The sequence below is a fragment of the Carcharodon carcharias genome, chromosome 6 (assembly GCF_017639515.1).
Source record: "Carcharodon carcharias isolate sCarCar2 chromosome 6, sCarCar2.pri, whole genome shotgun sequence".
NCBI classification, from domain to species: Eukaryota; Metazoa; Chordata; class Chondrichthyes; order Lamniformes; family Lamnidae; genus Carcharodon; species Carcharodon carcharias.
The window spans coordinates 133,804,307-133,948,485 of NC_054472.1; the positions used below are offsets into that span (position 1 = coordinate 133,804,307).

At 42.9% G+C, this 144,179-nt stretch overlaps 1 protein-coding gene across 4 annotated transcripts; it reads left to right on the forward strand.

The window, feature by feature from the left end:
• Positions 1–905: 905 nt before the first annotated feature.
• Positions 906–98,638, forward strand: lrrc69 (leucine rich repeat containing 69). Of its 4 annotated transcripts, XM_041189117.1 has the most exons (8): positions 906–1,101; positions 3,957–4,083; positions 14,114–14,186; positions 19,037–19,232; positions 47,737–47,808; positions 61,367–61,468; positions 95,615–95,788; positions 97,363–98,638. In XM_041189117.1, exons 1-8 carry the CDS (start codon positions 925–927, stop codon positions 97,471–97,473), a joined length of 1,032 nt encoding a protein of 343 aa, XP_041045051.1. In that variant the 5' UTR covers positions 906–924; the 3' UTR covers positions 97,474–98,638. The 4 variants fall into 4 exon arrangements, with proteins under 4 accessions (XP_041045051.1, XP_041045050.1, XP_041045048.1 ...); XM_041189116.1 differs by lacking the exon at positions 95,615–95,788; XM_041189114.1 differs by lacking the exon at positions 61,367–61,468.
• Positions 98,639–144,179: the final 45,541 nt, after the last annotated feature.

Here is a 144,179-nt window from a genome sequence, read left to right on the forward strand (position 1 = left end):
AGGTGGGTAAAAGGATCAGTTGAACTGGGAGAGGGCTCCTGCCCAAAGAAGTGAGCCTGGAGACGAAGACGGCGGAAGAAGAGTTCAGCATCATGCCGAGCCCGAAATTCATTGAGGTGAGGGCGTAAGGTATGAAACTAAGTCCTTTGCTGAGCACTGAACGTTCAGCATCGGAGAGGGGAAGGTCAGGGGGTATAGCGAATACACGGCTGGGGTTGGGATTGGAAGATGGGGCGGGGATGGAGGGACAGGCCGGGGTGGAGGGTCCTAGATGGGTGTTGGTGTCGATGAGTTGTTGGAGCTTGCGTTCCTTAGCACTTGAGAGAAAGAGAAAATGTTTCTTGTTGAGGCGTCGGATGAGCGGAAGGATAAAATGAAACTGGGGGCACGCGCAGCTTTGAAAAAGGGTACGGCAGTGCTGCTGGAGGGAGAGGTCGAGTGTGTTCATATGGCGGCGCATGGCACTGAGTGTGGATTTCAGAATGTGATGGGAACAGCAGTCCGAGAAACGTTTTATGTCCCGGAGATACCTGTAATCCTGGGTGGGTTCGAAACATGAGGGGTGGAATTTCAGTTGAAATCCACGTGGGGTAAGTCGGAGATGGAGACTGTCACTGAGAAAGGAGATATGGCTGTGAAAGCGGGTTTTAGTAAATACCTTGTCAAACACCAGGAGGGAAATGGAAAGCAAGGAAGGTGAGCAGGGCAAAAGAGAGGAATGGAAATCTTGTCGCAGAAAAGAACAGAACTTCTTCAAGGAGGTAGGCATTTCTTGAAGAGCAGTAGCAATCAATTAAACACAGAGATAAAAACAAAAAAACTGCGGATGTTAATTAAGTCAGGCGGCCGATAGAGGGCGCATATTGCTGCTGTGCGCTTGCGCGCTAGCCTCGTCTCCCTGGAGATGGGACGTGGTGCTCGGAGATGGCGGACTCGCTGGTGTTGCGGGCGCTCCGAGGAAATGCGAGGCAGCTGGACCTGAGCGGCAAAAAACTGAAGCGGGTCCCAAAGGCGGTTGGAAGGTTGTTGGAACTGAACCGGCTCCAGCTAAAAAACAACCAGCTCAGCAACCTCCCCGCGGAACTACAGGCGCTCGGCAATGTAAGGGGCGGAGAGGCAACAAGAACAGGAGCTCTATCTACCCGATATTCGCCCCGAATCTCATTCAGGCCAATTCAAGCACCATATTCACACCAATTCACGCCCCACATTCAACCTATTCCCAGCCCCATATTATTTAGCCGAATCCCCACCCGACGTTCACCTCAATCCCTGCCCTGTATTCACCCCAAACCTTGGCCCATATGTCGTCAATTCCCAGCCCCGTATTCACTCCAATCCCATATGCATCCCAATCCCCACCTTAATCCTTGTCATGTATTTGCTTTTATCTCAACCCCAATTCAGCCTGACTTGTCCCATATTAACCCCAATCCCAGCCCCATACTAAACTTATCCTATATTTACCCCAATCCCCACCCAGTATTCACCCAATTCCTGCCCTGTATTCGTCCCAATCCCTAACCCATATTATTCTTATCCAATATTCATCCTAATCCCAGACCTGTATTCACTGCAATCTCAATCCCATATTCACCCCAATTCCAGTTTCATGTTCACCTGATTCTCAACCCCAAATTCAGCCCAATTCCAATACTCTATTCATCTTATCATCTGCCCTATATTCACCTCAATCCCGTTGCATGTGGACCCTAATCCCAGCCCTGTATTTACCCCAACTCCAGCCTTATATTTACCAAAATCCCAGCTTCACTCAATTTTTCCCTTATGTGTGTATTCTTGACTCAGTTGGAAGCACTCTTGCCTCTGAGTCAAAGGTTGCACTTTGAGATGTGAGCAGAACAGTCAAGACTGATGTACTTGTACAATACTGAAAGAGTGCTGCATTGTCACTGTTTTTCAGATGAGATTTTAAATGGAGGCCCTGTATTTTCTCTCAGGTAGATGTAAAAGATCCCACAGCATTATCCGAAGAAAATCAGGGGCGTTATCCAAGAAGCCCCATCCAATATTTATCCCTTAATCAACATCACAAAAACAGGTTATCTGCTCATTATCATGTTTCTGGGAACTTGCTATGCTCAAATTGGATTCTGTATTTCCTATAGTACAACAATGACTACACTTCAAAATTACTTTATTGACTGTAAAGTGCATTGATACATCCTGTGAACGCACTAGACATGGTTTTTTTCTCTTTTAAGCCACTCCCCCTCCCTGTTCCGCCACAACCCCCAACCCCACAGGTCTCCTAGTTTCCTAAACCCTCTGCCCTGGACTCCCCTAACTCTCTGCCCTGATTCCTGTATATCACCAGCCCACCCCAGAATGCCCGCAAAACATCGCTACTAATGCCCCTTCCCAATCCCCTAAAAATCTTCCCCGATTCCCTGAACCTTCATATTCTCATCATTAACTCCACCCTCCCACTCACCATAACCCCATCCCTATTCATTGCAACTTATATACTCTTCACAATTACCCCCACCCACTCTAAACCCCTGCATACACTCATTGTAAATCTCCCTGAGCCCTACTCACTGTTAACCCAAGTCACAATCATGCACACTTCCCCTAACCACCATTACCACTGCTGCTCCCAGTCCCTGTAAAACTTGCCACTCCACCTACCCACTGTTGCCTGCAGCCAGGCTTTAGGAATGCCAAAGCTGTTACCTGGCCTGTGCCACAACCTCTTTATCTTTATCATTGGTTCCATTCTCTACCCTTGCCACTGTCTCAGGCGTAACCCGACTGATTGCTGCTTTTGCATCCTATTGAGCCCATGTTGAACTTCTGCTGAGAAATCCTTTCTATCACAAAGATCCTTTATTCTATCTCCATAACATCGCCACCTCTTTCCAATCTCAATGCATCTCCATGAAATCTTCATCCATGTCTTTGTCATTTCTGGACTCTCATATTCCAATGACCTCCTGACCAACCTTCCATCCTGTACTTTCATAAACTCCTGCTCAACCAAAACTGTACAACCTGTATCGTATTATGGATAAGTTCCACTTCCCATTACCCCCTGTACTCATTGTCTCACATTGGCTCCAGGTCTCCCATAGCCTCAAATTATACATTTTCGTCTTTAAATTCCTTCATAGCTTTACCGCTTTAACTCCTTACTTTCTGAAACCTCTTGCAGCACCACCACCTACCCCCCCAACTGGCAGAACTCTCTATTTCTCTAACTTTGATGTCTTGTGCAGCCCTGCCTTTTTTACCCCACCATTCGTGGCCATGCCTCCAGCTGCCTAGGCTACATACTGGAGTACTTACCCCAAACCTTGCCTGTACAAATCTTAAAATCCACACCTTTGACCAACCATCTGGTTATTTTTAATATCTGATTGTCCATTACAGCTCACAATGAGATAAGCTGTTTTAAATAAGTGATTTTATGCTGCTGTTATTTAATGTAGGGGTGTCCAAATTACAGATGGTGCACCAACGTGGGCCCCACAATCCTTTCCAAGGAGTTCAGGGAGCTCAGTCTTATTTGCACTTATTTTGTATTCTCTGCTTTATCTTTTCAATTTGTGGACTTTGATGTTTGAAATGACATATTGCAATTGTCCCTTTTTGGTGGGTAAATACTAAATTACATTATCTAGATCCAGTGGTACCAACAACTAGAGAGACCTACAAAATAAAGGATTACATATTTAAATTTTATAAACTGCCTGAGTTGCTATGTATTCTCAGCATTATTTGGATTGTTTCAGATTTCCAACATTTGCAGATCTTTTTTTAAAAATTGAAACTTTATATGTGAAATCTGAGCCTGCAGAGTGTGGACTAAGTAGCCTATGAATGCAAAGAAGAGAATTTGGATGTACCTAATATAGTGGCAGCGGCTATTGTATAAACATAGCTGACTATTTCTGTTTCAAAGTATATATGGAAACCTTTATAACTGTTTGTAGTTGACAGAGCTCAACTTGGGGAATAATTCCTTCGAAGAGCTTCCAGAAGTTCTGAAGCATCTAAGACAATTAAAGAAGCTCCACTTGTTTGATAACAAGCTAGAAACGTTGTCTCCAAGTGTGCTTGGTAAATATAACTATACTCTTAACTCTTGCTTGTATTTTTCAAACCAATTATTTAGTTATGAAAATTGGTTACATTTATTTTAGATTAGTGAATTGCTCCGTATAGATCAGTTGTGTAGGAAGAGATAACAAATAGACTAAAGTCAAACGTGCAAATGTATATTAAACATTGTGCTCTATAATAAGTATTATATGTACAAATATTTGTTGTAGTTTATACTTTTATATATTAAAAATAAAACTAAACTATCTAACTTATGTTATGAAACTATGCTGCAATAAATTGTTCAACGTTCAGGGCTAATGTTATTGTCAGTTTTATTGGCCCAGAACTTCTGACCTCCGGACGGCCGTACCGCGGAGGTAACCCCCAAGATACGCTGGGGGACCTCTCAGAAGTCCCGATGCATTCACTACATGGGAGTTGCCCAAGAAGCTTGTCTTTTCCATGGGCAATTTCCCTGTGTCTGCAATCCTCTGAAACTCTGGAAATTTCGGATGGTTTAGACTCATTTATCAGAATAGTTACCCAAGAAAAGTTAGGAGAATTAAAACCAGTTCTGACTTCTGGGGAACAATACTACTGATCCCCTCTGACTTCCCACTAGATCCTCCAACCACCCACCTCCCCTCCCGACTACCCCCTATGCCCCAACATACCTTAGCCCCTCACCAACCTGCCACCCTACCCCCTCATCCACCTGCCACCCTACCCCCTCAACCACCTGCCACTCTACCTGCTCACCCACTTGCCTACCACCCTACCCCCTCACCCGCCCACCTGCCTCTCTTCCCGTTTTCTGATAAAACCAATTCTTCCTCTGCAATATGTTTTTGATAATTCTGTTTTGATAATTCTGATACTCAATTAAAAACATCTTTTAAAAAATGTATATGTTCTTCATAACTGTAATAGAATTCTGACAGAAACCTTTGCATGCTAAATAAGTGATCTTTACATTGTTATGTGATCATTAGTTGATCTTTTGTAATGTTGTCAACAGTGAGTTAGGGGTCAGATATTTGGCATTGTCAATGCCTTGCTGGAAAAACTAGCACAAACATGTAGCATAAACATGGCAAATAAATAATGCCTTGCAGAGATGAAGTGTGCATAGCTGCAAGATTTTAATATATAATTAAGGTACGCCTGTTCTTAGTTTTAATTTGTATTTGGTGCCAGATTTTTTTCCTTCAAGTCTGAACATTTTGTTCCAAGATTTGTTTGTGATTGTAGATGTTTGAGATGTTTCAGTCAACTGGAGAGATTCCATTTTGTGGTAGGGACACCTTCACATAAGTCCAACCCATCAAGTGCTGACCATAAAATTAAAATTTCCTGAAAAGTAAACTAGATCTAAAGGAAAATTTCATATTAAAATGAAACTAAAATAAAAAAGAGAAGGAACTGTAAAGAAGTAGACTAAATATGTTACAAATAATCTTTTTCCATATTTAGAGCCTGGAAAACAGCCTTCATTTCAACCTTTAGAGGGCACCAAATACTCTAATACAGTAACTCATTTGGAATTTGTATTATTTATTTAATATGTCTGAGGCACATTAATCAGTAACTGGCTTATGTTTGCAGGTTAATACCTCCTCTAGTTGCAGGTGTTCCAATTTACTCTAAAATTGTATAATGATACTGCATGTAGGTATTTGCAATGTGTAGTAATGCTCTGAATTTATAAATAAATAGGTGTACTTAGAGTCTGTGCCCCCTTTTGCTTGGTTGCACATTTTTAAAAACTCCTTATTGATGCAGGTGTATTTGGGGAAAGGTGTGGTCAGACATATAGAGGTATTTAGATAGCTAGTTTCACAATGATGAGAACATTTTAACATCATGATGTGCATTGATTGCTGGGTCAAATCAAGCTGTTACATTGGAGTCAGCACTGTTTTGCCATCAGTTGCCATGAAACCTTGATGGTTTTGCTCACTGCAATTAAGGTAGTCAAGTGTAACTATTAGGACAATTGTGTCAAGTGTATCCACATACAGGAATAAATTTAGTATATCAACTCCAATAAAATAATGGTGTAGAATCTTTCAGTATAGTTAGCTTCCCCTTGCGCTTAGCTCTGACTTCTTTCTTGCTTCTCTCTCGCCTCCCTTATGCCTTCTCCAGCTCATATCAGCTCATCCATGAGACCCATTGCCTGTTCCTTTGACTCCATCTCCACTTACGTTCCTGGCACAAATGCTAGCTAACCTTGTAAATGGTTCGTTCTTCTCCTTTTTAAAACAACTGTCATCACTCCCCAACCCCAAAAAAAACCCTCAACTCCAAAAACCTTGCAAACTCTTGTCCTACCTCCAACATCCCTTCCCCTCCAGTGTCCTTGAACACATTGTTGCTTCCCACATGTGTTCCCATGTTCCCTGCAATTTCTTACTTCAATCTCTCCTATCAGATTTCCACTCCTTTCACAGCACTGAAATAGCCTTAACCAAGAATGGAATGACATTCCATATGACTAATTATGATGCATTGTATCTCATGTCACTAGCCGCCTCTGTAGTCTTTAACATGATCTGCCACATTATCCTCCTCCAACGCCTCTCTATTTAGCTCAGTGGGATTGCCTTTGCTCGGTTCCTCTTTTACCTATCCAGTCGTAACCAAGACATCTGCAGCAGTGACTTCTGGTCCTGCCCCTATACCATTGTCTCCAAAGAGCTGTCCTTGACTATCTTCCTCGTCTACATGCTGCTGCTTAGCAACATCATTCATAGACATGGGATCAGTTTGTATATGACAATGAGCCCTACCTCTCCACAATATCAGGCAATGTCTCAACTATTCCTGTGTTTCAGACTAAATGTCTGACACCTAATTTTGGATGAAAGATGGTTTCCTCAAGCTAACAATTGGGAAAACAGAAACCATCATCTCTAACCATCACCACAAACTTCGCATCCCAACCAACAATACTGTTGCTCTCCTTGAACTCTGTCTCAGGATGAACCAGACTTGTTGCAAACTTGGCATTCTGTTCACTCATGTTCCCCCCATCACAGCCACTACCTATCTTTGAAATATCACCCACTTTGCCTCGGCTTAATCTATTTGCCCTGAAACCATCATCTATTCCTTTGTAAACCTGACTATTCTAATTGTCTTTTGGCCAGACTTCTATCCTGCACACTCCATAAATGCCAACTCATTCAAAATAATGGTGCTTGCATTCTCTTTCAGACTAATTCCTACTCATTCCCTGTCCATATGTGCACTGACCTACATTGGCTCTCAGTGCTCCAGTGCCTCAAATTTGCCCCAATGCCTCAAATTGAATATTCGTATTCTTGTGTTTAAACTCCTACATGACTTCACATTTCATTGGCCTAAATTTTTGCTCTCAGGCTGGGAGTGCGGTGTCAGGACATTTCCTAGCTCTGCAAACCTGACCTGGGAAAAAAGTGCCCCGGAAGATGGGATTTAACTTCTGGGATGGCAGGGTTCTTTGGGAGTCGGGCCCACCACTGCCAGAACACGTGCAAGGGCTGCAGGGTGTGGAGGCGGGCTGGGTGGAAGGCCTGCTTCTATGCTTGGCACTATGTCCAAGATTTTTAAAAATGCAATAAAACAAAAAACAGCCCTCAAGCCACCACCCCTCACACCCCCCTGATCATCCATACACTCCCCATGTCCTACCTATGCCAACTCATGCCCTTTACCCACCCTCCCAATGGCCCCTCATATCCTCCATGCCAACCTGTGCCCCTCTGCATAACCCCATGCCCCTATAAAGGGCCCCTATGCCAACTTAGTGCACAATTATGTCAACCACCCATGCCCCCCCAAACCCATCACCTTTTGCCCTTACACCTACCATGCCTACTCACCCAGTATCCACTGTGGGCAGACCTCAGGACCCTTGTTGAGGCTAAATAAAATAAACTCATTCACTACACTGCCATTCCTTCAGCTATATCCTTATAAAGACAGTATTTAATTCAAGTGCTTAATCCCTTATAAAAACAAACATTGGAATTCATAGTCCCACCCCAAAGTGTCTATAACCACGTGGAACTGTCAACCAAACTGAAATAGAAAGTACTCTATTGTGATAATAGAAGGTTGTGAAATCAGTCATGTAGTACTAACCCAGTAATGCTGATCCTCAGGCTTATATCAGCAGAGAGAGTGAAATAGCAAGCAATGATTTTTTTTAAACCCTCCAGTCATTTTTTTCCCCCAAGATTTAAAGGGTTGTAGTTTGAAATGCCTTGACGGCATGACAGTTGCCCTATGCTGTTCATTTAGATACTTTTGACAGTTGCCTTTGATATTTCATCTTGACACTTTGACAGTTGCTTCCTATAGTTCATTTTGGCAATTGCAATGAGCTTTACAGTCATTGAGTTTCTGCACTTTTTACACATGTTCATGCTTACTTTCAACAATCCCAAGGGGCAGCTGATCTTCCCCCAAAAGTGCCCTGGGATCATATCCAAATGGGTACTCTACCTCTCCAACGGACTGTACAAAGTTCAGACCTGAACGTATCAAGTCTAACCTGGACACGTCATGTTTCACACACTGGGTCACCAAAATTAGATATGAGTGGAGGCAGCTGCTGATTTATATGGGCAGCCTTCTCTGCAAAACGTGCATTTGCAAATCCTGATCCAGGCCCATTCCTGCCCCCTATGAAAATTGTAGGTGTCATATTAGGAAGTGGAACTTGCAATTTTTGAAGGTTATAGAAATAGTGGCCTGAATTTCAAAAACCACCTCCAGCCTTAACATTAATCCCCCAATCTCAGCATTCCTTGTGCTCTGATCTCTTGTACATTCCCCGTCCCCCACCCCCCCACCCCCAACCCTTTCACCCCTTCATTGGGTACACTTTCAGCTCAATATTCTGCAGTTCCCTCCTTAAGCCTCTCTGCCTTTTCTCTTGTTAAATCCTACCTTTTTGACAAAGTTTTGATCATTCTTCCAAATGGTTCCTTGACATGCCATACATTTTTAATTACACCTTTTCTGTATTAAAGGCAAGCTTTTTTTATATGGCTACAAGTGAACAGTGGGTGACATGTATTCTAGTGGCAACCATGTTCCAAGTGTTTCAGATGGGCAAGCTTGATGGCTTGTCACAGGAAGCAGTCATAGCCAAGACCACTAATTTGCAATTCCTGTGGAAAGAAGGACATAATCATGAATGACAATCTTCAAAACATTGTATAATAAATTGTAATTTGACCTCATTAACTAATGACCCTAGTTTTAAATATTTGATGGTTACTGAAAGGTTCTATGCGATATAGTTGCAAGGAGGCTGCCTTTTTTGTCACTCGATGGTAGCATCTGGATAGGTAAGTATTGCGGTATATCTTGAGGCAGGTTTGAGGCAACAGCTAACTGTTACTGTCACTGGCTAAGCCACCCAACTTTTAGTTTCAGCATCCTTGCAGATCTGTATCTGACTCCCTGCTGACTGGGACTGTGGAAACATTTCCCACTGGGTATTGCAATATAAGCATATGTACCAAAGCCTGTAAATAGGCATGGTAGGATGCTGGTGGATGTATCCAGTTAGACCATGCCTTCTTCCATGTAATGCTGCAGAAATTATGAGACACTTTGATTGTAAAACTTCTATAGGGCCATCTAGGTGTACATTTACTCAGACAGTCATTTGTTTACCTGCCTATTGTTACTAGCCTACCTTGCAAATTGGAGCTTCCTTTCTGTTGATGCAGGTGTGACGCACTGGTGGTTTGACTTCCACTTCATCCTATTGAAAGCTGAGATTTCTGTTGGGATACTTTTTGATGACAGTAATGATACTGTTGGGGAAAAGAAAAGAGTAATTGCCACAAAGTCTTTGCAAAATAAGTGGCTATAGATAAACAAAACAAGAAAAAATAGTGCTGATGTGACTTGAAAGTACTTGGAACAATTGTACAGTGACCATTCAATAAATTTCCATTTCTTCCCTTTTCTTAGCAAACCAAGACCACTATTATATGTGAGCAGGAAATTGTGTGTAGGATATTTCCAACCTACGATTTAAATATTTTATTGAAGCTCTTGCCTTTTTAAGGCATCTGCTTCCAGTCCCCTGAACTGTTGGAAATGCGCATGGTGCACAAGTGGACTGAAAACTTTTCCACTCAAGTTCACCTGACCTACACATGTGAAAAGAGCAGAAAATTGTTTAATAATAGCCCTTTACTGCACTCCAGTGCTGATAGTATTGAACATATTAAAATATTTTAAATTGTCACTTCTCTTATTTAGATGTATCTAAAGCTGAGTTAAATTGTACCAGGCCGCACGAGAGGGAGATTCATGGTTAGAGTCTCATGTGCCTGGTGGCTGGAGGCAAGCCATTTCTTCCATTATTGCCTGTCCAGAGTAAGATATTTCACTTCAATCAGGATATCATCTTACTTCCAGCAGTTTTTCTTTTCTAAATTTGATTTTACTTGCATGACTTTTCTCTGTGTGGTTTTATAACAAAAGGTATTTTATACAGACATTTGTTCGCCTGACTTGTATCCGCTTAACTAGAGGACCAGTGAGCTATCTTTAGTCTGTCTCCCACCTTTCAACCTGTCTGGCTTGGGTGGCTTTACAAGAGCTACATTCCCATTATCCAGTGAGAAATGGCAAAAGACAGGCAATAGCATCAATAAATTGGGTAACACGGTTTCCAACCTTGAGAAATTTTCCCATCATCATTACACTGTCGCTTTGAATTATTTAAACCAAATTATCTGTATTGATTTGTAATTAACTCTGAATGCCCTTCAAGTTGTGTGCAAGTGAGGTGAATCCTGGAACTCCGTCCCTAACAGCACTGTGGATGTACCTACACCACAGGGACTGCAGCGGTTCAAGAAGGCAGCTCACCACCACCTTCTCAAGGGCAATTAGGGATGGGCAATAAATACTGGCCTAGCCAGCGATGCCCACATCCTGTAAATAAATTAAAAAACAAATGCTTGTTCACTTCTTTTTGGAGACCAAGGCCAGAATCTTCGGACCAGGGTGTGTCGGTGGGCCCCACTCAGCATGTAAATTGATGCGTGGTGACATTGGGCGTGCGTCCCGACTCCAGTGTACTCCTGCCAAACTGTCAAAGGCCTATTAAAGCCATTTAAAATACTTAACGGAGATGCCTGTCCAACCTTAAGGTTGGCGGGCAGGTGAAGACCCCAGGCGACCTTCGCATTTATCATGAAACCTCATCCACAGGTGGGATGAGGTTTCATGAAGTGCTTATACATTGAATAAAACTTTTTATTAAAATTCATTGACATGTCCCAGCTCATGTGACACTGTCACATGAGGGGACATATCTTAATTTTTTTTCTTTATTAAAATTTTTGACAGTCAAACTAATCTTGCTAAGGCAGCTCAGCCTCAGGGAAATTTCTGTGCTCTTTCGTGTGCGTGCGCGAAAGAGTGCAGCCCCGACTCAGCCTACTACCCCTGCCCACACAGGGAGTGCATAGCGCTTCCGGGTGCATGTCACGCTGGGTGGGCCTTAATTGGCCCGCCCGTGTAAAATGGTGGTGTGCAGCCAATTGTGGGTGGCAATCAGCTGCATGCCTGCTCCCGCTCAGCCCACCCGATGGGGAGAAAATTCACCCCCAAATATGACTGGTGACTTCCAGACGTTTCCCTCACTAATTTGGAAATATCTCCACACGCAGAAATCCATGTGCTGGTTTATTACACGTAGCTATGATTGACCCTTTTAGATCTGATGCTCAGTTTCATATTCTGTTGAAATACTTGTTGGTTTCTCTCAATATGACAAATATGAAAGTAGAAATAAAAAATACATGTGCTATAAATCTGAAATAATATATAAAAATGCACAACTGAGCCATCTGCCTTTGCTTTTTCTGATACTGATTATGTATTTCCAACATTTCAGTATACCTACAAAAGTAGGGCTTTACAACAATACAAAATAAATAACTTTTCATAAATAACTACCCTACTTAGCAATGGATTAATGTGATTACTTGTATAAGATATTGTATCTCTAAGCATGGTATTTGTTATTGTCCTATAAATAAGTTTGCAGATAGCAAATAAAAAAATAAGTATAGAAAAGAATGGAAAGTTAAAAGATACAATATCTACTATGAATATCTATTACAGCCCAATATTCTTAAAACTAGTATCATGAGTCACGTATAAAACAATAATCAATCTTTTATTCTAAAGAGTAGCTGAGAGTTTTATTCTATCATCTAGAATATCTGCATATTGATCGCCACCTCCATTCCTTTTTGTCCATGATATGCCAGATTGAAGCACTCTACCCATGCGTGTCTCAAACCTCCTTGCTCAGTCACCCACTGTGTAGTTCTGTCAACAGCCTCAAACTCTTCCCATTCCTTTCACCCACTTCCTGACTTTTATCTTTATTCCACTGCTCTTGCCTTCTGCTTCCATTCAACTGCTGATGAGGATTGAGAGTATTATGCAGTGAAGCTATGCTAAGTATAAGTGAAAGGAACAGATTGCTTTCAGTAAGAATGCCAAGATAATCATGCTGCAAAATAGATTTGGCAATGATACAAAGAAAACTTGATGTGTTGTGCAATTAAATTAAAATAGAAATCTGAGGCAAATAGGGAGCAGGTATGGGTTTGATGGTAACATTGAGGGGAGAGAAAGGTTTGATGCAGCAATCTGCCGAGACAAAAGGTGCTTTTCAGCTGCATAGAGATGAAACATAGAAACTAGGAGCAGGAGTAGGACATTCGAGCCTGCTCCACCATTTAATATGATAATGGCTGATCTTCTATCTTAACGCCATATTCCCGCTTTCTCTCCATACTCCTTGATGCCCCTAATATCCAAAAATCTATCAATTTCTTTCTTGAATATACTCAGTGACCCGGCCTCCACAGACTTCTGTGGTAGAGAATACCACAGGCTAACCCCCTCTGAGTGAAGAAATTTTTCCTCATCTCAGTCCTAAATGGCCTGCCCCAAATCCTGAGACTGTGGCCCCCGGCTCTAGACTCTCCAACCAGTGAACATCCTGTATCAAGTCTGTCTAGCCCTGTTAGAAATTTATACATTTCAATGGGATTCCCTCTCTTTCTTCTAAACTCTGGTGAATAGAGGCCCAGTTGAACCAATCTCTCCTCATATGACAGTCCTGCCATCCCTGGTATCAGCCTAGTGAGAAAATCTTAAATCATAGAAAAATTGGAGGATTCTTTTTAAGGTATGGTGTGTATGGCAATGCCCTATTCTTTTAAATTCTCACAGTTTTTAAAATTGAAAAATTGTGAGCAATTTGGTAGGGTAGCTTTCTCACATTTTCTCCTTTTGGTCTTTTACCAAATGAAAAGATAATGCAATCTTGTGATTAACTTCTAAATTTACACCTGTACTGTATGTGAGACACAAAGAAAATATGCATGGTATTAAGAATGGAGAGAATCACTATCAGTTGATCTTATCCAGATTAATATATCCAGTAAGCCCGTTCTTTTCCTATTGTTGTTATTGATGTTATTTTGGAGATTTTGTAGCTAATTTTCTCTCTAGAGAAGTTTCCCAGAGTTTGGCAACCTGTTTCCAGATTCTCATCAGTATTACTCTGATCTAGATACTGTAAGGCAGCAAATATAGACTGGAATTAATATTTCTTTGACTTTGCTTCCCTCTTTTTAAATCTGTCTTTGCAGCTTCCTTATACAAAGCATGGTGAAGATAGAGAGATTACCAGTGGGGAGGTTAACCTATGTGTGTTTGTAAGATAAAAGAAAATACTGAAGATGCTGAAAATCTGAAATAAAAACAGAAAAAGCTGGAAATACTCAGCAAGTCTGGCAGCATCTGTGGAGAGAGTCCTGATGAAAAGTCATCCTCCTGAACGTTAACTGTTTTGCTCTTCACTGATGTTGCCAGACCTGTTCAGTATTTGCAGCTTTTTGTGCTTTTATTTATGTTTCCAAGATGCTAATCTGTGCAATTGTTATTTAGTTCTTAAGGCTCCTTTAATTTACAAACTACACATTTTTTTCTGTCATTTCAGAGTGGTTGGAAAACCTAGTTTTCTTGAACCTGAACAACAACAAGCTACGAGCCTTGCCTGAAGAGATATACAGGTAGAGGAATTGCTATTTTATTGCATTTATACAATTATGCAGCCCATCAAATAAAAGTTGTTTATCTCCACAATTACCTCGCCTTCAATCCTAAATGTGGCTGGGCTACACTTCAGTCCCACATGTATTCTTCTTAGTTTTTTCCAGTGAGTGGGCGTTGACAATTGTTTGATATTGGCAGTACTATTACAGACAAAGCGATTCTTGTCCTCATCTGACATCACTAGTTTCCAGGTGACAGTGGATAGTAGGCAGGAGCAGGAGCCCAGAGTGGATTGATCTTTACCCTTCTCCAGTCCCAGGCTTTGAGATCAGCAATAATGCAATAATTCCTGGCCTGGCTTAGGTAACTCAGCACCTATCAGAAATTAAACCTGAGACCTTCTGGCTTATATGGTTCAGTGCCACATCATGCTGTGTATGTACACACGAAATGGTCAGGACATCTAAATAGTGTATTTTTAATCAATCTTGAATCTGCAAGTTGTCCGTTATAATTTGGAGCTCTTGATAGTAACTCATTAACTTTTAGAAAGCTTGACACTTTTTGGATTAATGCACCAACGCTGTCAGGCAATAGAAACATATGTTGTAGGAATGTAGAAATGTACAGAATGGGGAAAGACCACTTCAGCCCATCTAGCTGACCCCAAAGGTCATAAACAGATCACACAGTTCATACATAAGTGACATCCCGATGGGTGGAATTTAACTCCTCTCATGGGAGCAAGCTGGGGGGCAGGGGTGAGCCAAAGAATTGGGAGGAGACTGCTCATCACCTTCCCCGATTAACATAAGAAAATAAGAAATAGGAGCAGGAGGAGGCCATTTGGCCCTTTGAGCCCACTCTGCCGTTCAACAAGATAAAACAAAGAACAAAGAAAAGTACAGCACAGGAACAGGCCTTTCGGCCCTCCAAGCCTGCGCCAATCATATTGCCTGTCAACTAAAACATTTTGCACTTCCGGGGTCCATATCCCTCTATTCCCATCCTATTCATGTATTTGTCAAGCTGCCTCTTAAACACCACTATCGTACCTACTTCCACCACCTCTTCTGGCAGCGAATTCCAGACACTCATTAGCCTCTGCGTAAAAAACTTGCCCCGCACATCTCCTCTATAGTTTTCTCCTCTCACCTTAAATCTATGTCCCCTAGTAATTGACTCTTCCACCCTGGGAAAGATCTTCTGACTATCTACTCTGTCCATGCCACTCATAATGTTATAAACTTCTATCAAGTCGCCCCTCAATTTCCGTCGCTCTAGTGAGAACAATCCGAGTTTCTCCAACCTCTCCTCATAGCTAATAACCTCCAGACCAGGCAGCATCCTGGTAAACCTCCTCTGCACCCTCTCCAACGCCTCCATATCCTTCTGGTAATGTGGCGACCAGAATTGCACGCAATATTCCAAGTGTGGCCTAACCAAGGTTCTATACAGCTACAGCATGGCTTCCCAGCTTTTATACTCAATACCCCTGCCAATGAAGGCAAGCATGCCATATGCCTTCCTAACCACCTTATCCACCTGCGTTGCCACTTTCAGTGACCTGTGGACCTGTACACCCAGATCCCTCTGCCCGTCAATGCACTTAAGGGTTCTGCCGTTTACTGTATAATTCCTGCCTGTATTAGACCTTCCAAAATACATTACCTCACATTTGTCCAGATTAAACTCCATCTGCCATTTCTCCGCCCAAATCTCCAACCAATCTATATCCCGTTGTTTCCTCCAACCTTAGTGTTGTTTGCAAACTTACTAATTAGCCCAGTTACATTTTGCTCCAAATCATTTATGTATACTACAAACAGCAAAGGTCCCAGCACTGATCCGTGCGGAACTCCACTAGTCACAGCTCTCTATTCAGAAAAGCACCCTTCCACTGCTACCCTCTGTCTTCTATGATCAAGCCAATTCTGTATCCATCTTGCCAGCTCACCTCTGATCCCGTGCGACTTTACCTTCTGTACCAGTCTGCCATGAGGGACCTTGTCAAAGGCCTTACTGAAATCCATGTATATAACATCCATTGCCCTTCCATCGTCGATCATCTTTGTCACTTCCTTGAAAAACTCGATCAAGTTAGTGAGACACGACCTCCCCTTCACAAAACCATGCTGCCTCTCACTAATAAGCCCGTTTGCTTCCAAATGGTAGTATATCCTGTCACGGAGAATCTTCTCCGATAATTTCCCTACCACTGACGTAAGGCTCGTTGGCTTGTAATTTCTTGGATTATCCCTGCTACCCTTCTTAAACAATGGAACAACATTGGCCATTCTCCAGTCCTCTGGGACCTCACCCGTAGCCAGTGAGGATACAAAGATTTCTGTCAAGGCCCCAACAATCTCCTTCCTTGCCTCCCTCAGTACTCTGGGGTAGATCCCATCTGGCCCTGGGCACTTATCCACCTTAATATTCTTCAAGACGCCTAACACCTCTCTTTTTTTATCTCAACATGATCCAGGCTGCCTACACACTCTTCCCTAGATAAATCGACCGCTATGTCCTTCTCTGGTGAACACTGATGAGAAGTATTCATTTAGTGTCTTTCCCATTTCTTCTGGCTCCACACTCAGATTCCCACCTCTGTACCTGAGTGGGCCTACCCTTTCCCTGGAAACCCTCTTGCTTTTTACATATGTATAAAAAGCCTTGGGATTTTCCTTAATCTTGGTTGCCAGTGACTTCTCATGACCCCTTTTAGCCCTCCTGACTCCTTGCTTAAGTTTCTTCCTACTTTCTCTATATTCTCCACGGGCTTCATCTGTTCCCAGCCTTCTAGCCCTTATGAATGCTTCCCTTTTCTTTTTGACTTTGGCTGATCTTCTACTTCAAAATCATTTTCCTGCACTATCCCTGTTTTTAATACGTAGAAATCTATCAGTCCAAATCTTGAGCATACTTAACGACTAAGCCTCCACAGCCCTCTGGTGAATGTTCGTTGTACTTCCTCTTTGGCAAGTATATCTTTCCTTGGTAAGGAGAGCAAAAACTGTACACACTACTCCAAGTGTGTTCTCAACAAGGCTTTATATAATTGCAGTTGGACATCTTTACTCTTATAATCAAATCCTCTTGTAATAAAGGCCAACATATCATTTGCCTTAATTGTTTGCTGTAACTGCAGGTTAGCTTTCAGTGACCCATGAACAAGGACACCCAGCCCCTTTGAAATTCAATGCTTCCAAACTCTCACCATTTAAGAAATATTCTGTATTTCTGCTTTTCCCAACAAAGTGGATAACCTCATATCTCTCTGCATTGTATTCCATCTAACAAATTTTTGCCCACTCGCTTAGCCTCTCCAAATCCCATTGAACCATTTTTGCATCCTGCCCATAACTCACACTTTCACCTAGTTTTGTGTAATTTGCAAACTTGGAAATATTATATCTAAATCATTGATATAGATTGTTAATAACTGGAGCCCAAGCACTGATCCTTGTAGTACCCCACTAGTCACTAGCCTGACCCATTTATTCCTACTCTCTGTTTTCTGCCCATTAATAAGTTCTCAATCCATGCCAGTATATCCTCTCTCTCTCTCCCCAACCCCACCCCTACCAATCCCATGTGTTCTAATGTTGTTTACTAACTTCTTGCGTGGGACCTTATTCAGAGCTTTTTGAAAATCTGAATATAACGCATCTACTGGTTCCCCCTTATCTATTCTGCTAGCTACATCCTCAAAAAACTCCAACAGGTTTGTTAATCTTTCAAAAATTCATGTTGACTCTGCCCAATCCTACCATTATTTTCTAAGTGTCCTGCTCATACATCCTTTATTATAGATTCTAGCATTATCCCTACGACTGATGTTAGGCAAAACGGTCTGTAATTCCCTGTTTTCTCTCTTCCCTTCTTTCTTAAATGGTGGGGTTACATTTAAGTAAAGGGCAGGGAAGGTTAAGGACCACATTCCAGCCCGGAGGACAGTTGAGACCCTTGAGGCAATTAATAGTTACTTAAGGGCCTCATCCAGCCGCTGCTAGTATTTTAATGGGTGGAGTGGGGTGAGGGGCCATACGCCTTGTGGAGCCACCTAGTAAGAGCTGCTGACCTCCCTGCAGGTTCGGTGGCCCATGGAGGCCTGCCCCCTATCCTCACTAATGACTCCCCCCTCCAGGCAGGCCCTGGCGATCCCTGTGTTCAGGCGCCTCTGCCATACTGGCTGGTCTGGGCTTGCTGCAGTCCCAGTGGTGGCCACCGCTCTTGGTGGTGCTGGTACTGAACTGATGCTGGCCATTAATTTGCTGGCAGCCTTGGAGGTGGGTTCTTCACCTTTAAAGGCATGGAAGCCCTGATGGCAGGCAGTTAACTGTCTATTACTAAGCAATCCCAAAAGTTGCCCCTGGCTTTCTGACCGGTGGATAGGGCCACTGCTGTGGCCATTAAATTCAGCCCTATGTATGCAGGACACTGGCAGCGTTGGCATTGGTTACATATGTAGCATTGTGGGTTCCTTGAGATGTCAGTTAGAAGGTTGATTATTCCTTAATGTCATATAGAAGTCTTGTAATATGCCTTTTTTATTGAAATGATTACTATTAGATTAGGTGTAAGGCATATCAAACTATATAGTCCATTGCTGTGGATACCTTTTGAGTCTGTTATTGTATAAAAATGCAATGGAGCACACTTAAAAGAACAGCCTCATATGAATTACGTTATAAGAAAGGTTATTCTCCTTTGTTTACAAATGTATAACAAATAACAGAATCCTAGGGAGACCTGTTAACTTAGACTTAGTTTTAAATCATTTTTCTCTGGTAAATAAAGTCTGATCTGTAGAGGGCATCACTGTATCACAACAAATAATGAATTTCATTTTTTTTTTGTTTTGCAGGCTGGCGAAGCTCAAGTTTCTTACTGTGAGCAACAACCAACTGGAGAGCATTCCAAGCAAACTTTGTCTGCTGCAAAAACTTTGTGAATTACAGTTAGCACACAATAAACTCAAATCACTTCCACATGACATTGGATATTTGACTAATCTCAAGAAGCTTTCTGTGCCAAGAAATCAAATCCAGGAGCTCCCAGAAGTAAGTTATTATGATAGAGAATTTTCCAGTGTATCTATTTAAAATATATACATAAGCAACATTAATTCATTAATTTCCACAGGGATTCTCCCAGTATCTGCCATAACCTTACTGAGAGATCATAGAAACCCCAGACAAATGACGTGTACGTTGTTTGCCTAAGTTTCCATGGCCATATTGCTGAATTTAAGTCAGGCAATAACTGGGACAATTCTACCCCTTGGAAGAACTTGCATTTATATGTCTTATCATACCTTCCAGAAGTTACAAAGTGTTCTGCAGTCAATGGATTACTTATGAAGTTTTGATACTTGTTATGTGGGTAAACATGGAAAATGTTTCTGTGCACAAAATGTCCAAAAAGATGTAGTGAGATGACTGAAACAAAAACAAGAAATGGTGGAAAAACTCAGCAGGTCTAACAGCATCTGTGGAAAGGAAAACAGAGTTAACATTTCGAGTCCATATGACTTCTTCAGAACTAAAGAGGAGTAAAACTGTGATGAAATTTATACTGTTTAAGGTGGGTGGAGCAGATGAAGCTGGATAGAAGGCCAGCGATAGGTGGGGAAAGGAGAGGTTGACAAAGATGTCATGAACAAAATAACAAAGAGAGTGTTATTGGTAGGGCTAAAGGAGGTGCTGATAGTGGCATTAAGGTAAGAAAGCAGAATGTGATAATAACAGGACAAGGATAAGCACTCTGAAAAGAACAACATGAACAAATGACAGATGGCGCTTGTGGGGTGGGGTTGGGAGAGGGGACAGCGGTAGGGAAAAAGATTGAAAATAGGACAAAAAGTGGGAATAAAACAATGAATAAATGAATAAAAATGAAGATAAAAAAATAAAAATAAGTGGATAAAAATAAAAATGAATATTGAAAAAAGGGAGTAAAAAAGAGGTGAGGATAGAGGAGAGAGTTCATGGTTTGAAGGTGTTGAACTCAATGTTAAGTCCGGAAGGCTGTAAAGTGCCTAATTAGAAGATGAGAAGCTGTTCCACCAGTTTATATTGGGTTTCACTGGAACATTGCAGCAGGCCAAGGATGGACATGTGGGCATGAGAGCAGGATGGTGTGTTGAAATAGCAAGTGACAGGAAGGTCTGGGGCATGCTTGCTGACAGACCGAAGGTGTTCTGCAAAGCGGTCACCCAGTCTGCTTTTCTTTAGCTCTGAAGAAGAGTCATAAGGACTCGAAATATTAACTCTGTTTTCCTCTCCACAGATGCTGTTAAACCAGCTGAGTTTTTCCAGCATTTTCTGTTTTTGTTTCAGATTTCCAGCATCCACAGTAATTTGCTTTCATTTTAGTGAGATGACTGCCCAGATAATCTGGTTTGTGGTATTTTGAGAGAGTGCGGTGTGGACAAGCGCATGGGAGAACTCACAACTCTTCGTCAATATCATAGAATATCATTGCATTCATTTGAGCAGGCCCACAGGACCTTAAATTAACATCTCATTTGAAAGCTGGAATGTCTTTCTTGACAATGCAGCATCTATTAGTATTATCCATTATGGGTAATGTGCTCTAATCTGCAATGGGGCTTGAACCTTCAATCTTCTGACTCAGGAGAATCTGCAATTAACTGAGCCAAACTATATGTATATATAATTTCATGTGTGCTTTCATCCCAAACTGATAGGTATGTTAAGGATATGCACCTAACGAAATAAGTTGTCCCATTACAAAATATCTGAGTGAAAATGCCTAATGACGAAACATTTGACTCACTTGTGAAAACTGCTGTTAGCAATTTATTCTAGACTGTGATGAATTGGTAAAGAAAGCTGTTCCACAGATAGTTGGAATTTGTTGTTGTCTCAGTTAGAGGGCTAAGATGACCTTTGTGATCAGCCCTGGTGTTATAGCTTAATTGTTTGCAGGAGGGAACAACCTACTTACATAGCATCAATGCCACTAAGCTCTTAAAGCAATATTCAGGTGTTTTTATTACCGAGTATAGTGGATTTAACATTTTAGTGTCATAGTAAATAGTAAATTCTTAAGTTACTATAATTGAGGTTGATCCACATATCTGTTTGGCATCTCTATTAGGAAGGCAAGAAATGTCTATTTTATTACAAAATTTAAATAAAAGCAGGGTTGAGAAAAGGCCATTAAGCCCAAAGCTGCTTATTTCTCTAGCATTCTAATACTCCCAAAATGGCATCTAATTGTACTTTGCTAGTTAGACTATTCCTAACATTTATCAGACCTTGTTTTTTTCCTGATATCTGATCTAAATTTACTTTACTTTACATTTATCTCCTCTGGAGTTACTCTCTCAAGATATTTTGAAGCCATAATTTTTTTTCATCTGTACTCTTTAATATTTTGTATATATGAATGAGGTTTCACCACTGCATTGTGAAGCATTGGCACACTTTCAGTAAACTCCTAGCTATATTTGGTAGCATTTTTTTAAAAACAGCTTTGCCACATTGTCTTGGCAATGAGAATAATGTGTCTGCTATTACTCCCAGCTCTCTTTTTCCAAGGTTGCTTGTGCTAATTCAGTTCCATTCATTGTATACTTACCTATCACATTTTTTTCAAACTGTGTAATTGTTTTATAGTCATCAGTGTGTTAATGTTACAGTACATTTGTTTGCCTGATTGTCCAAGTACTGACTTCTGCATAACTCTATTTAATATCTCCCTTAGGCTTAACATTATAGAGTAGATGTTATAGATTTGTTCCTTGGTACAGAGCTTTAATAAGTGGAAAATCAAACAGAGAGCACTGACCTCCACACATTAACTTCCGATTCATCACATCGCATCAGACTCTGAGCTGGGAACACAAATACACAAAGTCCATGCTCATAGCTTTTCTAAATATCCTGTTTTAAGAACAGTATATACACTTTAAAAAAAACCTTCTTCTAGCCTAAATCCTTGTGGCTTTTAGTGTAATTATCAGTGTTCAGCTAGAATATTATCCTAAAATCTTTCTGGAAACCTAAATGAGTTATATCATAGAAAGTCACTGTCTATTTAATTTTTGCAACATTCTCAAAGAAATTAAGGGGATTTGTTGGCCAAAATCTTCTACTTGTAAACCATACCTGTTGTTTCTTGAAATATTGTTGTAGCCTGTTCCTCGGAACAGATTCTACTATTTTACTTGTTCACTTTTATAATCAATTGAAGTATAATCACAATTGTGCAGGAACACATGGCAGCCAACGTCTCACCGCAAAATCCCACAAATAACAATTGGATGAAAGACCAGTTATATAATAGATTTTGTTGGTAGTAGTGCCATATAATCTTTTACATCCATTTAAAGAGGCACACACTGCCCCACTTTAATGCCTCATCAAAAAGCTAGTACCTCTGACTTTGCAGTAGGAACATTGGAGCATGAGTAGGCCATTTGGCCTGTCGAGCCTCTTCCACCATTTAATTAGATCATGGCTGATCACGTATCTCAATATCACTTTCCCGCACTATCTCCATGTCCATGTTGACACTGCCAGTTTTATCTTCTTTTCTAAATGTCCAGTTATCACATCCTTTATAATAGATTCTGACATTTTCCCTACTACTGTGTCAGACTAACCGGTCTGCAGTTCTCCATTCTCCCTCTTCCTCCCTTCTTAAATAGTGGGGTTACATTTGCTACTTCCCAGTCTGCAAGAACATTTCCAGAATCTATAGAATTTTGAAGGATAACCACCAATGCATCCACTATCTCTCCCACCACTTCCTTCAACACTCAGGTTGAAGCTTATCTGGTCCAGCAGATGGATCAACATTCAATCCAGTTAACTTTCAAGTCCTGCTTTACTAATATTTATTTCTTTCAGTTCCTCAGTTTCACCAGTCCCTTGGTCACCTGGTATTTCTGGGAGATTTTATGTATCTTCTTCCTTAAAGACAGACATAAAATAACTTTGATTTCTCCATTATCTCCCTGTTTTCTATTATAAATTCTACTGTCCCCATCTGTAGTGGGCCCACATTTGTCCTAGCTAATCTTTCCCTTTTCACATACCTAAAGAAGCTTTTACTGCACACCTTAATGTTCCTCATTAATTTGCATTCATATTTTCCCTTTCTTAATCGGTTCCTTGGTCTTCCTTTGCTGGGTTCTAAATTTCTCCCAATCTTCAGGCATACCACTTTTTCTGGCACCCATATAAGCCACTTCCTTTGATTTAATGCAATCTTTAACATCTTTTGTTAACCACGGTTGATCTGCCTTTCCAGTTGAGTGTTTGTGTCTTAGTGGAACGTATATCTGTTGTAGACCATGCAGTATTTCTTTAAATACTGCCATTGCCTCTCTACCATCAAATCTTTTAGTGTATTTTCCAAATCCACTTTGCCAACCTTCCCCTCATACCTTCATAATTTCCTTTCTTCAGATTTAAGGACCTAGTTTCAGAATGAAGTATACCACATTCAAACTTAATGCAATATTCTACCATATTATAGTCACTATTTCCCAAAGGCTCCTTGACAGCAAAGTTATTAAATAACCCTTTCTCATTACGCAACACCAAATCCAAAATAGTCCAACCCCTAGTTGTCTCCTCAACGTACTACTCCAAAAACCCATCTTGTACACGCTCCAGGAAATCATCCTCCAGGGCATTAATGCTGATTTGGTTAACCCAGTTGATGTGTAAACTGAAGTTGCCCATTATTACTGTATTACTCACATTACATGCACTTCTAATTTCCTGATTTATACCATGCCCAACAGTATCACTGCAGTTTGGTGGCCTATAAGCAACCCCCACCAATGTTTGCTGCCCCTTCCTGTTTCTTAGCTCTACCCAAACTGATTATGCATTTTGATCCTTCGATCTAAGATTCTCTCTTACTAATGTACTGATCTCACCCGTTATTAAGAGTGCTACCCCACCTCCTTTTCCCTTTTTTCCCATCCCTTCTAAATGCTGGATATCATTGGATATTCAGTTCCCGATCTTGGTCACCCTGTAGCCAGGTTTCCATAATGGCAATGAAATCATAGCCATTTACGTCAATCAGTGCATTCAGATTATCAACCTTTCTGCGAATGCTATGGGCATTCAAACAAAGTGCCTTCAACTTTTCTTTTTAACTGTACTCTCTATTCTGATCCTATTTTACAAGAATGGTTTCAGGTATGAGAAACTTCAGCTATGAGGATAGAATGGGGTGGTTGGGACTGTTCTCCTTGGAGGGAAGAAGGCTAAGAGGAGATTTGGTAAAGATGTTCAAAATCACAAGGGGGCTGGACATAGTAGATCAGGAGAAGGATCATAAAAGGATTGTAAAAGGATCAAGAACAAGAGAGCACAGATTTAAAGTGATTTGCAAAAGAAGCAAATGTGACGTAAGAAAAAACTGTTCACACAAGTGTTCCCGGTCTGGAATGCACTGCCTGGAATTGTGGTGGAGGCAGATTCAATTGAGGCTTTCAAGAGAGCATTAGATGATTATTTGAATAGAAACAACGTGCAGAAGTATGAGGAAAAGGCAAGGCAATGGCACTAGGTCATAATGCTCATTTGGAGAGCTGGTGCAGACACAATGGGCTGAATGACCTCTTTCTGTGCCATTAAAATCTGAGATTCTGCGATATTACGCTTACCTATGCTTTGTCTGCCTTCCGTTTTCGCTTTCATCTTTTCTTCTTCCTTTTACCAGTTTTGCTTCCCTCAAACCTGAGCTCTCTCTCAGGTTCCCATCCCTCTACCAATCTAGGTTAAAGCTTCCCCAAATACCCCCAGCGAATGTTCCTATAAGGATGTTGGTCTTGGTCCTGCTCAGATGCAGCTCGTCCATCTTGTTCAGGCCCCAACCACCCCAGAACTGGGCTCAATGCCTCAGAAATCTGATGCCCTCCCTCCTACACCAATTCTTCAGCCACATGTTCAGTCACTCAGTTCTCACAACTCTCATGTGGGACTGGACGTAATCCTGAGATTACTGCATTAGAAATCCTGCTTTTCATTCACCTTCCTTGAAATCTGCTTTTAGGACCTGATTCCCCTTCCTACCTAAATCATTGGTACCGACATGGACCACAGCCTCTGGCCATTCACCCTCCCCCAGAAGAATGCCCTGCAGCTGCTCCCTGACATTCCTGACCCTGGCACCAGGGAGGTGACATACCATTCTGTCACATCTATGGCCACAGAAACAACTGTCTGTCCCCCTAACTAATGAATCCCCAATCCCTACAGCTCTTCTCCTCTACTTCCTCCCCACCTCTACAGCTGAGTCACCTGTGGTGCCACAACCTTGGCTCTGACTGCACTCCTCAGAGGAACTAATGCCCTCACCAGCATCCAAAATGGAAAATTGATTGATGATTGGGACCTCAGGTGACTCCTGCACTACCTGCCTGCTTTGCTTGGATTGCCTGGCAGTCACCCATTCTCTTTCGGCCTCCATGCTCCTAACCTGCAGTGTTACCACCTTTCTGAACACGCTATCCTTGTAGATCTCAGACTCGCCGGTGTACCACAGTGACTCCAGCCACCGGTCAAGTTCCAAAACCTGGAGTTCAAGTTTCTGCAGCTGGTGACACTTCCTGTACATGTGATCATCTAGGTCACTGGTAGCATATAAGACTTCCCACATACTACAGGACACACATTCAACAGACTAAGCTGCCTTGCCATATCTTAACCTCACTTATGTTAACTTCATTTGACTTTGGTTTACTTATATTAACTTTATTTTATTTTACTTGGCTTTAACTTAATAAACCTTACAACAGTGATAAACCTTACTGGTACTCATAACTCCGACTAATACTTAACACACTTTAGCTTTTTAATGATTATTTAAACCTTTACATTTTTCTAATTACCAGCAATTTTCACACCTTCCCTAAGAGCAGTTACTCACCAGCCAATCAACTTATGGCTTTCCTGTGGTATCACTGTCACCTTCTTTTCAAACTGAGCACGCTCTTGGACTCTTGGAAGTGCCTCTCCCCGCTCTGTGTATCTCCCACAGGTCCACCTCTCTTCCTGAAGGTGAGTGATGTAGGTTGCGCTTCCTGGGCTGTATTTATCCCCTCCCTGCTCTATGTATCTTCCACAGGTCCGCCTCTCCTCCTGCTGAAGGTGAGCAATCCCTCAGTACTCAGATCTGTACTCCCTCAGACCTACACTGAAATGTTAATCTAGGTTGCTTCACCCACAAACTTTTCATTCAGAAATGGGAGTGCTGTTGAATAAGCTAAGCTGAGACTTTCACACTACTGATGTTTGGGGAGTGCCTTGAACTATATCAGGTGTGTACTACCTGATGTTGCACTCCTAGATATTGACAGTGGATACAAGCAGAAAAAAATGAATAAACTGCACATTAAAGATATCAGATTGGCTGGTATATTGCAAACTACCCTGTGTAGGTCATTATACTGGAGCAAATACAGAAACTCTAAGACTTGTATAATAGCTGCTGGAAGATTTTATTTAGTGGGCAGGATATGGGAATATGCACTGGTATATTCAGAGCTCTGGGCTGCAGATATGATAGCAGATGTGACTGGAATGCTGAACCTCTGACTGGCAAAATACTTTTTCAATGGTATACAGTATGGTTAGGAATAATACTGTTCACCATGCATCTCATTAATTTTCTTCTACCTGCTATGTGCCGAGAGAGAGAATAAACTTGTGCTTGTCATTAATTAAAGACCAGTTATGCTCATATAATCTCTTATTGATTAGGAGAAGAATTCAGCCACTGGACATGATTGAGATAGTTTTTTTAAACACTTAAACGTAATTGTTAATACCAATTATAAGCATTGCATTAAAATGTTAATGTTAATGCCAATTACAAGCAATAGTCAACAGTACAACCTTATTATCTAAGCATAGGATGATGGTCAGTCTTCCTCCTATCAATGGTACAAACGTCACTAATTGTCCTGAGAGCTCTTCCTGACTGGGCTCCATAGCTGCTCATCTTTATGTAATTACTCACGCTGCTTGTCTCTCCCCTCCCAACTCCCACTTATGCTCTTCCAGTCTCTCACTTAAGTACCATGTTACTCAAAAATACAATGGTGGAATCTTATCAGCGACTTAGAGGTAGCAGCGTGTGGAATATCTGAAACTTGAGTGTTGGATCATCTACCCAAAATGCATCCTGTCTTCAAGCAATTTTGCCAGAGACAAGGCAGACTGGCACCAGCTACCCATGCAACAGCAGTGGGTAGTTGATTTGGAACAATTAACTGCTCGCTTGGGCACAAGTTATTGATGGTGCTAGGATCTTCCCGACTGCAGATGGTTAGCCCCTTTTCCCACCCCCTTCCCACTGAGGTCAATGCATGGCATCACTCTGGGTATACCTGCGACAAAGGGGCTGCAGCGGTTCAAGAATGAGGCTCACCACCAGCTTTTCAAGGGCAATTAGGGATGGGCAACACATTCTGCCCTTGCCAGCAACACCCACACACCATGAGATAATAAAAAAAATCTTTTCAATCCCTCCATCGCAGATTCATGGGGATCAAAGACCCACAGCTGCGACTGCAGGCCATTCTCAGCAGATTTCCCCTTCGCAATGATGACCCGGCAGCTGTGGACACATTTTATTTTTAAAAAGTCAAGTATCTTCAGAGGGAAACTTAATTTTGAGGAGCCCTTTCATCCCCCACCTACATCGGTCGCACCTCCCTGTCCCTCCAATTAGCCTTCCTGTCTTTGCAGCCTGTCCCATGATTGCAGATGCAGAGGAAGCCCAATACTTATAAGATCACACATGTGGTGGTCCTTGGACACCAGATTACACTTACAATTATAGGTTTTATTTACATTTCATGTCAAACATTCTTTGGTGCATACAGCCCAGGAGTTTTTTACAGGTTCCAGCCCCTCTGTACTACATTAAGATGGTCTTAGACTATGGCCTTGACCCATTGAGCCTTAGCAGCTAAAGCTCCAAGCTTTAGTGTGTCCCCCAGCATGTAGTCCTGGACACTGGAAAGTGCCAGTCTGCAACTCATTTTTAGTGGACAGCTCTTTGCAGTAATAGACCAGTAAGTTTGAGGCAGACCAAAGAATGTCTTTCACTGAGTTGCTGGTCCTCCAGCAGATGTTGATGTTTGTCTTGGTGTACTCCCCTGAGAACAGCCCGTGGAGCACAGAGTCCCGCACACTGAGCTGCTTGAAATGGACTGTGACAAAAACTGCAGCATCACGGGTCTAATCAGGGTGGGTCACCAACTCTCGTGCAGTATTGACCTGATTTGCAATGACCTTGGACAGAATCTTATAGCCCACGTTAAGCAGTGAAATGGTCCACCAATTTCTGATCCTCCCTTGCACCCCACCCTTGCATTTGTAACTCAAGGTGATTATGTCTTTCACATGGATTCTGACATGCTGCCAACCAAAAGCATACTCTCAAACACTTTCAGTAGGTGAGGACCGATCCAGTTCCACAGAGTTGAATGCAACTCTGTTGGTAAACAGTCGCTTCTGAGAGTTTTACACATCTCAAAGCACTGAGCACCCTTTGTTTCCTACCTTAGCTATTTTCCCAAAGCATGCTTGGTAAGGGCACTGAAGTCATTTCTCACATCAACTAATCACTATCCTCCCTGGGATATTGGTAGTTGGGAGGTAGGGTTGTAAAACTTCTTTGGTAAATCTGTAATCCAATACCTGAAACATCAATTTCAAAAGTACATTAGGGCACCTTTGAAAATTGGCTAGATAGCCTAGCTTGCTAATAAAACCTGAATGGGTACACCTGTCATTGAGGGTTAATAATTCTTCCCATTTGGCTTCAGGAAGCTCTGCAAATAAATGCAGTCGTAGGAAGGATCAATCTGGCTGGATGAGCAGCAAGGGAGTCATGGAAAGGAGAACTGACTGAGATGCATAATGGACAGTTGATCAATACCAGAAGTTTTCTCCTCCAGCTGAAGTTGAAAGTCTCCCTGGTATCCTTCCTCATGATTTGACTTCATTTTTTTCAAACCGAACCAAATATCATGCCATAAAGATAGCACATTTTTAAAAAAATATATTCCTTTTAAAATGGACCCTGATGAACTGTAAGAGAGCTGCCTAGGGATTACCTGACTTTTACAACTTCAACAGCCTAGCAAGCTTTCTGAAAATCTCCAAATTGGATTATAATGGGCAAAAGCCGCCCTTGAATAGGCATGCCTAAACAGCATGCTTCTGTGGATTTTCACACCTGCTATTGTCAAGGCTTACTCCAAAACAAAAAATATCAGGAAGGTTCCTGGTTATTGAAATACCTCATCGACAATATGGCGGTGCTGTATTTGTTAGAGATGGTTCAGTTGTAGAAGCCACCTCTAAAACAGAGGAGGACAACATTGAAATTCTAACTGTAGAGCTGAGCAAAGTAGTAGTGACCTCAGTGTACAAGCCACCTGGCACAGATTTCAGCTTCTCTAACCCTGTACCCAACCTGCACAGTAAACCACAGTTCATCTTTGGAGACTTTAATAGCCACAGTACCCAACGAGGGCACAAGGTGTCTAACAACGATGGAGAAGCAGTCGAAGAATGGATAGATGCTAACCAGCTTACTCTCATCCACGATCCTAAATTGCCAGCCTCCTTCCACAATGCCCGCTGGAAGTGTAGTTATAACCCAGATCTTGCCATTGTCAGCAACGACAGCATTGGCCTCTGCAAGAAGCTTGTCACAGACCCAATACCACAGACACATCACCGTCCTATTGGTATCCAGGTAAATGCAGCAGTATTACCAACCGTCGTACCATTCAAAAGGCACTTCAACTTCAAGAAGGCTGATTGGAACGGGTTCACACGAGCGCTTGACTGTAAGGTTAAACGCATTAAACCATTACCTGAGCACTACAACCTGTTTGCAAAAGCTGTACAGAAAACAGCCAGAAGGAAGATCCCCCGAGGTTGTAGAGCTCACTACATCTCTGGTCTCACCAAGGAGAATGCTGAACTCTACTGGGAGTATGTCTCAATGTTTGAATCTGACCCCTTCTCAGAGGAAACAATATCTACCGGTGAGAGGGTGATGTTAAGTATCTCTCAAGAGCATCAGAATACCTGGGACACCTTGACAGTGACAACAAATCTTACAAAAAACAGCAAGAAGGCATGGTCTCTCATACGCAAACTTGGAGGCGATCCCAAGAAAGCTGCCCAACATCCAAATGTGTCTGCTAACCAATTTGCACACCAGTTGCTCCTAAATGGAAAAATCAACAAGAATCAACCAAGAGCACAACTAGCTAGGAAGAAGTACAGTGATGACCCTGGCTTCACTAGACCATGCACCATGGAAGAGCTGAAAATTGGTATATCTAGTCTAAAACATGGGAAAGCAATTGGTCTTGACAACATAGAACGGAGCAGATAAAGCATTTAGGACAGCAAGCAAAGAAATGGCTCCTACAATTGTTCAACCACTGTCTGGCAACACACAAGCTTCCTAATATTTGGCAGAAGGCACATGTAATAGCACTATTAAAGCCCGGAAAAGATCCCTCAGATCCTAAAAGTTTTCGGCCAATTTCACTGCTTTGCCACACCAATAAGCTGTTTGAACACCTGATATTCAATAGGATAGCACCAACTGTAAATGAGAAGATCATTCCAGAGCAAGCAGGTTTCCACCCCGGCAGATCAACAGCAAGCCAACTGCTCAACCTCACACAACATTTCGAAGATGGTTTTGAGCAAGGGATGATAACAGGTGTTGTTTTTGTAGACTTGGCAGCAGCATACGATACAGTGAACCATAGACGTCTCCTCTGCAAGATCCTAGAGATGACAAAAGATATTCACTTAACAGAGCTGTTAGAAAGCATGCTTCAGAATTGCCGGTTCTATGTTGAACTAGGTGGGAAGCGCAGCAGATGGCGTATTCAGAAGAATGGTCTTCCTCAGGGAAGTGTGCTTGCTCCGCTGCTGTACAACATCAACATGAATGACCAACCTATAGACGGTGTCCCACGCCATTTTATATATGCTGATGACTTATGTGTCACTGCCCAAAGCACTAATTTTAACACCGTGGAGAAAACGCTTTCTGAGGCCTTGGAGGGACTAACATCCTACTATGAAGAAAACCACCTTCGCATAAACCCATCAAAGACGCAGGTTTGTGCATTCCACCTCAGAAACTGTGAAGCCAAACGCCAGCTTATAGTAACCTGGTGTGGTGCAACACTGACACATTGCGAGCACCATATCTACTTAGGAGTCACCCTTGACAGATGCCTCACCTTCAAAAACCACATCGAAAAGACAAAGGGAAAAGTGAGCGCAAGAGACAACATCACTAACGCAAAATGGGGAGCAAGCTTGAAAACATTGTGAACCAGTGTACTCGCTCTTTGCTATTCCATTGCTGAATACACCTACCCTGCATGGGAAAGATCTACTCATGCTAAGAAGATGGATACCGTTCTGAATGTAAGCTGCCGACTTATCACAGGTTGTTTAAAACCAACAAACACCAACAGCCTAGATATCCTGGCGGGTATCGCTCCCCCTGATATAAGAAGAATGGTAGCCAGCAAGAAAGAGCGACTCCGTCAAACATCAGATGAGAGGCACCCTCTACGTGGTCATACACCTACATCCAGCCACCTAAGGTCAAGGAAGAACTGCATGAACAGTGTCGTTCCGTTACAATCAACCCCATCTGAAGCCTGCATCGCCTTATGGAAAGACCGGCTCGTCAGTCTCGAACAACCCCCAACGATGGAAATTCTACCAGATGAAAGCCTTCCCCCAGGAAATAATTGCAACTGGGCAACCTGGAAGTGCCTTAACAGACTTAGGACTGGTGTAGGTCGTTCAAAGGTGTCACTAACCAAATGGGGATATACAACCTGCCCGACAACTTGTGAATGTGGAACTGAGCCTATGCAACATCTCCTGCAATGTTATCACTAGAGGAACCCTGCACTGTTGCAGATCTTGCCGAATTCAACAATAAGGCGCAAAAATGTGTCCAGTTCTGGCTGGACCATATATAGACTGTCCGTGGACACGATAAGAAGAAGACTCCAAAACACAGGGACAATAAACTCCCAGACTCCCTGACTCCGGTTCTGTCATGTAACAAAGGAGGACTATCGAGTCTGAATATCCACAATGAAGTGCTAAAGATCACTTCTATTGCATTGCTTTCTATTGTATATCAATGGTTTTTGACCATGTGACTGAAACTCCTTCTTCACGATGAAAGACCACCATTTGTCTTCCATCGTGAATTGGTGATCAATCATCATGTGATCAAAATTGCCCTCTGAGTTTGAAATCCTTTTATCTAAAAACTGAGAGAGATAGACTGGGCTGTCTGCAGAACACCAGCAACTACATCATAGCTGCAAAGAAAGGCTGTGTCATCCTGCCTTTTCAAGACCTGAGAGTCATAGTCTTTAAAAATGCCGCCTCCAGTTTGTTTTGAGTGCCTCAGAGTTTACCTGTAAGAAATTGGACCTCCAGTTACAATAGCCATCAGGGCCTGGCTACACAAAGTACTGAACAGTCGAAGGAACCCTGCAGTTAGTCCAGGTATGACCCCAGTCATCTGAGTTTACCTGAATTTCAATTCCAGAGTGGAAAAGCTCCCTCCTTCAATGGACTCTCCAAGACAGTTGAACTGCTAACTATTCTTTTTTGTAAAAAAATTGTAGAAGTGCACTCATGTCTTTAATTGTATCTTTCTTGGGCCTGTGTTATGTGAGTGACGTAGTGGTAGAGCTTTCCGGGGAGAGTGTGTGAATAAATAATACTCTTTGTTTAAGCCCGTGAAAGTCTTCTGCTGGTGACTTTTAAATTGAAAACACACTAAAGGAGTTTTGGGAACATACATCAGTCTTATCAAAATTAAACTACACTAATTATTGACAGAAGGAAAAGGAAATTGGGGGTTTCAGTCTATTTCTCTTCCCTGCCTTTAACACAAATACGTTGAATTTTGAAAGCTCCAATTATCACCTGCAGTTTGTAGAAAGTTAGTAATTAGAATGTTTAGATCTTCTTAAGCTATATATTGAGAGCAAAACTGATATGCATGCAAGACATCAAATTAAATATTTTCAGAAAGTCACTTACCACTGCTGCCATACATTGGAATACCCCGCCCAAACCCTATACTATGAAACCCATGCCCTACCAGCCCACTTACTGCTAAAGGACACAAAAAATCCATTACAGGAGCAAACCACACATTCCAACTTTTGTTGTGCCGAACATCAGATTCGCCCTCCCTATTTGATGTCAGATTAAAGGATTGTCCCATGTGACAAAAACAGATTCACTGCAATATTTGTCAAATGCCAGAACCGACGTTCCAGTTCTGCTAAAACTAGGACTTCCCAAAAGTGCAACTACCTCAATTTCTTCTCCCCATACTGTTAATTCCCTTAAGTCCCTTGGCATAAGTCAGCACAAAACTGGCAGAAACTCTCGAGAAATGTCCATTTATGCATTTCCCTAGGGCTTCTGCTCCCAAAGTTAGGAGAGATGAATGATATCCTCGTGGAATCTTAGGGCTCAGATATCTATCTCCAATAAATGAATCTTGCACACTATTTTGCCAAGTATTTTCAGCATTAAAAATGATAAAACTTTAATCTAGATAACAATGTGTTTAAATACATTTATAGTTTACACAGAACAATGATCAAAGCTGTGGAATTTAATTCCCAAGCATCAAGAAAAAATCCAAAATACTGTTTAATAAAAATTGAATTTGACTTTGGCAGTCACTGTAAATCAGTAGCTTTGACGTTGTATCTACTGCTATGTTTATAGTGGCACACAAGCTAAACTGCTTGTTTTTTTCACATAGTTGGAACCATGAACGGGTAATTGGAGCTTTGGCAGTTTGAAACCCAATCACAAGCTGCAACAGTAACATTTTCTGATTAAGAAGGAGGGAGAAATTAATCTGTCCAGAGTTCCAATTGTGGAACATGATTCACAAATTATTTGGTCTGCCGTGTATTTCAGTGTGTTCTTGTGGAGCTATACCACATCATTGAAGTAGGTCAAGCTGTGCTGATATTACAATGCCTGTGATCTATCTTTCTTCTAAATAAGCAATGTAAGTAAAAATAATAAATGGCAATATAGATTTTTAAAAGGTGTCTTGTGACTAACAAATTTATTAGAAGCCTTGAGAAAATAATCATTAATTACCCACTTAAGGGCCTCAATTAGTGGCAGGGTCGGAAGGCCATCCACGAACCTTCCCACCCTGGACTTAATCAGGGCAGAGGCAGGATGACACTGGGTCCCCATCCGGCACCCTTCCATCCAATTAAATTCCCGATCTGCCTCCAAACTTACATCAGGGAGGGCATTAAATTCTTCCCATAGTCTTCTGACCCAGAGAGGAGGAAATACGGATGCAAAGCCCTCTGAAAGTTGTAATTTAAATTACTGCATTCATTTTAGGTTGTCGGCTACAGGCACCAGAAAAGCCATATGGGGAAGTCTGAATGTAATGCTATTTAAGTACAGAGCAGAAGAAAAAGATTAATATCCATTTTTCCTCTCCATTGCACCTTTGGTATTCCAGTTGAATTTGAGCTCAATTTCCAGCCCCATATTCTTTCCTGATTGCCTGCATCCTTACCTCAGTCCCGTCACTGCTAAAAGCCTTATCTATACTTGCATTATTTCTAGTCTTAATTTCTCCAGTATCATCCTCGCTGGCCTCCTGAGTGATACCCGACATAAACTCAATTTATCTGAAACTACCCACATCATATCTCATAGGCAGTGGTGTACAGGGAAGGGGTGGCGTAGTGGTACTGGACTGGTAATCCAGAGACCCAGGGTAATGTTCTGGGGACCTGGGTTCAAATTCCACCATGGCAGATGGCGGAATTTGAATTCAATAAAAATCTGGAATTTAAAGTCTTAAAAACTCATCTGATTCATTAATGTCCTTTAGGAGAAGGAAATTTGCCATCCTGATGAGACTCCAGATCTGTAGTAATGTGGTTGACTCTTAAATGCCCTCTGAAATGGCTTGGGAGCCACTCTGTTGAACCAAATCGCTAAAAAGTCAACAAAAAAGAAATGAAACTGAACAGACCACTCGGCATCAACCTAGGCACCAGAAATGACAAGGGCAAACCCAACCCTGTCGGCCCTGCAAAGTCGTCCTTACTAACATTTGGGGGCTTGTGCCAAAATTGGCAGAGCTGTCTCACAGACTAGCCGAGCAACAGCCTGACATAGTCATACTCAAGGAATTGTACCTTACAGATCATGTCCCAGATACCATGATCACAACCCCTGGTTTTGTCCTGTCCCACAGGCAGACCCACCAGAAGTGGTGGCATATTGGTATATAGTCAGGAGGGATTGCCCTGAATCTGATATCGTATATACATATCAGTGTTGCTCTCATAATACACAGCTGAAGATCTAAATATTCTCATTTCTCTCTGTCTCACTGAAGGTGATAATTGGCCTTCATGAAGTCATGGCATCAGGTCAAACATGGGCAAGGAAACCTCCTGCTGATACAAAAACAAAAAATGCTGGGAAAACTTTGCAGGCCGGACAGCAAGAAAGACAGAGTTAACATTTCGAGTATGTATGGCTCTTCTTCAGAGCTAAAGAGAAGTAAAAATGTGGTGAAATATATACTGTTTAGGGAGGGGGGGTGGGGGGAGGTGGAACAGGTGAAGCTGGAAGGAAGGCCAGTGATAGGTGGAGGCAAAGGAGAGATTGCAAAATATGTCATAAACAGAAGGTCAAAGGGGTGTTAGTGGTGGTGGTACTGGCTAAAGGAGGTGCTAATGGTGACATTAAGAGTAGAAAACGGAATGTGATAATAGCTGGACCATGGTAAGCATTCTGGAAGCAACAACACGAGCAAGTGGCAAATGGCCCTAGTGAGGGCGGGGTGGGGGGAGGGGATGGTGGGAGAAAAAAGATTGAAAATCGGCTAAAAGGTGAGGATAAAACAATGAATAAAAATGGAAATAGATTTTAAAAATAGTAATAATAAAAATAAGTGGAAAAAATAAAAATGAATATTAAAAAAGGATCAAAAAAGACGAGGATGGAGGAGAGAGTTTATGGTCTGAAGTTGTTGAACTCAATGTTAAGTCCGGAAGGCTGTAAAGTGCCTAATCGGGAGCTGAGGTGCTGTTCTTCCAGTTTGCGTTGAGCTTCACTGGAACATTGCAGCAGGCCAAGGACGGACATGTGGGCATGAGAGCAGGATGGTGTGTTGAAATGGCAAGCGACAGGAAGGTCTGGGTCATGCTTGCGGACAGACCGAAGGTGTTCCACAAAGCGGTCACCACGTCTGTGTTTGGTGTCTCCAATGTACTTGCACTTCCCTCAATTTGGTCTACTGCATGTGCTGCTCCCGGTGCGGTGTCCTCTACATTGGAGAGAACAAATGCAGACTGGGTGACCGCTTTGTGGGACACCTTCAGTCTGTCCACAAGCATGACGCAGACCTTCCTGTTGCTTGCCATTTCAACACATCATCCTGCTCTCGTGCCCACATGTCCACCCTTGGCCTGCTGCAATGTTCCAGTGAAGCTCAATGCAAACTAGAGGAAAAGCACCTCATCTTCCAATTAGGCACTTTACAGTTAAGGCCTTCTGGATTTAACATTGAGTTCAACAACTTCAGACCATGAACTCTCTCCTCCATTATCACACCTTTTTCATCCCCTTTATTCAATATTCATTAAAAAAAATATTTCTTTCCTTCTGCTTATTTTTATTATTATTATTTTTAAAATTTATTTCCATTTTTATTCATTGTTTTATCCCCACCTTTTAGCCTATTTTCAATCTTTTTTCCCAACACTGTCTCCTCCCCCCACCCCACCCCCATTAGGGCTATCTGTCACTTGCTCATATTGTTCTTTCCAGAGGCTTACTCTGTCCAGCTATTATCACATTCGGCTTTCTACTCTTAATGTCACCATTAGCACTTCCTTTAGCCAGTACCACCACCATTAACACCCCTTTGACCTTTTGCTTATGACATCTATTGCAATCTCTCCTTTGCCTCCACCTATCGCTGACCTTCTATCCAGCTTCATCTGTTCCACCCCACTTAAACAGAATATATTTCACCACATTTTTAGCTTTTGAAGAAGAGTCATACAGACTCGAAACGTTAACTCTGTCTTTCTCTCCACAGACGCTGTCAGACCTGCTAAGTTTTTCCAGCATTTTATGTTTTTGTTTCATATTTCCAGCATCCGCAGTATTTTGCCTTTAACCTCCTGCTGATTACCACTTGGAGGAAGCACTGAGGGTGTCAATAGCACAGAATGTAGTCTGGGTGGGAGAACTTCAGTGTCCATCACCAAGAGTGGCTCTGTAGCACCGCCACACACTGAGCTTTTTTATTTCTTTATTCATTCATGGGAACTTGGCATCACTGGCTAGGCCAGCATTTATTGGCCATCCCTACTCCCTTGCCCTTGTTTAGAGGGCATTTAAGAGTCAGCCCATTGCTGGTGGGTCTGGAATCACATGGGGGCTAGACCAGATGAGTTTTTACAGCACTCCATAATGGTTTTCTGGTCTGTAATCATCGGCAAGCATCCCCGCTTCTGATCTTATGATGGAAAGAAGGTATTTGATGAAGCAGCTGAAGATGGTTGTGCATCAGACACTGAGGAACTCCTGCAGTGATAACCTGGAACTGAGATGACTGACATCCAACAACCACAACCATCTACCTTTCTGCTAGGAGTGACTCCAACCAGCCGCAAGTTTTTCCCCCGATTCCCGTTGACTCCAGTTTTGCGAGGACTCCTTGATGACAAACGCAGTCAAATGTGGCCTTGATGTCTAGGGCAGTCATTCTCGCCTCACCTCTGGATGTCAGCTCTTTTGTCCATGTTTGACTCAAGGCTGTTATGAGGTCTGGAGCCTAGTGGCCCTGATGAAACCCAATCTGATCGTCAGTGAGCAGGGTATAGCGAAGCAAGTGCTGCTTGATAGCACTGTTGCTAACCCCTTCCATCAGTTTACTGATGACGGACAGCAGATTGATTGGGTGGTAATTGGCCGGGTTGGATTTGTCCTGCTTTTTCTGTCCAGGACATACTTGGGCAATTTTTCACATTGCTGGGTAAATGCCAGTGTTGTAGCTGTACTGGAACAGCTCGGCTCAGGGTGCAGCAAGTCCTGAAACATAAGTCCTCAGTACTATTACTGGAATATTGTCAGGTCCCATAGCCTTTGCAGTATCCTGTGCTTTCAGCCGTTTCTTAATATCACGTGGAATGAATCGAATTGGCTTAAGACTGTCATCTGTGGTGCTGGGCACCTCCAGAGGAGGCCAAGATGGATCATTCACTCTGCATTTCTTTCTGAAGATTGTAGCAAATGCTTCAACATTATCTTTTGCACTGACGTGCTGGGCTTCCCCATCATCGAGGATGGGGATATTTGTTCAGCTTCCTCTTCCAGTGAGTTGTTTAATTGTCCACCACCATTCACTGCTGGATGTGGCAGCACTGCAGAATTTAGATCTGATTCATCGGCTGTTGAATTGCTTAGCTCTGTCTATCACTTGACATGCATGTGGTCCTGCTTTGTAACTTCTCATTTGACATCTCATTTTTAGGTATGCCTGGTGCTGCTGCTGGCATGCCCTCTTCTTTGAACCAGGGTTGATTCCTGGCTTGGTGGTAATGGTAGAGTGGGAGTTATGCCAGGCCATGAGGTTACAGATTGTGTTTGAGTATGATTCTGCTCCTATTGATGGCCCATGGTGTCTCATGGTTGCCCAGTCTTGAGTTGCTATATCTGTGCTAAATCTGTCCCATTTAGCACTGTGGTAGTGCCACTCAGCACGATGGAGAGTATTCTCAATGTGAACACGGGACTTCGTCTCCACAATGACTGTGTGGTGGTCACTCCTACCGATACTGTCATAGACAGATGCATCTGCGTCAGGCATGTTGGTGAGGATGAGGTCAAGTGTGTTTTTTCCTCTTGTTGGTTCCCTCACCACCTGCTGCAGACCTAATGTAGCAGATATATTCTTTAGGACTCAGTGATGGACATTGAAATCCCCCACCCAGAGTGCATTCTGCGCCTTTGCCACCATTAGTGCTTCCTTCAATTGGTGTTCGCCATGGAGGAGTACTGATTCATCAGTTGTGGGTGGTGTTATGTGGTAATCAGCAGGAAATATTCTTGCCCATGTTTGACCTGGTGCCGTGAGAATTCATGGGGTCCGGAGTTGATGTTGAGGACTCCCATGGGCTGGCGGGACAGGGCATACCCAGGGATGGTAATTGTGGTGTCTGGGACACTGTCGGTAAGATATGATTCTGTGATTATGTCAATGTCAGGCTGTTGCTTGACTAGTCTGTAAGACAGCTTTCCCCAAGTTTGGCACAAACCCCCAGATGTTAGTGAGGATGACTTTGCAGTGTCGACAGGGCTGAGTTTGCCGTTGTTGTTTCCAGTTGCAAAGTTGATGCTGGGTAGTCCATCTGGTTTCATTCCTTTGAGACATTTTAGTGATTTGATACACTGAGTGGCTTGCAATGGCATTTCAGAGGGCATTTAAGAGTTAACCACATTGCTGTGGGTCTGGAGTCACATGTAGACGAGACCAGGCAAGGACGGCAAATTTCCTTCACTAAAGGACATTAGTGAACCAGATGGGTTTTTATGACAATCGACACTTGGACTTTTAATTCCATATTTCACCATCTGTCATGGTGGGTTTCTAACCTGGGTCTCTCGATTACCAGTCTAGTGACAATACCACTGCGTCACCACAGTAATGCAGCTCGTAGAATCCTGTGAATTCTGGCAACTAAAAGATGATCTCATTAAAGATAGAATTGTCCTCGGCATAAGAGATCCTGCAGTGAGAGCAAGTCTACTGAGGAGAAACTTACTCTCAAGAAAACGAGACATGTGCTGAAGTGCAGACGTTAGCAAATGTCAGTTAGAGCTCATGTACAGCAGAACAGACAATGAGTTATATTATGCTGATAGACATTCCAGGCCAAAAGAGCAGAACAGTCACCGACAAAGAGCAGGATGTAAATACTGCAGAGTACATCATACAAGGAAAAAAAGGATTGTCCAGCATGGGGAAAGCAGCATTTTAAGTGCAAGAAGCTGAATCATTTCGCAAAACAAGACTACACAGTCATGGATGGCCACTGGAGACATATCAGAAGAGTCTGACAAATCACTATGCACCATACGACAGGTTGGTTCTGTCAAATCTATAGATGATAAAAAGGTTTGTGACTGTTAGAATGATGACTGCAGAAGGAGAGCATCAAGTGAACATGAAGTGTCAGATAGACCCGGGTGTATCATGCAATATCATGACCTTCACAGATCTGTGTGAAGTGGCTCAACATGGCAATCCAAAAATGAAGTCCTCAAAAGTAAAGTTGAGGCTTTATGATGACATGATACTCATACTGAGGGGACAAATTAATCTGAGAGCCCAATGCAATAACAGGAATGAAGATCTGGAGTTCCAGATCATGGAGGGTATGCAAAAGCCACTCATCTAAGCCAGAGCAAGTCTAAAGTTGGACTGTTAACCCTAAATGTGCCAAGAGATTTGCAAAATGTCACAGTGCACTAAAGATTGACTGCTGAACAGATCCTAGAGGAGTACACAGATATGTTTGTAGGGTTTGGATGTCTACCTGGTGAATATTATCTCAAAATAAATGAGAGTGTAAGACCAATTCAGCATCTGCTAGGAAGAGTTCCAGCTGCCCTCAAGCCAAGCCTAAAAAACAAAATAGAAGAGCTGAAAAAGAAAGGAGTAATTAGGAAAGTGACAATTCCTACAGGCTTAGTAAAAAAAAAATTACAAACTTACTACAGGGGTATGGACAGGATAAATAATGAGTTCTGTTGAAGGGTCATGAGGACTCGAAACGTCAACTCTTTTCTTCTCCGCCGATGCTGCCAGACCTGCTGAGTTTTTCCAGATAATTCTGTTTTTGTTTTAAACAATGAGAAACTGTTCCCACTCAACAGAACATCAAGAACTGGAGGGCACAGATTCAAAATAATTTGCACAAGGAGTAAATGTGATATGAGGAAAAATGTTTTCACTCAGAGGGAGTCCTGAAAGTGTGGTGGAGGCAGGTTCAATCGAGGTATTCAAAAGGGAATTGGATTGTTACTTGAAAAAAGAGAATGTGCAAGATTACAGGGATAAGGCAGGGCAGTGGAACTAGGTGGATTGCTTTCAGAGAGCCAGTGCAGACTTGATGGGCCAAATAGCCTCCTTCTGCACTGATACTGTGATACTGACTGGATTAGCAGCAAGGTAGCAGTGAAACAACCTAGAAAGCTGAGAGTATACATAGACCCAAAGGATCTAAGTAAAGCACTGAAGAGATCTTACTAGCCCATGCCAACTGTTGAAGGAATATTACCACAATTTGCCAAGGCAAATATCTTTACTATCCTAGATGCAGCAGCTTTCTAACTATATTCTGGATGCCGTTCAGGAGATACAGATGGTTGTGCATACCTTTTGGCATTTCCACAGCTGCAGAAGAGTATTAACACAGACAGCATGAGATAGTCGGTGACCTTCCTGGAGTGGAAGCCATAGTGAATGATCTGCTAGTCTACGAATGTGGAGACACAATGTAAGAAGCCAAGGCTGACCATGATCAGAATCTAGCGCAACTGCTAGAGAGAGCTCGCCTGAAGCTGAACAGGAAAAAAATTGCAATTGAAGATGTCTGATGTCAAGTACATAGATCATGTACTGGCAGTAAAAGATTTTTGCTAGGATCCTGACAAGGTGGGAGCTGCAGATGCAATGCAGCGACCCAACAGATGTGAAAGCAAAGATTTGTTGGATTCATGAACTATTCAGCAAAATATTTGCCTAATTGGTCATCAGAGTGTGAACCATTTCTCAAGCTCACTGCCGAGGAGGTGCAGTGGTATGGGGCACAGAACAAGAAACAGCATTCATTAAAATCAAACAACTAGTGACGACCACTGCTAGTGCTGAACTACTGTGATACAAGTGATGAAGTCACCTTGCAATGTGATACCAGTGAGACAAGTCTCAGAGCAACCCAAATGCAGCAAGGACAGCCAGTCACATTTGTATCCAGGGCATTAACGCAAACTGAATGGTGCTATGCTCAGATCAAGATCGAGTGCCTGGCAATTGTTTTTGCTTGTGAGTATTTTCATCAATACCTGCTTGGGAGAGACAGTGGAGTCTGACCACAAGTCACTTCAAAGCCTTTTTCTCACACCACTACTATCTGCTCTTAAGCAACTGCAAAGAATACTACTTCGTTTACAGAGACATCATCTGGATATGACATGCAAGCAAGGGAAACAGATGTACATTGCTGACATGCAGTGCTGAGAGCAGTACTCTCTATAAAGAAAGTTGAGGATGTTACAACAGAATGTGAAATCTTCCAGATTCAATGTGAAGCAGCAGCATGATATGCTCTGGAAGTCATTAACTCAGTTGAGACATTGAATCTGACAGAAAAGTGCCTTGCACAAATCAAGTGAACTACCCAACAAGATGCAACTCTCCAAGTGCTTCAAGAAGTAGTGATGAAAAAATGACCTGACAGCATCAAGGACACATCTGTGGTCACCAGAGCATTTTGGGTATAATGAGATGAATTGACAGCCCAAGATGGCATCTTGTACAAAGGAAATAGAGGTCATGCACTTTGGTAGGAAGAATCAAAAGGCAGACTATAATTTAAATTAACAGAGACTCCAAAAAAGTGCAGTACAGAGGGTGTTCCTGTGCATGAAACACAAAAAGTTAGCATGCAGGTGCAGTAAGTAATTAAGAAGGCAAATGGAATTTTGACCTGTATTGCTAGGGGATGGGAGTTTAAAAATAGGGAAGTCTTGTTCCAACTGTACAGTGTGTTGGTGAGACTGCGCCTGGAGTACTGTGTACAGTTTTGGTCCCCATACTTAAGAAAGGATATACTGGCATTGGAGGCAATTCAAAAGAGATTTACTAAGCTAATTCCTGGGATGAAGGGATTGCCTTATCAAGAATGGCTAAACAGGACAGCTAGGCATTTACTCCTAGAGTTTAGAAGAATGAGGGGTGATCTTATTGAAATGTACAATATTCTGAAGGGGCTTGACAGGCTAGATCTTGAGAAGATGTTTCCACTAGTCGGGGAATCTCAAACTATGGGACATAGTTACAGAATAAGGAGACACTCATTTAAAACTGAGATGTGAAGGAATTTATTCTCTCAGAGGTATTGAATGTCTGGAATTCTCTACCCCAGAGAGTTATGGAGGCTAGATCACTGAAAGGAGTGGACCAGGGTGTCCCGGAGGGAGCGATCCCTACGGAATGCCGATAAGGGGGGTGAAGGGAAGATGTGTTTGGTAGTGGCATCATGCTGGAGTTGGCGGAAATGGCGGAGGATGATCCTTTGAATGCGGAGGCTGGTGGGGTGATAAGTGAGGACAAGGGGGACCCTATCATGTTTCTGGGAGGGAGGAGAAGGAGTGAGGGCGGATGCGCGGGAGATGGGCCGGACACGGTTGAGGGCCCTGTCAACGACCGTGGGTGGAAAACCTCGGTGGGATCGCTCCCTCCGGGACACCCTGGTCCACTCCTCCATCACCCCCTACCCCTCAACCCCCTCCTATGGCACAACCCCTTGCCCACGCAAAAGATGCAACACCTGCCCCTTCACTTCCTCTCTCCTCACCGTCCAAGGACCCAAACACTCCTTTCAAGTGAAGCAGCATTTCACTTGCATTTCCCCCAACTTAGTCTACTGCATTCGTTGCTCCCAATGTGGTCTCCTCTACATTGGAGAGACCAAACGTAAACTGGGCGACCGCTTTGCAGAACACCTGCGGTCTGTCCGCAAGAATGACCCAAACCTCCCTGTCGCTTGCCATTTTAACACTCCACCCTGCTCTCTTGCCCACATGTCTGTCCTTGGCTTGCTGCATTGTTCCAGTGAAGCCCAACGCAAACTGGAGGAACAACACCTCATCTTCCGACTAGGGACTTTACAGCCTTCCGGACTGAATATTGAATTCAACAACTTTAGGTCGTGAGTCCCCTCCCCCATCCCCACCCCCTTTCTGTTTCCCCCCTTTTTTTTTCCCAATAAATTATAAAGATTTTCCTTTTCCCACCTATTTCCATTATATAAAAAAAAAAAACCCACTAGAGCTATACCTTGAGTGCCCTACCATCCATTCTTAATTAGCACATTCGTTTAGATAATATCACCAACTTTAACTTTAACACCTATGTGTTCTATTGTACTATTGTTGTTGACATCTTTTGATGATCTGCTTCTATCACTGCTTGTTTGTCGCTACAACCACACCAACCCCCTCCACCTCTCTGTCTCTCTATCTCTCCGCCCCCCACACACACACCTTAAACCAGCTTATATTTCAGCTCTTTCCTGGACTCGAACTCAAGTTCTGTCGAAGGGTCATGAGGACTCGAAACGTCAACTCTTTTCTTCTCCGCCGATGCTGCCAGACCTGCTGAGTTTTTCCAGGTAATTCTGTTTTTGTTTTGGATTTCCAGCATCCGCGGTTTTTTTGTTTTTTTCACCATAACCACTTGGCTATTTAGGCCAAGCACAGGCACTGTTGTAGCATGTGTGGCTTCCTGTTACTGATTACAAGTTACTGATGGTTATGAACATCACTTCCCATTGAAAAAAATATACCACATTGAGATATGATATATATATAGAATGACTGATTTGTGCATTGTGATAGGTCAGGTGAGAGAAGTATGTGTAGGCGAACATTTTGGATCCAGTGACCACAATATCATTAGTTTTAAGTTAATTATGGATAAGGATAGGTCTGGTCCTCGAGTTGAGATTCTAAATTGGAGAAAGGCCAATTTTATGGAAATGAGAAAGGATCTAGGAAGAGTGGATTGGGATAAGTTGTTTTTTGGCAAGGATGTGTTCAGTAAGTGGAAGGCATTCAAAGGCGAAATTTAGAGAGTGCAGAGTTTGCATGTTCCTGTCAGGATTAAAGGCAAAGTTAACAGGCATAGGGAACCTCGGTTTTCAAGGGATATTGGCAATCTGGTTAAGAAGAAGAGAGAGGTGTATAGCAGGTATAGACAACAAGGAGCAAATGAGGTACTCGTAGAGTATAGAAAATGTAAGAAAATACTAAAGAAGGAAATCAGGAAGGCAAAAAGAAGACATGAGGTTGCTTTGGCAGATAATGTGAAGGTAAACCTGAAGGGTTTCTACAAGTATATTAAGAGTAAAAGGATAGTAAGGGACACAATTGGTCCCCTTGAAGATCAAAGTGGTCATCTATGTGTAGAGCCTCACGAGATGGGGGAGATCGTAAACAGTTTTTTTGCATCAGTATTTACTCTGGAAACTGGCATAGTGTATAAAGAAGGAAGGGAAACAAGCAGTAGTGTCATGGAGCATATAGAAATTAAAGAGGAGGAGGTGCTTGCTGCCTTACAGCGAATAAAGGTAGATATATCCCCCGGGCCTGACATGATATTCCCTTGGACCTTGAGGGAGACCATTGTAGAAATTGCAGGGGCCCTGGCAGAAATATTTATAATGTCCTTAGCCACGGGTGAGGTGCCGGAGGATTGGAGGGTAGCTCATGTTGTTCCGTTGTTTAAAAAAGGCTCCAAAAGTAAACCAGGTAATTACAGGCCAGTGAGCCTGACATCAGCAGTAGGTAAATTATTGGAAGGTGTTCTGAGAGGTCGGATATACAATTATTTGACAGCCATGGGCTGATTAAGGATAATCAGCATGGCTTTGTGCGTGGTAGGTCGTGTTTAATGAACCTTGTAGAGTTTTTTGAGGAGGTTACCAAGAAAGTAGATGAAGGAAAGGCTGTGGATGTTGTCTACATGGACTTTAGTAAGGCTTTTAGTAAGGCTCCCACATGGGAGGTTAGTTCAGAAGGTTCAGACACTTGGTATCCATGGAGAGGTTGTAAACTGGATTTGAAATTGGCTGTGTGGGAGAAGACAGAGAGTGATAGTGGATGATTGCTTCTCAGACTGGAGGCCTGTGATTAGTGGTATGCCTCAGGGATCTGTGCTGGGACCATTGTTGTTTGTTGTCTATATCAATGATCTGGATGATAATATGGTAAATTGGATCAGCAAGTTTGCTGATGACACTAAGATTGGAGGCGTTGTGGACAGCGAGGAAGGCTTTCAAAGCTTGCAGAGGGATCTGGGCCAACTGGAAAAATGGGCCAGAAAATGGCAGATGGAATTTAATGCAGAAAAGTGTGAGGTGTTGCATTTTGGAAGGACAAACCAAGGTAGGACATACACAGTAAATGGTAGGGCACTGAGGAGTGTGGAGGAACAAAGGGATCTGGGAGTTCAGATACATAATTCCCTGAAAGTGGCGTCACAGGTAGACAGGGTTGTAAAGAAAGCTTTTGGCATACTGGCCTTCATAAATTGAAGTATTGAGTATAGGAGTTGGGATGTTATGGTGAGGTTGTATAAGACATTGGTGAAGCCAACTTTGGAGTATTGTGTGCAATTCTGGTCACCCAACAACAGGAAGGATATCAGTAAGATTGAAAGAGTGCAGAGAAGATTTACTAGGATGTTGCCGGGTCTTAAGAAGTTGAGTTACAGGGAAAGATTAAACAGGTTAGGACTTTATCCCTTGGAGCGTAGAAGAATGAGAGGAGATTTGATTGAAGTTTGCAAAAGTATGAGGGGTATAGACAGAGTAGATGTGAGTAGGCTCTTTCCACTTAGATTAGGAGAGATAAACACGAGAGGACATGGCTTTAGGGTGAAAGGGGAAAGGTTTAGGGGGAACTTCTTCACTCAGAGAGTGGTGGGAGTGTGGAACTAGCTGCCATCTGACGTGGTAAATGCGGGCTCACTCTTAAGTTTTAAGAATAAATTGGATAGATACATGGATGGGATAGGTCTGGAGGGTTATGGACTGGGTGCAGGTCAATAGGACTAGTGGAATAATATTTCGGCACAGACTAGAAGGGCCAAATGGCCTGTTTTTCTGTGCTGTAGTATTCTATGATTCTATGCTCCCAGGCTGCCTGCTGTGTTATTTTCATCATAGCTGATATGAGGTTGAAGTTGACTTACCCACTGATTTTATTTCCTCTTGTGTCCTGTTGCTTCATTTTTGCTCAATGCCACCTTTGAGAAATGAATTTAATTCACTTGGCTGGAAATCAGTTATATATCTGGCATGACTAGAATCAAAACTTGTTATGAAGTACCATCTGTTTTTCTATTAATACAGAGAGACAGGCTGAGGCAGCTCAATAAAATTGCACTTCAAGTACGTGGACAATTTTTTGGCACAAATAAATATCGAGACCCAGGAACTGGAGATTTAATTAAAATCTTACCTCCTGTTAAATCGAACACTGAGTGTCACAAATTGTAGTTGAGAAGGCATTCATTCTTTATAAAGAGAAAAATAATCTAATAATGGAGATCTATTGTGGGAGGATCAAGTCAAATAATTTTTAACTTGTGTCTACTTTCCAGGAACTGTGCATGCTAAGAAACTTGAAAGTATTAGATGTCGCTGGAAATCAACTACATATTTTCCCAACAAAGGTCAGTGCTGTTTTCTGAGCATAATCTGTACTTGTGCTAAGATGCACTAAATCTTTCATCAGTTTTTGTTGTTTTTAAATTTTTAACCTTTATTCCCTGACACAATGAACTTTGAACCTTATTTTTTAATTCTTTAAACTTTTCACTTTTGTCTTGAACTAAGTTAATAACTCAGTTTTGCATAACAGATGTGACATAACTGGTACATCTCAATTTAGGAACTTAACAGAATTTACGTTCTACAGTCTGTCACTTAGCATAGTAGGGATGAAATTCTGTCTTGCAACATTTATCACTTAAATATTTGTGGAAACAGAAACTGAAAAGTACAAAGCTTGACTAAAAGCACAGGCCCTGATATTCTGAGTCTGTGACCTGCTGCTGGAAATGTGATGGGGCCAAACTTCCACCCACCCTGTTTCCCCAATGCTGACTTAGCTCACCCCATGATATGTGGTGAAATATAGCATTGCTGGGCATGACAAATTTGAGAGTTCCATGAGCAATTGACATGCTGTTTCTGGGTGTGGCTAGAGGAAGTCATTGTGAGCAGGACCAGGGAGAGAAACCATATGCCCTGGTGCTTCTCCTGTGTCTGGGCTCCTTATTCCTCGCCACCACCCCCCAACTGTAATTGTGCCCCCTGAATAATGCATGATATTTTTACCCCTTTCAAGATTCACTAATCAATTGACCAAACAATCACAGAAAGGTCCCAGTAAAATGATAACACCCATTGTTATCATCTAGTTACAAATATTGTCCATTTTATATGCAGCATGGGTAAGTAATATTAAGAGCAGCAGTAATATAAAGTAGTGTTAGTCTGTAGATGACCCCACCGTGACTATGAAACAAACCAGAAATTTACTTTAACAGCACAGTGCAATATTATTAATTTGACAGGAGGATATCCCGTTAGTTATTTATAACACTGTTCATATGATAACACTGATTTTGGTGATTGCCTCAGCCCTCAATAACATATTCTGTACATTGTACTATGTGGACATGGTGACAGTAAATTCATATTTGGGGGAAAGATACAATAATTGCAACCCAGATAAATTGCTCAAGATCTTATCCATCCTGTAGGACTCAGAAAAGATTTTCTTCTGCCCGGGTGAATGATATAATTATTTCATATGAGAGATTTAATTGGATTCTATTTTATCAATAATCTCAAAGGGTTGAAAGACCAAATGACTCCTGAGCAAAAAGTGGAATGATTGAACAATATAGGCCTTCACTTTCAGTGAGAAGCATTGGAGCCCTCAGGTGTCTCTGTGTAACACAGCTTTTAAGAGTCCAGAGAACAAAGACTGAATGGTTCACAATTCTATCTGTGTTTTCTTGATCAGCAAGCCCGAAGACTCTGCTGAATGCCGATTCTCACTACAATGCCACAAAACTTTATGACAATATTTCAATACCTCAAAAAACTCAGAAAAAGAAGCAAAAAGAAAGATAGATTTGGATAATAGGTATATAGAGAAAAAGATATTATTGTGGTCTTGCGTGGCATAATTACTTTGCTAAATGGGATAGATTTCAAACAGATCTAGCAACTCAAAACTGGGCATCTATGAGGCACTTTAGACTATCAGCAGCAGTAGAATTATACTCAACCACACACTTGACCTTATTCTCATCAATCTACCTGCCTTGTGGAGACAAAGTCCCGTCTTCACATTGAGAATACTCTCCATCTTGTTGTGTGGCACTACCACCGTGCTAAACGGGATTGATTTAGAACAGATCTAGCAACTCAAGATTGGGCGCTCATGGGCCATCAACAGCAGCAGAATTGTGCACAATCTACAACCTTCTGGCCTGGCATATCCCCCACTCCACCATTACCACCAAGCCTGGGGATCAACTCTGGTGAAGCTACAACACAGGACTACTTGTGTGCAAAACAGCATAAGCAGCAAGTGATAGTTAGAGCTAAGCGATCCCACAACCAATGGTTCAGATCTAAGCTCTGCAATCATGCTCCATCCAGTCGTGAATGGTGGTGGACAATTAAACAACTCACTGGAGGAGGAGGCTCCACAAGTATCTCCATCCTCAATGATGGAGGAGCCCAGCACAAGAAAAGATAAGGCTGAAGCATTTGCAACATTCTTCAGCCAGAAGTGCCAAGTGGATGATTCATCTTGGCCTCATCCGGCATCACAGGTGTCAGTCTTCAGCCAATTGGATTCACTGCATGAGATATCAGGAAACAGCTGCAAGCGCTAGATACTGAAAAACAATGAACCCTGACAATATTTTGGCACTAGTACTGAAGATTCGTGCTCCAGAACTTGCTGCGCCCCTAATTAAATTATTCCATTATAGCTTCAACACTGGCATCTATTCAACAATGTGGAAAAATGCCTAGGTAGTGCTTGTACACAAAAAGCAGGACAAGTACAACTCTGCCAAATACCATCCCATCAGTCTACTCTCGATCATCAGTAAAGTGATGGAAGGGGTCATCAACAGTGCTATCAAGCAGCTCTTACTTAGCAATAATCTGTTCACTGACGCTCAGTTTGCATTCTGTCAGGATCACTTATCTCCTGACCTCGTTACAGCCTTGGTTCAAACATGGACAAAAGAGCTGATCTCCAGAGGTGAGGTGAGATGAACGTGACTGCCCTTGCCATCGAGGTAGCATTTGATCGAGTGTGGCATCAAGGAGCCCTAGCAAAACTGGGGTCAATGGTAATTAGGGGGAAAGCTCTCCCCTGGTTGGAGTCATATCTAGCACAAATGAAGATGGTTGTGATTGTTGGAGGTCAATCATCTCAGTTCTAGGACATCAGTGCAGGAGTTCCTTAGGGGAACGTCCTCGGCCCAGCCATCTTCAGCTGCTTCACCAATGACTTTCCCTCCAACATAAGAACAGAAGTGGGGATGTTCGCTGACGATTGCACAATGTTCAGCATCATTCACAACTCCTCAGATACTGAAGCAGTCCATGTCCAAATGTAGCCAGACTTGGACAATATCCAGGCTTGGGCTCACAAGTGGCAAGTAACATTCATTCCACACAGGCGCCAGGCAATGACCATCTGCAACAAAAAAGAATCTAACTGTCGCCCCTTGACATTTGACAGCCTTATCTTCGCTGAATCCCCCACTATCAACATCTTGGGGGTTAACACTGACCAGGAACTGGACTGGACTAGCCATATAAATACTATGGCTACAAGAACAGGTCAGAGGCTAGGAATCCTGTGGTATTTAATTCTCTTCCTGACTCCCCAAAGCCTGTCCACCATGGCACAAGTCAGGAGTTTGATTAAATGCTCCCAACTTGCCTAGATTGCGTGCAGCTCCAACATCACTCAAGGAGCTTGACACCATCCAGTACAAAGCAGCCCGCATGATTGGCACCCCTTCCACAAATATTCACTCCCTCCACCAACGATGGACAGTGACAGCATTGTGTAGCATCTGCAAAATGCACTGCAGAAACTCACCAAGGCTCCTTAGACCGCACCTTCCAAATCCACGACTGCTATCATCTAGAAGGACAAGGGCAGCAGACATATGGGAACACCACCACCTGGAAGTTCCCCGCCAAGTCACTCACCATCCTGACTTGGAAATATATTGCCGTTCCTTCACTGTCGCTGGGTCAAAAGCCTGGAACTCCTACCCTGTCAGCACTGTGGGTGTACCTACATCTCACAGACTGCAGTGGTTCAAGAAGGCAGCTCACCACCACCTTCTCAAGTGCAATTAGGGCAATAAATGCTGGCCTAGCCAGAATGCCCACATCCCATGAACGAATAAAAAATAAGATTGGGATAATGGGTAAGTCGAAAGAAAAGGGCAATATTGAAGTCAATGGAAAAGGCTCTTGAGAATCATGTGCAGTGTAAAACAGGTTACTGATTCACTATGAGCCCATTACGACTCCTGTGCTAGCAATCTCACCCCACCAAGCCCACTCACAATAAGCTTGCATTAGCAACAAAATAAACTCCACCCTCCATCCATAAGATTATTATGGATGACAAAGCCACCTAGCCCAGTTGATCTCATCCATCCTAGAATAACATGCAAACATACGTATTAGGAGCAGGAGTGGGCCATTCAGCCCCTCGAGCCTGCTCTGGCATTTGATATCATTGCCTACGTTAAACTGGTGACTACAACTCAAAAGTTCTTAATTGGCTGTAAAGTAATTTGGGACATGGTGAAAGGGCATTGTATAAATGTAGGTTTTGCCTTTCTTTCATTACACCTGCATGCAGTAGGCAGGGCGACTGTTAGCAATGGTGAAATTAGAGGCCCAGTGCTAAGGGTAATTAATCACAGAGCAATCAACTGATGTTAGGAAAGTGGCTACAAAGAAAGCACTTTGGTTACAAAAATATTTTAATTCTGTTGCTAACCTCCCCCCCAACCCTCCCTCCAATCTCCCCCGCCAACACCCTCCAATCAGCCCCAAACGTCCCCCTCTAACCTCCTCTCTAACCTCCCCCCACCTCCTCTAACCTCCCCAAACCTCCTCCAATTTTCCCCCAACCCCCTCAATCTCTCCCAACCCTCTCAATCTCCCCTCCCACCTCCCGCCAACACAAACACACACACCATCCAATTGGTTCTAAAATTATGGGAATTTGACTTACCATTTTTCAAGTAGGAGCTCTCTCCTGACAGTTGCTGCGTTGCTGCTGGCCTTCGGGCAGCTTTGGCTTTCTTGCGGGCTTTCTAAAAAAAAAACTCCAAACCACAGTGCTGCCCAAAGGTTGGATGCAGCAGCGCAGCAAATAGTGAAATCGATGCTGACGCTGACAGACCAAATTTTTTAAAAATCGGAACCTTCAGCCTGACTGATCTGTTTTTTTTAAGCTGGTCTTTCGGGTCTACTGCTCTGGCTGCGTTCTGGGTGATAATAAAATCCGTTTACAACATGGAGTCTGGCCCCCCCCCTGCCTCCAGGCCCAGGTGTTTGGCACCATCTGCAACCCCCTCTCCTGGGCCCTGATTGTGAGGTTGCAGCTGTAGAATTTAAGGCAGAACCAACATACTGAAATGGCTTGTTCAAGAACAAGTAAATAGAGAAAGGCAATCTTTTCAGAGTATTATAAATATTTTGCTGACTGTGCATAGGCACAGGACAGATGTAAAACTTGGTGTGGGTGCAAGCAACCTCTCCATTAAGCAGGCATTATGTTGAAAGTGGTGGGAAGGCAGTGAGAGAAAAGCTTCTAACCTCTGATGCCTACCCTGTGCAGGAACAGGCAACTAAATCTGCAAAGGTAAGTGTGATGGCAGGAAGCTAGAATTTATCCAAGTTTTAAAATTTATAACCTTAAATGTGAAGTAGCAAACTTAAGGTTATAACTCTGTGAACTGAATGAACTGCATAGTCTCGTAGAATAATTAAATCGAATTGCTCCAGTGATATAATGTAATTACATAGAATTACACATATTTCTACGTAAATAAATTATATCTCTAGCAGGGAGGCGATGGCATAGTGGCATTGTCGCTAGACTAGTGATCCAGAGACCCAGGTTTATGTTCTGGGGATTCGGGTTTGAATCCTGCCACGGCAGATGGTGGAATTTGAAATCAATAAAAATCTGAAATTAATTGTCTAATGATGACCATGAAACCATGGTCATCATTGTAAAAACCCATCTGGGTTCACTAATGTCCTTTAGGGAAGGAAATCTGTCGTCCTTACCTGGTCTGGAGATTTGAGGGATTGTGTGAAAGAGTGAGGGATGATGTCCCTTGAGCTGGCAGAGAATGAGATCATTCATCCTCTACCTGAATTGGATAGCCAACCTCTGCTGTCTAGCATTGGCACTGATCACCACTGCCATTGCATACCAAGCTGGAGCGGTAATGTTGCTGCCCATCCTGCAGTCAAGGCAGGGGTAGAAGACATCATGGCAGGCCTCCATAGCGTCCAGACAATGCTTGTGCAATGCGTCACTAAACCTGGGGGCTGCCTTCTTTTTGCTTTTCAGGCCATGTCTTATTTGCAGCAGTCCTAGGCTGGGAGCACTGAGAGGCTGTAATTTAAATGTGGGGCCCGGCATGATGAAGCGTCCAGGTGACAGTGTGATGGGCGAATTGGAGCCCGCCCGCCATCGAAATGGTGTGTTTCCTGGGAATGCACAATTAATGCAGCGGGTTTGGGACAATATGGCGTGAGAAGCCGCCTTTATTTATTTATTCATGGGATGTAGCCATCATTGGCTAAACCAGCATTTATTGTCCATCTGTAATTGCCCTTGAGAAGGTGGTAGTGATTCATCTTCTTGAACCATTGCAGTCAATGTGTTATACTGTTGAGGGAGTTCCAGGATTTTGACCCAACAACAGTAAAGGAATGGTGATATATTTCCAAGTCAGGATGGTGTGTGACTTGGAGGGGGACTTGAAGATTGTGGTGTTGCCATGCATCTGCTGCCCTCGTCCTTCAAGGTGGTAGAGGCTATAGGTTTGGAAGGTGCTGTGCAAGGAGCCTTGATGAGTTGTTGAAGTACACGTGTAGGTGGTACACACAACTGTCACTGTGTGCTGGTGGTAGAGGGAGTGAATGTCGGAGGTGGTGGGTGGGGCACCAATCAAGTGGGTTGCTTTGTCCAGGATGGTGTTGAATTTCTTGAGTGCTGTTGGAGCTGCACTCATCCAGGCAAGCAGAGAATATTCCATTACATGCCTGTCTTGTGTCTTGTAGATGGTGGACAGGCTTTGGGGAGTCAAGGGATCAGCTGCTCTCCAAAACATTTCCAGCCTCTGATCTGCTCTTACAGACACAGTATTTATATGGCTGGTCCAGCTCAGTTTCTATGAACATACGAACAAAGAGCAGGAGTAGGCCATTTAGCCGCTTGAGCCTGCTCCGCCATTTAATAAGGTCATGGCTCATCTGATAGTAACCTGAAATCTGCATCCCACCTACCGCTGAGAACCTATCACCCTCTTGCTTACCAAGAATCTATTTACCTCTGCCTTAAAAATATTCAAAGACACTGCTTCCACCACCTTTTTGAAAAAGACTCACAACCCTCTGAGTGAAAAAATTTCACTTCATCCCGTTTTAAATGGGCGACCCTTACTTTTAAACAGTGACCCTTAATTCTAGATTCTCCCACAAGAGGAAACTTCCTCTCCACATCCACCCTGTCAAGACTGCTCAGGATCCTATATGTTTCAATCAAGTCACCTCTCACTCTTCTAAACTCAAGTGGATACAAGCCTAGCCTGTCCAACCTTTCCTCATAAGATGACTCGCCCATTCCAGGTATTAATCTGGTAAACCTTCTCTGAACTGCTTCCAATACATTTACATTCTTCCTTAAATAAGGTGACTAATACTGTACACAATACTCCAAATGTAGTCTCGCTAATACTCTGTATAACTGAAGCATTACCTCCTACTTTTGTATTCAATTCCCTTTGCAATAAATGATAACATTCTATTAGCTTTCATAATTACTTCCTGTACACGCAATACTAGCCTTTTGTAATTCATGCACTAAGACACCCAGATCCCTCTGCATCTCAGAGAGCTGCAATCCCTCACCGTTTAGATAATACGCTTCTTTTATTCTTCCTGCCAAAATGCACATTTTCCCATATTATACTCCATTTGCCAGATCTTTGCCCACCCACTTAACCTATCTATATCTTTTTGTAGCCTCATTATGTCCTCTCCATAACTTACTTTCCTCCCTATCTTTGTGTCATCAGCAAATTTGGCAACCATCCCATCCTTGCCTTCATTAAAGTCATTTATATAAACAGTTGAAACAGTTGAGGTCCCAGCACTGATCTCTGTGGCACACCACTTGCCTTCTCTCTGCTTCCTGTTAGCTAGCCAATCTTCTATTCATGCCAAGATGTTACCCTGAAACCATGAGCTTTTTTTTTCTGCAATAACCTTTGATGCAGCACTTCATCAAATGCCTTCTGGAAATTTAAGTACAGTACATTCTCCCATTCCCTCTTTATCCACAGCGCATGTTACTTCCTCAAAGAACTCCAAAATTAAACATGATTTCCCTTTCAAAAACCATGTTAACTCTGCCTGATTACCTTGAACTTATCCAAATGCCCCGCTATAGCTTCTTTAATAATAGCTTCTAACATTTTTCGTATGACAGATGTTAAGCTAACTGACCTGTAGTTTCCTGCTTTCTGTCTCCTTCCCTTTTTAAATAATGGAGTTACATTCGCTATCTTCCAATCTAATGGGACCTTCCTTGAATCTAGGGAGTTTTGGAAAATTAAACTCAATGCATTACCCATCTCACTAGCCACTTCTTTTAAGACCCTGGGATAAAGCTCATCAGGGCCCAGGCACTTGTCAGCCCCAGCTCCAACAATTTATTCAGGACCACTTCTCTGGTGATTGTAATTTTCCTGAGTACCTCCCTCCCTTCCATTTACTGATTTATAGCTGCTTCTGGGATGTTGCATGTATCCTCTATAATGAAGCCTGATGCAAAATACCTGTTCAATTAATCTGCCGTTTCCATGTTTTCCATTGTCAATTCTCCAGATTCACTTTCTATAGGACCAATGCTCACTTTTCTTTTTTAAATATTTAGAGAAACTATTACTATCTGTTTTTATATTTATGGCTAACTTTCTCTCGTACTCTAATCTTTCCCTCCTTATTAATCTTTTAGTCATCTTTTGCTATTCCTTTTATTCTATCCAGCCTTCTGGCCTTCCACCTATTATTCCACAATCATATACTTTTTCTTTAAGTTTGATACTATCTTTAACCTTTCTAGTTAACCACAGATGGTGTGCCCTTGGACTTTTTCTTACTCGTTGGAGCATATCTATTCTGTGTATACTGAAATATCCCCTTAAGTGTTTGCAACTGCATCTCTATTGGCCTATTCCTTAACCTAATTTGCCAATTCCCTTTAGACGGCTCTGCTTTCATGCCGTCATAACTGCCCTTATTTAAGTTTAAAAACATAGTCTCAGACCCATTACTCTCTCCCTCAAACTGAATGTAAAATTCAATCATATTATGGTCGCTGCTACCTAGGGGCATCTTCATGATGAGGTTATTAATCTCGTTGCACAATACCAAGTCTAGCCAGCTCTCTGGTTGCCTCCAGAACATGCTGTTCTACGAAACTATTCTGGAGACATTCTGTGAACTCCTCATTTAGGTTACCTTTGCCCATCTGAATTTTCCAGTCCATACATAGACTAAAATCTCTCAAGGTTATGGCCTTGCTAACAAGCTAACAAGCTCCCATTATTCCTTCCCTTATGGTCCATCCTACCATATCAAAAAAAAAGGTTTCAGTTTTCTGAGATTCTTTGGCAGGATTTTTCAGATGGCAGTGTTTTCTATCCTGCCACTGAACAAGTCAGTGGGGAACACAGCCATGCTCATGACAGCTGTCTTGCAGCCATTTAACACCCTGTAGAGAATTAATTGGCTGGAAGGGGGCCTTTCAGCCTCATCTGTGGAGGAAGTCCCACCTCAGAGAACTGCCAGCCAATCTCTGATCAGCAGCTCTCTAGTCCAAGCAGCACTACTGGAAGTGGCTACTTAAGGCCCTCAATTTGTGCGAGGGTGATTGGGTTGCCCTATGCCTTATTGGCACCCCCCATAAAATCGTGGGTGGGAGGGTAGGCGGTGGGAAGGACACTCGTTGAATTTTACAAGCCTTGCCCTCACCTGCAAACCTGCCAACGTGGGATTGTAAAATTCTGCCCATATTCTAAGGATGTCCTTAGAATAAACTGAAAAGTCAGGAAAAGTTGTTAGCAGGAAATTCATTATAGTACTTTTTCTCTCCATAGGACGGGAAGTAAAAATGTAAAAGCAGAAATAGTAGAACCCTCAACAGTGGGGACAGTCAACACAAATTCACTCACTTTACATTTACAAGCACTCATAAACTCACAAACCCAGATATAGTCACACTTGAGAATACAGGTATTTTAGATGATGTGTGGGCCTGAATGCTGCACAATATATAAGAAAACCAAAGGAAGAGGCAGTATAATTGGAGAGAGATGTTCCTGTTGTTATGATGCCCATTGAGACCAATATTCTGAAGTGAAAGGAATCTGCAAACATCTCTGACAAAATTAATTGATAGACAAAACTTCATTTTTTAAAACTGTAACAGTTAAACACAAAATCAATATAAAATTCAACATGGATTAACAGACATGTGATATTTCATTTGAAATGATGAATTTCACTTTAAATTGTCGATGCCAGAAAGGTACCCCTCATGAAATTACAAGCAATGGCATCACTCCCTGCACAAATGTGGCACCATGTGAATCTCACAGCCCTTCCAACTCAGCCTCTGGTACATAGGATCTCACACTTTGCCCACTCAATGAATTTGGTTCTCGAGTGTCTTTCATTGTATTCTATCCAGGTTCCCTGGATATGGTTAACACATATAGGCAAAGTTCACAACTCACATGACAAGGGTCAGAGATGACTTCACAGTACTGGATCAGCTATCTTCTTATCAGTCTTACCTCCCAGCAATAGTTTTAGGGGTGGGCCTTTATATTGGGGGCGCAAGCAATTTTCCACCTCCGTATCCAGGCCCGTTTCCAGCCCCACAGAATCTTCAGAGTCGATGGGTCCGCCTCTATCATGAATCTGCCTCCCTGGTACAAAGATATGGTGGATTGACTCCTCCCCAATGGAGACAGGATCACTGAGTTGAGAAAATTCCCCAGTCCAAATACTTGTCTTGAAGAGTTCTGTGTCTGTTTGTTGCACCACAAACTGTACCTCAAATATCCCAATTATCTGCTATTTGTCCTTTCTGGTTAGCAAGCTCCCAACTGCATGAGAGCCCAGTCACAGCCCAGTTGATGGCTTTGCCTCTTATCTGAATCCTGTCTCCACAGCAACCTTAAGTCAAACTAATTTCTCAGAAGTCTAATGACCTCAGCCAGGAATTCCAATTACTCCTCTTTTCAGAACACTCTAGTTTCACTTTGGATTTAAAGGGATATCTCACAAATGCAAGTCTTTTTTGGCCAAGCACAGAGCTTGTCACTGTTTAACAATTTCAGTCCTTTGTTGAAAAGTATTTGAATTATGATCTCAGGGTTTCAGCAAGAAATAAAAGATGGTAGCAAAGCATCAGACCGTGAAGACATTGTCGAATCTCTCTGATAATGTGCAGCAAGTGACAAGGTTTGTCGCAGGGTCTAACATCATCCTTTGCAGCAACATCAGAGAGGGATTCCCAATAATACAGAGCAACATGGAACAAATGACGGTTGCAGAAATCTTTTCTTATGTTGTACAGATCTGGATGTCCCAATGTACAGGCCTTGACTTGTGGCTTTCATGCTTTGGCTGATAGAATGGAGAGAGCAATACCTACCAATTTCCAAGATCTCCAGTGCATCATTTTAAAAGGTTTACAGAATATTTGGTTCACTGTCTCCCAGAGATATTAGTAATCCCATAAAACCTCTTTTTCTGTAAGCCAGAGACAACCAATATGCTGATCTGAAACAATAACGGTAAGTGCTGGAAAAATTCAGCAGGTCTAACAGCATCTATAGAGAGAAAAAAAAAACAGAGTTAACGTTTCGAATCCTTATGGCTCTTCTTAATATGTTGATCTCATGGCTAATGGGAGAGCAAGGTACAGCTTCCAATATGTTTCCTCCCCTCAGGACCACAGCACTGGAGAGTTCTATGCTCATTCCCTCAGATGGCTTCACAGGTAGAAGGAAGTCATCAGACCAAGGTTGTGGAGATTCCAAAGGCAGAGATGCAGTCTATTACTGGTTCGTCCCAAGACATGAAAGAGGAAAAGTCTCCTCCATCCCATGTGGATCATAGTCGTAAAGAGCAGCTGTCCACATTTCAGATCGTAACCCCTCGGTTGGAATTTAGAAGAAGCATTGAAATAGGAATGAGGAAGTTTTGAAAAGTCACAACCCAGAGTGCACAGTGGTGCTCATAATTGATTTCCGTTGTAACATTCCAGAAACCATATAGTTTTTTGTTGTCAGAAATATGACTTTTTGATTTGTTGAAAACATAAAGTTACTCTGGATCTGATTTGACACCTTGCATGGCATTTTTATTTTAATGAGGAATGAGTGTTTGGACGGGTTACATATTTAACTTATGTGGAGCATCCTGGTTCTCACAGATATTTGATAGCTTTAATATGATTAGATATTACTAGAAGCTTCTTTCATAAGCTTGTCTTGCAGCTTTAACCAGAAACAGAATTGGACTAGCCATATAAAAACTGTGGCTACAAAAGCAGGTAAGAGGCTAGGAATCCTGCGATGAGTAACCCACCTCCTGCCTCCCCAAAGCCTGTCCACCATCTACAAGGCACAAGTCAGGAGTGTGATGGAATACTCTCCACTTGCCTGGATGAGTGCAGCTCCCACAACACTCAAGAAGCTTGACATCATCCAAACAAAGCAGCCCACTTGACTGGCACCACATCCACTAACATTCACTGCCTCCACCACTGACGTATAGTTAGCAGTAGTGTGTACAAGATGCACAGCAGGAATTCACCAAGTCTCCTTAGACAGCACCTTCCAAACCCATGACCACTACCATCTAGAAAGACAAGGGCAGCAGAAACATGGGAACACGACCACCTGGAAGTTCCCCTCCAAGTCACTCACCATCTTGACTTGGAAATATATCACCATTCCTTCACTATCACTGGGTCAAAACCCTGGCACTCCCTTCCTAACAGCACTGTGGGTGTTCTGACACCGTGTGGACTGCAGCAGTTCAAGAAGAAGCTCACCACCACATTCTCAAGGGCAACTAGGGATGGACAATAAATGCTGGCCCAGCCAGCAAAGCCCAAACCTTGTGAATGAATTAAAAAAAAAACATAGCTGTCTATGACCATAAGGTGTGCTCCTCATGTCTGAGTTGATAAGTCTTAGGAAGTTCAGCTCCTAAGTCTGTCTCCTCCTGGGAAATCTCACTTTACACAACTTTTTGAAGAGCAAAGTTGTGGAGCAAGTTATGCAAATTTGTGAAATAAAATTGGAATCATCTTAGACCTATGTAGGCACCTGACTCTCTTTTCCGTATGTAAATACCCAGTTGCTTTTAATTTGCGTGCTAATGCAAACCTTGTTGTAGCGTTCATCTAATTCATTGATCCTCCTTTTTGGTTTTTGGACAATAAAATATCCGGTTACTGAGAAAAACCTGATGGCTGAAAAATATTTTGAGTTGTGTTTTGAATAATTAAAATGATTCAGTTGTTGTTTCTATCTTTAATTTTTTTTATTATAGCTTCCTTAGACCATTCAGGATTAGTTATTTTCTTAACTCTTTGCAAGCTTCTTATTTGGAAATTTTTTAGTTGCTTATCTTTCTTTTGATTCATACCTTCCCTACTTCTTCAGTCCTGATTTTTGTTTTGTCAGAACAATCAGACAAAAGTGTGAAACAGAAAACATGTATGAGAACAAAAAATGTACATAGGTGCAGACTTTTAAAATATTATAAATACAGCAAATTGATTGTATACATTTACCAAAGATAATTTTTATTTTTTTACTTTTAATTGTAAAGTTACTGGAGCTTAAGCTGGAAGAACTCTACTATGAGCAGAATCCTCTTTTGGAAAAAAATCTTATTTTGTCAGCACAGCAGAATGAAGTTTTAACTCTCCAGGTAATTGTTAAATATTACTAGAGATATTTCTGACACACCGCAGCTGTGGGAGCAGTTCATACATCAGAGATCTAAAAGAAGTAAATCCAATAGCTGTTTATTTGTGCTTGAGCTACTTCATAGCTGGAACATTTCTTGAATGAATACTTTGATTTATACTGAGAGTATGCGATTCATGTGATCAGGTGACACAGCCTAACATAGCTCGACCTTAAATATTGTACAATAGCATTTCAGTTCAAGTTACATGATTGAGTCACAGAAGCCTGCATGGTATTGATCAAAAGAAAAAAATATGCTTATAAACAATATAGCAGACTTGTGCCTTGGGGAAGAATGGTGAACCACAATTTGGGAGAGCTCCATTTTCTTCATATAGTGTCATGGAATCTTTAATGGCTGCTTGAACTGCAAGACAGATGAGGCCTATGTTTAACACTTCCAAAGCATGGCATTGCAACAATACTGGACCAGCACAATACTACATTAGAGTTTCAGCCTAGATTACAAACTATATTTAATGAATTAGTGCATCTGATGCAAAGTTTTGCATGCCTAAAAACTTGTGCCCATGAAAATTAATAAAAATATCAGCAAGCTGCAAAGGTGAATTATAAACTGCTTTAGTAAATTAAGGAAAATGCAAATTCTGAAAATCTGAATAAAAATTAAAATAAAATGTTGGAAATACACTGCAGCTCTAAAGAGAACAGACAGGTTACATTTTTGGTGTGATGAATGTTTACAAATCATAATCTGTCCTTTCTCTTTACAGATGCTGACTGACCTGTGCATTTCCAACATAGTCTGTTGTAAAACACTTTCATGATTAATGTTGGTGAAGGCTGAACTTATTCACATATTTTGAATATTCATCTGGTTCCTGTTATATATGAAAATATTCGATAAAAGACATTTGAATTTTAATGTTAAAATAAAATTACAGACATTTGCAGCTACAGAATTCGATATATTGTGCTGTTAAATTTCTCAAACAGCAACCTTAAATTTAAGCAGTCAGTGTAGAACCTTACATTTTCTCTTTATAACTGAGTGATAAACAACATGGTTCTTCTGAATAGCTTTCATTGTGTTTATTGAAGGGATTCAGTTCAACTCCTGCTACAAATTAAACACATTTCCTGGAATCTGGAATTGTGTTTCTTGGTCTGCATTCAGAGAATGATTGAACTTTACTAGTTCACCTCAGTATCACACGCATAGATATCTTGTGCCTTAGTAACTTTGGATTGTTCCAGCATTGCACTCAGTTACCCAGAAAATGTTAGAAGAATTAAAACCCCTTGTAACTTGTGAGAATTATAATAAAAACAAAGACCACAACTCCCCCACCCCGACAGGACTCCCGTGACCCCCGATCCCCCCAGGGGAATTCCCCCCACAACATCCCCTGACCACCCCCGCCGTGGGATTCCTCCAACTATTATTTCCTCCAACAAGGCCTGACCACCCCCCCCATCACTGCCCTGACATGGCTGCCCCCTGACTTGGCCTGACCCCGCCATCCTGACCCAAACCCCCCATCTCCCACAAGCCCGAACCCTCCCCCGACCCAATCTGACCACCCCACCCACCAGACCTAACCAGACACCACCCCCCCCCACCTCAAATGCCCGGAGGCCCTATCCACTTCCTGGCCCAACTGGAGCATACTCTCCCCCCCCCCCCCCAACTTCCAAAACTGTGCCCCCAGAGGTCCTACCTCATCCCTACATCCCTACTTCCTCCAAGGTCTGATCCACGACCTCCAACAACCCGCTCCCCCACTTGTCCTTCTGATTTCAGCACCCCCACCGCAACACCCCCTCATTATCCAATTTGATTAGAGGAAAATCAATTTCAGAGTCCTGCACTTCTACCTCTTTCTCATCATCCACTATCACCAACACCTCTTTTTGTTCCTCTTCCCTGTCAAAGTACTTTCTAAGCATAATTACATTACATGCCCTCTTCTTTCTTCTGTCTGCAGTATTTATTAAATAATTTACTTCACTCAAATTCTTTTCAATCCTGTAAGGCCTACTAAATCTTGCATTTAATGAATCCTCTAGTACTGGTATAAAACTAATACTTTCTCTCCAGAAACAAAACTGCGAATTTTAGCCTTCTTATCTGCTTTCACTTTTGGCACATGCTGTGATTTTCCTGTTATTTGACATGTATAACAGGTTCTACAGAATTTGACTACATCCCTATGCAATCCTGGCCAAAAATAATACTCCTGTATCTTTTCCTAATTCCTAAATGTCCCCCCACAGGAATTTCATAAGCAATCCTCAGAATCTCATTTCTATTACCTAATGTGATAACAATCTGATGCACCTCCCTCCAGCTTTCTTTTGCTGAGATGTAATCTGATCGCCATTTTCTCATTAATATATTCCCTCGAAGATAATAACATTCTGGAATACATTTTGCTTCTGTTTCTGAATAAGCTTTCTGATATAAATGTTTTAATTGCAAATCATTTTTCTGTAACTCCACTAACCTCTTTGAGTTAAACACTTCAACTGAACTGTTCTGCATTCCTCCCTCCTGAATAATGTTATCAAATACAGTGCCATCTAATTGGATTTTGACACCTTCTTCTTGCCTTTGAACTACCTGCTTATCTTAAACAAAAACAGAATTACCTGGAAAAACTCAGCAGGTCTGGCAGCATCGGCGGAGAAGAAAAGAGTTGACGTTTCGAGTCCTCATGACCCTTCGACAGAACTTGCGTTTGAGTCCAAGAAAGAGTTGAAATATAAGCTGGTTTAAGGTGTGTGTGTGGGGGGCAGAGAGATAGAGAGACAAAGAGGTGGAGCGGGGGGGGCGGGGGTGTGGTTGTAGGGACAAACAAGCAGTGATAGAAGCAGCTCATCAAAAGATGTCAACGACAATAGTACAATAGAACACATAGGTGTTAAAATTAAAGTTGGTGATATTATCTAAACGAATGTGCTAATTAAGAATGGATGGTAGGGCACTCAAGGACCCGCTCCACCTCTTTGTCTCTCTATCTCTCCGCCCCCCACACACACACCTTAAACCAGCTTATATTTCAACTCTTTCTTGGACTCGAACGCAAGTTCTGTCGAAGGGTCATGAGGACTCGAAACGTCAACTCTTTTCTTCTCCGCCGATGCTGCCAGACCTGCTGAGTTTTTCCAGGTAATTCTGTTTTTGTTTTGGATTTCCAGCATCCGCAGTTTTTTTGTTTTTATACCTGCTTATCTTGTTTATTTTGTTCTTCCTGATGGGCCTTTGATCTTGTTATAGCACAATCAGGAAACAATCCAAGATGTCCCTTCTGTAACACTCCTGTTGAAAATAACTTTTACAGGCTGCTCAACTATCACAAGCATCACCCACATTTGCGATCCAGCTATATCATTACCCACAATAAATTGAACCCCTACAATGGGCAATTTTTCCACCACTCCAACTATAACCTCACCATTCTTCCATTTGCTCTTTAAATTTACCTTCCACAATGGAATAGATTTACCATCTCCATGAACCCTACTTATTAATGCCTTCTCCTGTAACACTCCCTCTGAACAGCAAATATCACTATCCCACAACATTGAGGATTGACTGGCCCCTGTGTCTCTTAAAATTTTAACATCTTTATAATATAAAAACAAAAATATAAAAACAAAAAACTGCAGATGCTGGAAATCCAAAACAAAAACAGAAATACCTGGAAAAACTCAGCAGGTCTGGCAGCATCGGCGGAGAAGAGCGAAGTTGACGTTTCGAGTCCTCATGACCCTTCATGAGGACTCGAAACATCAACTTTGCTCTTCTCCGCCGATGCTGCCAGACCTGCTGAGTTTTTCCAGGTATTTCTGTTTTTGTTTTTAACATCTTTACCTACTCCACCCTGTACACATGGAAAGACTTTCCCTTCACATACAAAATCTTTAAACATTTCTGCGGCCTTCTCCTCAGTATTCTCTTGAGTAAACTGTGAACACATTCTCACTTCTTTACCTTTCACTGATTCTCCTTGTTTCTTCTGTGCCAGAACCTTAGAACCCACAGTTCTTTTACTTCCAGAGCATTTCTGTACCCCAATAATTCCTACAGATTTTTCCTGCAATCTCCAACACACTGACTTCGTGTGCCCCACTTCATTACAATGAAAACACCTCAATTTCCGAATGTCACTTCTACTTCAGCACCTTTCTCTTTATTCTGAGAAAAAACTTCCTACGAGCTCCCAGCTACTCCTTCTCTTCCCTGACTACCTGCCTTCCTTTCACCTTCCCACTTTTTATCCTTTTCCAATTTGAAAGGGTGGCAGAAAAAAGGGTTAGTTAGCTCTATGAACTAACTCATAATCATCAGCTATCTCTGCTGTTTCTCTTACAGAATCAACCCTCTGTTCCTCCACATGAGTTCTCACTAACAAAGGGATTGAATCTTTGAATTCTTCCAAAAGAATTACTTCCCTAAGAGGTGCATATGTTGTCTTTATTTTTAATGCCTGTATCCATCGATCAAAATTACTTTGTTTTACTCTTTCAAACTCAATATCAGTTTGCCCAGGCTGTTTTCTCATATTCCTAAATTTCTACCTGTTTGCTTCAGGAACCACCTCAGATGCACTCAAAATAGCTTTTTTCACCACATCATAATTCACTTACATGACTTCTGAAAACGAAGCATATACCTCAAGCCCCCTACCTAATAACTTAGATTGTAATAATATCGTCCAGTTTTCATGTGGCCATTTCATCTGTTTAGCTAGTTTCTCAAATGAAATAAAGAATGCTTCAAAACAAAAACAAAAATAAAAATACCTGGAAAAACTCAGCAGATCTGACAGCATCTGTGGAGAGGAATATAGTTAACGTTTCGAGTCTGTATGACTCTTCAACATAACCATGGAAAAATAGAAGAGAGGTGAAATATAACCTCTTTTTAAGGGGGGGTGGGACAAGTAGAGCTGGATAGAGGGCCAGTGATAGGTGGAGATTGCCAAAAGATGTCATCGACAAAAGGATAAAGAGATGTTGACGGTGGTGATATTAGCTAAGAAATGTGCTAATAGGTGATATTAAGGGTAGAAAACAGGACGAGCAAGGTACAGATAGCCCTATTGGGGGTGGGGTGGGGGAAGGGATCGAAATAGGTTAAAAGGTAGAGATGGAACACATGGAAATAGGTGGGAAAAGAAAAATCTATATAAATTATTGGACAAAAGGGGGATCGGAAAGAGGGTGGGGATGGAGGAAAGAGTTCATGATCTAAAGTTGAGAACTCAATAATAAAGAATGCTTTAATATCTGTTTCCTTAAACTTTGGAAGAGCGTGTACAAATTTAAATATATCCCCACTGGAGATAAATATATCTGGAGATAAATCCTTCCTCACCTACTAGAGTCTCTTCTAACTGCAAACATTTTCAGTTGGAATTCTCTCTCTCATTCTCTTTTGTCCTTCTCCATCTGCACAATTTCTAATTCTCTTTTTAAAAACCATTTCTCTGTCCTTTGCTTCTAATTCAAGCTTTTTCATTTGCAGCTGAAGTCTCACTACTTCCAGCTGTGACTCACTAGTGTCAGGTTTCACTTCCAACTGTTAATGCTGTGCTATACTTTTAACTATATCAGATTTCCTAGCTCTTGCAGGTAACCCCAATTGTAACTTATCCGCCAACTCTGTTAACTTACTTTTGGTTATTTTCTCCAACCCACATCTCTTCTACTCCCAGACAAGTCTTAGCAATTGCCAAAGCCATCTTGCAGTCTCACCACTTCTAAAATACCTCACCAACTCCTGAATTCGAAGCGCCCCTCGTACTTGTAAGCTTTACGATCCACCAATTCCTAACCAATCAAGGAATTAGAAATATAATTTATCTTGGTGCAGCCCCCAATTATTATGACCCATGCAGTTGGTAAAGCGGAGTTATTTAAAAATCCCAGAGGGAAACTTTAAACAACTGTCATAATCATTTTAAGTGTTTTGTTTAAGTTTTGACTCTAAACTCAGGAATCAGACCACGAATTCTCGAGGCTTTACATTAACTAATTGAAACATTTTATTAATTTACACAGGTTAAAATATATGTAAACATTGCTACAAATTACTACGATCATAACTTTTAACAAATTCCCAAACTAATCTCCATTAAGGCAACAGCAACCCATTGATTTAACCAAAACACCAGGCAAAGCATTTTCACCTTATGAATTCAAAATGAGGTTCCTTTCACTGTGGAGCCAGTTGGAGGCTTGCAGCTGCCTTTTGATCTTACATTGCCTCGCCTGCACACCTGAAAACTGCTGAAGTTATACCTACCACCACTGATTGAATTCAAATTCTCATTGTCTCATCAGTCTCTTTGAACTTTACCCTTTAACAATGAAACCCCTTTCGTAGTACCAATTTTATTAGTATTATAAACATATGTATCTGTCAGTATCTATTAGGCATCGAGATTTCACCCCACTTCTTGAATGCTCTATTCAAAAAATACAAATGCATGCTATCTCTCTGTTGACATTTCAAACTAGTACATCAAAGCACCCAGAATAGCTGGCTTTAATCCAATTAAGACATACTCACAAACCAAGCCTCTGTTTTAAAAGGAAAAATATTTTCCAAAATATTATATACATTAATAGCTTCATGACACTCCCTCTATGCCAACTCATTACCCCATCAACCCTTCCATGTCCTGTCATAGCCCCCGTGCAAACTCATGTCACTTCCATGCCCAATCACCTGGTATGCACTCAGTATAGAACCGATGAACCTTATAGTAACACATGTGGAACTGGTTACAAGAAACGCCCATTCATAATTTACTTTAAAAAAAACCTGATGTTGCTGCAACCCTATAAAAATGTCAGTGAACCAGACTTTTGAAGTATCAATAACAGAAACTTGACACCTCTCTATCTTGTGCAAATAAACATTGAGCAATTGACAAGAGATCACAGAAAAAAACAGCTTATTATAACACCAGATACCTGCCAATCAAGCAAAGGTTTACCTTCTCTGCACCTGTGTCGTCAAAGATAATCCTTTCTATGAGAGCCTGGGCTCTCAGCCAAGCATGCATAATGAGGCTTGGCTCATAAGAGATAGTCTTGGAGAGTTGAAGCATCTGCAGTGCTGAACCTTCCACACCACCAAGTGCTCAGCATGCTTTTAGGGTGAAGTGGGGCGCACATACCCTCTAAAATGTATGCATTGGCCTTGTCAATTACCATTTTCACTTGGAATGCCAGTCTTGCCATCATCAATTGCCTCTCATGCTCTGACAATCTCTATGTCTATATGTCTATGGCTTCTTCTTCCTTGGGTCTTAATGAATGCATGAGGGGGGACCCTCTGACCAGTCTTGACCCTTGCTTGAGCATTATGTACGTGTTTCTTCTGCAAGGACATAAAAGAGAGAGAGAGGTAAGGCACTATTGTCCAGCATGGACTAGGTCAGTGTTTCCAGATCATTAGCAGCAGTGTGTTTTAGTAGTGGCATGTCCTCAGAGGCACTGAGGCTCCAAGCATCTCCGAGGGGTGATTGAGTGTCCTGGGCTTGTGCGTCCTGTGGCTCCTCAGCTGGCGTGAGTGGCGTAGGCTCTGAACCCAAGAGCCTGTCTGAATGCTTGGATATTGCACTCACCTTGCCAGAGTAAATTAGGTAATTGAACCTTTTTTCTACACTTTATCCACGTCCTCTGTATGACTTCTCTGTTATTTACTATTTCAGCAATCTGCAACCATGCCCCCTTGTCCACCATCAGGGAATATAATCTCCCTCCCCTCCCTCACAGTTTAGTCATGGCCCTCAGCTCAGCTTCTGAAAATCTGGGAGCCACCCTATTCCGGCTCCTCGGCTCCTACTTTGCTGAGACATCATGGCATTGGTTGTGATCATTTCAAAAGTCTTGAAATGACAGCTACAACTTGCCAATGTGCATTTAAATCTGACCTGCTCTGAAGGTAACTAACCTCCGTTTCCAGTTGGCCACTAATTGGCCAGCAAAGGAGGCCCCTGTACAATTAACCACACGTCTCTGCAAAACTACTTGAGACTTCCTATTTCAAATTGGGACACGTTTGTGACACAGATATGAACCTGCTTCCCAAATCCTGCTCTAGTATGAAGGGTTAACAGCTGGGATAGGCTAATGTATGATGAGGTAACACTGACATGTCAGTCAAATGTTAGACTCTTGACAGAAACAGGTTCGAACATCATGCTCAGTAGCAACATGCGTATTCTGTAACCTGTTTAGATATAATCCGAATAAACAAGTGTTAAGAAAATACCAGAGTATGAATACAGTTTGTCCAGTAACTACATACCACGCCTAGAGTCTACAGATAAGAAGAACCATCTCAGAAAACGGTGGCAGCAATGGAGACTTCAGTGTAAAGAATATATTGGTGTTATCGAAGGAACCACAGAGTGAAGGAAAACTTGATAGCAGCTCGTACTTACAAATCAACGGAAGGAGGAGGCAAACTGGAGAGCAGTAACGGTGACTATATATGGTGAATAGTATCTGCCTCTTCCTTGTCCATTTGACTGTTTTGAGGATCTGCAGAGAGGCCAACAGCAGGAGTTATGGAAAAGCCTTTTTCTCCAGTATTGAGCAGCATCAGGCTGTCACGCTAAAAAGCAAAAGCATCAAGTCAGTTCCTTTCTTTATATTTAGGTCCAGTAGCAGACAATGTTCTCCTGAGGCAGGGAGTGGAGGAGACCACTGTGGACTTTGAGACCATTCTTAAAGCCTTTGATACCTATTTTTGCCTGAAAGGAAACTTAGTTATAGAATGAGTATATTTTAATAAGAGGTCCCAACGACCTGGAAAACCAATTGAATTACTCCTAACCAACCCGTCCTGCTTAGCTGGTTCTTGCAGATATGGGGCGCTGAAGGACGAACTAATCCATGATTGTATTGTTGTGGGCCTCCAAGCTGAGAAACTTTCTGAATTTCTGCAGACCAAAGATGGCCTTACTTTAGATCAAGCAGTCCAGTATGTGATGCAAGCCGAGTTTAGAGAATTTAACTGGGCATGACACATGATTCAGTTGATGGGATAGGCTCACGGGCAACGGCCCCACCCATAAGAAAAACCGCCAAACCAAAACGCCACACAGGCAGTCCTTTTGAGATGCTTGTGTTGTGGCATGAAGAGCCAACATAGATGCCTGAACTGACCTCCGGGGGCGTGGAATGCTTCCAGTGTGGTAAAATTGGATATTTCAAGTGTTTCTGCAATCCAATAACTTTAATCAAGGTAGAAGACAAGAAAATATGTATGAAACACACTCCATCCAAGAAATGGGAAATCAAGGTAAAGATGAAATTACAGAGTTTCAAGAGGAAGTTAATAGTCTTAGTCCAGACTATTGGTCAGTTAAAGTACAAGTTACATGCTTCAATACCACCTTTAAAATTGATACCAGAGGTGCTGTTAACATACCAGCAAATGATCTAGGCTGGCTCCAGCCAACACCCTTTCATACATTAGCCATCAGATTGCAAGGTCCAGGTGGCATAGACCTTCCAACTAGAGGCAGGATTATTGCTCTTCTTCATTACAAGGGGTGACAGATCATTGATTCTTTCTACGTTATCCACAACCAATGCACATCCTTATTGAGTGGTGATGTTGGCATGCTTCTAGGAATCATAGAAAAAATAGATGATGCTCAGCTTTTGAACACCTCAAATGCCATTCATGGAACAATCTTCAAACTTTTATTTAGACCCAACCAGTAGAACTTCAGCCTAAAGCAGCTGAGGAAGTTTATATAATCAGCAGCAAGTTCCCTTCTTTCACAGAGATACATCCACTAGACCCCTACCAGAGATTGAAGTTATGAATCTCTTGACTCTTCTTGAAGTTAGGTCAGAGGTGGCGGAAACAGAAAGCATGCAGCAGATGGTGACCATCCACATGAAGACCTGCTGGACCTGAACTGACTCTTTCCAGAAGAAAGTGGTAAAGAAGAAGCTGTTGCAGCACTGAGTGATCTGTTGGAGGGTGAGGCCCCAGAGGTTGGTCCATCTTTCCAGTTAATCGGCACACCTTATGAAGTCTATCTTCTCATTTTTAAGGAGGCAGCTAGGCTTTTAGCAGCTGAACTCAATTCAGATCTTTGCTCCATTGAACCTACCAATGTGTTACCTAATCTATCTCTCATTGTCCATGATGAGTCTTCCAGAGAGGATGTCTTGCCTGATGCCATGTCAGAGTCCATGGAGGATCGCACTGCCAAAGAGCTGGTAGTTTCCAGGGGAGAAAGTCAAGTCAAACCCATACTTCAGTCCCAGCTGAAAGTCTTCTTCCTTCTAGAGCAGTACGTCAGCACAGACGCTGCAGAATTTTCAACTTCTGAAGCTGCAGAATCTTCTACACCAATCTTGTCCCTGAGTTAATTATCTACAGGAAATTCATCCCATTACAGGAGATGGCGCTGTCTTGTCTCCATATCCTCAGCAACTTTTTCTATTACTCATAGTGGAGCAGTCTTACACTGACAAAAGTGTGGCTCTCTTGCCACTGTTAACAGAAAAGAGACAGTCCTTATGAAATATCATCGGGAAATCATCTCTTCATCTTTTCCTGAAGAGCTTACAGGAATTTTGTTTTTTTTTCCTTTGTCGTTTATATTCATTGAAGCCTCAGATCTTCAATACCTTTTCAGACTTTGGTGCATCAGTGAATGATCTGGCTGTGACAATCTTCTCTGGAGTTGAAGATCATTCTTCTTCTGAAGGCCTTTCCCTGTGTGCTTCAAGAGAGCAACAAGTTCCTCAGAGAGTCCTGATTTCTTCTCTTCTAGTCCCAGAGAACCCAATTGTTGACACTCTTCAGTCTTGGACCAGTCTTTTGTTGAAAAGTCCTTGTCCTTGCAGTGAAGTCATCCTGAAACCTTGACTCTGCTTTCCAGCAATGCTACCAAATTGCTGTCCCATTCTGATTATGATGACATCCTCCACAACAAAGAAGAAATCCCTCATGTCTCCAAGACATCTTCCTTAAGGGCAGATAATACTGTGGGAGATTGAATCCCTCAGGGTGGTGACTCAGGGAGGGGGAAGAATAGGACTTTAGTGGAAGTTGTAAAAAAGGTTACAGCAGTGTTATGTAAATAGTTAAAGATATAGGGTGGAATCGTCCCAGATTTGCACTAATGGTGGCTCCTCACACAGTATGGCCTCAAACCTGCTGCATTAATTATGAATTCTCGGGAAACACGCGTTTCCATGGTGGGTGGGTTCTCATTCACCCACCATACCATCACCTCACTGCTTCAGCAAGCTGGGCACCATACTTAACTCTAGCCGGACACACACCTCTCAGTGCTTCCAGCCTACAACTGCTGCAAAGAAGACATGGCCCTGAAAGGCAAAAAGAATGAAGTCCCAGGTTCAATGATGCATACCACGATCGCCTTTTGGATGCAGTGGAGGCTCGCCATGATATCCTGTACCCCCACTCTGGCTGCAGGATGGGCAGCAACCTCACTAATGCGGCTTGGGAGGCTGTGGCAATGGTGGTCAGTGCCAACACCCTTCAAAAGGACAGCCACCCAGTTATGCAAGAGGATGAATGATCTCCTTCATTCTGCCAGGGTAAGTCACTCTTCTCATCACTCAACTGTCACACTCAAAACCTATCTCACATCCACAGGGCCCTCACTTACTGCCAGTTCAAGGGACATCACCATTCAGTCTCTCACACACACCTTCATTGTCTTCATCCCATTCATGGGCCACCTACCACATGTGCCAGGCATACTTATCATCTGGCCTGGCAGGCATCCTGCTTAAACTCTTTCCATCTCTATTCATGCAGAACAAGCTGGCACACAGCAAGAGGGAGAGGTTGCAGACTAGTGGAGGAATGCCTGAAATCAAGGGTTTAAAACAGAGCCATCCAGCCGGCCAGTGAGGATCTGGACCATTCCTGTGCTAACAGTGAGGTCGGCGGTGCTCTGCCAAGCGAGGATCTAGCAGTGCAACATCCATCAAACAAGCATGCTGTGACTGATGTGTCCTCTTTCACAGGCCACTGCCATGCACTAATTATCTCCCCTTGCTTCCGCAGGCACATCTGGGAAACAGCTGACAGAGTCCATGACCCAGGGCCTCCAGTCAAGCCACGAAAAAACCTCTGAAGAGGAATTTGGAGGCGCCCTCCTTGAAGTCCTATCACAGTGCTCACCCACGCCCTCCAACAGTGCAGAGACACACACTTCAGTGGACCTAACTTTACAATAGCCTTGGGATCACAATCTGGTGAGCCCATTGCACTGTCTGATCCACAGCAGGCGGCGGCAGGGACTTACTCAGGTGTCCGGCATTCAGAGGACTGCTGGAGGCCAGAAATTTGCTGAGTCCAAGTCGGATGGCAAACCTCAGGACTTGGTCATGTCACAGTTGCTGGATCTACAAAGGCAAGCAAGGGAACATCAGAAAGGGATGTCTGCTGCACTCCCCAAATTGCAGGACACGATGGAGCAGTCCGTCTGCCTTCATTCTGAGGTGATACCACTGGCATGCCAACGCACTGAGGTCAACACTGGTAGGATGGCGGCCACCATGGAGAACTTGGCCCAGGATGTCACTCCTGCATTGCTGTGCGGGCTCAACTCCATTGCTGATGCCATAGTTGGCCTCTAATACTGTACACAAGAGGGGTGCCAGGCAGTCCAATCTCACTCCAGCTACCCCTTCCCCACAAAGAGTCAGCTTTGGGCTCCCATAGGGAGGATCAGCAGGTGTATTCCCCAGGGCCATCCATCTAGGAAACTCCAGGAGTGCCCGGCCCATCCGAATCCCCTCTTCCTGTGACCACAGCAACTCCAGCTCCATAGGCCGAGGAGGGTGCCACTGCCTCACAGGATCCCGAAAGCAGGCTGGAGCCCTCCAGTTCTTGGCCCTCCGGAGGATGCCCTCCAAGATTATCACAGACAAGGCATTGCAGTCAGCAGGCTGCCTCCACCTCTGCTGTGGATAACTGGGGGTTACCAAGACCCCAGCAGGATTAGGAAATTTAAGAATATGTAGTTGCATAGTGTGGGCATGGGTTATAATCACTTGTACATACTGTTCACTATTGTCAATAAACTCCCAAGGACATGTATATAAAAACAAAAAACTGCGGATGCTGGAAATCCAAAACAAAAACAGAATTACCTGGAAAAACTCAGCAGGTCTGGCAGCATCAGCGGAGAAGAAAAGAGTTGATGTTTCGAGTCCTCATGACCCTTTGACAGAACGGATCTGTTGAAGGGTCATGAGGACTCGAAACGTCAATTCTTTTCTTCTCCGCCGATGCTGCCAGACCTGCTGAGTTTTTCCAGGTAATTCTGTTTTTGTTTCCCAAGGACATCTCCCTGTTCTGATGAGCAGTGTTCGTATCACTCAGATGTGAAACCTTTCTGCACAAGATAAAGGCAGCTGTCTCAATCCAGGGCCTCTTTCCTGTGCTTTGTGCAACCTTCCGGCCAAAGTGATGGTCCAGCCTCATGCTCCCCAGACACATCAGTGATACCTGCTCCTCAGCGGTGCTGGTCATTGCTGCCAGAATGTCGTGAGCAGGCGTCACAGAGTTACGTCATTCTCTCTATGTGCTCTCAGCTACTTTAAGGTGGGGCTGGCCTGCATCTCCTCAGCATCTGTGACCAGTGATGCTGTGCTCCTGAAGCGCTCAGGTGCTGAAGGCAGACAAAGGATCAGAAGCTTTTAAAGTTTCATGGTTGCGTCTCTATGATATGATCCAGATCACAGAGCACAAGCGAGCTGTCCTCAGCCAGAGAGGAGTCAGACTTTGTCAGAGGCCATGTGAAGATCTATGAAGTGTCCTCACTGCATGTCATCATAACCCTTCACAAATCTAGCAGCTATGAGGGCCTCTTGAGTGCACCTTCCTCATCTGGCCAATGCAAGGGCCTCATCCCCTTCATCGTCACCTTTGAGGACCTCCTCACCCTCATCCTGGTCAGCATCCTCCTCACTGGAGGAGACCTACAGCTCCTCCATCCCTCCTCAGCCAGTTTCTCTCCCTGTTGGAGCGCCGGGTTGCAAAGGGCACAGCAGGCGACAACGATGCGTGACACCCTCTGTGGTCTATATTGCAAGGCTCCACCAGACCAGTCCAGGCACTGGAACTTCATTTTCAGCATCTTGATGGTCTACTCCACCAAGTTGTGGGTTGCAGCATGAGCGTCATCATACCTCCTCTCTGCTGCAGCCTGAGGCTGCTGCACGGATGTCATTGGCCACATCCTCTGCGAGTAGCCCCTGTGCTCGAGGAAACAGCCCTGCAGCTTCTGTGTACCCTGGAAGACTTCAGGAATTTGTGACCAACTGAGAATGCAGCAGTCGTGCACAGTCCCTGGAAACTTTGCGTAGTCCTGCAGGATGTGTTTGTGGTGGTTACACACCAGCTGCGCATTCAGCGATTGGAATACCTTGCAGTTGACATAGCTGACCATGTGTTGCGATGGAGATCTGAGCGTGAGTGCAGTCGATGGCATCCTGCATCCCTGTGGAAAACCCAAGATCTGGCAAATCCAATCGCTCTTGCAACCTGGCTGTCCTGGTCCCGGGCGAAAAGCACAAAGCGTGTGCCCTCGTGAAGATGGCATCCATGACCTCATGGAAGCACTTGTGGGTGGAGGCTTGCAAATATCCCACAAGGGTCACCTGTGGAGCCCTGAAAGGAGCCATTGGCGTAGAAATTGAGCACTGCAGTCACTTTCATGGCCATTGGCAATGGATGCTCTTCATGTCCCTATGGTGCCAAATCCTGCAGTAGTTGGCATATGTGACCAACCAAGTCCTGAGACATGCACAGCTTTTGGTGACCCTGGTTCTCGGTCATCTGCAGGATTAAAAGGCATCTGTAGACCCTGGGGTCTAGCTAGGCGCCAACCAGCAACGGCTTGCTGTGGCTCTTTGGCGGAATGTGCAGGAGCCCCAGCCACCCTTTCTTATTCAGCGTGCTGCTCCTCCCTCAGCACAGCCAGATGCCTCAGTTGCTCTCTTCCCAGTCGTCTTCGCTCTCTGTAAGCCTCGAGGCATACAGCTAGGTTATCAGGCTCTGTGATCCTGATGCACTCCTTCTGCAGGATGAAGGAGAGAGATGTGTTGGTTAGCATGAGTGTAGTAAAAAATCTTTCTTGGTAAAGTCTGAAGGCCCCTTAATGCATCCTGGAGAGTGCTGGCGACCAGTTGGATGGGCAGAGATTAGTGCGCTGCATTGCTGCCTGAAACCCCACCCACATCCACCTCATTCCACTTGATTGATTGGCGTCAGCTTTGCTCATTGAACTGCATGCTGTGCTCTCAGCTCAGACACAGACATTCTCCTAACCCACACTGCAAGGTTGCGCTGTTAGCTTGAACCATGGGGAAGATGGGTCCACACCAGGATGATGACATTGCAAGGGGCTGTGAGTGCCTCCACCAGTGACTGCTCCATGGTCAGCTTTAGCAAGGAGATTGTACAATGTGCCCAGTCATCCAACTGTTCTGCAGTCCACTAAAATGTTCATTAGTTCGCAGGCTGTGTGCGAGGGGTGAAAAGCTCTGGAGCACTTGGTGGCACTTTGATGCCTTTGCGTTGCTTGAGTGGGCAGAGAAGCTAAAGGCATGACTCCATTCATATCAATGTAGTTGCACCCAAACTGCCTCAGCTGCACAGGAATGGTCACTTTGTACAAGGTTTCCGTAATGCGTGGCTGCTTCCCTTGCCTGCCCCCAAGTCGCTTCAACGACAGGGCAGCCCTTGCCCCCCCCACCCCCCTCAACGCATCTCAACCACAGGGTAGCCTTTGCCTCTCACCCCAATGCACCTTAACCACAGGGCAGCCCTTGCAGCCCCCCCAACGCACCTCAAGTCCAACAGGCGAACGCTCCACAACGTTAACGTGTACTCACCTCCAAGGTCCCCTCAAAATGCAGCCCGCCAACTACACGCCTTTTATATGCTGTTGTGAAAAACGTTGGCATGTAGTCATGTGGGCACGGACAATTCCACCCATAGTTTCATATTGTTGTTGAAAATTGGATAGTATACTTGGTTCAGAGATAGGATATGCTAATGTATGATGTACATGATGATGTATCACTGACATCAGTCAGTTATGTGCTAGACACTTGGGAAAGAGGTTCAAACAATATGCTCAGGAACAATATGCCCACCCTGTAACTTGTTTTGATGTCATACTAATAAACAAGCATTAGGAAAGTACCAGAATATGACTACTGTTAGGAACTAGAGATAGTTTTGTGTAAGTTATATGTGTATGTTAGGAATAAACTATAGCTTTAAGTTTAAGTTTAATTTATTTTTTATTTGTGAATTAAAAGGGTAGAACTTGGGTCTAGTTTCATTTAGAGTTTTCTCTCTGAGATGGAGTCAGAAAGATGGAAGCCTTGTTTGTATACCTGTGGGGGAAGTGTTGGCATAGTAGACCCAGGTTCTACGCTTTTAATTCACAAATAAAAAATAAATTAAACTTAAACTTAAAGCTATAGCTTATTCCTAACATACACATATACACATGTAACTTACATAAAACTATCTCTAGTTCCTAACAGCCATTGTCTCTGGACTGGTTATCTAGAGACCCACGCCTTTTATACAAATGTAAAAAGCAAGAGGGTAGCCAGGGAAAGGGTGGGCCCACTCAGGGACAGAAGTGGGAATCTGTGTGTAGAGCCAGAAGAAATGGGAGAGATACTAATAGGAATACTTCTCATCAGTATTCACCAAAGAGAAAGACTTAGCAGTCGATTTATCTAGGGAAGAGTGTGTAGATAGCCTGGATCATGCTGAGATCAAAAAAGAGGAAGTGTTAGGCGTCTTGAAGAATATTAAGGTGGATAAGTCCCCAGGGCCAAATAGGATCTACCCCAGAGTACTGAGGGAGGCAAGGGAGGAGACTGCTGGGGCCTTGACAGAAATCTTTGTATCCTCACTGGCTACGGGTGAGGTCCCAGAGGACTGGAGAATGGCCAACATTGTTCCATTGTTTAAGAAGGGTAGCAGGGATAATCCAGAAAATGACAGGCCGGTCGGCCTTACGACAGTGGTAGGAAATTATTGGAGAAGATTCTTCGTGACAGGATTTACTATCATTTGGAAGCAAACGGGCATATTAGTGAGAGGCAGCATGGTTTTGTGAAGGGGAGGTCGTGTCTCACTAACTTGGTCGAGTTTTTCGAGGAAGTGACAAAGATGATCAACGATGGAAGGGCAGTGGATGTTATATACATGGATTTCAGTAAGGCCTTTGACAAGGCCCTCATGGCAGACTGGTACAGAAAGTAAAGTCGCACGGGATCAGAGGTGAGCTGGCAAGTTGGATACAGAATTGGCTTGGTCATAGAAGACAGAGAGTAGCAGTGGAAGTGTGCTTTTCTGAATAGAGAGCTGTGACTAGTGGAGTTCCGCACGGATCAGTGCTGGGACCTTTGCCGTTTGTAGTATACATAAATGATTTGGAGGAAAATGTAACTGGGCTAATTGGTAAGTCTGCAGACGACACTAAAGTTGGAGGAGTTGCCAATAATGAAGAGGATTGTCAAAGGATACAATGGGGTATAGATCGGTTGGAGGCTTGGGCGGAGAAATGGCAGATGGAGTTTAATCCAGATCAATGCGAGGTAATGCATTTTGGAAGGTCTAATACAGGCAGGAATTATACAGTAAATGGCAGAACTCTTAAGTGCATTGACGGGCTGAGGGATCTGGGTGTACAGGTCCACAGGTCACTGAAAGGTGGATAAGGTAGTCAGGAAGGCACATGGCCTGCTTGACTTCATTGGCGGGGGTATTGAGTATAAAAGCTGAGAAGTCATGCTGCAGCTGTATAGAACCTTGGTTAGGCCACACTTGGAATATTGCGTGCAATTCTTGTCGCCACATTACCAGAGGATATGGAGGAATTGGAGAGGGTGCAGAGGAGGTTTACCAGGATGTTGCCTGGTTTGGAGGTTATTAGCTATGAGGAGAGGTTGGAGAAATTCAGATTGTTCTCACTAGAGCGACGGAGATTGAGGGTGACTTGATAGAAGTTTACAAAATTATGAGTAGCATGGACAGAGTAGATAGTCAGAAGTTTTTTCCCAGGGTGGAAGAGTCAATTACTAGGGGACATAGATTTAAGGTGAGAGGAGAAAACTATAGAGGAGATGTGTGGGGCAAGTTTTTTACACAGAGGGTAGTGGGTGTCTGGAATTCGCTGCCAGAGGAGGTGGTGGAAGCAGGTACGATAGTGGTGTTTAAGAGGCAGCTTGACAAATACATGAATATGATAGGAATAGAGGGATATGGACCCCGGAAGTGCAAAATGTTTTAGTTGACGGGCAATATGATTGGCGCAGGCTTGGAGGGCCGAAGGGCCTGTTCCTGTGCTGTACTTTTCTTTGTTCTTTGTAATGTTCTGGACACTCTGGTTCAAATATCTGGAATTTAAAGTCTAATGATCACCATGAAACCATTGTTGATTGTCGTAAAAATCCATCTGGTTCACTAATGTTCTTTAGGGGAAATCTGCTATCCTCACCTGGCCTGGCCGACATGTGACTCCAGACTCATAGCATTGTGATTGACTTAAAAATGCCTTCTGACCAAGGGCAATTAGGGATGGACAATAAATGCTGGCCCAGCCAGTGACACCCACATCCCATGATTGAATTTTTAAAAAATTCTAATGACGTTTTATGAGAAGTTTGATGAGGTCTATGAAGAAGTTTTATGAGACGAACAAAGTAGGAAAAACTGTGCTGTTGCCCACAGAGAAATGTAGTTTGATTTCAGCTAGTAGGAAGCTACAGGGAACAGGTCACAAAGAAAAGAAGAAAGTCCTAAAAACCAGGGAATTGGGTAGAAGATGGTCCTAGGACGACATTGAAGTCAAGAGAAAAGAACAGAAGACTGAACCAGTCCTGTTCAATGAAGTTAAAGTAAGCAGTAGAGGACAAGGCTCCGAATTAAAAAGAGAAAGCTGTGGGGAGCAGAATCAAGGTAAAGCTAGCTTGCGAGAAGCCAGAAGATCCAAGGAGACAGCCAAAAGTGGATGACTCATTACTATGGGCCTGTGAAGCAGTGGTGAACATGGCTAAGTATCTGAGAGTTCGTGGAAGGCGAAGTTTGACTGAACATGAGGACCAGGGGAGAGGAAAATCAGAAGGAGATGTTGAAACCCTGGAGGTGGATTCTTGTTTAAGATGTCCAAGTGAAAGCATAGCTTGGGAGAAAATTGCAAGGTGAGTTCTTGGAGCATGGAGATTGGAAGTCATCATGTGAAAGACGGAATTCAGTGAGACTGGTTGGCTCATGATGCAACAAGTGTCTGGGGGGATTTGATAAGAAATACATAACGATCTGCTTTGTGTGGCCTCCGTCACTTGGTTTCAGAGTGTGGCTGTCCAGCCACTGGGCACCTATTGATTTACATGGACTGTATACTTACTGTGAACATTAGTGTATAAGATTGATTTTTTAAACTTGTGTTATCCTTATGAACTTGCATAAGCCTGTAAAGGTATTCTTGTGGGTGAAAGGGCAGTGTAACATGGTTCTTTTTTTTGGTGAATAAATGTTTTATTGTTTTGTTAAGAGTTCATCTGACTCTGTTCAGTAGCCACTCTCAAAGTTTCTAAACAAGAAATAAAAGTTAAGGTCTATCAAGCCATGTTCCACACTGGGATCTGACTTGTCCAGTCTTAACATCAGCTGGGATCATAACACTATAGTCTGTCCAGTAACTATGTACTATGCCTAGAGCCCACACATACGAGTCCTCAGAGCAGCCGCCTCCTGAACCAAAATCGAGTCCTAGTTCTTTGGTGAGTGACAAGTGAAGTTGCTGAATGAACCTGCATGGTCCTCAAATTTGGAAAATGGGCATTACATCAGTCGGTAGGGCAATATGGCGTCTGGATATTACAGCTTCCGTTGGACAATAGCAGATAACCTCACAAGTATCCTTCTCAGGCCATGCCAGACCTGGCTTGCAACACACCACACAGCCCCAGAAGGGCATTTGACTTTGTGATCTGAATTTTGCTCCAATATATTTAGGTCAGAGAAGGACTCAATATAATTGTTATGTTTTAACTTTGGGTCGCTTTGCTCGCGAACCAGTTTTACACTTATCTGTCAGCAGGTGAGTCAATTACAATATGCTGCAGACACAGAGACCAATATGAAATGAAGCACATACTATTTATTTGCACAAACAACAGAGCACGAACATGATGTGTGCTTCTCCAGCCAGACCCTAGACTAACATTACATGGTAGCCCTAGCAGATTGGCCATGTGACTATAAGGCCCAATAGCTGTGTAACACCACAACTATTGGGCCTAATAGTCACATGGCCAATCTGCTCACAGTCTCTTAAAGGTGTATTACACGTCAGATTACCACATCCCTCCCTGTTTACTTGAAAGTACATTTTACAATATATTAACTATTTATAAAAATGAACTATTTACAAATTTAGTCTCACAGGAGGTTTTTTCAAACGTGTCAACCGTTGGCGTTCTACAACTTTGGTTGTTTTATCTGAGGCTTCACTCTCAAGAGTTATCTGTCCACTGGGCTCCCCCATAGGAAGTGGCAAGTTTGCCTCTTCAACTCTCTCAAGCTCAACAGGTTCTGCAGATACTTCAAAAGCAAGAAGAGTTCCTTCTACCTGAGCTGTAGACTCCAACGGAAATGCTTGGCACACCTTTTCTTGTGGATCTGTTTCCTGTTTTCTGAGGTGATCTATTTGTCTCCTGATTTTCTGATTATCCTGATTATTGACCTGCAACCAATATATGGTAGGACAGGGGTCCTGTCACTGTATTGACTTCACCTGATAGCCATTTGGGCCCGTCTCCAAAGTTCTTTGTGAAAACAGCTTCCCTTATAGTGAAGTTTCTTTCACGAGCTCCTGACTTCTCTCTACTCTCCCCCCTAAATTTGGCCTTCTGAGACTTAACCATGTCCTGAGATGTCTCTTCATTAATAACTCTGAAGGGGCAATACTGGTGGTTGTGTTGGCTTGATTCTGTAGCTGAGCAGGAAATGTGATAACTTTGATGCTTTACAGTCCTCCTCTAGTTTTTTCATTCCGGCCTTGAAGGTCTGGACTTCCCTCTCGGCCAACCCATTGGATGTAGGGGTGGTATGGCAAGGTCTTGACATGTGTTATGCTGTTGAGAATTGTAAATCTTTGGAACTCCCCGCTAGTGAATGCCATTCCATTGTTAGACACTATTACTGCTGGTAAACCGTGTATTGCAAAACTTTGATGCAACCTGTCTATGGTAGCAGCAGATGAGGGTGATTGCATCTCGTATACATCCATCCATTTGGAGTGGGATTTGATAAGTAAGAGGAATATTGTGCCCAAAAAAGATCCCATGTAGTCAACATGGAGATAGACCCATGGACCTTCCTGGCCATTCCCAAGGATGCGATGGAGCAAAAGGAGGCAATTTCTGCACCTGTTGGCACTGCATGCAGCTGTTGACCATATTTTCAATTTCAGTGTCGGCCCTTGGCCACCATAAGTGGCTGCATGCCACATTTTCATTCTGGAAATTCTGGGGTGAGAGCTATGCAATTCTATCAATAATGGTTGTCTTCCTCTGGGAGGTACAATGATTCTTATTCCCCACAGTAATATGCCATCCTGGCAGGTGAGCTCGTGTTTCCTGTTAAAATAGGGCTTCATTTCATCTGACTTTTGTTCGTTAGACCAGCCCTGCAAGACTTGTTCACTGATGTGAGACAAAACTAGATCGCAGTTGGTCCATCTTTGGCACTAACTAGTGATGAATCCAGAAAATTTATTAACAAGACATATTCTTGAAGGATGGGGACATTCACATTGCTGTCCTTCAGGGGTAATCGGCTCAGTGTGTCGGCACTGGCAATCTGGCTCCCCAGCCGGTGGATAAAAGTATATTTGTAAGCAGCTAGAATCAGCGCCAATTTTCGATATGTGCCGAGGCAATTGGGTGTATTGCCTTATCTTCCCCAAACAAGCCTAATAGTGGCTGTGGTTGGATACTACGGTGAAGTGGTTACTATGGATGTATTGGTGGAATTTCATAAGGCCAAATACGATGAATAAGCCGCCTTTTTCTATTTGTGAGTATCTTGGTCCTACCTCATTGAGTGTTCATGAAACATGGCCTATGGGCCGTTCAGAGCCATCTGTCATCCGATGGGAACGTACTGCCCCAACTCCGTAAGGGGATGCATCACATGTTAAAATGAATTGTTTCTTTGGGTTGAAATGTACCAACAGGGCCGATGAACGTAGTAACTGCTTTACTGCCGTAAAAGCCTGTTGTTGTGGGACTTGCCAAGTCTATCTGTAGTTTTTCTTGAGTAACCTGTATAATGGAGCCAGTACTGTCGACACATTTGGGAGAAAACGACCATAGTATTTAACCATTCCCAAGAAGGACTTGAGTTCTGTGGCATTTTGCAGGGCTGGCGCCTCATGAATAGCTCTCATCTTGTCTTCTACTGGGTGATGTCCCTGCGAGTTGCCCCTATGAACCATGTAAATCACTTCTTTTGCTTGGAAGATACATATTTCCTTTTTCAAGCGTACTCCAGCTTGTGAGAAACGTTTCAATATCTCTTCCTAATTAGCCAGGTGTTCTTCATCAGTTAGTCCTATTACTCGGACATCCTCGAGATAAACCACCACATAGGGTAGACCTTGGAGCAAATTTTCCATAGTCCGTTGGAAAATGGCACAAGCCAATGAGACTCCGAAGGGTAACCTGGTGTACTGGTTTAACCCCCTATGCATGTTGATAGTCACAAAACCCCAAGAGGCCTTTTCTAGCTCAACTTGCTGATAAGCATGGCTCACGTCAAGTTTTGTATATGCAGCTCTCTCTGCCAGCTTGGAGTGCAATTCATCAATTTTTGGTATAGAGTGCCTATTAAGTCTGGTACTTTGTTAACGGTCATCTTGTAGTCCCTGCATATCCACACACTCTGGTCAGGCTTTACAACTGGAACTACGGGCACTGTCCATTCGGAAACTTGTACAGGTTTTAAAACTCCCAACCTTTCCAGCCTGTCAATTCAATATCCACCTTTTCTCGTAAAGCATAGTGGACTGGTCTCACCTTCAAATATCGGGGCGAGGGGGTTGGGGCGGGGGTGTTGGCATTGGCTTGCAACCCCTGAATCTGTCGGAGCTCTTCCCTGAACACAGGGGCATATTTCTGTAATAATTCTTGTTGGTCTTTCATTCTGAGTTGGAAAATCTCGGTCCACTCCAATTTTATTTCCTTAAGCCAGTTCCGAGCAAGTAAAGTTGGAAACCCCCCTCGGTTACCAGTATCAGGGGTTGGTTAGCAGCCTGGCCTCCATCTTGTATTGGAACCTTGCATATACCTTTCACTTGTATGTTTTCGCCATTACATGCCTTTAGTCTGGCATCTGAGATTTCCACTTTTAGTGAGTAGCCTCCTCCACTCAGATGCTTAAACATGTATTCTCCTATGACTGCCTTGGATGTGCCTGTATCCACCTCCATTCGAAGGAGTTTTCTGTTGACTCCTACTGTCACGTAGATTGGCTCTGTTTTACCCATTTTTAAATTGTACAGGGAGCAAATTTCTGACTGTTTCTTCTGGCTGCTCCATTATATAAATTTCATGACTTCTGCCTTTTTGTTTGAACTTTGGCCTCAATCTTTCTTTACAATACCGCATGATGTGCCCATTGCAATGGTAGTAAAAGCACTCGATTCTTTTAAATTGTTGTTCATTTGTAGGCTGTCTGGTTTTAATTCTGCTATTATGAATGTGGTTTTTATCCGTTAAGCCATTGCTCTTTGCTGGTCTGTTAATGGCGGCTATTTCCCACCTTTCCACAGAGCCCTGTGCTTCCGTGCAATTTCTAGCCAGTGCCTCCTTCCTGATGTGAAAAGTGGCATCATTTTGTGCTCCCGTGATTTTTTCTGAGTCCCTGATAGCGCTTTCCATTGCGAGCGCCAACTCCAGGGCTTCACTGAAATCCAAATTTATCTCAGACAGCAACCTTTTTTGAATGGAGCCTTCGTTAATCCCATACACTAATCAGTCTCTTAACATGTCATTAATTGATGTCTTGAACTCACAATGCTTTGTTAGTTGTTTTAAGGCTGCTACATAGTGACTGTCTCTCCAGGGGCGCGACGCCTTGAATTGAATTTAAAACACTGTTGTTACCGAGAGTTTCAGTTGGAAACGGCCTTTTCACTAGGTTCACCAACTCATCAAAGCTTTTGGAACCTGGGGCGTTGGGTGCCGATAGACTACGAATTAGGCTGTACGTTTCACTACCACATGTCGACAAGAGGATCGCCTGCCTCTTCTCCTCTCCCGATATGTCATTGGCCAAAAAGAAAAATGGAAGACATTCAATATAATGTCATCAGTGGTCTGATCGAACAGTTCGACGCGGCCAAATTGTGACATATTGAAGGGCGATGGCTTCGATGACTACAGTAAGGGTTTACAGTGTATTGTACCTACAGTCAGCCTGCAGACATGGCTACTTCAGTACAGTTGAGCTTTCCTTGGTGTCATCGACTGGTGTTGTTTTGCCTTGTTGCCAGTTGTTATGTTTTAACCAAGGGTAGCTTTGCTCATGAACTAGTTGCACGCTTATCTGTCGGCAGGTGAGCTGATTACAATATGCTGTAGACGCAGAGACCAATGTGAAATGAAGCACATACTATTTATTTACAAAAACAACAGAGCACGAACATGATGTGTGCTTCTCCAGCCAGACCCTACTCTAGACTAACATTTACATGATAGCCCACGCTATGCAGCTGTTGGGTCTTACAGTCTCGTGGTCAATCTGTGCACAATCTATTAAAGGTGTATTACACCTCTGATTACCTCAATAATGCTGTTGCCATAATAGGTCGTTTTCTTTCATTGCTCAATTACTGCCTGAATTTGAATCTTTACAGCAGTTGATGCTCTATTCTGGTGGTCAAGTATGTGTAAGGTTTTATTCTTGAGTCTATGTATATCACATGTAAGGATACATCAAAGGCAAATCAGACACTTACCAGAGACTTGATCTCTACTATTGTAAGGCATGGTAACAATTGGAAATCATTTCTGACACCCCGTAAGCATAGCAAACACTGATGTCTGGATATCGTTCACTCAGCAATTCACCAGCAACTCTGGCTTGGTATCTTTGACCTATTTTTAAACAGTTCTTTGCTAAAACTTTTAAGTGATAATGATTTATAAAGTGAAAGAAATAAATTTGCATTTCAACCATGGTAAGAGATTACTGATTGACAGTGCCATTGGTAATATTTTCAATATTAAATAGAAAGTAGATATTTACAAATCTCACATTAGTCTATCATAATACCATTATATTCGTAGTCATTGTGAGAGTGCATTATGGAGAAGTCTTTTTTTTAATTGGTGCAGTTTTAATGTTGCAATTATGCAGATGTTGAAAATTAACTGTCGATTAAATTATATTGAATTTTGGCTAGTCATGTGAGACTGATTGCTTAACCAGACAACAATGAAGGGCTAACAGTACAAGAATGTAATATTGGTATCAGTCGCAATACCTGCTTAACATTTTGTTTTAAGTTCTGTCTTTGTACTTTCTTGTCCATATGCCTCCAAGGTGATTAATGGATTGTTAATTTCCTTTAATGAATACATAAAACAAAGTACTTAGTTTTGACATTGTACTACAATGTTATGTACAGCCAATGCAGTTTAGTAACAAAAGAAATAACTTGCATTTATCTATTGCCTTTCACGACGCAGTGACATTCCAAAGTGCTTCACAGCTAATGAAGTACTTTGAGCTGCTTTGTTGAAGTCAGTTTGCGCATAGCAAGATCTCACTAACAGCAATGCAAATGAGAAGAAGGTTTGTTTTCTTGAAGTTGACTGAGGGTTAAGTGTTTACCAAGACTCTTCCTCACTTGGTTCTTTCACTTTCACCCAAGTGGTGGTTCGCCATTTAATCTGTAAACTGGCATGTTCAAAATGCAGCACCTTTCAATACTGCACTCAAATTTCAATTTGGATCAAATTTAGATTCCTGTTTATGGAATGGGACTTGAACTCACAACCTTCTGACATCTGAGGCAAGAGTTCTACCACTGATCCAAAGCTGGCAAGCTTAATTTTGTGTATATATATCTTTTATGCTTATAGAGTGTTGTGCTGTGCTAGAATTATATACTTGTAAGTCTGATTCACCTCATCAACATCTTTAATTTTAAATGTAAATGTAAACTGCATGTAACCACTACTGCTATTGCATGACTCCAAATGCTGATGCAGCCTAGCTATAGGACAGTATGCAGCTGTCACCATTTCACATGACACAGTACTTATTTGTAACAATTGGTGATTCTGTGGCAAATTTAGCTTCACAACTAGAGTACCTTGAGTGGTGGGTGGAGTAGAAGACACACTACATCATTAACCACAACTGGTAAGGAATATTTGCCAGCAAAACATTTTACACAAACAAAATTTTATTAAGTATAACAATAATCAAACAATGGAATAAACTATTAACAGAAAACTAAATTGTAGCTGGTGCATTTTTAAATGTTAGGCTATGCACAAAACAAACCACTTGAAGCATTGCAACTATTACATACAGGGCAATAGAGACTATTATGTGTTACGAAGAGGTAATGTATCAAAGAACATTGATGAATATTCAAGCACATTATGTCAGCTGTGGCTCAGTTGCTAACTCTCTCACCTGAATCAGAAGATTGTGGGTTCAAGCCCAATTCCAGGACTTAAGCACAAAAATCAAGGTTGATATTCAGTGCCATACTGAGGGAGTGCTGCACTATTGGAGATGACATGAAGTGATGTAAAACTGAGGTCCTGTATACCCTCTCAGGTGGGAATTAAAGATGCATGGCACTATTTCAAAGAACAGCAGGGGAGTTATTGCTGGTTTCCTGGTCAATATTTATTCCTGATCAACACCACATTATCACATTGCAGTTTGTGGAATTTGCTGTGCTGATCTGGCCACAGCCTCCTACATTACAATAGTGACTACACTTCAAAAATATTTCATTGGGACATCCCACATCTATGCAAATTTTTTAAATTCTCCTGGTTTATAATTAGGCAGTGAAAGTTGTACTGCATTCTTAAAACTGTACAAGGTAACTTTTGTGTATGTATGGTTAGGAGAAAGGTTAATGAGTTTGATCAAATCATGTTGCTGAAATTGAATTGGTATTGTGTGCAGGCAGAATTTTCACACTGATATGGGAGTGAGAATGAAGGTGGGTCAGTGTTATATTTTGCATCACTGGCTGGACTTCTGGTTTACTGACAACATCCCACCCCTGTTGCATTTTGGGGAAGGCCGATCAGGTCAGGGCAGACAGCTACCCTCTGTGGGCGGCTGGTATCTTGTTAAGGACATTAACAGCCCAATTAAGATCAAGGATCAGAGGCTGACTGGAATTTTCCAGTTGGCCTGTGGGCTCCCTGCAGCATCAGCGGCTACCTGGCTGTGGCCACCCAGCGTAAGATTGGAGGCCAGTGCTCCAGGAAAACTCTGAGGCCCCCCTCCCCACACTTATTTGGCTCTAGTAATAACTCTCAAGATGGAGATGTTCTTATTTGGATGGTGAGCACACCCTCTGACCACTAATTGGCCAATCGAGGCAAAATTGATGTTGGGTGACTGCTCCTGATACAGTGCAACTCAAAATGCAAATTTCTGCCCTATACTGAATGGAATTTTGTTCCAATGTTTGTCAGAGAGGTGAATTAGTTACTGTTTACATACTATAAATACACTACAGACTGCAAGCAAAAATTTGATCCCATCATGCTTACTACACAGTTTGTTGTCATGAAAATATTACATTAACTGAATTGACATTTAAATACCTTCTTTTGAGGCAAAAGATTTTACACACATTTGATCCACTATAAACTCAGTGCTTGAGGCCTGCAATATCACACATTAACTGAAGCTTTCCTGTCAGTGTTTCAAGTGGAAAGCACACAATTGTGTCTTGCAAAGGCTGTTATTCAGAGACCATGTATGATAGTATTCTCCAAGTGAACTCAGGGAATCAAGATGCACCGAATGTCATCAAATATTTATAATTGGATAGTGATGCAGATATCAACTGCACAGATGAAACTTAAGTCAAGTATCAAGAAAGACAGTGTATTTTCTAATTTTATTAACATCCTGACATACCAGTTTTACTAGATAAAATAGTCATACAGCCTCATTCTGGGGACTACAGTTCAGGAACTGAGGATGATTAATTCCTTGTTCTTGGGAAAGTTGAGGGGGTTCTTGCCCTTGAATGTTGACTTCTATTTGCATTTGCAAATCAGGTATGGTCCTGGGCACCTCTTTTATCTATACCAATATAGCGAGTGGTACACTTCCCGCTCAAAGTGTGTGTGCAAGTGCAGCCTGCCATAATGGATGCTTTAGCAATCAATTTAATCCTGTAAATGGGTGGAACCTCTTCGAATTTCTAAACCCTCGTGCCTTGATACTCATCATTCCTTGTCATATTGTTTACACATCTGGATATCTGTTGGGTCAATATGGGAATCTGTCTCATGGCCATCGTCCTCTGATGTTTGTTTAAACTGCATACAAATTGCAGCATTTTATTAGATGCAGGAACTTGTAATAATGCCAAAGATCATCCAGGTCTTCTTTTGTGGATTTGGAATAAGCCAACAAAAGCAGAGCTGGAACAAGTGAAATGTGTATTTTCTACTGCAGCATGTAGCCCAATAACTGGCAACAATATGTGTGTTATCAGCTGTTTTTGAATCGAGTGCAGGTGTTGTTAGTAAACACAAACATAAGGAGAGTGAAAGAACATTATATCAGCTGGCTTCATTGCTGAAATCCCAGTGTATGCCCTAAATGCAAAATTCCTGTACAACTGGTGAGCTGGCAAGAGTAAATGTTAGTAATTGTGGGCAGCTGCCAATGAAATTTGTGCAGCATCTGTTATTTTATTATTGGCTTCCACAGATGTCCCATGAATTTAAAATGATTTTTTTCTGCCTAATGTGTGGCTTCACTCTTCTTTTGCTCCTTATTTTGTGCTACATAAACTTACTAACAACATGCCAAATTTTAACATAAATTATGTACATTAGCCTACAAATAGTGATGTTTATTATTCAACTGTGATTGCACGGATATTATTGGGCTTGAACCTAATTACACCAACTTAAAGCTACCAAGAAGGATGTATATATCTAATTTCTTTTCATATTGTAGTTGCTAAATTGGATACTTCCCACCTTTTCAATTTATCTAGAAAATTTTCATGTTAAGATGCCACTAATAAAAAGGGCAATGGTGCAGAAGATTGCTCAATGAGTCATTTGATTTAAAAACAGAAAATGTGGGAAATACTCAGCAGATCTTGAAGCATCTGCGGAGAGAGAAAAACAGTGTTATCATTTCTAGTTTGTGATCTTTCATCAGAATTGGCTGTCAGGACCAGTTCTGAGGAAAGGTCATCAACCTGAAATGGGTTAACTCTGTTTCTCTCTGCATAGATATGGCCAGACCTGCTGAGAATTTCAAGCATTTTCTGTTTTTTATTTCAGATTTCCAGCATCTGCAGCATTTTGCTTCTGGCTTAATTTAAGCAGATAGATTGGAGAAGTTGGGCCTGTTTTGCTTGGAGAAGAGAAGGTTGAGAGGAGATTTGATAAAAATATCCAAAAAAACATGAGGGGTTTTGACAGGGTGAATAGGGAAATACTGTCCCCATTGGTGGAAGGATCAGGAACAAGAGAGCATAGATTTAAGATAATTGGCAAGAAGCAATAATGGCATGAGGAAAAACATTTTCATGCAGCAAGTGATTCAGATCTGGAATGCATTGCATGGTGGAGCCATGTTCAATCAAGGCATTCAAGAGAGAATTGGATTACTATCTGAAAAGAAAGTTTGTGCAGGGCTATGGGACGAAGTTGGGGGAGTGGCACTAGGAGAATTGCTCCTTCGGAGTGCATCACAAATATGACAGGCAGAATGGCCTCCTTCTGTACTGTAACCATTCTGTGATTCTAGATCATTTGATTCATTTGTTTCACAAAGTGTGTGTTCCCACCCAAGGCCCTGACCCACATTTCACCTTTTCAACCCATTGCAGGTTTAGAGGAATGCTAAATGGATATTTTGGCTATGCAAGTTTAAGTTGTCGAAGCCATATCTGAGCCATGTTAATTAAGATCTAATTTGATAACACAAAAATATATAGACAAGTATGTGGGAAAGATATAAGGCAGATAATTCAAATAACTTCATGCCTCTAAATAAAATGAAAAAATGCTTGTTTCTTTTCCTACATATATTCTAGTCATTTTCCCCCTAGTGACTTTCTAAACTTACATCCAGACAAAAATCCTCTGTAAAAGCCCCCTATTTTAAAGAGAACAAAAACATATATTATCCAAATTTCCAAAATGACTCCAGCATAAAGCTTCTCATAAACAACATTATATTTTCCTTTTACTCACTGTTATTTTCAGCACATTATTGGTCTTTTATATCAAGCTAAGGTCCAATGGTGTCAGAGGATGAATATTGTCTTTACTTTCTGATGCTTCTCTCAAGCATTTTAAGGTTTGGATACAAGAAAAATCTTGCTCTGCACTGACTCATCAATATGTGTTTTCTTAATCAGTTTGCTCCCTGCTCACCTAAACACCCTGATTCATATGCCAGGCAATTATCATCTCCATTAAGAGAGAATCTAACCACCGCTCCTTGACATGCGATGGCATTATCATTGCTGAATCCCCCACTATCAACATCCTGGGGATTACCGTTGAACTGGACTAGCCATATAAATATATGGCGACAAGAACAGGTCAGCAGAGGCTAGGAATCCTGCGGTGAGTAACTCAGCTCCTGACTTCCAAAGCCTGTCCACCATCTGCAAGGCTACTGTACTGTACCTCAGTTAAATGTTTTTATTCATTCATGGGATGTGGGAGTTGCTTGCTAGGCCATCATTTATTGTCCATCCCTAATTGCACATGAAAAGGTGCTGGTGAGCTGCTTTCTTGAGCCACTGCAGTCTAGCTGAAACAAAAACAGAATTACCTGGAAAAACTCAGCAGGTCTGGCAGCATCGGTGGAGAAGAAAAGAGTTGACGTTTCGAGTCCTCATGACCCTTCGACAGAACTTGAGTTCGAGTCCAAGAAAGAGTTGAAATATAAGCTGGTTTAAGGTGTGTGTGTGGGGGTGGCGGAGAGATAGAGAGAGAGAGAGAGGTGGGGGGGGTGTGGTTGTAGGGACAAACAAGCAGTGATAGAAGCAGATCATCAAAAGATGTCAACGACAATAGTACAATAGAACACATAGGTGTTAAAGTTAAAGTTGGTGATATTATCTAAACGAATGTGCTAATTAAGAATGGATGGTAGGGCACTCAAGGTATAGCTCTAGTGGGGTTTTTTTTTCTCGAAACGTCAACTCTTTTCTTCTCCGCCGATGCTGCCAGACCTGCTGAGTTTTTCCAGGTAATTCTGTTTTTGTTTTGGATTTCCAGCATCCGCAGTTTTTTTGTTTTTATCTCTACAGTCTAGCTGGTGTAGGTACACCTAGTACTGTTAGGGAGGAAGTTCCAGGATTTTGACCCAGTGACAGTGAAGGAAGTGATGGTGTGTGGCTTGGAGAGGCACTTCCATGTATGGTAGTGTTCCCATGTATCTGCTGGCCTTGTCCTTCTAGATGATAGTGGTCCTGGATTTGGAAGGTGCTGTCTAAGGAGCTTTGGTGAAATCCTGTTGTGCATCTTGTAGATGGTACACAATGCTGCCATTGTGCAATGGTGGTTGAGGGAGCGAATGTTAATGGATGGGGTGTCAGTCAAGCAGGCTGCTTTGTCCTGGATGGTGTCAAGCTTCTTGAGTACTGTTGGAGCTGCACTCACCCAGGCAAGTGGAGAGTATTCCATCACACTCCTGGCTTGCGCCTTGTAGGTGGTAGACAGGTTTTGAGGAGTCAGGAGGTAAGTTACTCGCTGCAGGATTACTCACCTCTGACCTGCTCTTATAGCCACAATATTTATATGGCTAGTCCAGTTCAATTTCTGGTCAGTGGTAACCCCCAGGATGTTGCTAGTGGGGGATTCAGCGATGGTAATGCCATTGAATGTCAAGTTTCTCTCTTGTTGGAGATGGTAATTGCATGGCACTTGTGTTGTTGTCTGAATGTGACTTCCTCTTGTCAGCTCAAGCCTGCATGTTGTCCAGGTCTTGCTGCATTTGAAAATGAGCTGCTTTAGCATTTGAAGAGTTACGAATAGTGCTGAACATTGTAGAACCATCAGCGAACATCCCGACTTCTGACCATTATGATGGGAGGACGGTCATTGATGAAGCTGCAGTTTGGCGTAGGACACTACCCTGAGGAACTCCTGCAGTGATGTCTTGGAACTGAGAAGAATGATTTCCAACAACCACAGCTACCTTCCTTTGTGCTAGGTATGACTCCAACCAACAGAAACTTTCCCCCCGATTCCCATTAACTCCAATTTTGCTAGGGTTCTTTGACGCCACACTCAATCAAATGCTGCCTTGATGTCAAGGGTAGTCACTCTCACCTCACTCTGAAGATCAACTCTTGTGTCCATGTTTGAACCAAGGCTGTAATAAGGTCCAGGGCTGAATGGTCCTTGTGGGACCCAAACTGAGCATCAGTGAGCAGTTTATTGCTAAGCAAGTGCCACTAGATAGCATTGTCAATGATCCCTTTCATCACTTTACTGATGATGGAGAGTAGACTGATGGGACGGTAATTGGCCGGGTTGGATTTGTCCTGCTTTTTGCGTACAGGGCATATCTGGGCATTTTTCCGCCTGACAGGTAGATGCCAGTGTTGTAGCTTGGCTAAGGGCACAGCAAGTTCGGGAGCACAGGTTTTCAGTACAATTGCCAGAATATTGTCAGGGCCCATAGCTTTACAGTATCCAGTGCCCTCAGCTGTTTCTTGGTATCATGTGGAGTGAGTCATGTTGGCTGAAGACTGGCATCTGTGATGCTGGGGTCCTCTGGTGGATGCTGAGATGGAGTGGCTATTTTTGAGTCAGTATAGTGAGTGTTGATAGTAGGTTGCTAACCCAACTGTTGGTTGGAGTCATACCTAGCACAAAGGAAGATGGTTGTCGTTGTTGGAGGTCAATCTTCTCAGTTCCAGGACCTCACTGCAGGAGTTCCTCAGGATAGTGTTCTAGGTCAAATCATCTTCAGCTACTTCATTAATGACCTTCCTTCCATCATAAGGTCAACTCAGGAATTCAAGACATTGTGATAAGCAACTCAGGAGAAAAAAAATGTCTCTTATTTTTTAAAATATTTTTGTTTATTAAAATATTTGAGATCGGGGGCTAAAAGAGATATTTGACAGCAGTGGCATTTGGAGTCCTTTTTGGATATCTCAAGGAATACATGCAAAGAGAATCAGCGACCCTAACTGATAGGTTACTTAACTCTATAACATCTCACAAAGCCTGGTCCTTCCACTCTAACATCAATATATGATAAGTCTCACTATGAGAATTACTGGATAGCAATTGGGCATGGATATTCAGTTGATTTTACTCTCTTCCTTAGCCTAAAGGTGGTGAGGCCATTCAGTCCTCGGCTGCTTCCCTAGCTATGATTAGCTAATTTAGTATAAATGTAGATTTTACTGTAAACTTTCTACTTCATAAAACTCAGCATTAACACATGCAATGCATTTACTAATGTGCTATTTAGGTGAAAACAGCAGAGAGCTTTATTCTTAATGTAGCAATTCCATTTCTCACACTAGTCACCCAATTGTGGCCATTAATTAAAGCCAACAACTTACAACTGTTGTGAATTATGGGCAGATATGTGATGTGCATTTATATTTATATACAATCGTAATTGAAACTGGGTACTATACAAAATCATTTCATTTAAGATTGTCACCACAGTCTGAGAATGAATTTCATCTAATTAATCTGAGCTGGATTCTGATGTAGGTCTTTTGAGTGAAAAAACAAATACGATTCCACTGTTGCTCACCTAATTTTATATTCTCTTTCTGATTTGAAGGAAATTACTGCAAGATATATCATGAATGAGCTGAAGGATGATTCATTCAACAAAGCTCTTAAATATTATCCAGAAGCGAGAAAAATATTGGGTCATGCAAGCTTATGCGCTGTATGTAAAAATAGCTTTCTGAGCATTTGGCTTGAATGTGTGAGCTTTGTTGATCTAACACAGGTGAAGTGTCTTGTTTAAAATAACTTATATATATATATATATATATATACACACACATTTAGAAATAGACATGAAGCAGATATTTGGATGGCATACTTGATTTTTTAAAAATAGTACAGAAAAGAAGCCTATAAAGATTCCAAGAGAAAGAAATTAAACATTCAATGCTGCAGATGATATGTGTTCGCATTCAGCGCTGGAACAACATCACCTGCCATAATGAAAAAGGCTCCTCCAGCATTAGGCGTCCAGACACTTTGCACATGCAAATAGGGAACCTTGTGCCTGCTTTACGCCTCTACTAAAAATCTGTTACCAACTGACTGTAGCATGTGTCATACATGCTACAGTCAATATTCTCAAATGCTTGGTAGAAAATCCAGTGGTCCTTAAATTACAACTGGAGGTTGCCTCCCAAGAAATAAGTGGCTGTTTTTTTTTTTGCTTACCTTATTATGGAGTTGGGAGCAGCAGGAATGCTTCTGTTTTTGTTTTGGATTTCCAGCATCCGCAGTTTTTTGTTTTTATGCTTCTCCTGTTTTTGCATTAAGTTGCAATCGCTGCCAGCCACTGTTTACACACCTGTCAATCGCCTTCTGCCCATCCCAGATTCTGATTACTACCTAACTGACATTCAAACAAACTAATCTTTGCATTTCTCCATACTGGCAAGCTTCTTCTGAGTCTTTCATGCTTTCTCCGGAAGTTTTCATACACTCTTTTGGTGAAGTGACCTCCCTCCCCATTGTGGACCCCATATCAAAGAGAGCATAGGCTGGGGTTAGGATTTCCAGGTTCATAAAATAAATTTCCTTGCCCAGAGCCACCTGATTCCTGGCTAGTATGCTGAATGAAGACAAGTTTGGTAGCCAGTTGAAGTAGAGCCCACACTGGAGAACAGGCCTAGGTCATGAACTTTGCAGACTTAAATCTCTGCAGACTTAAAAAAAATCTTTGATAGCATTTTCAGCCTTCTTATTATTGGAGCTGAGAGACTATTTAAACAATGTTTTTGATAGAGTGGACCCTTTTCTGGAATTCTCAAGGAAATTGAAACAATAAAAACATGAGCATTATTATGTGCCCCTATTACTGTAGGGATTATATATGTGGGTATTATCCTCCTGCTTCTGCATATGTTGATGGGGTCAGCACTGAAGGTAACAGCAGCTGTATCTTGGAACTTAGAACATAATGGATGGCTTGCAGAAATTCAGGGCCAATGGATCTCTCAGCCATTGCTCAATTGTTATCCTTTTTATATTAAGTTCATTGATAGTACTAAAAATATATTTGGAAATACGCATGGGGATGAGAAATTGAAACAGTATAATAATTTAGTAATTTTAAACTATGCTATTGGTTAATATCATGATGGCATGAGTCGGTTTTTCTTTGGTCTGAGTGGCAAATCATTTGACAAACTTTAGTTCATATAAAAAGTAGTTTAATAAATTCAAGGGAAAATGTTCAGTGCCAACTAATTTATTCTTTGAATCTAATGTAAAAAATGTTTTTAATTGGAAATTAAGTATTGTTTTGTGATTTATATTCTTTTCTTTTTTATCTTTCAGAAAATTAGCATAACCAGTGCTGCTCACATTGTTCCCATCCGAGCCTTACTGTGTTCATACAAATGTTTCAATGAATCAGGCCATCAATTCTACGGGATAGCAGTACCATGAGCAGTGTAACCTGGCAACATTAATAAGCTGAAGACCAATTTTATAGCAATGAACTGCGAATAACGTACATTTTAGGTTGCAATTTATGAAATACCAAGAGTTCACAATGATTAAGTATAGGTTATTCACAGATTACTTATTTTCAATATCCCCAAGCACTAAAATATGCGTATTGCGTCTGTTTCAAAATTGTCTTTTTTCAGCTTTAATGTTAATTAATTAGTGATCCACCTTTTGGGAGAATGAAAATCTCCTTTGTGACCTTATATTGTATTTTCGTGCTGGTGCTTAAACTCCTGTTTAAAGTAACTGCTATGTTATACCTATAACAGGAAATTGCTTTCTGTCTTTTTGCTTGCCTCCTCATGAATTGGAAATGAAGCACAGAATTGCAGAAACACATGGGGGCTAAGACAGCCATACACTTATTCCACTTGGATAGCTTATAAATGAGTGATTCGTGTCATGTTGGACATCTTCTGAAACACTTACAAAATGGGTTGTTCAGTGCTTCTTATGGTGCTATAACCTCACAGGTAATATCAAAGGCCATTGTGTTTACAGATATCTAAGGGCTGTTAGTTGCAGCTCTCCTCATATTTTTACCAAAAAATGTTATCTGGACTTATCAGCTAAAGCTTACCAGACATTATCTGTTCTCACCTGAGGTGCTTTATTTATACAAAGCGGGCCAGTCTCCTATGTATTCCAGGATTGGGCTCCTAGAGTATGTGGGGAATTTTGTGGGAAAGAAAGTAACATCTTCCTCATTCAGAGAAAGCTTTCATCCAACATCTATTCTTTCTTCCCTCCTTTGATCTCAGACAAGCTACTCTAAGGAACACTAAGTGGAAGTTAGATACTTTCCTCAAGAATGGGAATATTAAGTGGGAGAATCCAACTGTGTTGTCTCCTACATTCCTCAGCTTATTCAGAGTGGCATTGACAAGAAAGAGATTACGAAATGCCTAAGAACAGGCCAGCTGTGGCAAGCCTTTGTTGTAAGAGTTCAATTATATGTGAATCTAAAGAAGAGAGGAATCAATAAAAATCTTGCCTTTATCTTCCAGGGAGATTACATGACTAGTGGGTAAGGAAAATGGTGTATATGATAGAACTTAGCTGGATGAGGTGGACTTGATGAATTAAATATACTTTTTCTGTACTTTTTGTATGTTTATATTTTATTAGACAAAATTGTAATCACAATCCAGCCAAACTATAGAATGGCACAGCATAAAAAGCAACCATTGAGCTTATTGTGCCTCTGCCAGTTAATTGAAAGAGGTATCCCAAATTAGTTCCTATATCAAAACAGAAAATGCTTGAAATACTCAGCAGATCAGGCAGCATCATGGACAGAAACACAGTTGGTGTTTCAAGTTCCTCCCCATCCTTTCTAAATCATTGGCATCCTTCCTAATAGATGGTGGCCAGAATCGGATACAATACTCCAGTTCAGGCCTAACCAGTGCTTTATTAATTTATATTTATATTATATCTATTTATATCTTGTCCCTTAGCCAAGTTTATATCCGTGCTGCCACTGCCCCTTTAATCCCATGGGTTTCTAATTTGCTAATAACTCTATAGACGGAATCGTCCCAAATTTGCACTAAACCAGAACTAAAAGCAAAGCTTGAAAAGAGCTCCAAGAGATGAAGAAAAAAGGTGATCTACAGATTGGAGAAATGACTTCTTGATAAGAGAGAAGTCTAAGAATTTGCCTGGATCCAAAAGGTCTTAATTAAGCAATAAAGAAGAATCACAACCTCATTCCAAAACTGGAAGAGATCACACCAGCACTGGCAGAGGCAAAAGTTTTCAGCAAGTTTGATGCCAGAATGGCTGCTAGAATGTGAAGCTTGATGAGGAATTTTTACTGTTGACAACATTCAACATGGGCTTAGTTCAGTATAAATTCCTGCACCTTTTGGTCTTAAAGTGAACAAGGATGTATTCTAGCAGAAAATAGATGAGGCATAAAGAGGATGTAAAGGAGCAGTTAGCATAGTTGATGATATCCAGACCTATGGTGTAGATGGAAAAGATCATGGCCACCATCTACATGAAGCCATGGAGAGAAGCAGGAAAGCTGGGATCAAGCAAAACACAGGAAAATGCATTGTGAATGTGACAGAATGCCAGTACTTTGAAATAGTATACACACTTGACGCGATCTAGCCAAGTCCTCAAAAAGTCACAGCTGCCTCTGAGATGGAAGCTCCAATAGACAAGAAAGAGTTGAGAAGTTTCATTGGTTTGATCCTGTACACGAGTTCGTTCTTACCTCACATGTCAGAACGCATAACAAACCTACAAGAGATGATGAGAGATGTTGAGTACCAGTGGTCAGAGTCACATGAGAGGAGTTTCGACAAACCCAAAGAAGTGGTACGCAAAGAGACATTTCTGTCTTACAGTTGCTTGTTAGTACAGAACTTGAATATTGTTGAAAAGAGAGATACATTTCTGAAACTTTTCAGCTTGCACTCATCAGGACAAACGCAAGAATGTCAAATTTCAAATGATCACAACAATTTGTACTACAGGAGAAAACAGTGCTGATTGATTGTCAAGTTGACTGTGATTGGCCGATGCATTACCATGGAGAGAACAACAATAAACTATAGGCCCCCCAAGCTCCCGGGTAATTCAAAAAAGGCACAAGGCTTGAACATAGTCCTTTTGTTTGCAGATAATGGATCCCTGTGTGTAATTATATGCTGTTTGTAGCAAGCATAAATGAGTCACATTACAAGCTGACTGATTATCTTAATTTTTTTGTTAGTGTAGCTATTGACACACTCAGGATTGTTTAGCAGGTGCTGCCCAATCACAGAATCACATCTAACGGTAGATGATTTGTTTGGGTTTTGCAAGCATGGGCTGGTTGAGTATGTTCTGTAATCTTCCAATTACAAGCAACTGAAGGAACATGCTGTTTTATTCAAAACAAAAACAGAATTACATGGAAAAACTCAGCAGGTCTGGCAGCATCGGCGGAGAAGAAAAGAGTTGACGTTTCGAGTCCTCATGACCCTTCAACTTTTTTATGCTGTTTATTCGATCAGCCAATCAATGGGACATATGGCCTATTTATCTGGCATCGCACTGGCATCAAAAATCACACATGATGTTGCTCAATTGTGGTGGGCAGAACATCCTTTTGGACTAATGGCAGCATCCTGTTAGTGGAAATACCTCACTTATGTAGCCACTACATAGTAGCAGCATGAAACAACTTGCTTAACCTGCTGCTCAATTTTTTTTAGATACTTTGCTTTTCTGCGGTAATTTGAGGTAGACTGGGCACTTTTCAGGTCTGAAAGTGATGGCATTTGTGTGAAACACAGCAAACATTGATCTGATCAGGATAGTCATTGTCCTGCAGGATAGTTTTGATGTGCTCTATTTTTGCATCAAGCTTGCGAGCTGAGAAAAAAGCTAGGGCCCTAATTACAGGATTGCTGATGAGGCCAATCTTATAGTGCATGGAGCTATTCAATTCCCAACATGTATATTCTCCAGAAGATACATGAAGTGCATGAAGGCCACATGGGAATGAAGAAGTGTAAGCTCAGAGACAGATCAGCTGTGGACTGGATAGGCATCTGCAAAGACATTGAAAGTTTAGAAGTTCACAGCAAAAGAGGAGATAATAGCTACTGAAGTACCACCCAGACTATTGCAAACTGTGGGAGCTGATTTATTCACACACAATCAGAAATGATCCTTCATAGCTGAAGACTACTACTCAAAGTTCCTGAGTTGGAAAAGCAGAAAATATAAATAGCAACATCACTAACCAGCGGGACAACATGGTCAGCATCACCAACAGTCAGTGCAACATCAACATCACCATCATTAGCAATATCAATCAAGACTCCCGCAACACGCGCAACATCGCTTGTGTACCATGTCAACCCACCATGATGAATGCTAAATCCACAAGATGGAAGCACAACATCCTACCACGTAAGCAATACCATGAATAATATTTTGAGAAAAAACAAGGTATAGCATACTCTAAAAGTTGTTCAGTTTCATTGTAAAAGTTGATTGTTAATCTTCTATAGTCTAGATAATATAAAAAATAGTTAATGATTGGAACAGTTACATTGATAGGCATTTTTTTAAAGAAAGGGAGATGTTATATTATACATAAAGGCCAGGATCTTTAGGTCGGTGGGCGGGGCCCACTTGCCGACACATATAATGATGCGGGATGACATCAGGCAGAACTCCCGACGTCACCTCGCGTCATTTCAATTTTCACGTGGCGGGGGCACAGTCGAATCAGCTGTGCGCCTGCCGACCTGTCAACAGCCTATTGATGCCATTTAAAAAGTAATTGACATAATTAATGGGCCAGGAGCCCTGGTTGGCTTCAGAAAAGGCACGAAACCTCATCCACGGGATGATGTTTCATGAGGGTTTTAAAAAATTTAATAAAGGTTAGAGTTAAAGTGATGGACATGGTCCCAACTCACGTGACAGTGCCACATGAGGGAACATGTCAGGGAAATTTTGTTTTTGTGCCTTTACCATTTTTAAATGTGAAGCTGATCTCCCTGAGGCAGTACTTAGCCTCAGGGAGATGTGCGCGCTTCCATGTGCGTGCGTGAAAAAGCGCACTCCTGGCTGAGGGAATCCCCACCCCCCGCCCGCACAGGGAGCACATAGCGCTTCCTGGTGGACGTCATGCTGGGCAGGCCTTAATTGGACGTGGGCACCGATCGGAGGTGCACCTGCCCGTGCCTGCTCCTGCGCTTCCCCCCCGACGGGAGAAAGAGTTAGGAACTAATTATTATATGGATGTAGATCCAGGGCATCATATTTGCTGCTACGTTGCAGTCAGGTGCTAAGCAACAATGTATCAGTCCACCAGGCACGTGGAGAGTAGCAAGAAATACACTCGAAGAAGCTCCAGCACTTTTGAGTCTAAAAGTGTGATTATTTCAAAATTAGGGAACAAAAAATAGAACAGATAATTACCAAGAAATTAACTAATTAATTCAAAAAAAGCTTATTTACCCAGAGAAGGATGAGAACGTGGAACTCATTACCATGTGGCGAATAGTATAGATGTATTTAAGGGGAAACCAAATATGAGGGAGAATGAATTAGGAGTTGTACTGATTGTTAGATGAGTAAGGACGGGAGGAGGCTCGAGTGAGAAAAATCTTTTCCATACAATGAGTGGTTCGGGTCTGGAATGCACTGCCTAGAAGTGTGTTGGAGGCAGGTTCAATCGAGGCATTCAAGAGGGCATTAGATGATTATTTGAATAGAAACAATGTGCAGGGGTATGGGGAAAAGGCAGGACAATGGCACTAGGTCATCATGTTCATTTGGAGAGCAGGTGCACACACGATGGACGAATGGCCTCCTTTGCCGTTAAAATTCTGTGATTCTGAGTGGTGCATAAATGCTAAATAAGAGGAATGGCCTGCTTCTGTGCTGTTTATAACATGAAAACAACACATCTACATTTGAAATTAATACGTAGCGGACAAAGGAAAGGCAAAAAATCAAATGACTTCAGAGGTTTCAGACAGAAGGGCACCTTGCAACATATATCTAATTTTTAAAAATAATATTAACCAGTTTCTGACATTGGGAGAAGAGGAGTATGGATCTAGAAATTATTTATTTTTTAACAAATGTTTATGAAGAAGGTAAATTATGTATTTTAATAAAATAATGAAATAAATGATTTCTTCATTATGACACTGTAGAATGTTCTAACAAGATTATTACTTAAAAACAACTGCAATGATCCTAATAGGAATCAAGGTCTAATTTTTTTTGCCTTACTCTGAGACGGAACTGCAATTCTAGCTGTTTAATGGAATATCTTACTTCTTGTCTGCAGAAAAAAACTTGTTTGCTGATGGAAAATTTTTTGTTGTCATGATGGAAGATTTGTTCAAGCCCACTGGCTGAATTGTTTCTCCAAACAGGTGGAAACCTGCCAAAAGTGCCCTTTAACTTGCAATCTGGATGATACCAATATCTCTGAACAGGTGGCATGGAGATAAAATGAATCTAGACAGGTGTGGAGATTTATTTTTGGCACTGAGTTGGGAAGAGGGTTTGGAAGAAAAAAATTGCTTTGAAGGTTTCATGATGCTTTTATAATTCATCAGTCCACCAACCATGCAAATGAAATGTATTAGAATATGTCATCATAGTTTAAATAAAATGTTGTAATTCTGGCCAATATTTGTTCATAGAGAAATGTGAGATTTTACAAACACTATATAACTTGCGTGCATTTGATGAATATTGATGAATCACTCCAAAAGACCTCAAGTAGAACAAAATTCAGTGAGGAAAAATGATAAGAGAATTCTAAGTTATCTTGGAATTGGGTGACACAGGACTACATTTTTTTATTCATTCATGGGATGTGGGCATTGCAAGTGAGGCCAGAATTTATTGCCCATCCTAATTGCCCTTGGGAAGGTGGTGGTGAGCTGCCTCCTTGAACTGCATGCATGCCAAACAGCAGAAGCAACATGCGATACAGAGAACCCACAACAAATGGATCAGATCTGAGCTTTGCTGTTCTGCCACACCTAGTTGTGAAAGGTGGTAGACAATAAAACAATTCACTGGAGGAGGAGGCTGCACAAAATTTTCCATTCTCAATGATGGGTTTGCCCAGCACATCAGTGCAAAAGACAAGTTTGAAGCATTTGCTACAATCTTCAGCCCAAAGTGCTGAGTGGATGATCCATCTTGGCCTGCTTCTGAAGTCCCCAGCATCATAGATGCCAGTCTGCAGCCAATTCAATTCACTCCACGTGATATCAAGAAATGGCTGAAGGCACTGGATACTGCAAGGACTATAGGGTGAAATTTTCCTAGCCCACTGGCGGCAGGCATGATAGGTGGCATGCATGGAACATATGGTGGGACCCACTTCACAACAATGTGAAGGCAGGTCATGATCTTCCGCTCAGCCTGCCAATGGCAGGCCGTGTTTCCTGCCTTTGGTTGGTGGGGACCTGATTGTAATACATTAGCATATAATTAAAAGCCCATCCTGCCAAGCTCTTGGAACCCACCATATCACCCGTCCACATCGGTGGGAAAGCACGCTGACGTGTTTCACAACAGCACACATGCGACATGCACTTGGCGACCTTCACTTTGGGGGAACTGAGGTGAGTAGCAGCGTTCTCTACATCTCGCCTGTTGTTTACAGACCTCAGGGGTACCAGGCGGCAGGGAAAGCTGATGCCTGGCCCCACAGGGGACCACTGATGGGTGGGGTGTCTGGGGGCAAGTACTGGCCAGCTGCAAAAGTGACTGCTGGGGGGGATGGTGGTGTCTGGGATCAAGTACTGGCCAGCCTTGGAGGTCACTGCTGAGTGGGGGGCTGTGGGTCACTTGCTGCCCTGGCGCTGCATCCTACGCACAGGCGATCGAGGTGGGGGGCCATGGTAAGCGAGGGAAATGGCCACACATCAGGGGCACCTGTATAAACTGACCATGCCTCTGCAACTAAGACAGATCAGGTGGAGCCATAGTGATATGATTGGGGTCAGGCTGCTAGCCTGCCCACCCATGGAAGCATTGCGGAGGCAACAAAGGGCCACCAAGGGCTCCATATCTTAGCCCCACCCCCCCGCACCACCACCATCCCCCCGACACAAACTTTCAGTCTGCCACCACTTTATTTGACTGCGGAGCAGTTGGGCTGCACACGTTGTACAATACCTTTACCAATGCTGGCCATGTAGCAGCCACTGCTGGAGCCACTCACTGTCCCTTGCAATCTCAACATCCTGGTTTGGACCCGTATCCCCCATGTCACAGGTTGACAGGGCAGCCAAGCAGCACATTCATCGCTGGCCATCCGAGGGGTGACCAGCACTCTCCAGGAAGCACTAAGGGGCGGTCACACAGGGCCAGGAAAGGTGCTAAGTACAGCCATGATGACCACATCTCTCTCTTTCATGCTGCAGGAGAACCATGTCAGGATCTTAGATCCTGGTGACCTAGTTGTATGCCTGATGACCTACAGAAACCATAGAAGACTGAAGAGAGAGTGACTGAGGCACCTGGCCACACAAAGGCAGGGGCAGCAACCTCATGAAGAAGGGGCAGCAGGGGCTCCTGCACACGCTGCCCGGGAGCGACAGCGAGCCGTGGCTGGTTGGCGCCTAGCAACATCAAGGGTTCATAGGCGCCTGCCATTACTGCAGATGACTGAGAACCAGTGTTGCCAATGACTGCGCATGTCTAAGGACCTGGTGACTCACATCTGCCACTTACTGCAGGACCTGGCGCCAAGGGGACATGGAGGGCATCCACTGCTAGTAGTTGTGAAACTGACCATGGCACTCAATTTCTATGCCAGTGGCTCCTTTCAGGGCTCCACAGGTGCCCTCTGCGGGATTTCACAACCCGCCACCCACAAATGCATCTATGAGGTCTCGGATGCCATCTTCTCGAGGACGGACAACTTTGTGTATTTCGCTTGGGACCAGGACGGCCAGGATGCAAGGGCCATTGAATTCGCCCTGATCTTGGGATTCCCACAGGTGCAAGGCACGATTGACTGCACTCATGTGGCGCTAATGTTTCCTTCGCTGCAGTCAATGGACTTCATCAACCACAAGGGCTTCCATTCACTGAATGTGCAGCTGGTATCAACCACCAAAATGCATCCTGCAGGTGTGCGCACGGTTTCCTGGGTTTGTGCATGACGCCTACATGCTGAGTTGCCCACAGATCCCTGCAGTCTTCCAGGGTCCACAGAGACTGCAGGGTTGGCTCCTTGGGGACAAGAGCTACATGCAGAGACCGAGGCTGATGAAACACCTGCAGCGGCCTCAGACTGCAGCAGAGAGACTCTATAATGAGGCTCATGCAGCAGTTCGCAACTTAGTGGAGTAGACCATCAGGATGCTGAAGATACGGTTCTGGTGACTGGACCAGTCTGGTGGAGTCTTGCAATACAGTCCGCAAAGGGTGTCATGCATCGTTGTCGTCTATTGCGCCCATTACAACCTGGCAATCCAACAGGGAGACAAGCTGGCTGAGGAGGATATGGAGGAGCTGCACATCTCCTCCGATAAGGAGGACGCTGAAGGGGATGAGGTTGAGTGGGTCCTCGGTGGAGACGATGACAGGGATGAGGGTCTCTCACTGGCTAGACGAGGCAGACGCACTCAGGAGGCCCTCATAGCTGCAAGATTTGTGGAGGATGATGACGACATGCAGTGAAGCATCCCCGTAGATCCTAACATTGCAGTTCTTAACATTTGGCTCCAGTCAATACCCGCTGTGAGATTTCTCCTGTCATGGAGATGCAGTGGAGGCCCTAATAGCCACTCAATTCCAAGAGGATGGTGACAACATGCAGTGAGGACATTCCATAGACCTTCACATGGCCTCTGAGAATGTCTGACTCCTGTCTGGCCTAGGGCAGCTCACTTGCACTCTGTGATCAGGGCCATCTCAGAGACGCAGCCATGAAACTTTAGGTACATCTGATGCTGTGTCCTCCTTCAGCACCTCAGCTCTTCAGGAGCTGGTGCACAGCATCACTGGGCATAGATGCTGCTGTGATGGGGGCCAGCCCCACCTTAAAGGTGTTGAGAGCACACAGAGAGTATCTCTGTGGTGCCTGCCCACAACATCCTGGCAACAATGACCAGCACTGCCAAAGTGTAGGCATCAGTAATGTTTCCAGGGAACGTGAGGTTGGACCAGCACTGTGGTCTGAAGGCTGTACAAAGCACAGGGAAGAGGCCCTGGACTGAGACATTTGCCTTTTATCTTGTGCTGAAAGGTTTCACATCTGAGTGACAAGAACACAGCTCATCTGGACAAGGAGCCATAGGCAGGGGGACATTCTTGGGAATTAATTGATAATAGTGAACATTATGTACAATTGATTAACACCAGTGCCCAGGCTGTGCAATGAATTCTCCTTAACTTTCCTTATCCTGCCGCTATGTCTTGGTGCTCCCTGGCCATCCACAGTGGAGGTGCAGACAGCCTGCCGACTGTGATGCCCTGTTTGTGATGACTTTGGTGAGCTTCCCCTGGAGGGTTAAGACTTGGAGGGCCCTGGCCTGCTTTCGGGGTCCTGCTGTGTGGCAGTGGTACCCTCCTTGGCCTGTGGAGCTGGATCTGTGGAGGTCACAAGAAGAGGGGAGTCAGATGAGCTGGTCACTCTCAGAGCTACCTAGGTGGATGGCCCCAGAGCGTGCACCTGCTGATTCTCCACTCTATGGGTGGCCGAGGTCCCCTGGCTGACTCCGTGAGCGGAAGGGGTAGCTGGAGTGAGATCGAGCTGCCCAGCACCCCTCTCACATACACTCTGTTGGGGGCCAATTATGCCATCAGCGATGGAGTTCAGCCGCGCAGCAGTGCAGTAGTGATGTACTGGACCAAGACCTCCATGGCGGCTGTCATCCTGCCAGTGTTGACTTGTGCATTGCAATGCCAGCGCTACCACCTCAGCCTGAAGGCGGACGGACCCCTCAATCGTGCCTTGCAATTTGAGGAGTGAACCACACATCCCTTCCTGATCCCTAGCTTGCCTTTGCAGTTTCAGCAACGGTGCCATAACCAGAGGCTCATCATCTGACTTGTACTCAGCAATGCTCTGGCCTCCAGTAGTCCTCCGAGTGCCGGGGACCTGGGAAGTCCCTGCCTCCGCCTGCTGTGGATCAGAAAGTGCGATATACTCACCAGATTGTGGTCCCAAGGCTACTCTAAAGTTAGGTGCCACCAATGTGTGTGTCTCTGCGCTGGTGAAGGGTGTGGGTGAGTGCTGTGACTGTATTTCAGGGAAGGTGCCTCCAGATTCCCCTTCAGAGGTTTCTTCAGAGCTTGCTTGGAGGCTTTGGGTCGTGGACTCTATTGGCTGCTTCCCAGATGTGCCTGCGAAAGCAAGGGGAGATAATTAGTGCATGGCAGTGGCCTGTGAAAAAGGACCCATCACTCAGAATGGTTGTCTAATGGATGTTGCACTGCTGGATCCTCACTTGGTAGGGTAGCACTGACCTCACCATCAGCAAAGGACCAGTCCCGGTCATCATCAGCCAGCTGGATGGGTCTGTTTTCAAATTCTGTGAGAACTGAATTCCGGCATCCCTCCACCTGTCTGTGACCTTTCCCTCCTGTTGTGAGCCGGCTTGTCCTGCATGGATAGAGATGAGGAGAGTGTATCAGGACACCTGCCGGGCCAGATGATAAGTATACCTGGCCTGTGTGGATGGTGAATGGTTCCATGGATGGGATGAGGACAATGATGGTGTGTGTGAAACAGTGAATGGTGATGTCCCTTGCACTGGCAGTGAGTGAGGGCTCTGTGGGTGTGTGATTTGTTTGTGAGTTGGGAGTGATGAAAAGAGTGACTTACCCTGGCGGAATGGAGGAGATCATTCATCCTTTTGCGGCACTGGGTGGCTGTCCTCTTTTGAAGGCCATTGGCGCTGACCAACTGCCACTGCCTCCCAAGCTGGGTTGGTGACATTGCTACCCATCCTTTGGCCAAAGCAGGGGTAGAGCACATCCCAGCGGACCTCCACTGCATCCAGCAGGTGCTCGAGGGACCCATCGTTGAAGTAGGGGACTGCAGTCTTTTTGTCTTTGCGGGCCTTGTCTTCCAGGCAGTGGTAATGAGCTGGTGCTGATGAGTGCTTTGCTGGTGGCTGCCTTTTAAAGATGGCGGCTGGCGTGATGCCCCAACGGGGTGATAGCGAGTGGGCAAATCAGAGCTCGCCCGCCCACCATGGAAGTGGCATGTTTTGCAGGAGTGTATAATGAGGTGGACTCAGGAAGATATGGCGTGAAAACCTGCCACTTTCATCAGTGGGTAGGACTCCATTTACCACCCCCCCCCCCGCCACCCCCCCCCCACGACCACCACTACCGCACTTAGTGCAATTCTGGGAAATTTCAACCCATGGATTCTGACAATATTCCAGCAATAGTGTTATGATATAGTAGGTGATATTTGCCAGTCTGACCCAAATCCCAAAGGGAAACTTGGCCATGCTATCACAATGATTTTGCAATTTGTATTTATTAAGAGCTACCACCTTTAGACATTTTAAAGATTAAATTAAAACATTTATTAACAAAAGAAAACTTAAACACACAAGGCTACAGTTACACAGTTACATTTAAATTTGTATCAGTTCTCACAAGATTTCTACTTAACTAAACTCCCAACCGCATACCCTTTTCAGGCAACACTCCAAATAGATTCTTAATCTATAAAACATCCAGCAATATTGCCACAAGCACCCACATTTGTTGTGAGGGAGGTATTTCACAGCTTCACTCCCTTGACTCAACAATGCAATTTCAAAACTTTGAACAAAACCCTGCTTTCTGGAACAGCAAATTTCTTCAGGGTGACTAGAGGTTTTTTCCACAAGTTTGTTTCACACAGTGCACCTTTCAAGATCTCAGATGGCCATACCTCATACAGCTTTCAATCTTTCTTTAAATATATTTTCTCCCCTTTGATCTGTAAATACCATTGTTTCAACCTTTCTTTGGAAGTTACTTTTCCCAGAATATAAACATCTTTTATGTTGTCATCATGGCTAACACATTCAGGAAAAATAAACTTAATAACTTTGCCTTATTTATCTCACCAATTGGAAACATCTTATCATGTCCCTTTGAAAATCAAACAACCTTTCAACTTCTTTAAAAATGCAAATTCCATTCACACTGTATCTGCTGAAACTTCATCCCAGCTTAACCATCTCCATTTCAAATATCTGTTTTACACTTAACCCCTTTTGATGATTCAAACCTTGCAATCTGACCTTCTGCAGTTTAATTAAGGTACACACACACATGCACATGCACATACAAACATATACAGGCAAAACAGCCCCCACAAGCCTGCTTTAAAGAATTCCACAGTGATATTGGAGGGAAAAAACTATCTTTACAATAGTGCTGAAGATTGTACTCTGGAAACAGCTGCGCCCCAGCCAAACTGTTCAGCTGAAACACTGGCATCTACCTGGCAATGTGGAAAATTACCCAGATGTATCCTGTCCACAAAACAGAGGACAAATCCAACCCAGCCAATTACCGCCCCATTGGTCTATTCTCTATCATCAGCAAAGCGATGGAAAGTGTTGTCAGCAGTGCTACCAAGCGACACTTATTCCGCTCACTGACTCTCAGTTTGGGTTCCACCAGGGCCTCATTACAATCTTGGTCCAAACATGGGCAAAGGAGCTGAACTCGAGGTGAGGTGAGAGTGATTGCCCTTGACATCAAGGCAGCATTTGACCAAGTATCGCATCAAGGAGCCCTAGAAAAACTGGAGTCAATGGGAATCAGGGGAAAACTCTCCACTGCTTGGACTCATACTTAACACAAAGGAATTTCGTTGTAATTGTTGGAAGTCAATCATTTCAGCCCTGGGACATCGGTGCAGAAGTTCCTCAGGGTAGTGTCCTAGGCCCAGCCATCTTCAGCTGCTTTGTAAATGACCGTTCCTCCATCATAAGGTCAGAAGCAGGGATTTTCACTGATGATTGCACAATGGCCAGCACCATTCACGACTCCTCAGATACTGAGGCAATCTGTGTCCATTTGCAGTAAGACCTGGACAAGATTCTGGCTTGGGCTGATAAGTGGCAAATAACATTTGCACCAAACAAGTGCCAGCATTGACCATCTCCAACAAGAGAGAATCTAACTATCTCCCCTTGATATTCAATGGCATTAACATCATTGTATCCCCCACTATCAACATCCTGGGGGTTGCCATTGACCAGAAAGATTGCAGAGCTCTGAGGTGCAGAGGGATCTGGGTGTCCTAGTACATGAATCACAAAAAGTTAGCATGTAAATACAGCAAGTAATTAGGAAAGCTAATAAAATGTTGTCATTTATTGCAAGGGAAATTGAATACAAAAGTAGAGATGTTACGCTTCAGTTATATAGGGTATTAGTGAGACCACATTTGGAGTACTGTGTACAGTATTGGTCACCTTATTTAAAGAAGATATAAATGTTTTGGAAGCAGTTCAGAGAAGGTTTACCAGGCTAATAACTGGGATAGGTGGGTTGTCTTCTGGGGAAAGGTTGGACAGACTAGGCTAGTATCCACTGGAGTTTAGAAGAGTAAGAGGCGACTTGATTGAAACATATAAGATCCTGAGGGGTCTTGAAAGGGTGGATGTGGAGAGGATGTTTCCTCTTGTGGAAGAATCTAGAGGTAGGTGTCACTGTTTAAAAACAAGGGGTCACCCATTTAAAATAGATATTAGGTGAAATTGTTTCACTCAGACAATCATGAGTCTTTGGAACTCTCTTCCTGAAGACGTGGTGTCAGGCTGGAGGTGGCGTAAATGGTGGAGGATAACCCTTTGAATGCGGAGGCTGGTGGGGTGAAAAGTGAGGACAGGGGGACCCTGGGAGGGAGAGGAGACTGTGAGGGCAGAGGCGTGGGAGATGGGTCATGATTGGGAGCCTTGTCAACCACCGTGTGTGGGAAATCTTGGTTAAGGAAGAAGGAAGACATGTCAGAAGCAATGTTTTGGGAAGTGGCATCATCAGAACAGATGTGACGGAGGTGAAGGAACTGAGAGAATGGGATGGAGTTCTTACAAGAAGCAGGGTGTAAGGAGTTGTAGTCGAGGTAGCTGTGGGGGCCGGTGGACTTGTAATGAATATTGGTGGACAGCCTATCACCAGAAATTGAGACAGAGAGGTCAACAGTTTCTGAGCTGAACAATTTCACCAATATTCACTACAAGCCCACCAACTCGCAAAGCTACCTCGACTACAACCCCTCACACCTTGCTTCCTGTAAGGACTCCATCCTCTCAGTTCCTTCGCCTCCATCGCATTTGTTCCAATGATTCCACTTTCCAAAACAGCACTTCTGACATGTCCTCCTTCTTCCTTAACCGACATTTCCCACCCACGATGGTTGACAGGGCCCTCAACCGTGTCTGACCCATTTCCCGCACCTCTGCCCTCACACCTTCCTGTCCCTCTCAGAACCATGATAGGGTCCCCCTTGTCCTCACTTTTCACCCCATCAGCCTCTGCATTCAAAGGATCATCCTCCGCCAACTCCAGCATGATGCCACCACCAAACATATCTTCACTTCACCCCCTCCCCCTCGATGGCATTCCGTAGGGGCCATTCCTTCCAGGACAGCCTGGTCCACTCCCCCATCACCCCCAACACCTCAACTCCCACCCATGACACCTTCCCATGCGATCACAGAAGATGCAACACCTGCCCCTCCCCATCCTCATCGTCCAAGGGCCCAAACAATTATTTCAAGTGAAGCAGCCCTTGAACTTATCTCACTTTGGCCTACTGCATTCGCTGCTCCCAATGCGGTCTCCTCTACATTGGAGAGACCAAACGCAGACTGAGTGATCGCTTTGCAGAATACCTTCAGCCTGTCCACAAGGATGAACCAGACCTTTCTGTCGCTTGCCATTTCAACACACCACCATGCTCTCATGCCCACATGTTCGTCCTTGGCCTGCTGCAATGTTCCAGTGAAGATCAACACAAACTGGAGGAACAGCACCTCATCTTTTAATTCAGCACTTTACAGCCTTCCGGATTTAACATTGAGTTCAACAACTTCAGATCATGAACTCTCTCCTCCATCCTCACCCCTTTTTGATCCCTTTTTCTCAAATATTTATTTTTAAATTTTTATACATACATATATTTTCCCCACCTATTTTTATTATTATTTTTAATGTTTTATCCCCACCTTTTAGCCTATTTTGATCTTTTTTTCCCACAGTGTCTCCTCCCTCCACTCCACCCCCTCTAGGGCCATCTGTCACTTGCTCATTCTGCTTTCTACTGTTAATGTCACCAGTAGCACCTCCTTTATCCAGTATCACCACCATCAACACCCCTTCGACCTTTTGTTTATGACATCTTTTGCAATCTCTCCTTTGCCTCCACCTATCACTGACCTTCTATCCAGCTTCACCTGTCCCACCCCTTTAAACAGTATATATTTCACCATTTTCTTACTTCTCCTTAGTTCTTCAGAAGAGTCATACGGACTTGAAACATTAAGTCTGTCTTTCCCTCCACAGATGCTGTCAGGCAGAATCACAGAATCACAGTGCAGAAGAGGCCCTTTAGTCCATCAATTCTACACCAACACAAGAGAAACACCTGACCCACCTACCTAATCCCATTTACCAGCACTTGTCCCATATCCTTGAATGTTATGACGTGTCAAGTGCTCATCCAGGTACTTTTTAAAGGATGTGAGTTAACCCGCCTCCACCACCCTCCCAGGCAGCGCATTCCAGACTGTCACCATCCTCTGGGTAAAAAGGTTTTTCCTCACATCCCCCCTAACCCTCCTGCCCCTCACCTTGAACTTGTGTCCCCTTGTGACTGACCCTTCAACTAAGGGGAACAGTTGCTTCCTATTCACCCTGTCTATGCCCCTCATAATCTTGTACACCTCAATCAGGTCGCCCCTCAGTCTTCTCTGCTCCAACAAAAACTATCCAAGTCTATCCAACCTCTCTTCATAACTTAAATGTTTGACCCCAGGCAACATCCTGGTGAATCTCCTCTGTACCCCCTCCAGTGCAATCACATTCTTTCTATAATGTGGCAACCAGGACTGCACACAGTCCTCCAGCTGTGGCCTTACCAACGTTCTATACAACTCCAGCATGACCCCTCCTTTTGTAAACTATGCCTCGATTGATAAAGGCAAGTGTCCCATATGCCTTTTTCACCACCCCACTAACATGACCCTCCGCTTTCAGAGATTTATGGACACACACATCAAGGTCCCTTTGTTCCTCAGAACTTCCTAGTGTCATGCTGTTCATTGAATACTTCCTTGTCAAATTACTCCATCAAAAGTGTATCACCTCACACTTTTCCGGGTTAAATTCCATCTGCCAGTTATCTGCCTATTTGACCATCCCGTCTATATCTTCCTGCAGCCCAAGACACTCAACCTCACTGTTAACCATCCAGCCAATCTTTGTGTCATCTGCAAACTTACTAATCCTACCCCCCACATAGTCATCTATGTCGTTTATATAAATTATGAATAATAGGGCACAGATCCCTGTGGTACGCCACTGGACACGGGCTTCCAGTCACTAAAGCATCCTTCTGTCATCACCCTCTGTCTCCTACAACTAAGCCATTTTTGAATCCACTTATCGAATTACCCCGTATCCCATGTGCATTTGCCTTCTTTATAAGTCTCCCATGTGGGACCTTGTCAAAGGCTTTGCTGAAACCCATATAAACCACATCAACTGCACTACCCTCATCTACACACCTGATCACCTCTTCAAAAAATTCAATCAAATTTGTTAGACATGACCTCCCTCTGACAAAGCTATGCTGACTATCCCTGATCAAACCTTGGCTCTCCAAGTAGAGATAGATTCTCTCCTTCAGACCTGCTGAGTTTTTTCAGCAATTTTTGTTTTTGTTTCAGATTTGCAACAGCCACAGTATTTTGCTTTTATCTTCGTGTTACATTCCCAATGTTTGATGTGTTAGCCTTTTGTCAATGGTTAAGCTGCTCAGAAACCTCCAGAACTACCATTATTTGGTCACCGGTGTCCATTTTTTCAGTCCAACCATTTGTCCATTAAAAAAAACAGAATAACAATTTTATAAAGTAGCCAGGATGATATAGTCATATATGTATATAATATATAATATATATGTAGATACATGCTTTCCTTCCTGTATTCTTGACAGGACATGCCTCCCTGTTGGAGAACAATGAAATAAGGAACAAGTGCTAAGTACATATGCATTCTCTCATTCACTCAAGTACGTCAGACACACAACAGGGAAAATGGCAGCTCTCTGCTGCGATTTCTTCTTGTGATTTAACCCCCGGGAAGGGCATCTGCAGTGACTTTGTCCAGCTCTGGGATTTGAGGAGGTGTAGGTGATTTGAAATGCATCTGCTGGGGAAGTCTATTCAGTGCTAGAGTTCTGACTTCCCCTTGTTGGGGACCAGGCTTTCCTGATTAAGTATTTTTTGAAAGGATCTGAGGGTTTTACAGGGTGGTTAGCAGTCAGTGGGCAAGTGATGGTCCAGCTGCTTTGGGTGATCCGCAGGGGAATACTGGATATCTCACTGTGTGGGTGCCAGGCCCTGGGATCATAGAGCTGAGCTGCTCTTGTTAGCTTAGCTCCTGGTTGGTAAACTGGGGATTCAGCTGTTCAGACTAAGAACTGTGAGTAGGCTGAGGGTCAAGAGATTGGGGTGTTTAAAGGGACTTGGGCCTCTGTAGGGGTTTCCGGTGCGTGGTCTGGTTCAGGCGCTAGCACAACTGGAGAGTTCAGTTACTGTTGTTGGGTGCTTTGAGTTGGCACAGCAACAAGCAGGCAGATGGCTCCGGAACCTAGGCTAGCCTTCCAGGGCTGGCATGATAGGAAGATGGCCTTCTCACAGGGGCCTCCCCCACATCCATAATGGAGAATGCTCACAAAACCTCTCATAGGTGTGTGGGACTTTTAGGGATCTTATCCATCAGTTGAACACGATTTGTTTCTGCTGATCAAACTCAATGTAGCTTTGGGTTGGCTTCTTACAGGTGTTCTGGAATTGCTGGCGATATGCCTCTTGGAGTACTCATAGGCACTTGGATGGCAGCCTCAGTCTGCTCATCATTTAGGGACATGTCACAAGGCAGCTTGGAGTAGATCTCTTGGGCTCTTCCTGACAGCTGTTCTTGAATTAAAAATGTACAGATCTCTGAGGACCATTTTCACTGCCCTACTATTTTCCCAAAGGTGGTAAAAAATGACTCTACATCACTCTCTTCAAATCTGGGAAGGAATCTCGGATACTTGAGGGCCTCCGAGAGTGGTTCTGGGTTAGGGGAGTAGAGGGGGTGCTAAGTGGAAGAGAGAGATTTTCCATTGCAGCTTCCAATTTTCTGGCCTCTCTCTTTGAGCTGCTAGCTCAATTTCCAATTTTTAGAGCTGGAATTCCCTTTCTCTTTCTTGTTCCTTTGCTCTCTCTCTCTCTTTCCCTCTCCTGAAATTCTAACTGCAATTTAAGCTTTACCAGCTCGAAATTGGGTAGGGGAGGGTATTCGGACTCATGGTTGAGCTCTTCATCTAACTGCTGTACTGGTGACGGGAGAACCAGACATTCTATCATCACCGAGATTAGTTCACTTCTTTTGATTTTGGCCAATTTGAACAGTATCTCTCTAGCAACAGCTTTCAATTGATCTGTGCTAAAGGTCTCCAAACTTTCCCTGTTTAAATTCCCTTGCTGAACAAACATTTGAGCATCAAACATAGCCATTTTCTTAATGTTAGGACAAGGAATTTGCTGTGGTAAGTTACTTGTCTTAAAAGTAGTTCCAGGAACCAAGTTTCCCTCATTTGGCTTCCATTTGACTCTTTTATCTCTAATTTGGCTCATCGCTTAACTTGGACTCTGGTCAAATTCAAATTGGATCAAGCCCGGATGTGAGCTGCCAATTTCTGTTACGGACAGGAGGAGGTTCAATTTTGAACAGCCCTGATTTCCTCACTCACTACCTGTCCATAAAGAGAAAGGTGTTTTTGATTTTTGGTTTCCCCCTTTTATACTTGGTGTTGTATGTTCCCCAACTCTTCAGTTTGGAGTGATCCAATCCACTATAACCCCACAGCAAACTCGAGATAGGGTCAAATAAGATGGTTGGTTTGTCTTACACATACACACACACACACACACGCACAAAACACAGGAACAGGGTTTCACAATGTCCACCCCTTTTTGCATTCATACAATAAAAGAGGGATAAGGGAAAAAAAGGGGTTCAGGGCAAAGACCATGATAAAAATAAGAATTATGGTTTCATGTGAGTTCAGAATCAAAGTCCCATGAAGAATTCTTTCACAGAGTTCATCTGGCTGAAGACTGATGGTGTAAGATTCACTTTTCCAGTGGTGTTGATGAAATTCGGCGCACAGAGATTGAATCAGTTCTCTAGGTGATAGTACAAAACCTTCCCAGCAGAGTCAGGTTAGATGGGGGCCAGTTGTCCAACCTGGTCAGTGCTTTTTATGGCCTGCCCATCACATGTAAAACAGCAGACTGAATTGGAATTCAAAAGCTATATAATTAAAACAATTCAAACAACTCAAGTCTTGGTCGTGTAACAGGGTGGTTTTGGGTCAAGCTATTCAGCTGATGAGGCCTCTTGTTAAAACCCATTGGCCAGAATTTTACAGCCCCATTGCAGAAGGGTAAAATGTGGTGAGCCAATCTAAAATCCATTGACTTCAGTGGGAATACAAAATCCTGCTGCTGTAAAATTCTGCCCCTCTTGTTTTGAGCAGGCAACTGTAAAACTATTAGCATAACATTGGAGATGAGGAGTCACAAATAGCTCTGCCTTTGTCCATAGCTCTCTGGTGCAGATGAATCATCTACTATCCTTTGTGTTGGCTTAGTTGGAATGTTTATACAATGCAAAGGGTGCTACATTCCAGATGTTTGATGTGTTAACCTTTTGTCCATGTTTAAACTGCTCAGAAACTTCCAAAACTACCGTTGTGTGGTCAGTGGCAGCCATTTTATCAGTCCAGCGATTAACCTATTTAAAAAAAAATAATGATTTTCTACAGTAGCCAAGATGATATAGACATACATATATATTTTCCTTCCTGTCTTCTGGATGGTTCAAGAGCAAAATCCTTAATTGGTGAAAATTTAATGAAGGATAATACAAAAGTTAATTGGGTTAAGGGAGGATATATGAACATTCGAATTAGGAGCAGGAGTAGGCCCTTTGAGTCTGCTCCACCATTCAATAAGATGTAGCCTCATCTATACATTCCCACCTACCCCCGATAACATTTCACCCCCTTGCTTATCAAACTCTGCCTTAAAAATATTCAAAGACTTTGCTTCCACCACCATTTGAAAAAAAGAGTTCCAAAGACTCACAACCCTCTGAGAGAAAAAAATTCTCCTCATCTCTGTCTTAAATGGGTGACCCTTTATTTTTAAACAGTGAGCCCTCATTATAGATTCTCCCACAAGAGAATTTTCTCCACATCGACCCTATCAAGACCCCTCAAGGTCTTATATGTTTCAATCAAGTCACCTCTTACACTTCTGGCAGACATAAGCCTAGACTGTCCAACCTTTCCTCATAAAACAGCCCTCCCATTCCAGGAATTAGTCTAGTAAAAATAGAAAATGCTGGAAAAATTCAGCAGGTCTGGCAGCATCTGTGGAGAGAGAAACAGTTAACAGAGCAATTGACTATGATTTTTCATGGTCCACCCAACCTTATGTCTGGCGGACTGGCGAATTGGCCAGGCAACCTTTACATTTTTCATGAAACCTTATCCACAGGCGGGATGATGTTTCTGTGATGAAATAAAGTATAAATAAATTTTTGTGGAAAGCATTTTCAGTAGCTAAATTTTCAGGTGATTTATTATGATGCATGGACACTTACTTTCAGCTTCTGAAACCTTTATTTTTGATTTTTCAGGTCTTCAGCTCTCTGAGGCAGCTCTCTGCCTTCAGGCAGCTTCCACTCAGTGCTGGTCCGCACCTGCATTGATGTCAGCACCTGCCCTCTCCCTGCCTCCACCCTGGCAGCGCTGAGCTTCTCAGCACACATTTCACACTGGCTGCCCGTTAATTGGCCAGCCAGCATGAAATTGTGGTTCGGGCAAATCACAGTCCATTCCCCAGACGATCCTGGGCCTGCCAATTGTGCCTGCCCATTGACCTAAAAATCCAGACCTAAGCATATGGGAGTAAATTTAAGTCAGGGCCAGTAAAATAAAGTAATATAAGTAAACCAAAATACATTAAAGTTAACATAAGGGAAGTAAAGCTAAAGCATGGCAGGGCAGCTCGGTCATGTGTGTTATGTATTGAATGTCTTGTTGGGCTTGCCATACTTTGCAAACTAGTGCATTATGGCATCGCAGAATCCATGTTGTTTTGTGAGTTCTGTGACTGTAGGAGAATAAACGAAAGTTGCAATGTTCAATCACCTCCACACCTCCATGAGTATTGATTAGTCTTTAAAAAGTTATCGGCCGTACCAATATTAAAACATAACAAATTGGTGACGAAGACGACAGACCTTTGCGTTAAGGCCACTCGACAAGTGAAACAGCTAGTAAAAGAAAATTGCTAGTGAAAGGAAATTACTAGTAAAAAAAATTGTGCCTACTCTCCCAGAGCGCTGCTGAAGTTCAGACAAAAAGGATCTGCGAGGTGAAGATAAAAAGACAAAAAGGAAATCGCTGCTGTGCTTTTCAGAACAGGAAAGAAGTTTAGAAAAAAGCTTACAGAAAAAAGCAAAGTAGCCACATTTGCAGAAAAAAAGAGACCCAAGATCGCGGGGATCCCGAGAAAGTGTGGGAAAAATATAGTGACAGGACCACCGGCTGCAGACAGCCTCCAAAGTTCCAAATATACAGGACATGCAGTGTTTAAAAAGACACAGAGAGGAAAACATGCTGCAGTTTTAAAAAATTAAAAAACTTACAGAGAGGAAGGTCCACGATTGCTGCAAAGGTCACCAAAACCCCTAGAAGTGCAAGAAAAACCACAGAGACATAACCAGCAGCTGCTGAGAGCCTGAGTTAAAAAACGTTATTGTCCTAAAGTGTAACAGCAATTAAAGTGATAAGTACAAAGAAAGGAAACAACAGGAAACAAAAAGTAACTGATGAAGAAAAGAAAATAAAAAGGTGGAGAATGACTACACTTACCAGATCTATGGGACATTTCGATGAGTCTGTGGAACAGTGGAGTTCCTGCACTGAATGCTTTGAGTTGTTTGTCCTTGCAAATGGAATTGAAGTTGATAGAAAGGTGGAAAATTTCATAAGTGTGATGGGAACTAAAATCTTTGGCTTATTAAGAAGTTTGGTGCAGCCTGACAAACCTGGCACAAAATCATATGAGGACATTGTAAAAGTCCTGAAGATGTATTTTTCTTCTAAGCCACTTGTCATAGCAGAAAGATTTAGGTTTCACAAAAGAAACGAAGAACAAGGGGAAACAGTTGTGCAGTATGTTGCAGTACTTAAAAAGCTCACTGAGCATTGTGAATTCAAGGAAGTACTGGACAATACGGGAAAAATATAGTGACAGGACCACCGGCTTCAGACAGCCTCCGAAGTTGCAAATATACAGGACATGCAGTGTTTAAAAATACACAGAGAGGAAAACATGCTGCAGTTTTAAAATTGTGACAGGTTGGTCTGTGGCCTTTGTACTGAAGCAATCCAGAAAAGCCTTTTGACAGAGGCTAACCTCGCTTTGCAGAAAGCCATAGTGATTGCAGTCTCCATGGAGCTGGCCGCAAAAGAAGCACAGCAGCTGAGTGCATCAACTTGAACGAGTAACATGACAACTGTGTGTGCACACAAGATAGCAAAGAGTTGAGAAAGTTATCTTTGTGGAAAGCCTGGTCACCATCCATCTGAATGTCGGTGCAGAGACCTTGAATACCGTCAGTATGACAAGAAGGGACACACTGAACGTCCCTGCAAAAACAAAAAAGTAGCAGTGAATCAGAAAGGCAAACCAGAGAAAAAATAATCTGCCATCTGGTGTATCAAGAAGAAAAATCTGCATGTCATACAGCAGGAACAGGTGGGCCAGAGTGACACCGAGTCTGAAGAAGAATAGCCCCTCTACATCTTGTCAGTGGCAGGTAGTTCACAGGGCTACTGGGTAACACCGCTGCTGGAGGGCCAACCAATATGTACGGAACTGGATACAGAGCAGCAGTTTCTCTAATCCCAGATGCTATATATAAGGAAAAGCTTAAATATCTTCCCTTGATGCTTGCAAAAATCATTCTGAGAACATATACAGGGGAATCTGTATCTATGATGGACAGAACAGAAGTTAAAGTGGCACTAAATGGACAGATTGCGAAGCTGCCACTGTTTGTGGTGAAAGGCAGCTACTCAGTTTTAGTGGGATGGTCATGGCTTAAGAAGATCTGGTTAAACTTGGCAGGAGTACACAGTTTTGTAAAAGAAGAAACTGGTCTGACATCTGTTATAAAAAACATGCTGTTGTTTTCAAAGGATATTTGGAAACAAGGAAGGGAATCACTATAAACTTGAATATCAAAGCTGACACTCAGCCAAAAATCCTGAAGGCCAGAACCGTGCCATATGCCATTTGACCAAAAGTCAAAGCTGACCTGGAGCATCTGGCCAAGATAGGAGTCTTGGTAGCTGTCTCCCAGAGCGAATGGGCAACACCCATCATTCCAGTGCTCAAGAAAGACGGCTCCATACGCATCTCTGGAGATTTGTGTTGTGTGTTGAACAATATCCACTTCCCCATATTGAGGACCTTTTTGCTATCCTGGCTGGTGGACAGAAATTCAGCAGAATTGATCTATACCAGACCTACTTACAAGTATACATTGATGAAAAGCCACAAGAACATCTTATTATCACAACACACAAGGAACATATTGCCATTTGTCTTTTGGAATAATATTAGCTCCAGCCTTGTTTCAGAGGGTCATGGACCAGATCCTGAGTGGCTTGCCTGGAGTCCAGTATTATCTTGGTGACTTCTTGGTGATGGGCAGAACTGATGAGGATCATCTCAAGAACTTGGATGCCACCCGACAAAGGCTAGAGGAGTGTGGCTAACAGGTTCACAAAGACAAATGTGAGTTTTTTCAGCCCTCTGTGGAATATTTGGGGCACGTCATTGATGTTGCTGGGCTTCACAAAGCATCCTCCAAGGTCAAGGCTATTGCGGATACTCCAGCTCCTCAGAATGCCAGCCAGCTTTGCTGAATTATTACAGAAGATTTATTCCACAGCTGGCAACCCTGCTGAAACTATTGCATAAGCTTCTGTGTCAGAACAAAGCCTGGAAATGGACAGAAACCATGTGGATACTGCTCAGAAAGGCATTTTCTACTTTGCACATGTGGAGAACACAACCACCACTTCAGTCCAAATCAAGAAGACTTAACATTGTTCAAAGTCATGGACTTTGTGATGCATGGCAACTCTTCACTGAACTTCCGAGTTTCACTTGACCTTCATTCTTATGTCTCCAGGAGGATGGACTTATCAGTCACTTCAGGATGTTTGGATGCACTGTCAAGGGTTTCCGGCCAATCCCATGAATTGAGGGGTGCCACTTGAGGCATGTTTATTACACTCTGATATGAAGGATAAGATCTCGCCTTGGCTTTAATGTCTTGGTCCAAGCCAGGCCACCAAAAGTAGCTTCTTGTAATCTCTTCGATGTGAATATTTGGCAGGGGTATTGAGTATAAAAGCAGGAAAGTCATGCTGCAGCTGTATAGAACCTTGGTTAGGCCACACTTGGAATATTACATGCAATTCTGGTCGCCACATTACCAGAAGGATGTGGAAGCATTGGAGAGGGTGCAGAGGAGGTTTACCAGGATGCTGCCTGGTCTGGAGGTTATTAGCTATGAGAAGAGTTTGGAGAAACTTGGATTGTTCTCACTAGAGCGACGGAGATTGAGGGGCGACTTGATAGAAGTTTACAAAATTATGAGTGGCATGGACAGAGTAGATAGTCAGAAGATTTTTCCCAGGGTGGAAGAGTCAATTACTAGGGGACATAGATTTAAGGTGAGAGGAGAAAACTATAGAGGAGATGTGCGGGGCAAATTTTTTACGCTGAGGGTAGTAAGTGTCTGGAATTCACTGCCAGAGGAGGTGGTGGAAGCAGGTATGATAGTGGTGTTTAAGAGGCAGCTTGACAAATACATGAATAGGATGGGAATAGAGGGATATGGACCCCGGAAGTGCAAAATGTTTTAGTTGACGGGCAATATGATTGGCGCAGGCTTGGAGGGCCGAAGGGCCTGTCCCTGTGCTGTACTTTTCTTTGTTCTGTGTTCTTTGTTTTGGGGCATGTGAGTTATTATTCCACCAACATTGAGGAAAACGGTGTTGGACCAACTGCATTCTGGACACTGTGGAAATATTCACATCGAAGAGATTGCAAGAAGCTACTTTTGGTGGCCTGGCCTGGACCAAGACATTAAAGCCAAGGCAAGACCCTATCCTTCATATCAGAGTGTAATAAACATGCCTCAAGTGGCACCCTTCCATTCATGGGATCGGCCAGAAACCATTTGCAATGCATCCAAGTCGATTTCGCTGGTCCATTTGAAGGAACAATGTTCATGGTTGTTGTGGATGCTCATTCCAAATGGCCAAAAATTTCAGTGATGTCCTCTACTACAGCTGAGAGTACAATTCAAAGGCTAAGAGAAATGTTCAGTCATTATGGGTTACCAGAATAACTTTCAACCAAACAACCTCAGTTTGTCTCGCAAGAGTTTGAGAATTTTTTGAGAAGTAACGGAATTCATCACATCACCTCACCTCAGCACCTTACCATCCATTCACCAATGGATTAGCAGAGAGGCTTGTTCAAACCATGAAACACGCTTTAAGTTCAGCATGAGGACACTCCTCAATTCAAAAGCGTCTGGACATATTTCTGCTGATATACCAAAACACGCCACATGCTACGACTAAAGCATCTCCAGCATTCCTACTAATGGACGGCAACTGTGCATTTGCTTTGATCTGCTGAGAACAACAAAAACACAAGTTGTGCAAGATCAACAGCACAACCAAGTGGGGAGAAGAGCACAAAGATCCAACAAGAATTTTCTGTTTTGGACAAGAAGTTCTAGCTTGTAATTATGCTACTGGTGCTAAATGGGTTCTTGCTATGGTGATTGCTCAGACAGGAACTGTTTTGTACACAGTCCAAATTGAGAATGATCTCACCAGGAAGAGACATGTTGACCAACTATTGCCAAGTCAAGCCCCACATAAAGCCACACCTCTTATGGAAGAGCTATCTCCAGGTCAAGGAATGCCAACTCCAGTCTCACCTCCTCAGTCTAGCTCGACTGAAGTTGAAGTCATCTCACAATCACCTGCATTAGACGCCACTTCAGATTTGGCTACAAGTCCTAAATTTTCATCAGTGTCTGAATCAGAACATTACCCTGTAAAAGCACCAGAAGTCCAAAGTAGCCCACAGTGGGAGAGAAGACGTCCTGAGTGTCTGAATTCATAAAGTCAGAGACTTGAGATGGGTTCAGCAGGAATAGAGGCAGTCCACTCTCTTTCCCTAGTTCAGAAAATGTTTTGTTAAACTGACATTTCCAATAACGAGGACAATATGTTATGTATTGAGTGTCCTGTTTAGCTTGCCATACTTTGCAAACCAGTACATTATGGGATTGCAGAATCCATGTTGTTTTTATTAGTTTTGTTACTGCAGTAGAATAAACGAGAGCTGCAATGTTCAATCACCTCCACGCCTCCCTGAGTATTGATTAGTCTTTGAAAAGTTATCAGCTGTACTAATATTAAAACATAACAGTGTGGAATGCATGTCCTGAATCTGCGGGAAGCTGTGGACACTGTTGGTGCAGGAAGTCCTGCCAGCTGCAGAAACTTGAGCTCCAGATTTCAGAGCTCAAGCGGTGGCAGGAAACACTGTGGTGCGTCCGCGAAGCTGAGAGCTACATGGAAAGCACGTTCAGAGAGTTGATGACATTGCAGGCTAGGAGCATGCAGGCAGAAAGTGAATTGGTGACTGCCAGGTGGTCCAAGATAACCAGGCAGGTCGTGTAGGAGTCCCCTCGGGTCCCACTCACCAATCGGTTTTCTGTTTTGGATACTATTGAGGGCCTTGGTCCCTCAGAAGAGCGCAATCAGAGCCAAGTTTGTGGCACTATGAGCGGCTTGGCTGTATGGGAGGGGAGGAGGAGGAGCGGAAGGGCAATAGTAATAGGGGATTCGTTAGTTAGGGTAACAGACAAGCATTTCTGCGGCTGTAAACAGGACTCCAGGCCTCCCTGGTGCCAAGGTTAAGGATGTCACTGAGTGGCTGCAAGACATTCTTCTGAGGGAGGGTGATCAGCAATGACTTAGGTAGGAGAGGGGATGTAGCCCTGCAATCAGAATTTAGGGAGCTGGGTCAAAATGTAGTCATCTCCAGATTACTCCCAATGCCACGTGCAAGTGAGTACAAAAATAGGAGGATAAGGCAGATGAATGTGTGGCTGGAAAGATGGTGCAGGAGGAAGGACTTTCGATTTCTGTGATACTGGGACTGACTCTGGGAAATGTGGCACCTGTACAAGCCAGACGGGTTGCATCTGAACAGAGCCGGGACTGAGTTCTTACGGAATGTTTTGCTAGTGCTGTTGGGAGGGCTTTAAACTAACTCGGCAGGGGTTCAGGAACCAGGAGAGAGTATTAGAGAGGAATACCAGGGTGCACAAGTACTGGGAGAGACTGATAGCACTGGTATAGAGAATATTAAGTTAATAGGTGGAGTCAGAGTAAGGGAGAAAGGCATGAAGTCTAAATCAGGGTTACTGTGCATGTATGTGAATGCAGGGAGTATAGTAAATAAGATGGGGGAGTTACAAGCACAGATTGCCATGTGGAAATATGATGTTGTGACAATAACAGAGACCTGGCTCAAGGAAGGGTAGGACTGGGTGTCAAATATTCCTGGGTATAAGGTATTTAGGAAAGGAAGAAAAGGAGGAGGCGTGGCGTTATTGGTTAAGGAGAGCATTGCAATGCTGGAGAAAGAGGATGTCCCAGATGGTTCAAGGACAGAATCAATTTGGCTAGAGCTAAGGAACAAAAAGGGTGCAATTGCATTGCTCGATGTAATCTATAGACCACCAAATAGTGAGAAGGATGCAGAGGAACAAACCTGCAGGGAAATTACAGAGAGATGTAGGTACTATAGAGCAGATATAATGTGGGACTTTAATTACCCAAATGTAGGCTGGACAGTGGTTAGTGTAAAGGGTGGAGAGGGATAAGAGTTCCAAGATTGTGTTCAAGAGAATTTTCTACAGCAAATAAGAGAAGCAAAGAGGGTTTATGAGAAAAGACTGGCAGTCAACATAAAAAGGAATAAAAAGTAAGAGGGTGGTAAAAGGAGGAGTAGGGCTGATTAGGGACAAAAAAGGGGATTTACAAATGGAGGCAGGGGCCATGGCTGAGGTGTTAAATGAATACTTTGCATCTGTCTTTACCAAGGAAGCAGATGCTACCAAGGTCACTGTGACAGAGGAGGAAACTCTATCACTAGAAGAGTTCTAAATTGATAAGGGGTAAGTGTTGGATAAACTGTCAGTACTTAAAGTTGACAAAGCACCAGGACCGGGTGAGATGCATCTAAGGATATTGAAGGAAGTAAGATTGGAAATTGCAAGGGCATTGGCCATAATTTTTCAGTCTTTCCTAGACTTGGGGTTGGTGGAGTGGAGAGGGGTGGGGGTGAGGGGGTGGGGGTACGGGGGCAGTGTTAGAAGACTGGAAAGTTGCAAACATTATGCCCTTGTTCAAAAAAGGTTGTAAAGATAGGCCCAGTAATTACAGGCTAGTCAGTTTAACTTTAGTGCTTAGCAATCTTCGAGAAAATTATTCAGGGTAGAATTGGTAGTCACATGGAAAATGTGGGTTGATTAGGAAGAGCCTGCATGGATTTCTAAAGGGGAAATTATGTTTACTAATTTTCTGGAGGTAACAGAGAGGGTTGATGAGGGTAATGTTGATGATGTAATGTACATGGACTTTCAAAAGGCATTCAATACAATGCCACACAGCAGACCTGTGAGAAAAGTTATAGCTCATGGAATAAAAGGACATTAGCAATGTGGATACAAAATTGCCTGAGCAATAGGAAACAGAGGGTAGTTGTCAATGGATATTTTTCGGGCTGGAGGAAGGTTTTTAGTGGAGTTCCCCAGGGGTCAGTATTGGGATCCTTGCTTTTCCTGATATATATTAATGATCTAGATTTTGGTGTGCAGGGGACAATTTCAAAGTTTGCAGATGATACAAAACTTGGAAGCATTGTAAACTGTGAGGAGGACAGTGTAGAACTTCAAAAGGACATAGACAAGTTGGTGGAGTGGGCAGATAGGTGGCAGATGAAGTTCAATGCAGAGAAGTATGAGGTGATTCATTTTGGTAGGAAGAACATGGAGACACAATATAAAATAAGGGGTACAATTCTTAAGGGTGTGCAGGAGTAGAGGAACTTGGGTGTATATGTGCATAGATGAAGGTAGCAGGACAGGTGGAGAGAACAGTTAATATGAAGGTGGCAGGACAGGTGGAGAGAACAGTCAATAAAGCATACCATATCCTGGGCTTTATTAATAGGGGCATTGAGTACAAGAGCAGGGAGTTTATGCTGAACCTATACAATACACTCGTTAGACCTCAGCTGGAGTACTGTGTACAGTTCTGGGCGCCGCACTATAGGAAGGATATGATCACATTGGAGAGACTGCAGAAGAATGATTACAGGAATGAGAAACTTGAGTTATGAAGATAGATTGGAGAGGTTGGGACTGTTCTCCTTGGAGAGCAGAAGGCTAAGAAGACATTCATGAGGGGGCTGGATAGAGTAGATAGGATGAAACTATCCCTGCTTGTAAAACGATTGAGAATGAGAGGGCACAGATTTAAAGTGATTTGCAAAAGAAGCAAATATGATGTAAGAAAAATCTTTTTCACTCAGCGAATGTTTTGAGTCTGGAATGAACTGGCTGGAAGTGTGGTGGACCAAGGTGCAATCAAGGCATTCACGAGGGCATTAGATAATTATTTAAATAGAAACAATGTGCAAGGGTATGGGAAAAAAGCAAGAGAGTGGTACTAAGTCATGATGCTCATTTGGAGAACCAGCACAGACACAATGGGCCAAATAGCCTTCTTCTGCGCATAACAATTCTGTGATTCTGTGATTCTATGTCATGACACAAGACAAAGGGAGCATTAGTGGTCGGGTTAAAGACTAAAGAAGGTACTGATAGTGGCATAAAGGTAAGATAGCAGAATTGTGTTAACAGCCAAACGAAGGTCAATGCTCTCTGAAAGCACAACATGGAGATAAGTAACATATGACCCTGTGGGGGGAGGTGGGGAGGGGGGTTGAGGAAAAAGGATCAGAAAGGTTAAAAAAGTAATAAAAATTAATTAGTGTGTATATATATATATAAAATAAATAAATAGAAAACAAATAAAAATAAATAAATTGGATTCAAAAAGGGGTAAAGATGGAGGAGAGAGTTCATAGTCTGAAGTTACTGAACTCAATGTTAAGTCCAGAAGACTGTAAAGTGCCTAACAGAAAGATGAGGTGCTGTTCCTCCAGTTTGAATTGGGCTTCACTGAAACATTGCAGCAGGCCAAGGACGGACATGTGGGCATGACAGCAAGATGGTGTATTTAAATGGGAAGTGACAGGAAGATCTGGGTCATGCTTGCGGACTGAATGAAGGCATTGCGCAAAGCAGTCACCCAGTCTGCGTTTGGTCTCTCCAATGTAGAGCATTGGGAGTGGTGAATGCAGTAGACCAAATTGAAGAAGGTGCAAGTGAAGCGCTGCTTTACCTGAAAGGAGTGTTTGGGCCCTTGGATGGTGAGGAGGGAGGAGATAAAGGGATAGGCGTTGCACCTTCTGTGATTGCATTGGAAGGTGCTGCAGGAAGGGGATGGGGAGTTAGGGGTGATGCAGGAGTGAACCAAGTTGTCACAGAGGGAATGCTCTCCGCAGAATGCTGACAAGGGGAGGTGAGGGGAAGATGTGTTCGATGGTGGCATCATGCTGGATTTGGCAGAAATGGCAGAGGATGATCCTTTGAATGTGGAGGCTGGTGAGGTGAAAAGTGAGGACAAGGGGGACCCTATGAAGGTTGCGGTGGGTGGGTAGGATTGAGGGCAGAGGCGCGGGAGATGGGTCGGACAATGTTAAGGGCCCTGTCAACCACAGTGGGTGGGAATCCTCGGTTAAGGAAAAAGGAAGACATGTCAGAAACTCCGTTTTGGAAAGTAGCAGATGTGACATAGGCGGAGGAACTGGGAGAATGGGATGGAGTCCTTATAGGAAGCAGGGTGTAAGGAGCTGTAGTTGAGGTAGCTGTGGGAATCAGTGGGCTTGTAACAGAAATGGAGACAGGGAGGTGAAGGAAGGGAAGGGAAGTGTTGGAGATCGACCATGTGAAGGTGATGGAGGGGTGGAAATTGGAAGCAAAATCGATAAATTTTTCTAGGTCCTGATGAGACCATGACGTGGCACCGAAAGTCATTGATATACCGAAAAAAATGTTGTGCAAGGGAAGCCTGAGTAGGACTGGAACAAGGAATGTTCTACATACCCCACAAAAAGACAGCCATAACTGGGGCCCATGCAGGTACCCGTAACCACACCTTTTATTTGCAGGAAGCGAGGCAAGTTAAAGGAGAAATTGTTCAGTGAGAGAACAAGTTCAGCCAGGCAGAGGAGAGTGGTAGATGGGCATTGTTTGGGCCTCTGTTCAAGGAAGAAGCGGAGTACCCTCAGGCCTCAGCTGGATGTCCATGGTGGAGAGAAGTTGGTTAGGGCCAGGAAACTGGAAATTGTTGATATGATATAGGACATCAGAGGAATCGTGAATGTAGGTGGGAAGAGACTGGACAAGGGGAGAGAGAACAGAGTCAAGATAGGAAGAAATGAGTTCCGTGGGGCAGAAACAGGTTGACACAATTGGTTTACCAGGACAGTCCTGTTTATGGATTTTGGGAAGGAGATATAAGTGGCCTGTGTGGGGTTGTGAGACTGTGAGGTTGGAAGATGTGGAGGGAAGATCTCCAGAGGAGATGAGGTCAGTGACAGTCATGGAAACAATGGCTTGATTTTCGGTGGTGGGATCATGGACCGGGGGAGGTAGGAAGAAGTGTCTGAGAGTTGACTTTCAACCTCTGCAAGGTAGACCTCAGTATGTCAGACAACAACAGCAGCAGCTTTGTCGGCAGATTTAATAACAAAGTCAGGGTTGGACCTGACAGAACGAAGTGCATCAAGTTCAGAACGAGTGGGTGAGAGAAGCAGAGAAATTAAGATGGCCGATGTCATGCTGACAGTTCTCAAAGTAAGTATCAAAGGCAAGTAAGAGGCTAGAGGGAGCAATCGAGGTAGAAGGAGAATACTGGAGGCAGGTGAAAGGATCTGTTGAACGAGGGGAGGATTCCTCCCCAAAGAAGTAAGCACGGAGCCAAAAGCGATGGAAGAAGAGCTCAGCATTGTGCCAAGTCTGAAATTCATTGAGGTCAGTGCGTAAGGTGATAAAACTAAGTCCTTTACTGAGTACAGAATCAGCGAGGGGAAGGTCAGAGGGTATGGTGAATACATGGCATGGGCTGAAATTAGAAGGGATGGGGTCAGAGGGACGGACAGGGGTGGAGGGTCCCAGATGGGCATTGATATTGTCTAGTAACTCTTCTCTGAACTTCTTCCAACATATTTACATCCTTCCTTAAATAAGGAGACCAATAATGTACGCAATACTCCTGATATGATCTCTTCAATGCTCTGTGTAACTGAAGCATAACCTCTCTACTTTTTTATTTAATTCCCCTTGTAATGAATGATAACATCCTATTAGCTTACCTAATTACTTGGTGTACCTGCATATTAAACTTATGCGATTCATGCACTAAGTCACCCAGATCCCTCCGCATCTCAAAGCTCTGTAATCTCTCATCATTTAGATAATATGCTTCTTTTTTATTTTACTGCCAAAATAGGTAATTTCACATTTTCCCACATTATACTCCATTTGCCAGATCTTTGCGCACTTACTTAATCTGACTATATCCCTTTGTAGCCTTCTTACACCTTCTTTACAATTTACTTTCTTACCTATCTTTCTGTCATCGTCAGATTTATCAACCATACCTTCGGTCCCTTCACCCAAGTCATTGATATACATTGTAAAAAGTTGAGGCCCCACAACTGACCCCCGCGGTACACCACTCGTTACATCTCGCCAAACAGAAAATAACCTATTTATGCTTACTCTCTGTTTCCTGTTAGCTAGCCAACCTTCTATCCATGCCAACACATTATACCTTATACCATGAGCTTTTATTTTCCACAATAACCTTTGATGTGGTACTTTATCAAATGCCTTCTGGAAATCTAAATGTAGTACATCCACCAATTCCCCTCTATCCACAACACATGTTACTTCTTCAAAGAACTCTAAAATATTGGTAAAACATTATTTCCCTCTCATAAAGCCATGCTGACTCTGCCTGATTTTCTTGAATTTATCTAAGTGCTCTGCTATAATATCTTTAATACTAGTTTCAAACATTTTTCCTATGACCAATGTTAAGCTAACTGGCCTGTAGTTTCCTGCTTTCTGTTCCCCTCCCTTTTTGAATACAAAATACCAGGGCCTAATGGGATGCAGACAAGGATGCTTAGAGAAATAGCATCACAACAGAGAAAGATATCGTCATTTTTCAGAAGTAGAACTTCTGTTGTGTTCTTAAAAATAGACTGCAGCTGAAAAGTTAACCTACTTGTTCTCTCCACAAATGGTGACTAACCAGCTGAGTGTTTCCAGCATTTTCATTTTTTGTGTCAGATTTCCAGTGCCTGTAATTTTCTGGTGTTTCATTACTGTATAGACTTCAGTTTTTGAGTTTGAGGGGAATTTAATGTCATTGGCATGGGTCCTGGTGGCAGACTGGGAAATGGGCGATGTTGCCTTTTGGGTGGAAGTGGTCAGCCGAACACAATCACATGATTGTCAGTCAATTAACATTGTAGAGGTGCAGGGCCCGATAAATCAAGTCTTGGGGGCAGGCAGGTAAAAGCTATTCCCATTATCATGCGCTGGTGCCATTTCGAAATGGCAGCCAGACCTGTCTGCAGTGCTTCTGAGTTTCCCATGTCATTGTGCCAACTGCTGTGAAGACTCACCCTCTTAAATAGACCAAGAGCGATCAATCCCCAGAGCAAGAACCATCAACTTCTGTGTCTCCAGTGCCCAGTCAAAAGGGTGAAGCAGGATGCTGTAAACAGGGAAATGTCGCTCAAGGCGGACAAGGGTGGCCCCACGGTTCAATGTTGCCTCTGTTCAAGTTCTCTCCAGGCTGCACAGAACATTGGGAGGTTCTGTTACCTACAGATGGCAAAAGGAGACCCTCCTCTTTGATCAAGGAAGACTGAATAGAGATAAGAGTGGGGTTTAGCAGCCATGGGGTCCAGCAGTGCACCTGGGGTCCAGAATCAAAAGTGGATCAATGACCTCCTCCTCACCACCAGGGTGAGTATGAATGAATGCCGAATGCAGAGTCACTTTTATGTGGGCAACATGCAATGAGTCTCAATGTGGGGAAGGATTGGCCAGGTGGATGGAAGGTTTGAATGTCCCAGCAGCAGCTGCCTCATGAGGAATGGCTGCATGTGGGCGACAGACATCTGCGTCTCAATGCCAATGCCCTCCAAGTTAACATGATAGTGACCTTGTGTGCAAGACATTTGGGAGACCTGATAATGTGCCAGAGAGATACCAGCTGATTAGGGGTTCAGCTGATCATTGTGTGGCAAATCGCTTTCTCCTTCTGCCTGCAAGAAAAAAGGCAAAAAGCACCAGAGAAAGCGTAATGACAGGTGGAGGTACACTAGATATCTGAACCCTCATACTTACTGAGAAGGAGGCTCTGAACCTGGCCAGAGAGCAGGGAGTGGATGGAGAAATCAGAGTGTAGTGCAAAGAGAGCGAGGAGGCCTCAAGATTTCTGTTCACCACTGGAGAGAAGCAAGTGCATATCAGACGTAGGTGGAAGAATTATTGGGCAGTCATTTGCCCTAATTGTTTTTGTTCTCCCATGTAGGTATCTACACTCCAGAGGGACAGTCTTGTTGCCTCATCAGGAACCCTGTAGTAACCTTTGAGGAGGAGGGCATCAAACCCTCCAAGGATGCAGTGTACATTCCCCACACCCTCTGTCAGCACTTGGTGGTACATGTTTTTGACTCAATTCAGGGTCACAATCAGGTGAGCGCCTTGCTGATGCACAGGAGCAGATATTAGGGGCTGTGACAGATGAGGGACCTGAAAGTCAGAAGTCTGTTGAAAGCCAGGCCCATGTTGAGTCCCAGGCTGATGACTGGCCTCTGGTGTCAGCCACAGAGGACCTGCTGGAATTGCAGGGGAACATCTGGAGGACCTGCCAAATGCTATATGCAGCCATGTGTGTAAATGGAGAAGTCCATCAAGGGCATGACCTCTGCCACCTCTCAGTCATGTGAGCAGATGGATTCCTCCATGGAGAGGTTGAAACGCTCCTGGAGAGCCAGATTCAGCAGACCACTCAGCAGCTGCCGATATGTGAACTGACCTGCAAAACATCGCTTTGATCATGAGCTCTATACAGCAGTGGCGAGACGGGGTCGAGTCACCTGGACACCCTCCCAGGTGCTCCTCCAGCTCTGGTGGACAGGTAGGTGCCATTGTGTACTGAGAGGGAGGAAGGAGCAGCTGCCTTCCACACCTGGCGTCTTCTCTTAACGGGTTAAACTGCTTAACCCTTCTGCTAGTGACCCAACTGCCACCAGTAGATGTGGCCACAGGGAGGCAGTCACACATGCAAGAATCCTTCATCATATCAGAGCCCTCCAGGCTTCAAGCATCCAGAGAACATCCACCAAGGTAATCTCAGGCTACATGCCATCACAATCTGCAGCCTGCCTCCATCTCAGCTGCTCAATTAAATGCCCCACCACCACCAACCTTGCCACAGAGTGGGCATTAAATTCTGTCCTTGGATTTGGAGGAGAAGATCCAGTTCTTGTATTTTACCCAGGTACCAATGACATAGGTAGGACTAAGAAAGTAGTTCTGCTGAGGGAGTATGAGCAGCTAGGGGCTAAATTGAAAAACAGAACCACAAAGATAATAATCTCTGGATTACTCTCTGAGCCAAAAGCAAAATGGCATAGGGTAAATAAGATCAGAGAATTGATTGTGTGGCTCAAAGATTAGTGTGGTAAAATAGGTTTCATGGGGCATTGGCACCAGTACCGGGAAAAGAAGGAGCTGTACTGGTGGTACAGATTTTATCTGATTCATGCTAGGATCAGTGTCCTTGGTAAATTGTAGAGCTTGGGCTGTAGAAAGGGTTTTAAACTAAATAATGTGGGTGGGGAAGTTGGGGATGGTTCAAGTGAGGGGAGATTTGGAAAGAGAAAGGACAATGCAGTAGTGGAGGGTAGCAATGTGGGTAATGATAACCAGAGTGTGACAGGAAGGGACAGAATGTACAAACATAAGACGGCACCAGCAAATAAGGTCAGATTAGGGAAAAATGGTTAAAAAAAAGACAACTAAAGGCTCTTTATCTGAATGTAAAGAGACGGATGAATTGATGGCACAAATATCCTACTCAGGGTTGCATGTTTCTGCCAATGTTTTAATGTGACTGAACAGGTTGATTCTCAACCCACAGATATTTGGGCACATGAGACAGGATGTGACTCAATGGTTGATGCACCTTGATGGACAAGTTGTCACCATTTTGAATGATTGGGAGCAAGTTCCTCCCACTAATAATGTCAATGCTGCCACACTTCAAGGAGAGTTTGAGAGTATCTTTGAACCTCTAGAATGGTGGCCATTTGAGAGTTGCGAACACAGGAATGGGCATCTTTCCATCTGGAAAGTGCCTGTTCCACTGAAGTTGACTATGTAGTTTTGCCTGATTGCTTCTGGAGATGACTTCAAGTAGATTTGTGCTCCAAAACTTGCTATGCCCTGAGCCAAGCTGTTCCAATACAGCTATAACACTGGCATCTACCTGGAAATGTGGAAAATTGCCCAGGTATGTCCTGTACACAAAAAGAAGACAAATCCAAACTGGCCAATTACCGCCCCATCAGGCTACTCTCGATCATCAGTAAAGTAATGGAAGGGGTCATCAACAGTGTTATCAAGTGGCACTTACTTAGCAATAACCTGCTCACTGACATTCAGTTTGGGTTCCGCCAGGGCCATCCATTCCTGACCTCATTACAGCCTTGGTTTGAATGTGAACAAAAGAGCTGAATTCCAGAGGTGAGGTGAGAGTGACTGCCCTTGACATCAAGGCCTCAATAGACTGAGTGTGGCATGAAGGCAACCTGGCAAAACTGGAGTCAATGGGAATAAGGGGGAAAACTTTCCACTGGTTGGAGTCATATTTAGCACAAAGGAAGGTTGTTGGAGATCAGTCATCTCAGCTCCAGGATATCGCTGCAGGAGTTCCTCAGGGTAGTGTCCTCGGCCCAACTATATTCAGCTGCTTCATGAATGACCTTCCCTCCATCTCGTTACAGAAATGGGGAAGTTTGCTGATGATTGCACAATGTTCAGCACCATTTTCAACTCCTCAGATACTGAAGCAGTCCATGTCCAAATACAGCAAACTTGGACAACACCCAGGCTTGGGCTAACACGTGGCAAGTAATATTTGCGCCATACAAATGCCAAGCAATGACCATCTCCAACAAAAGAGAATCTAACCATCGTCCCTTGACATTCAATGGCATTATCATCTCTGAATCCCCCACAATCATTGACAGGCTAGTTAAAGTACTTGAAGACCTACCCAGCCAACCTTAAGGCTGCCGGGTAGGCCAGGAGCCCCAGCAGGCTTCTGATTTTTGATGAAATTTCATCCATTGATGGGATGAAGTTTCATGTCCGTTTTGTACAAAAATAATAAAGTTTATGTGTTCTTTATTAACATGTCCCATCTCGTGTGACATTGTCACATGAGGGGGACATGTTAATAATTGTTTAATGTTTCTATTTTTAAAGATTTTAACACTGTCAGTATTCTTCCTGAGATAGGACTTTGCCTCAGGGAAAGCACTCTTTGACAGATGGGGAATCTCCCCCCCCCCACCCACCGCACAGGATGCGCAAAGCGCTTCCCGTTGGGGATGCCGCTGGGTAGGCCTTAAATGGCCCACCCACTTAAAATGGCGGCGGGGCCCGTTACAGTGGTGGGGGTTGGCTGCCCTCCCGCCACCAAGCTGGTGGGGCCTGCCTGCAATCCAAGGGCAAGATTCTGCCCTATGTCTCTGGGAGGATATCTTCTCCCGTAGGAAGTAAGCGGTGCAGGAAAACTTTTGTCAGGATTTTCTTTGCTGTGGACAAGAGGGAAATACCTTGCTAGTTTCCATAGCATGGTTATCTCCTTTCTTGAGGGTAGCTACAATTGTTGCACTCCTGAAGTTGGGTGTTGGGGCGGGGGGTTCTTTTTCCTCCCAAACCTGTAAGTTGAGAGCATGGAGTCTTGATAATCACTTGGGCGTTGATTAAGTCGACTCTTTATGGAGGCCACAAGCTGGTCTGAGGGAGCTTTGATTGCTATGAGTGCAAACAATTACACCTGTGGGAATGGTGGGAAGCCTGCAATGGCCTTGAAGCCAACAAATCTTTCTGCCTGCTGTTACGGACTTGTGTAGTCCCATCCAGTCCACTATCAGGATGTTTATTTGTAAGCTATATGTATTTCCTTAATCTCTGAGTGATTTTTCCTAGTGTTATGAACAATGAATAATATTTAAGTTGAATATAATGTTATGATCTCAACTGATGTTACTTCTAGACAAGTCAGATTCCAGGTGAAACCTGGCTTGATAGATCCTAACCTTTGTTTTTTTGTTTAGAAACATGGACAGCGGCTACTGAACAGAGTCACAGAGTCTGCTGATGAACTTTTAACAAAAGAATAAAACATTTATTAAACAAGAAAAAATAAACTATATTACACCACCCTTTCACCCTCAACAGTACCTTTACAGATATATATATACGGGTTTGTAAGGCTAACACAAGTTACAAAATTGATCTTATTCTCTAATGTTCATGATAAATACATAGTCCATGTGAACCAATAGGCGTCCTGTGGTTGGACATGCCACACTCTGAAGCCAAGTGACAGGTGCCACCCAAAGCAGATGATATGAATCTCTCATCAACTCCCCAGCCAGACGCTTTTCGAACCGGTCTCACTGAACCCTGCCTTTCTCCTGAAGGTTTCCAATTTAAACGCTTGAAGTACTTGCCTTGGAACCTTCTCCAAAAAATGAGACTTTCTTTTGGACATCTTCAACAAGGATTCTCCAAGGGTTTGAACTCTTTTTCTAATATTCTCCTCCCATGGATCTCTACATGCATTCAGGCTTTACCTTCCACACACTCTCTCTCTCACTGACTCAAACTTGCCTCCAGAATATCACTGCTTCACAGGCCCGTAGAAAGGATTCACCCAACATTGGCTGTCCCCTCAGATCTTCTGGCTTCTTGCAAATCCACTTTGCCTTGCTTCTGCTCTCCGCAGCTTTCCCTCTTTAATTCAAACAGAGCTGGTTCAGATTCCTGTTCTTTTCCCTTGACATTACAGTCTTCCTGGGATCATCTTCTGCCCAACTCCCTGGTTTTTAGGCCTTCCTTCTTTTCTTTTGGATCTGCTCCCTACAGCTCCTTTCCTGCCTTCTTTGGAAATTTCTGTGGGATGGTCCTACCAACTGAAATCAAATTTTTCTGTAAGTTTGCAGACGACAGTAAGGTTGGAGGAGTTGCAGATAGTGAAGAGGATTGTCAAAGGATACAACGGGGTATAGATCAGTTGGAGACTTGGGCGGAGAAATGGCAGATGGAGTTTAATCCAACACAAATGCAAGGTAATGCATTTTGGAAGTTCTAATACAGGTAGGAACTATACAATAAATGGCAGAACACTTAAGTGCATCGACGGGCAGAGGGATCTGGGTGTACAGTTCCACAGGTCACTGAAAGTGGCAACGCAGGTGGATAAGGTAGTCAGGGAGGCATATGGCATGCTTGCCTTCATTGGAGGGATATTGAGTATAAAAGCTGGGAAGTCATGCTGCAGCTGTATAGAACGTTGGTTAGGCCACACTTGGAATATTGTGTGCAATTCTGGTCACCACATTACCAGAAGGATATGGAGGCATTGTAGAGGGTGCAGAGGAGGTTTACCAGGATGCTGCCTGGTCTGGAGGTTATTAGCTATGAGGAGAGGTTGGAGAAACTCGGATTGTTCTCACTAGAGCGACGGAGATTGAGGGGCGACTTGATAGAAGTTTACAAAATTATGAGTGGCATGGACAGAGTAGATAGTCAGAAGCTTTTTCTCAGGGTGGTAGAGTCAATTACTAGGGGACATAGATTTAAGGTGAGAAGAGAAAATTTTAGAGGAGATATGTGGGGCAAGTTTTTTACGCTGAGGGTAGTGAGTGTCTGGAATTCGCTGCCAGAGGAGGTGGTGGAAGCAGGTACAATAGTGGTATTTAAGAGGCAGCTTGACAAATACATGAATAGGATGGGAATAGAGGGATACGGACCCCAGAAGTGCAAAATGTTTTAGTTTGACAGGCAATATGATCAGCGCAGGCTTGGAGGGCCAAAGGGCCTGTTCCTGTGCTGTACTTTTCTTTGTTCTTTGTTCTGTTTCTCCCTGTGTCTCTGTGGGCCCCCTGTTGCTAGGCAACAGCACATTTTTCCCTACTGTTAGGAACTAGAGATAGTTTTAAGTAAGTTACATTTGTATTTGTTGGTGTTAGGAATTAAGTTTAATATATGTTTCTGTATTGGCTTCCAATAAGAAGGATTATCCAAGAAGATGATCCAATTAAGAAAAGGAGAAACTTAAGTTCTAGTTTCACTTTAAGGGATGCCTGCATTTTAATTTGATTTTACGACTCCTGAAGGCAGGGTAAAACAAACACAATGTAGAAAAAAACAAAAAAACTGCAGATGCTGGAAATCCAAAACAAAAACAAAAACAGAATTACCTGGAAAAACTCAGCAGGTCTGGCAGCATCGGCGGAGAAGAAAAGAGTTGACTTTTCGAGTCCTCATGACCCTTCGACAGAACCTTCTGTTGGAGGGTCATGAGGACTCGAAACGTCAACTCTTTTCTTCTCCGCCGATGCTGCCAGACCTGCTGAGTTTTTCCAGGTAATTCTGTACAATGTAGAAAAAGCTGTGCTGTTGCCTTGCAACAGGAGGTCCACACAGAGGAACTGAAAGCAGTTTGAATGCAGTTGGTCATTATGCTCTAAGGTGAAAGAAGCAGTTTAAGTCTCTCTCTAGCTGACATACCAGCATACTGCTAAGAAAAATAAGTCTAAGAATCTTAGATGAGTTACTTTAAAGTTAAAGTAACAGTGAATGTCAAGTGAATTCTGGATCTCAAGGGAGATGCCAAGTTGTCAGCAGTTTATTGGGAGAGGAATCTGCAGAGGAAGCAGGTTTTCCCAAATAACTGAAGAAGGAAGGCCCCAAGAAGACATTCTAATCAAAGGGAACAAACAGGAATCTGGAAAAAAGGCATTTAAGAGTGAGGAGTAGAGAAAGGCTGCAAGCTTGAAGAGAGAAGCTGCAGGATGCAGATTTAAAGCAATATAGGCTTGTGATCAGCCAGAAGATCCAAGAAGACAGTCTATAACTCATGTGACGCATGTGAAACAGTGGTGTTCAATTGGCACAGCTGAGTCAGTGAGATAGAGTGCATGGAAGGAAGCTTTAATGCATGTAATGATCCAGGAGAGCGCGAAACCCTAGAGGCAGACCCTTGTGGAAGATACCTGAGAGAAAGCGTTATTTTGGAGAAGATTCCAAAGCGAGTTCTTTGACAATGGCGATTGGAAACTCCATGTGAAAGACGGAGTTCAGTGGAACCAGCTGGCTCAAAAAAATCTTTTATGCTCTCCCCACCCCCACTAGAGCTATATCTTGAGTGCCCTACCATCCATTCTTAATTAGCACATTCGTTAAGATAATATCACCAACTTTAACACCTATGTGTTATTTTGTTCTATTGTTGTTGACATCTTTTGATGATCTGCTTCTATCACTGCTTGTTTGTCCCTAAAACCACACCCCCCCTCCACTTCTCTCTCTCTCTCTCTCTCTCCGCTCCCCCCCCCCCACCCACACACACCTTAAACCAGCTTATATTTCAACTCTTTCTTGGACTCGAACTCAAGTTCTGTCGAAGGGTCATGAGGACTCGAAACGTCAACTCTTTTCTTCTCTGCTGATGCTGCCAGACCTGCTGAGTTTTTCCAGGTAATTCTGTTTTTGTTTTGGATTTCCAGCATCCGCAGCTTTTTTGTTTTTATTTTGGCTCACAGTGTGACAAGCCTCTGGTGGGACAGAGGTGAAGAGATATCCATAGCATCTGTTTAGGGTGACATCTGTCACTTGGTTTCAGAGTGTGGTGTGTCTGACCACAGACCACCTATTGGTTAACATGGACTGTGTACTTGCTGTGGATATTAGAGTGTAAGGTAGCTTTTGTAACTTGTGTTATCCTTACAAATCTGTATATATCTGTAAAGTTATAGTTGTCAGTGAAGGAGTATTGTAATATAGTTCATCTTTCCTGTTTAATAAATCTTTTACGTTTTTGTTAAAAGTTCATTAGCCAACCTCTGTGACTCTGTTCAGTAGCCACTCTCCATGCATCTAAACAAAAAATAAAAGTTAGGATCTATCAAGCCGATTCCATCATGGGATTTGTCTTTTCCAGTAGTAACATCAGCTGGGATCATAACATTACTTTGTTTTAACTTCCCTAAATCACATCAAGAGTCACAAAACCTCATATAATGTCGGTACACAAACAGGGCTTTAGACTTGTTGACTCCGTCTCACAGAAAAACCTTAAATGAAACTGGACCCAAGTTTCACCCTTTTAATCCACAAGTACAACATATAAATTAAACTCAAACTTAAGGCTAAAACTTAAATTTAACACTATAGCTTATTTCTAGTACCCATCAAAATAAATATAACTTACTTAAAACTAACTCTAGTTCCCAGAAATAAATATGTATATTTGTTTGTTAAGAAACATAAAATGATTTCAGTTTAATTTAAGTTTGTGATTTTTGGTGCCTGGGAGTCTGGATAGACTCCTGACTAAAAGACAGGTCTTTTTGGCTTGTTGATATATATACATTTTTAATGAGATTTTACAACCCCTGACAGTAAAAAGATGCATTAAGAAGGGTTAAAAGTTTAGTGATCCTTGAGAAAAAAAAAACTTCACTGTTACTTAGTGACAGTGGTCAAGTGACACACACACAGAGAAAAGACAAAAAAGGAGAGTTCAGTATGTGTCAGAGAGAGGACAGGAATTTAAGCCTTCTGTTAAGTAAAACTACAAGGCTATTGGGGACAGTTGTTGACTGAATAGTCAGTTATAGAACTCAGTAAAGTGATTAATTTAGCAGAGGTGCTAATGGAAGGCTGAGTTTAGGGAACTCATTTCTTTGCTCTGTAGTTGAAGAAACAGTGAGTTTAGAGTGGTATATGGTGTCTCGGGGAGAGATATGAGTTAGCCAAAAAGCATTGTGTGAATGCTCAGGAATTCACCAGAAGAAAACTGTTTGCCACTGCCCCAGTCCCAAGCAAGAAGTCTTTGTGTCATTCTTCACTGGTTTATGTCCCTGTAAAGGTATTGCTGGGGTAAAGGAATAGTGTACATTTGAAGCATCTTCTTGTGTTTGCACTGAGATCGTTCTGACCTTTTAGACTGGTGTAATATTTTCACTTTTCTTATTTAATAAGTATTTTAGTCTTTATATTAAAACTTCATCAGCAGACTTCTGAGAATTTGTTCAGTAACTTTCTTGAATGGTTTCTAAAAAAAAGTTAGGATTTACCAAGCCAAGTTTCACTCTGGGATCTGACTTGTCCAGTATTAACATCAACTGGGATCATAGCATGAGGTAAAAATAAATTCCAGCAGCAGGCTTTTTGGTGATACTCAAAAGTAAAGAAGATAATTTATTATCAAACTCGTACCCGGATGTTTGAATGCAACGTCTCAATCATTCATCTCACTCACACTATCACACAAAAAGACAAGATACAAATTAAGTTAAAGCTGTAATTATAAAAATGGAATTTATAGTCTTTATATCGATGCAGTCTTGATGTCTTTTTGGCTAAGTTGGAGTGAAGGTCTTTTAGAGTAAAAAGGATTCTCAAGAAGCTGCAAAGCTGGACCTGGAAGCTGGAACAAGTACAGTACTTTGGCTGCATTAGAAGACTTTCAGCAATGATAGTTCATTCATTTCCTGGTATTTCAGATCTTTCTCATACACCCAGATTTATTCAGGTTGTATTCTACTGCAGTCTCTGAAAGTTAATTTCCATCACATGACTGCAGGGTTAACATTTCTGGGGTCCAGACAACCATACAATAGCAGTTGACAATGGTCATTTACTGTTATCTCTGTCCCAACTTGAGGTCAAATGATTTCCTTTATTGGAGACCAACGGTCTAGAGTTCCCATATTCCTCCAATGCAATTCTTAAACAATGAGACGTTTAAATTTCACAGGTGGCTGTGAATTATCCTTATTCAGGTCCATGTTTAACTAAATATTAGCCATTATCTACAGTTTAATTGTTGAATACTGTCCACAGTTTAAATGTCCATAGTTACATATTAAGTTGCAGCCATCTTACCAGAGCTGTAGCCACTTTCACAAAGTATGGTCTTACAGCCCACAATATCCAATACCATCATGCTTGTACTGAGTGTGGCACTGGCTATCAAGATCAATGCGGTAGCACATGAACTTTCCAACACTTTTGACCAAGGCGGTGAGCACCTCCATGTGATGTGCCGCACTTGTCCCACTTGGATCCATGGATGGAACCAGATGTATTGAAGCTCAATGCTCTAGTGACTTTTGGTGTCATTGGCATTGGGTGCCCACCCAGTCCACTTAGTTTTGCAGCCCTGCCTCTCTGGTTCTGTGAGCTTCCCCTCAGCTCCTCTAGGCTGCCCCTCAGCTTGGTGATTGCGATGGTCTCCACTCCCTTTCTGGCATAAGTTTCCACTCCAATAGAGGTAAGGTCCACAATGGCTGCCCTTCCCCTCAGGATCCCACCACCTTTGAATGATCAAGGATCTGACGGCCCAAGATCCCCATGCACTCACAATTAATTCACATAGATAACATTTAATTCCAGTCACAGACATGAAAATGTGACCTAAATACCTCTTTAATAAATTCAAATGCCTTCCCACCACTTTCATGCTGCTTCACTGCCTTTGTTGCCCCCCATCCCTGTTATCATTGTTGTGGGTCTTAGTCGGGGTAATTACAGAGACTGCTATTCAATAAAAGAGGTAGCATTTACCAGCTATGTGCAGTGCAGACTCAGCACAAGGCTCTATATAGAACTATCTCTTTCCATACTCTATTGTTATATGATCTCATGTTACTGATGATGCAGACTATATATTTGCATATCTAACATTAACCTTTTATATTTCATCTACCTCCAAGTCGCTGGCACCAATAAATACTATTTAGATTACATTACATCTCCCCTGAAGTCTCTTCCATCATCTTTGGCTCACAGAAATAAGCGTTGTAGTGGTTTCACCAATCTCCCTGAGGTTGTTCTCAGTTCTCTAGGAGGTTTCATATAATTCAAGTTCTCCATGTTCACCCATGAACACTGTAGAGTAAAATGTGAATATTCAGTGACTATTGGTTCTCTGTTCAGGTCGTCTTCCTGATCATATGGGTAGTTAGTCCATTCTATTGATATTCTTCTTCTTGTAGAGGTAAGTGTGCCTCTGTTTCTTCTCACTATTCCACTTTCTGTCTCTACCAGATAGGATCTCAGACTTTGTGTCTGTTCCAGCACTTGGTCCTCTCGATTCTGGTCTCTAATCCAGACTGATTCAACTGATTGGCTTCTGATAAATCTTGCATTCTATAGCATTGAATATAGTTTCTGGTCTGCTTTTCACAATACTC

Excerpts from the sequence above, each read along its gene's own strand:
- lrrc69 (XM_041189117.1), top strand. The coding sequence starts at position 925 with ATGGCGGACTCGCTGGTGTTGCGGGCGCTCCGAGGAAATGCGAGGCAG. Across the intron at positions 1,102-3,956 it reads AACTACAGGCGCTCGGCAAT|TTGACAGAGCTCAACTTGGG; the intron begins GTAAGGGGCGGA and ends AACTGTTTGTAG. Across the intron at positions 19,233-47,736 it reads AAATCCAGGAGCTCCCAGAA|GAACTGTGCATGCTAAGAAA; the intron begins GTAAGTTATTAT and ends TCTACTTTCCAG.